Below are 123449 nucleotides of genomic sequence, written 5' to 3'. Positions count from 1 at the left end.
GCGGTGGGAAGTCAGGATAGGGGCTCCCCGCGACTTCGGGGCTTCTTTACGCCGCCCACATCTCCTGAGAGCCCTGAGAAGTCCCACATCCGTCGTCCTGGGAGTTATTTGACGTTGCCCTGGGATCCTGTGATTGACAGGTCCCGCTCTCTCCCAGCCGGGTTTGCCACGCGCTGCGTCCTGTACCAGATCCCTCCGCGTCCGAGCGCGGCTCTCCTCAGGTCAAACGCTCTGCAGACCCAGAAGGCCCGGGCGCTGCTTCCAGCTCTGCGCACACAAAGAACCTCTCCAGGTAACTTCTTCCGGTAAACCCTGGAGAGTCCTCTGCTGTCTGAGAATTCTCCAGTGAACACAAGTCCACAGGAAAACAAATTGTGATTTTAATGCAGTAGACACGGCCCTTCGGTCCACATGGAGTGCTTAGTAGTTTCTTGGGCCCCCGTATTTTGGGAAACACTGACACCTTCTCTTCGGGTGCTCCACTGCGGGAGGGAGTGACTTGTATGATATGAGTATTTAACAGACTGCGTAAACCAGGGTTGTGCTTTTTTTTTTTTTTTTTTTTTTTTCTATTTTGAGACAGGATCTTGCTAAGTCACTAAGTTCCCCAGGCTCGCTCCAACTTGAAGTCCTCCTGCCTCAGCCCTGGGATCACTAGCAGTGCGGGTTTCTCCGGAAACAGATAATGAGATGCACACTGGCGTGCAGGCAGTGGGTTTGGAGCAGCGCCCAGGGGACATGGTGAAGTTTGAGGACTGGAAGCAGGAGAGGCAGCCAGCACTATCCAGGTGCAGCAGGCTGCAGCCGGGTATCTGGACCACGGGACAGTGAGTCGCTGGCGGGGGCGTCCCCTTCAGGCTCTTGCTTCTGGGGGTAACAGGGATCTTGCTGCCTGAGGTCCCTCAGGTGGGGAGGGGCAGATGCTGGCCAGTGTGGGCAAGTGGAGTGGACAGACCTGAGGGGACATGGGTGGGGCTCTGTCAGCATCTGCTTACAGGGTCACTATGGCGACAGGAGTGTCCTTAGCTCAGACTGCACATTCACAAAGGGCCTCAAACTGGGCGTGTAGCACAGACCAGTAATCCCAGCACCCTGGGAGGCTGAGGGAGGAGGATCTCAAGTTCGAATCCAGCCTGAGCAATTTAGCGACTTAGTGAGACCCTGTCTCAAAAGCAAAAAAAGGACTGGGATAGAGCTCAGTATGGAGGCCCTGGATTCAGTCCCCAGTACCACAAACCAAAAGGCCTCCTCTTTAAATTAACACATCATCTCTGAGCCAGAGTAGTTTAGAGTATGCGTTTCAGTCTGACCATTGGCTTTGTTCCATAAGTTTTCAGACAGGCAGACAGACAGCCCGGAAAGAAGTCTGTCCGGTGGGTTAGGTCTCGTGGATGGGCCACAGCAGTCAGTAGAGGAGACCTGATGGGCTACACAGTGGTAAACACATGAATTTCACGTTTCTCCCAGATCTTTCCATTATCTTATAATTGTATCATCTTGTATCTTTGTGCTAATAGACTTACTTTGTTAATTATTTTTTAAAGTATTTAAAATTTTTAAAAAGCATTTATTGGTAAATTTTTTATAAGCCCGCTTTAATAAATCTTTAATTTGTAATATAATGAGATGCTCAGAAGTTGAAAACCAACTGGCCTGTCACCATCAAGAAGGCCTCAATTAAAAATGGTAGCATCAAGTCAGGTGTGGAGGTGCACACCTGTAATCCCACCACTCTGGGAGGCTGAGGCAGAAGGATTCCAGGTTTGAGCCCAGCGTGGGCAACTTAGTAATTTAGTGAGCCTCTGCCTCAAAATTAAAAATGAAAAAAGGGTTGGGGATTGAAGGGCTCAGTGTTACAGCCCTGGGTTCAAGCCTTAGTACCCCCTTCCCCCCGAAAAGAGAATCAAGGAGAAATTGGGGACAAAATTAAGAAAAATGAAAGCGTCCAAGAGATGAAAGTCCAGGGCATTTTGCTGTCACCTCCAGGCAGGAAACAGTGAGAGCAGTGCAGGAGGGCTGGGCTGAGTGCTTTCTTTCTCCCTGCGCTTGCAGCACTTTGTGAATCCAGGACTAAACAGATCAGTTCAGCTGACCCAGGCAACTCTCATATATTTTGCTTCTTTATGTTAAAGAAAACAAATTACACACAAAAAAGTGAACATTAAGCATTGTTGGGTGATAAATCAGAGTTGTCATTTTGCTTTCTAAACCTAGTGGGACTTAATATATGTTCCAAATAAGCATAAGAATATTAATGGGCAGAAATGAATGGATAACCATAAAATCTGCAAAATGGAATTCCACAAGGTTTTTTCAGGGACTTTGCAAAGGCTGAAACATTAAAAAATTCCTTGTTATCATACTATTTTAATATAAGCTGATTAGATTGAATGAGACAACTTATTTTTCTAATTTCAAGTTGAAAGTTATTTACGAAGTTATCTTTTGCAAACTCAAGCTCTAAACTGTTGTTGGTGAAATTATGATTTCTCCAAATAGAAGTGCTTAAGTAATGACTGACTAACCAGACTATAACCCTCTCATTTATAAGGATAACCTTCCTTGTGTCACAGTTAGTAAGACGAATTAAAAAGAGGACTAATTTTTACAAGTGAGAGATATTTGTTAAGATTATGTGACTTATGTTTTTTAAATCACAATTTATAAAGTTAAGAAGCTTTTTAAAGATAGTTGCATACAATGTTAATAAAGATAATATAAACTGGACAGCTTGGATTATAAGTACTCCTTTTAAAGAACATGTCATTTTAGTGAGCTTTTTTAGCTATCAAATCAAAGCAATTAATATATATAATATGAAATATTCAATCTGTTCAGTGAGATATGAATGGATATTGAAATAAATATTTTTCCTACCTTAGTATTCATGAAAAATGAAGTGTTTATTAAAACTGAACTGCTTCTATAAAAGTTAAAAACACTTAACTCCCAGGTATCCAGAGAGCAGCTGGATGACTTGTTCTGAACAGGAGGTATCCCGCCCAGCCCTGTGTGTTGAGTGTGATGGCTTAGAACGAAGATGTCCCCTACGGGCTCCAGTGTGTGGAAGGGGATTGGATCATGGGGCGCCATACTCACCAGTGGATTCATCTGTTCGAGAGTTTAGAGCTGAATGTGCTGTTGGGAGGTGGGGCCTGGTTGGAGGAGACCACTGGGGTGCAGCCTGAAAGGATGTACTCTTGTTCCTGTCTCCTTCTGTCTTCTTCCTCTCTCTGCTTCCTGGCTGCCATGGTGTGAGCAGCTTTCTGCCACCAGGCCCTTCCACCATGCTGGTTCTGTCTTAGAGCCAGCTAACTATGCCCTGGACCTACTGAAACCATGAGCCAAATAAATCTCTCCTCCTCTAAGTTGAGGGTGTTGTATATTTTGTCCCAGTGATGGGAGATTGGTAAAGACAGTAAGACCCTGGCTTCCGAGGCCTGTGCAGATGTTGCCATCAAGTGGAGGGGTGGGCGAGGTGACAGTTACAGACCACCTCAGGAAGGGGCATATATTCCATGCATTGCTGTGTAATGGATTCCTCAGACACAGCCGCCCAAACCACCAATATTCCTTACCTCACGGCTTCTAAAGCCAGGCAAATGGCCGTGGCTGAAACGGGCTGTAGGCAGGCTGTCCCCTGGGGCTGCACATCTGGAGGGCTCACAGGACTATCCCCCACTGGGGACCCTCTCCCGATGGAGCAGCTGGCCTGCAGAGGGTAAGCTCTGAGAGAGCAGGCTGGAGGCCAAATCTCCTCTGAACCCCACATCTCCAAAACCACATGCCACTTTTTCTGTGTTGTTCTATTGTTGTTAGATGCAAGTCACTAAATCCAGCCCACATTTGAGGGGAGGGGAACTAGGCTCTGCCTTTTGACATTTTAAGCAGCCACAGTGCCCCCGCTAGTGTCCACAGTATGTTCCTAGCGCTGATGTTTAAGACATAGACCCAAATGCCATGGATCTCCAAACAGTGGAGTATGAAAGTACCAACAATTCTGCGTTTTCAGAGAGTGGGATCTGACGTGTCAGGGCCCTGTCAGAGATGGGCCTGTTTGATGGCAGCAGTATTTTGTAACATCCACACAGCCAGCTGAACTCATAGGAGCATCCCTAGCCAAGCAAGCCTACTCCTGAGAGCTGGGCTTGTGACAGTGCGTGCTGGGGTGGAAGCAGGGTGACAAGGAGAGAGGACACCGAGGGCCCCGAGGACACTGTTTCTGGACAGTCACTCCAACACGCACCACACTACCAAGCTTTGCTTGAAGAACTGACGTTCACTCGTCAATCCTTAGGTGTGTTTATATTCGGGGGTGGGGTTAAGCTACATGAGGCCATTCGCTCCTGGCTGTGCTTCCAGGAAAAGGGAAGAAACAATTAAAACTGCTCCAGTTTACTGACTCCATTGTGATGTTTCCAAAGCAGCACAGAGCAGGGAAATTAAGGCATCAGTTTACCGAGTTGCACAAAACAGAATTCTTTTAAAATGTATTTTCCACTGCCACATTACAGGGATAATTAATATCCAAAATGATGATGTTGAGTGTCTGTCAGACTCCGAGGAACCTAATGAATAATTAGAGAGAAATAGTTTTCAACAGGATTTCATGCTTGGCGCAGTTTGAACCCTAACACTCCTGATAGATGGTCCCGGGTGACTGCCTAATTCCCCAGTCATGTGAGTGTACCCCACGCCAACGCTAGCCCAGGAGTCAGCACAGGGAGACTCCAAAGCCACCTTTTTCCTTCTGGAGCAAAAACTCAATAATTTACTTATAAAATAGAAGTGTAAAAATGATGTTAATAATAATTGAGATAATTTAATTGTTGAAATTCAGGATAATTATAATAAAGTTACAATACTAAAATACTGTTCTTATAACTGAGGCATGGTGCTGTGATTTAGACTGGGGTGTCCACAAGGCCTCATGTTTGGGAGGCGACTGAATCACGGGGTGCCTCACTCATCCGGGGATTACACCCCTGAGGAGTCCATCTCTGCCTTGCTGTCAGGAGGCGGCGCCTGGCTGGGAGAGACCGGCCCTGGGGAGTAACCTGGACGTCTCTCTCGCGAGGCTCCGCCCTTTGCTCTCTGGCTGCCATGATGTGAGCGGCTGTCCTCGTCCAGGGCCCTCCACCATGCCGTTTCCGCCTTGACGCCAGCCTGCCATGGACTGTACCCACGAGCCAGAGAAAACCTCTTCTCCTTCGCGAGGGTGGGGCACTGTGGGTGCTGGGTGTCTAGAACTGTGGGTGTCTGGATCTGTGTCCCAGAAATGGGACAGTGACCAAGACACACGGGCTGCCCTTGCGTATTGCACCTTGACCCAGAGCTGATGCCAAAACATTACCCAGGCTGGGGCTTCCTTTCCTACTCCAGAGGCCGCCGCGTACTCCAATGAGACTGCACTCTTGTCTCTTGCTGCTCCTGTGGTTGGCTGACATACTGCCCTATTTGGAGAAAGTTCCAAATCAACGTTTGTAAAGCAGCAAATCAAGTCTGATGTCTACATTTGACAGTTGAGAAATTGATCCCAAAGGTGATGTGACTTGCCCAAAGCCACATAGCAAGTGAGGTGTAGAGCACCAGCGAGGGCCCGAGATGCTCAGTTCCCAAGCAGAGGCAGTTGGCAACATCTCCTGCCACCCGAGGCCACTAACAGCTAATGCAAGCTCTCCACTCAGCACGGCCAGAGAAGCCTGAAAATGAGGGCAGACAGAAGGAAGGAGGTGAGATGGGAGTGAGGGAGGAAGGAAAAGGAAAAAGAAGGAGGGAGGGAGGGAGGAAGCGGAAGGGAAGAAAAGGGAAGCGGGCAGGGAGGAAGGAAAAAACACTGAGGCATAGTATTTCAACAATGCATTTGACTGACGAAGTTGAAGTACCACGTATTCTGTCGCAGATACCTGAACTGAAAGCATTTCAGTAGCTTTAAGCAGCTTTAGGAGATTTTGAGGGTCTCTGAGTCTCAGGGATAGGCAGTCTAGTCATTAGATCGCTTCGTAACTGTTCCTTCAGCATGGAGGCTGAGTCTCTCAGGCAGCGTGGGCAGCTCAAGGTCAGCCTGCTAGGAAAAGGGGACTGACTGTGCAATACCTGGAGCCTCACCACCACCTCCTCACCCACACCCCCAGCTGGGCCATGAGGAAATAAACTGCAGAAGGGACCACCCCACTCCTAAACATTCCCACACGCGCAGGGTCAGGGTCCGAGAAGAGACACTTCCTGACTGGTGAGGACGGACTTAGATAGCATGGTCTGGGGACAAGGTGTGCTCACCACACTGGGGTCTCACTGCCTCTCTCCCTCTCCATGGGCTGATTTAGAGGAAACAAATGCCCTTTAAAAAGGCAGCTTCATGTAGACCTTTCAACTCAAATTCAGCTTTGATTAATATTTCGTTTTGTATCTCTTTCCTCTTACACTGAAAAATCTTGGCTTTTATAACATAACATTTCTTTTCTCCTAGTTCAGAATGACATATTGTTCTTAGTTACATACTACTATTTAATTACATGGAACTCAACTAATCTCTTACAATTACATATTGTCTCAGTTCTGAGCTACAATATTGTATTAAGAATGGAGTAAAGTTTAAGATTTCTTGCTATTCATTTATCCTTAGATCACAGCCCACTATGTGTGTATAATGAGGATACTAAAATAATCATTTCTCTATGTAGCTGTTGTTGCCACATTTCAAGTAAAGTAAACTCATTTGTCCCAATTTGTTTTCCATTTTAAGATTTTATTTTTATCTTTTTTATTTCAGTGTGTGAATACAGAAAACATTTATGTGGCCCCAAAGTTAGAAACTGTACCAAAAGGTAACCAGACTCAGTGTCACTTCCAGCCCTCTCCCTTTATTCCCTCCACCTCCTATAGAGAACTATTCTTGTTGCTTCTTTTTGCAAATGTAAGCGAATACCTCAATGTACTCTTAGTCCTCCTTTTTTCTCCCCTTAAACCCTAAACATAGCACATCTCATGAACTGCTGTGTACTCCTATTTTAAGTTGAAAGATATGTTCTGGAGGTTATTTCAGTTTATAGACATCTCCTCTGCATCTCTGTAACCAACTGGTCTCCGGTTCTTGTATTTCCTACAGTTTATTAACAGACTCGCCTACTGGCCGATGTTTAGGTGCTTTCTAACCTTTTGCTGCCACAAACAATGTTGTGTTATTTAACCTTGTGTAAATAACCTAGTGAAGACATTTTTTCAGGGTAGATCCCTAAAATAGCAGGGTCAAAGCTTAACACATATATAACCTTGAATTTTGTTCAGTTTTGTCAAATTTCCTTCCCTGGCATCATCCCCTTTTGTACTTCTGCTCTCAAGACAATGTGGCCTCGAGCTTTGTCTTTTTTTTGTTGTTAGGGAAACCGAGCCTCACTTCACAGATAAGGAGCAGCTCACTCTGCTTTTTCTCTTTGTTCTTACATTTATCTCTGCTCAGGACCCCTGCCAAGGTTTTGGCTTCTCCATTTCTTTAGAGCTCTTTGTGTACTTGCCCTGTCTGTGAGACTGAAATGAAAACAACAACAACAAAAATCAAAGGACGAAGCAGAGTCTAACAGTCTCAAAGCTTGGCAGAGTTGACAAGGCTTGGCCCCTCCGCCTAGACCCACGAAGGTCCACTGCGCAAAACGATGAACTGCTGAAACAGTGCTGCCTGTGCCTCCCCACGTCTTAAACGGTAAAAGCAACATTTGCCTGCACCTCCCCGTGCTGAGTTCTGCTTCTGGAAAATTCTGCTTGCTTCCCCGCCCTGCCCAAAGAGCAGGATAAAAATGAAAACCAGCTTAGAACTGGGGCTCAGACTCTGGAAAGTGACTTGTGCTGGGCCCGCTAGCAAAGAAACCTGCCTTTCCCTTCCTTTCTCCGAGTGCTGCTCTCTCCCTCGGTCTGCCTGCCTCGGAGTGCTGTAACAAGGTAACCTGCAATGTCTTTCCTTTCCTTGTCATTTTTGTTCCGTGCTGGGGATTTGAACCCAGGGTTTTGCATATGCCAGCCAAGGGCTCCACCACCGAGCTAGAGCTCCGGCCCTTGCCGTTCATCTCCTGACTGCGCTTATGTTCTTCTGTTTGTTTTGGGCAGTAAAGTGTATCAGCCCTTCCCAGTTTTTGTTCCTGCAGTTTGAAAGGCTTTTGGCCCTCTGGGTTATAAAGTCTTTCACCTGGGCAGTACTCCTTTGATCTCATCTTTTCTGTTCGGGTCTCTCTCTGGTGTGCAGGGAGTTTATTTCAGGGTAAATTCACTTCATCTTTCCAGATGGCTTTCCATTTGTCCAGGCACCATTTATCAAAGTCCATCTTTTCCTCAGAGGGGAACTTGACTTACTTTTAGACACTAACTTGAAATAATGCAGCACACGGAGACAAGGGAACAGATACCTGAGGAGAGAGATGAGCTCCCCAAATAGATGCCGCTCCTCTCCTGGGGGTGCAGCTGCTGCCTCCCTCTCCTCTCCTTCCCTCAGCACTGCTGTCCTCCCCGGTCTCTGGGGCCACACACTGCCTGACCTCTCGTGTTCTGGGAGCCTGGCTTCTGTGCCCTGTGCCACCCAGCAGCATAGGCCCTGGCTTCCAGCCGGGTTCACCTCACGGGCACTGCCAGAGCAGAGGCCGAGAACAGACTCCAGGCCTCACTTTGGCAGGGCCGAGACACGCTCCATAGCTACCTCTTCAGTGAATCAGCCCCGCCCTATTGGGGGCTGATCAGACCTCCAACCACCTGACCAAGGGCATGGCGGAGGATAGCAAAAGACAAGACAAGATCTTTGTTGCATGAAGGGGCCCCAAGACAGTCAGAGCTCTTACCAGGCTGAGACGCTGACTCCTGGAGCTTGCCACTCTTTACTGAACACACAGCTTCTTGGAGGGGCCAGGGGCGGTGCAGGGGACAGCAGAGTGGACAGCACTGACGCGAGCAGGGTCCTAGCAACAAGAGAATGAGACTGTAGCAGGAATAGCTCATGGATTAATGGGAAATTTGTTTTTTCCCATAGATTAATTTTTACTTCTATAGAAGTTTTGCATATGAGTCATGCTGCCCTGAGCTGCACTACTATTGTCTTGGCATCCGTGATGTCACAGGGTTGCAGATCACTGAGGCCTCCGCTGTGACCAGTGGTATGGGGAGTTGTTCTGTTCCCATGCAACTGCTGCTCTTCAGGCAACCACTGCAGGCCAATAGGCAGACTCATATGAAAAGCCAGTTTATGAATCTGCAGCTCGCTCAGGTGGTCCCTGTCACCTCTGAGCTGCAGCTCTTCTGGGTTCTGATGGGCCCTGCCCCTCCTTCACTCTTGCAGGCCTCTGGAGAATACTTCCCATGCTGGCCCCCAGTGCCCATGCCTCTGTGAGGAGGCCCTCCTGAGCCTTCTGGAGTACACCCTCTTCTCCTTTGGTCATGCAGACTGCCAGGGCCTCACTGATACCAACAGTGTCACAAATACATACCAACCCATCTGTCAAAAATGTAGATGACATGTGTAATCCTATCACTCTGGGAGGCTGAGGCAGGACTTAGTGAGACTCTGTCTCAAAATTTTAAAAAAGTAAAATTAAAAAGAGCTGAGGATGTAGCTCAAAGTGAAACCCTGGGTTCAATCCCCAGTACTACACACACACACACACACACACACACACACACACACACACAAACTTCCTTTCTAGTATTGCAGAGTCATCCACTCCCCTGGGGTACAAGGTATGGAAGGCAGAGGCTGATCATGAAAAGTGGGAAACAGGGAAAGCAGCCTCTATTCCCTCAGAAGTCAGTTCTCTCATAAACATTCCCGTTCCAAAAGGGAGGATACAGGAATAGACAGAAATTGGGCCAAAGCAAGACCAATGTTCAGCGGCTGTTGCCTGAAATTCTTGTCATTCCTTGGACTGGTGGGTCCAGTCCAGGAGCCTGGGCATGGTAGGATTCCTCAGAGTACCACAGCTAACAGGATGTCCTTCCTCAGTGAGAGATAAGAGGCGACTTGTGGGAGCTGAGAGGTCCCACAAGGTGTTGTGTGCAACCCAGAACAGGAAAGCTGGTGGCGTGGGGTGGGGGTGGGGACAGGCAGCCAGAGCAAGGCCCAGAGTCTGAGCCCTGGCTGAGGGCAAAAGAACATGATGTCCCAGAAGAGGCAGAGAGCATGAATTCACCCTTCCTCCACTTTTTTTTTTCTTTCAAATCTCTGCTGTCAGCAGATAGGGAGATGCCCACACACAACAGAGAGGGCAGATCTTCTCTGCTCAGGCCACTGATCTGGAAGCAATCTCTTCTGGAAAAACTCTCCCAGATACACCAGGAGATGATATTTACCAGTGAGCTGGGTACCCCTTAGCCCGGTGAAGTTGACCCATGTAGTTAACCATTACATTGAATTACCCGGTAGTCACATCTCTCTGCTGTCTAACTTCAGTTACTCTTCAGTTATAGCCCCTTGGGCTCTGGAACGAGACAGCAAAGTTTAGGATTCTGATGCAATCACTTCTCAGCAGGGTAACTTATAGAGAGACTGGATTTTTGGGGCCTCAGATTCTTTATTTTAAAGTGGGGATAATAATAGCTCAGCATCCGTAGGTTTATGTAGGGATTAGACAAGTTTAATATATGAACGGTGGGAAAGAAATGTGAAAGTTGTCAAAGTCAAAATGGAGTCACTTTTGTCAACCCTATACCTCCCCTGCCTCCCCCAGAAGTAAATAAAGCTGAGGGGCTATGAAGGGAGGGTTCTGACACATGATTGCCTGATAGTCACTATCCCAAAGATTGCTGGAATTACAATCTTGCAGAGAGGCCACTGCAATCTTATACTAAAAATACTTCCACAAGGGCATCTTCCTGGGAACTGTCTGTTTAATCTTGAACCAATGTCACTCTTGTCATTAATCAGTATGACTGCGGACTATTGTTTGAAAATATCTGATCTTCCTCATTTTTTGCCCTTAAAAACTTTCCCTAGTATATCGGTCACTTCCTGTCACTGGGACACAGTACTCAATACCCACAACTTAAAGGAGGAGAGGTTTATTTTGGCTCATAGTTTCAGTGGATTCAGTCTATGGTCAGTCAGTTTCAAGTCCGAAATAGCATGGTAGAAAGGTCTGGTGGAGGAAAGCTACACATTCCCTGGTAGGTGGAAAGCAGAGATAGAAGGGAAGAGCTGGAGACAAGAACACACCATTCTGGGTCACACCCCAGTGACCTGTCCCTTCCAGCCAGGCTCCACCTTCAAACATAAGACTTGGGAAGGTGCATTTTAGATCTAAACTAGATATAACATTTTTAGCCTGGTTCTCAAAAGACTCATGTGCATCTCTATGCAAAATGCATTTAGTCCATCTCTAAGAGTTACCAAAGTCCTAACCATTCTGGCATTGCTGAAAAGTCCAAGCACAAAGTTTCCTCTGAGACTCCAAGCAAGCTCTTCACTATGAGGGCCTGGAAAAATCAAAAATAAAGATAAATGTTGGTGATATACAATGGCATAGTGTAAACATTCCCATTCCAAAAGGGAGGAATACAGAAATATAAATTGGGCCAAAGGGAGATCAAAACCCAGCAAGGCAATCATTAAATCCTATAAATCCATGACCAGCACCTGGGGGATGTTGTGGTGAGATGTGAACCCTAAAGGGACTGGATGGCCCCACCCCTATGGCATTGCCCAGTTGCAGCTCACATGGCCTCTCTCTTGGGGTGTCTGCTCACTGCCGGCATCTTTCCTCAGCAGAAGATCCATGTTCTTAGTACCTCCAACTTCTAGGGTCTCCACTTCACTCTTATAGCTTCACTCACTGCCCTATGAGGGGCACATTGCCCAGCCTCCCAGGCCTTCCTTTGAAATCTGGGTAGAAACTGCTGTGATCCCATAACTCTTGCATTATTCATGTCTGAAAAACCAAGACCATATGGATGATGCTAAAGTCTCCCACCTGCTTGAGGAGTATCCTGCTGTTATGGATTAGACCTAGAATGTCCCTCACAACACTCACACACTCAGAGGCAGAGATTTTGGAAGGTGATTGGAACATGAGGCACTGCACTCATCAGTGGATTTACCAACCTAGATCCTCCCTTCTCTTTCAGCTTCCTGGCCACCATGATATGAACAGCTTTCCTCCATCAGTTGCTTCTATCATGCCATTTCTGCCTTGGAGCCAAGCAACTATGAACTAAACTGTGAGCCAAAAGAAAACTCTCCTTTAAGTTATGGATGTGAGATACTGTGTCTTACCAATAAGGAAAGTGACTATGATACCTGGTCCCCCTAGACCATGGCCATAGTGGCCATTGAGTGCCTGGATGGCTGAGCACTATAAAATGAGTCCCAGAAAACCAATTCCCTAGATAGCCATTCTTCAGCAGGTATCCCAAGGACTCTTCTCAAAGGAAAGTTCTAGTTCTGAACCCTTGAATCTGCAACAGGTGAGATCTTGATGATTCTCAACATGCCTTAAAGCCATCTTTCCTATTGTCCTGAAATGAAGTACTTGTCTTCTTTTTAATGCTAATTTTTTCATAAACCTTGCTCTCCATGGTCCCAATTTTGCTGGCATTTCCTTTCCAGAAAAACTGGCAACTTTCAAAATCATTCAGCTGTTCTCTTTTCTCATGATTCTCACTGTAAATCTCCTTAAAAACATCTAGAAGCATCTGTGTCACATCCTGAACACCGGGCTACCTTGAAACTTCCTCCACCATCCTTAGACTCAGTCTCCAACATATCTTTGCAAAGTATCAAGACGTGGGCACAATATAGATAAATGTTTTGCCAGAACATAATATGCCATGCCCAAGTTGCCAATAAACTCCTCATTCTCAACTGAAACCTCATAAGCCTGGCCTTTACTGTCTGCGTTTCTATAAGCATTCTGGTCTTCTGGACTCTGAACAGAATATCCCATCAATCTCTGCTTACTCTACTTACAGAATTCTAAGGCTTCTCTAGCCTGAATCTCCAAACCTTTCCAAATGCTTCCCACAAACCAATTCCAAAGGCTTCTGAACTACATGAATAAGTACAGTCACAGCAATGGCCCCACTCTCTGTACTAATTTTCTGCATCAGTCACTGCCTCACTAGGACAAAATACCTGGCAACTGCAACTTAAAGTAGGAGAGGTTTATTTTGGGTCACAGTTTCAGTGGATTCAGTCCATGTCAGTTGGCTCCTATGCAGAAACCATACAGTGGAAGGGTCTGCCATGGAGGAAAGGTGCTTACATCATGGTGGTCAGGAAGCAGAGAGAGGAGGGAGAAGCTGTGGATTAAAATATACTCTTCCATAGCTAAAACTTGGAAGCAGCCCAATAACCCATCAACTGGAGACTGGATAAAGAAAATGTGGGTTTTTTTTTTTTTTATAAAATAGAGTACTACTCAGGCATAAAAAATGAGAAATTAGAGGCATTTATAGCTAAATGGATGCACATTGAGGTGATACTCTTAAGTGAAATAAATAGGACACACGTGTAAATAGCAAATAGTTTCTCTAGTATGAGAAACTGAAAGTGTAAATAAGGACTAAAAGGTATAATAGATAATGTGAAATAGGAAGAAAAGGGGCAAAGGGGAGGGGGAAGTGGGAGGGGTAGGGGAAAGGAAAGAAGGGAATGGAATTAATATGAGAAAAGGAAAAAATGGAAACAAAATCTTTGTAAATAGGGAGGGATAGAGGGGTTGAAGGGAGGGCAGGAGAAGGGGAAAAAATAAGAACCAAGGGAGTATGTAAAGGTGCAAATTTCCAATGATGAATGTCATTATATTGTGCACCTAAAATGTACCAATGAAATTAATTAAAAACAACATACTCTTTCAAGTCACCCCCCCAGTGACTCCCCTCTTCTGACCAGGTGCCACCTCCAAACATGAAACTTTTGGAGGACATTTTAGATCTGAGCCATAACACCTGGCCCAACCTCTTTGAGTATACCTATAGTTTATTTTGGCACCTGTATTCCCTTTTCAAGGCCTTACCACCTCCATTGAAGTGCTCTGCTTTTCTCACATGAATGTCTTTATTCTCTGGAGAACCTCCGAATTTTTTAATATTGACAATGGTGTTTAGCATGGTTGTAACCTCAACTACTGCTATTCTCATTAAAGACCCTTATTCCTTGCTCCACTTTGACTACTGTGCTTTCCTCATTATCATGTCCTTCCATCTCTTTTCTGTAGGGAGCGAGCCCCTACTATCTACTTTTCAGGGCCAGGCTGAAACCTGTCTCCTCCTGGAAGTCTTCCCTTACCTATCCAAGTCCAAATTCTCTCGCTATCTGGGCTCCCTACCAAATACAGCTAGCTTTATTTACATAACTAAAACATTAGCCTTAAAAGCATTAAGTAAATATATACTTATTATAGCTTCTCTTATTTTTCCCTCTGAGATTTCATGTAAGTTAAGGGGTGGGGGTCTTATCTCCCTAGGGTGGAAACACTGGGCTGAAGCTCAAGACTTGTGACACCCTTCTGAATGAATGCTGTGAATTCTTCGGCACGTATTCGGGAGAATTATTTCACCTGCTCTCAGGCTCCCGACACAGGACAGATCCAGTAAACGAGGAGGTGAAAGAGTAGACCACAGCACACACAAGATTTAAGCAAAAAATGAAAGCAGGTAATAGAAAGAGTAACAGATACCCACACACCCGGAGTGAGTGGGTGACAGGCCTGGCCTCAGGCTGTTTAGACCTAGAGCCCATGACCTAAGACACTGTGTTAATTATGAGTCAGTTGTGGTAGCCACTTCTTTATTCTATACATATTTATCTAGTGCCTACCTTGGATCAAGTGGACTAGAAAAATAATTATTGCTTGCTTTTCAGTTTACACTGCCTTCCTTCTAAGAGGTAACTTATTTAATTCTTACAGAAAGTAATCTGTGAGGTAAACAACATTATTCCCATTTTACTGAGGAGGAAAGTTAAATTCATGGCAGTCATTTACACAGTATCCCTACCTACTGGAGCCAAGACATTAATCTACATGGCCCCTGTCTCTATGGGGTCACCTCTCTGCCTCATAGCAGAAGTTTCTTCCTCCAAATGTTTGTCTTCCTTGAGTTTAAGCTCATTTCACCTTCCTCAAGGCTGAAATTCAGGCTGAAAAGTTAAGTATCAAGAATGCATAATCTATTCTGTCTCTAAGAAGGATGGAGTAATGATTTCTGAAAGTATATCCCCCCTATAAAACAATGAAACATCAGCAAAAGCTTAAAATAAAACCTTGTAAATTAACTGAAGGTTTGTTCCAATCTAAAGCATGCTTATTTTGGAGAAGCAGCTGAACCAAAAGAATGAATGGGATTTGTGGCATTTTAATCTACCCTGATCCTATCCTCATTTCACTAACTACATGATAGTCTTGAAAATCAATAGTCTTGCATCTATAGCCATGAAAGCCCGCAGTCTGGCAGCCACTAGTGGAGACAGAATGGGACCGGAGCATCCCAAAAGTCCCATTCCCAGAAAATCATTATTTGATGCATCTGGAAGCCCACTCAAAAGTCCCTTCTCAGGTCTGTCTTTTTTTTTTTTTTTAACCTGATCCAGAGTCACTGTGCAAACAGCCATACGCCCAAGGAACTTGCCAAACACATTCAGTGATAGTTGTTTAACATCAAAGCTATCTAAGTTATTAACTCATTTCAAGGTAACAAGAGGCTGACCACAGAACTGAAAAGGAAAAACTGGAGAATGAAATGCCCAATGGGCATCTGTAAAGCTCCTACATATTACGGAGAATCCAGAACTATACATGCACATGCAAGGCAGTGTGCAGTTCACCCCTGAGTGAGCTGGATGCTGTGAGCGAGCAGAAAACAAAGACGAGACCAAATGCAAACCACCCACCCAGACATACTCCAAGTCCCACGGGAAATGATGTGAGAAGAACTTAATCCAGAAATATGAGGAAATCACTGTCCAATAATTAGATGATTTCTAAGCTAACCTAGCAAGTACTTGAGAGGTCAGACATAACAAAGAATACAGGCATTACAGAATTAGATTTTAAAAAATCAAGAATAAGGAGCTGCAGTAGCAACCACAGATAATAGCAAGAACACAGAAAACCCTGGGAAGAAAGGTAAGAATCTGATTTCTAGACTTTCCGTATTATACTGTTCAAAATATCCACATTTCAGCAAAAGGTTGAGTCACAGGAAGGAGAAAATACAAGAAAGTGTGGCCTATACACATAATTTTTTTTAAAAAGCCTTTAATAGCAACTGTCTTAGTTACTTTTTCTTGTTACTGAGACAAAATATCTGACACCTAAAGTTAAAGGAGGAAAGGTTTATTTAGCTCACAGTTTGTAGAAGTTTCAGTTCACAGTCGGCAGGCTCCAAGGCAGGGTGACATGGCAGAGGGGCATCGCAGAGCAGAAACAGTTCTTGGAAGGAAGAAGGCAGCAAAGCAGTGAAGTAGCAAAGAAGGAAGCAGTAAGCTACAAGCAGCCCCTTTTCTGTTCCTTGTATTCTATCCAGGCTGCAAGCCTGAGGGCAGGTAGCACTCACACCCAGGGTGGGCCTTCCCATTATCCACACCCAGAACTGTGCCAAACCAATCAGTGGACTAATCCTGCATCTGTATCCCAGCATCACACATTTAATACCAGCATCACACACTCTAGATCCAGGCACCTCTGCAAAGCCAGGCACCTATGAGCACATGGGGCTTTGGGGGACACCTAGACATGAGCCAGAGCAGCAATTTTGCTTTGAAGAAGCACAGATATTGGACTTACTAGACAAAGACTTCAAATCAGCTGTTAAAAATAGTTCAAAGAAGTAAAGGAAACCATGTCTAAAGAATTGAAGGAAAGTGTGAGCAACATATCTCACCAAATATATATAACAACAAAAACAGAGATCATACAGAATCAAATGGAAATTTTGGAGGCAAAAAGTGTAATAAGAAATAAAATAATCAGGAGAAGACTCAATATTTGAAATGGCCCAGAAGAGCTAGTCTTCTAAATGACATGTCAATTGAGCATATTCAGTTTGAGAGCCAGAAAGAAAACTAATGAACAAATATTAACAGTATCAGAGACCTGTGGGACATCATTATGGATACTAAAATATGCATAACGGGAGAGTCAGAAAGAGGAAGGAGAGAGAGAAAGTGAGAGTGAGTGAGAGAGAGACTACTGTAAAAAATGTGGCCCTAATATGCACATCAACTAGATTCAACAAACTCCAGCACAACAAACCCCAAAAGATCCACATCCAGACACATAAGAATCAAACTGTCAAAAGTGGAAAAGAAAAGACTGTGAAGACAAGACAGAACAAACTCAACATATATACAAGATCCTCAAGAAGATTAGCACCTGACTTCTAATCAGAAACCATAGAACTCAAAAGGCAGTGATGAGCCAAAAGGCATCACTTCACAGTGATGAAGGGGAAGAAAACTGCCAAACAAAGATTCTATATCTAACCCAAGCTACCCCATGAAATTGAAAGAAAACTCCCCATGAAAATGACAAACAAAAACCAAGAGAATTAATCACTAGTGAACCTGTCTTACAAGAAATACTAAAACGAAAGCACACTAGACAGAAATTTGAATCCATGTGAAAACACAAAGAACACTGGTAAAGATAAACACATATGTAAACATAAAGCACTATATGAAGGCATTTTACTTTTTAACTCTTCCATCTAGTTTAAAAGACAACTGCCATAAAGAAAGATAAACTTGGGTAATTTGTAGGAAAATGGATGCTCCTTAAGATCATAGTGTTAAGTGAAATAAATCAGACACACAAGGTTAAACATTGCATGGTTTTTCTTCTATGAGAAACTCAATATATAAATAATGAGTAAAATAAAAAATAGGTAATAGGAAGTAGGGAGGTAGATATTTTGCAAATGGAAAGAGGACCAAGAGGTGGAGAGGGGGGAAGGCAGGAGAGGAGAAGAGGATTTAAAAAAAAGAATTAAGATGTGTTATGTACATGTGCAAACTCTACAAAAGGAATATAAATATTATATACTACAAACATGTACTAATAAAAAATAACAAATAGCTAAGGTAAAAATTATAAATTTGTGTTGAAGGGCTAAAATGTATAAAGATGTAAAGGTGGAAGTAATTAAGCTATGTTAGAGCACAATTTTTGTACACAATTGAAATCAAGTTAATGTTAGTCCACTCTAGTTTTAAGTTGATAAGCACAATGCTCAGGTAATCACTAAGAAAAATAATCTAAATATAGTAAAACAAACAAGGTAATTGAAATAATATCCTACACAGTAGCCATTTGACACAATAGAAGGCAGTAATGGAGGAACAGAGAACCAAAAAATTAACAAACCAGGCAGAAAACAAATAGCAAACTGACAGATGCAAATTCCACCTCATTTGTAATTACATTAAATGAAAATGGTGTACATATCTCCATCAAAATGTATAAATTGGCGGAAAGGATGCAAAAACATAACCCAACAAAATTCAAGGACACAAATAGGCAAAAAGTAAAAGGGTGGGAAAATATATACCATGCAAACAATACCCCAAAATAGCTGAGGTTGCCATGCTAATATCAGACAAAACCCAAATAGTTACTAGTGAAAAAAGACATTTTATAATAAAAGATGTTCTCTCAAGGATATATCCACTATAAAAATATATGTAGCTAAATACATAGCCGCAATATGCAGAATAGAAGGGAGTAATGGGAAATTCAACAATTATATTTGGAGACATCAATACCCACTTTGAATAATGGATAAGGTAATTAGAAGATCAACCAGGAAACAGAAAACTTAAGCAGTACTATAAACCAAAGAGACCTAATGGATGCTAAATGACCATCCCAAGCAACAACAGCAACATACACTTTCTTCTTGAGTGCTATTGGAAAATGCTCCAGGATGTACCTTACTTGTGTCAGGCCATAAAATAAGCCTCAGTATATTCACAAAAATTTAAAACATAGAAAAATTTTCTCTGATGACAATGGAATGAAGTTAGAAGCAATAATAGAAGAAAATTTGGCAAATTCCTAACCATTTAGAAATTAAGCAAATATTCTTAAATAAGCAATGGGCAAAAGAAAAAATAGAAAGTAGAAAATCACTAGACATGCATGAAAACACAGTGCTGAATATCAAAACTTATGGAATAAAGCTAAGGGTCAGACTGAAATGCATTGCTCTAAATGTCTATATAAAAAAAGAACAAAAACATCTCATATCAATTATTTTCCAACTTAAGAAAGTAGAAAAAATGCAAACTAAACCAAAAGCAAACAGAAGGAAAAACAAGTAGGTATTTCAGTGGAAATAAATGAAACAGAGAAGAGGGAAACAATAGAAAATATCAAAGAAACAAAAAGTTGGTTTCAAACAAAATTGGCAAACATTTACTAGGTTGACCGAATCTCAAATTATTACCAGGAATGAGAGAGGGGTCATCACTGCTAACTTTTCAGAAAGAAAGGGAGTAAGGTAATAATATGAACAATTGTATGACAAAAATTAACATCATAACTAAAATGGACAAATTATCAGAAGGGAAAATACAACTCAAGAAGACATCAAAAATCTGATTATATTTATAACCTGTAAAGATATTGAATTAGTAACTTTTGAAGCTTTCCATAAAGAAAAGCTTATACCCAGAAGGAATTCCATGAAACCTTTAGGGAAGAATTAGCATAAATCCTTCCTAAAGTCCTAAAAAATACTGCTGTGCCTCTTTTGGAAAATGTTTTTGCTATTTTTCAAAATATTAAGAAAAAAGAATGACTACTGGCCTAGAAATTCCACTCCTAGATACATACCCAAGGGAAATGAAAACATATATTCACACAAAAACTTGTACATAAATTTTTACAGTAGCACAATTCATAATGGCCTAAAAGTAGAAAACAATCCAGCTGTCTACTCATTATCTAAATAAATAAAAAGTGGTATGTCCACAGAATGGAATATTATTTAGTCAAAAATGAGTCAAGTATTGATATATACTGCAACATAAATAAGGCCTGGAGGTATAGCTCAGTGGTACAGCACATGTCTAGTATGTGCAAAGCCCTGGGTTTGATTTCTAACACTATAAAAAAAAGAAAGAAAGAAAAAAAAAAAACCCAAACCATAGATAAATGCCAGATACAAAAAGTCATCTAGCACATGACTCCATTTATATGAAACATCCAGAAGAGGCAAATAGCCTGTCAAGATCAATGTCCCCCAAAGGCCCATATATTAAAGGTTTAGTCTTTTTGCAGGACTTGGTGCTATTGGGAAGTGGGGGAACTACTAAGAGGTGGAGCCTAGTGAGAGGAAGTGACATCATCAGGGAAGTGGCCTTGAAGGGATCTTGGGATCCCACCCCTTCCTGTCTCTCTCTGCTTTTGGCCACCATGAGGTGAGCAGCTTCTGCCCTGCACTCTCTCCATGATGTTCTGTCTCACCACAGGCTCAGAAGTGACGGGCCAACAGACCATGAACTGAAATCTCCAACATCGTGAGCCAAAATAAATCTTTCCTCTTCTTAAATCACTTATAGATACATATCACCCTGGGAGTGACATGTACACTCACATGAGGACAGAGAATGTCACAAGAGTAGAGGAATTCGAAGGTGAGGGGAAGCTGGATAGGAGGTAAGGATTTTTAGAAATATCGTAGAGAGGTAAAGAATTTAGGGGTACAAGATGAGAATAATAACAGACAATGGAAAGGAAACTCCTCAGAAAAATGGGGGAAACCATGGAGCTAATGAGCAGAGCAATCAGGGTATCAGTTCTAGTCTTTTAGAATGGTTAGAAAAAAACAACAACAACAGGAAATAAGACTTTAAAAGACAACAAACAGTAACTTGGCTGTGGTGGTAGGGGGTGAGTCATAACAAAACACTCAGAAATGATTTTGCAGAAGTTAACTCGTCAATGCAAAGCAAGACTGTCATCCAAGGGTTCCTGGGTAGGAATTAGAGCAGGGCTTATAGAAAAGTACATATGTAAGAATTAAAGTATGGGATCATTATTTTCCAGGTTTTGGGGCTGTATTCTTTCCCCATATCCCCAAGTAATTATCATAAGGCAGGTTCTGGGTTCTGACTGTGTTAATTCAGCTTATTTTCTGTTTGATAAGTTGTGCGCTGCATCAGCATCCACGTAATAAATGAGCAATCTGCTGTCTCTGAAAGAAGTCAACGGCCTCAGACACGCCAGCGGAAGTTATATTCATAGTAACAAACACCTGCATCACTTTCCTTTCACAAGGAGCACAGTGGATCCCCCTTAAGGTGGCACTTTTTGGTAAAACGGAAAATAAAGCGCTCATCTTCATCCCTTGGCCCTCTGATGTACCAGCAAGTTTCAAATACTATGTACTCACTTGTACGAAAGCTGTTTTCCAGTAAATGTATGTTTGCAAGGGCAGTAAAACTAGGTGAAATGATGGAGGAAAAAAATTGGATGAATTTAGGACAAAAGGACAGCACGTACTGCCTTTCAAAGGATTTTCTTCATGTCTGCCCAATCCAAGTCTTCAAAAAATAATCATCTACTATGTCTTACTTACATTGTTCTGTTACAAAATTTGTAATCTCATACAGATGAAAACTTTACGCAAAACGATTAAACAAACTAGATAAAAGGATGTGTAAGCGGGTGCCATAAGCCGTGACATAAAACTACAGAATCCCGCCTCTCAGCACTGCTGCTCTGTTTAATTGTACAGTGCCAGTGCTGTCTACGACACACTGAAAGGGACAGCATCTGCGAAGTGCAGGTGGTAGACTTGTGATTTATTACAAGTTTTGAAAGATGGAAGTAAAAATGTCTTAAGAGAAGCTTTTTTTCTATCTAGCACAAACATTCCCTAGGGGTAGGTGGCAGCTGTGGCAAAGTCATTAGGGTACAGGCAAGATGAGGAATTCCTTGAGAACACGTTTCCTCTTCCTCAGCGTGGTGCAGGTCTGCTGCAGAAACTTAACGCGTGGAAAACACTGTTAGGATTTCCAGCCATGCCCCTCTTCGCTCATTTCACATTAAATCTTCCTTGCCGAGCTCTTAGTAACATCTAGGCAGAGCCCATCTTGTACCAGAGCCGTTTAGTGATTATCACTTAGTCCAGTCAGGTTTAAAATTTATGCCATGCCTGATTCAAACAACTCTTCCCTCCACAGCACAGCCTAGACCTGGTTGCTGTAACACCACGTCCCACCCTTCTTCCCATTCTACTCTCCCGTAGTTGAAAGCAGGCCACAAGCAAGCAAGAAGGCACCATTTGTTTTTACAGAACTAAATGGAACAATCCTTTCTTTTGAAGGAGATCCAAGTTAACAGGAAGACGCCTCATGTTCTTGGGTTGGAAGATTTAATCTTGTTAAATGACAATACCTCAAATTGACCTATGGACTCAGTGCAATCTGTCAGAATCCCAGGAGTCTTTCTTGCAGAAAGTGACAAACAGATTCTAAAATTCATGTGCAAATGATCCATAATCACCAAATATCTTTTTAGTGAGTCACAATAGTTGTACATCTTTATGGGGTGAATTATAGTAATGGATACATGGATACAATGTCTAGTAAAGAAATCAAAGTAGTATATATTTCCATCTCTTCAAACATTAAGGATTTTTATGCTTTGGTTATTTCATACTCTTCTAGTCATTTTGGAATAGATCATAGTTTTTTAAACCAATATTTATCCTATTGTGCTATAAAAAACTGGAAATAGTTATTCTTCTCCAGGTTTTGGTGCCCCTTATTGAGCTTATTTCTGTTCCCCTTCCCTCCTCCATTCCCAGCCTCTAGTGACTTCTTTCCATTCTGTTCTACTATGACACTGGTTTATTGGCTTCCACAAACAAAGAAGAACACGTGGTACTGGTCATTCCATGTCTGGTTTATTTCACTTAAAACAATGCCTTCGAGTTCCATCTTTGTTCCCACAGTTTGCAGGATTTCATTCTTCTTTATGGTTCAATAATATTGCACTGTGTATGTGTACCACACTTTACCCCCAATACATATTTAGTTATTGTAAATAGTACTGCAATAAACATAGAAGTGTAAGTATCTTTTTGGTATAAAGATTTCATTTCCTTGGATATACACCCAGTAGTAGAATTTCTGAATCATATGGTAGTTCTATTTTTAGTTTTTTGAGGAATCTCCATACTGTTTTCCATAATGGCTGTCCTAATTTACATCCCCACCAACAGTGTTTCACAGTGTACAGTATAAACAGTTCCTCTTTGTCTGCATCCTTGCCAGCACATAACAGCTATCTGTCTCTAAAAAGTAAAACAAAAGTAGGGACTCACATTTTCTGATTTCCAAACTTGCTACAAATATACATAATAATTAAGACAGCATGTGAAACTGATATATATATATATATATATATACATATTTCATATATATTTATGTGGAATGGAGTTGAGGATTCAGAAATCTTTACATTTATGGCCAATTGATTTTCAACAAGAAAGCCAACACAGTTTAATAAGGAGAAGTTGTCTTCAACAAATGGTGCTCAGACAACTGGATATCCACAAGTGAAAGAATGAAATTGAACTACTGTCTAACACCATACCTAAAAATCAACCCCAAATTAATCATAGAATCATAAATTGAAATGTAATCATTTTGGGGGATAAAATATTCTAGGGCTGGGACTGTTGTTCAGTGGCAGAGAACTTGCTTAGCATGCACAAAGCCCTGGTTCAGTTCCCAGCACTACAAAAAAAATCCAAAATTCCAATATCATTAGTGATGATGTTTGTGTAATTCCATGGATCAACAAAAGCCCTGGGTAGTATGCTATGGGTAGATTTCACAGTTGGTGAATGAGAGTTCCATAAACCTTTAAAAAGATTTTCATAAGTCGAATATTTATATAATCATTCTAGAGTTGAAGGCTTTTCTAATCATGTCACCAAAGCAAAAAAAAAAAAAAGATTTATATAGTTGATTGTGAATTATATTAACAATTCCTCTACTAAAATATCATTAATAAAATTTAATAAAATACAATGTTTATAATAGTTTTTAGTTTACCTTTCATTGCTATAACCAAATACCTGTAGTTGGGTAATTTATAAAGGAACGAAGTTTATTTTGGCTTATGGTTCTAGAAGTCCAAGAGTGTGGTGCCAGCATCACTCAGCTTCTGGTGGAGGCCTTGTAGCAGGACAATGGGCATGTGCAGAAAAAGGAGAGGGGACAAGAGGCTGATCTGCTTCATAACAACTCACTTAGTGGTAACTAATCCAGTCCTATAATAGCCGATGCATTCCCTTGAGACCTGATCCAGTGTCTGGAGAAAAATATCAATTCCAGTCAAAGCTGGTGCCCCCCACAACCTAATCACCTCCCACTGCAGCCCACCTCTCAGAACCATACAGGGGGACCAAGCTTCCAGCACATGAGACTATAGGGGAAAAATCATCTCCCAACCATAGCAAATATCAATAGGTAGAGAATAGCTAAAATCAGTAAGAAAATTAGCAACACTCAACCTTATAGAAATAGTAAAGGACATCAATAGACAATTCCCAAACTAAGAAATAAAACTGGCCAAAATATATAAAATTATCAGATTCACTGATGGTCAAGTAAATGCTAACTAAAGAACAATGAAATAATTTTTTTTAAATTGTTGTATTGGTAAATATTTGAGAGTAGTACAATACTCGTGGCTGGTGACTGTGGAAAAATAGGATCTCATCTACTTCTGGTTGGACTGTGACAGAGTAACTGTGCTGAGGGCAATCTGACAATATAAATCTGTGTTTGTCAGCTTTCCATTACTGGTACAAAGTACCTGAAATAACCAAAATATAAAGAGGAAAGGTTCATTTGGGCTCATGGTTTTGGAAGTTTCAGTCCACAGTTGGTTGGCACCATTGCTTTGGAACTTTTAAAGAAGAACATCATGGTTGGAGATGAATGGTGGAACAAAGTGCTTTATGTCACGGCAGAGAGAGAGAGAGAGAGAGAGAGGGAGAGGGAGGGAGGGAGAGACAGACAGAGAGAGAGACCAGTGTCCTATGATTTCCTTTAAAGACATGCCCTCAACGACCTGGTACCCCCATGAGGCCCACCTGGCAAAGGTTTCCATCTTCCAGCAGCACCAAACTGAGCACCAGTCTTACAGCCTTGGGAGCCATTCCAGATCCAGACTATAGCAAAGTCAAATGCTTAAAAGTGTGTAACTACTCCAAGAAAATCCCTTTTGAGAATTATATCCAAGAAATAATGTGAGAGATATTCAAGAGGATATGGAAAATCTTACTCATTGTGGATTCCAGTGAAAAATTAGAAAAAAACCTAAGTGCCTAAGAACAGATCAGATGAATAAATGCAGAACTGAACATCATCTAGCCATGAAAATCGTTCAGAGGGCCTGAGGACGGAATTGCTGGATGCTTATTGAGCATCTGTTCACTCGTTTCATTTGTGGAATTCCATGGAGTCTTCAGCCCCAGCAGCAGCCAATCCCCAGCCCCTCAGACAGGGTGGCCTGGATGTGAGTGGCTCATGGAGAAGCATGGTGTGTAACACAGGTCACCGGGATGAGAACAGTGTGCCCGCGGGGTGGGTACTGCTCCTGGAAGCAGCCTTCTCTCCTTGGCCTTTGTCCCACCTGGACACAAGGCCCAGGCATTCATGTACATCTCCAAGCTCCCTGAATATGAAGCTGGCACCAGAAAGAGATGAGAGGGAAGGGCCAGGCATTTAGCTCAGTGGTTTCGCCACCTGCAGCGCAAGCGCAAGGACCCAAGTTTGATCCCCAGTACCAAAAAAAAAAGAGATGAGAGGGCTTCAGGGAGAAGCAGCCAGAGCCATTGGACATACCCAGTCCCTAAGCATGCTTCTTCCAAATTTAAGGCTACAAACCTATAAATTTCATTATCATTTGAGCTGGATTGAAAGAGATTTTTCTGGAATTTTCCACCATAGCCCATTTATAGATTTACTCTATCCTTTTACCTTCTATGAAAAGAAAAAAGAAAAAAAAAGAGGGAAGAAAAGAAAAAGAAATCCCAATAGGCTACAAGTGGGAAATGGCTTTAATTTTCTTCCTGTGTCTTTTAAATACTCCCTTGTGTTTCCTTTTCCCTGCCCTGGACACCCCAGGCAGACACTATGGGTTTTTGGATGAGGAGGAAATTCAAAGCATATGTGCGCTCAAGTGGGAAAAAGAATTACATCTTTATTTTCACTCACCTCTGACAAAAGTGAAATCACATCAGGAACAGTGCAGTGAGGTCCCTGGACTACAAATACTTCTTATGCAAGAGCCAGGATCGGACCCTTGCCATCACAGAGGGCATGACAGTTAGCCCAAGTTGTCAGGAGAGGAGAGGCCACACAAACACTACCAGCTGGCGCAGAGCTCCTTGCCCTTTCCTTTGTGTGCTTCCTTTCCCCTGGGCTGACTGGACAGAAGACAGGTGAGGGAGGACAGGCGGTCCTGGTCACTGAGTCCCCCGTGAGGTGACGGTCAGCACAGGCCGAGGCCACTCAGGTCGGTGGCTGCCGTTGGCCACCAGTGCTCTGCACCTGGGAAAGAAACTGGCCCTGCCTCCAGCTTCACGCCCTGGGCCACAGTCCTCAGATTCTCTTCTTCTGTCTATGTCATGCATACTGTACCAGTTTCACATCTTTCTCAGGAAGCGTGATATAGGTTTCAGATTGACTCCAGGAAGCACAGGGGTCACAAGCTCTGTAACGCTCTACTCCAAGTAGAAACATGTCAACCATTTTCCTTTACATGGAGACACAATGAGGTCACATGGATTTGTTTTCCAGAAGTCACATAATGATTCCAATAAAGGGTTCTCATCCTTTACATATAAAAGTTAAATCCTAAGGGCAAAGCCTGCCTTTCCATTTTTATCAGTATTTTTTGAACAAATCCTTAGAAGAGAGTATATTCTTCATCCAAAAATAAATGAATCTTTCAATTCTAAGAGGATTGGATCAACTCACTTTAAGAAGTGCAGGCTGGGGATTTAGCTGAGTGGTTCCACCGCCTGCCTTGTAAGCGGAAGGACCTGAGTTCGATCTCTGGTACCAAAAAAAAAGAAGTGCAGCAGTAACCACCAGGGTTTCCTTCTGTGTCCTGCTCTTCTCCAAGGGCCTCCGTCAACTCCTCACATGTTCTTTGTTTGTTTGTTTGTTTTTTAATGAGGACAGAGATGCACAGGAATTAAATCTGGAAACAGCCATGTTCTCAACAGTCCACAAGCCTGAAGAAGGGAGGGTATTAATGGCACCAGGTGTGCATTTCCCAAACTCAGTAAGCAGGGCTCCCATTTCCAGGGGCCTATGTCTGATCCAAAACGAGGGTGGAGTTGTTAAAAGGATGCAGCCAGCATCAGAGGTCTGTGGCTTCCTCACATTCATTCCCTTTCCTGTCTTCCCTTTATCAGTGTTTCCTTGAAATCACTATTGTGTCAAGTCAGAATGTCCCTGGAGGGCTCCTCCTCCCATTACTCCCTCTGGCCTACTAAAGGGAACGTGTTTGACTCAGGCCAAAGCAATCCTTTGCTCCCTCCTTGAAATAAGGGACTTGAGGAACAGAGACTGAGAACTGGTTTGATCCATGGGCCTGGCGGCGCCTGTCCATATTCTTCTGGCTGGGAGATGGAAGCGGAGATCTTTCTAGGCCCCAGGCTGGCCTGTGCTCCTATCCAGCCTCCCACTCATTCTGGGTCCCTTGCATCCTCCAGGACATTTCTTCTACTTGTGATGCTCAGTGGAAGTTATTATGCATTGAAGCCAAGAGCTGAGCTGATAGAGAGACCTCAGTGCCTCACAGATTCCACTGTGAAAGTGGCTATGTTGTCATTTATTATGTGAGAAATTTTAGAGATCTCAAAAAACCCAGACAGTCCCTAGTTCTTACCTGGAAGATGTGTATTCAATATGGATCTTTCTTTCCAGAATTATAAATAAGTATTTTTATGCACTTTAAATTTGAGCTTTCTTCTTTCTCTTTGGCCTGCTAGTCACTCTTCCATCTAGGTAAAACCAGTCATCAGAACACACAACTGCTGCTGTTAAACAGTGCTTGGAAGAACCATAAAATAACTTTACAAGTTATATTGGCAATAGTAGCTTAAAATTGCCTGCTTAAAGTGCTGCAGTTTGGGTCTCAGATGTCCCCAAAGGCTCCAGTGTTAAAGGCTCAGCCTCCAGCTTGGCACTGCTGGAAGGTGAGAGGTGCGAGGTCTTCCCGTCCCCGGAGGGCATGCCCTTGAGGGGAGGAATGGGATTCTGTCCCGGCCTCTTCCTTGATTTCCTTTCCCACCAGGAGGACAGCAGCTCTGTGCTCAGCTCTGCATTCCCTGCCACGGTGAGCTCCTTACCACAGGTCCGGAAAACAATGAGGCCCAACCAGTACGGCCTGAAACTTCCAAAACTGTGAGCCAAAATAAACCTTTCTTACCTCAGGTATTGTTAGAGTCATGGAGAGCCGATTAGCATAGGAAAACTGAACTGTCGAGGTCAATATATCCTGAATAAGCACATATTTTTTTCTTTGTTCATGGTGCTAGAGACAGAACCTAGGCAGGGCACTATATCTCTTAGGTAAGCATTCTACCACTGAGCTATACCCTGAGCCCTAAGATGTTTTTTTAAAGCTCATGGGAATAGGTAGGGCATCAAGGCACAAGGAGAGCCACGAGCTAATGTGAAAACTGATTCAAAAAGATTGAGGCCCCAGAGTAAGTCCTCAGGGAATGAGCAGTAGTGTGGATCAGGATATTTCAGTCTTTGGACAATAGGATACTCTGCAGCAATGAAGAAGAACATCTACGGGGAATTGCAATAAAAGGGATTAATGTTGAAGGAAAGAACCCAGACAATGTTCATGTTCTTTATGGATCTGTTCATGTGAAGTCCAAAATTAAGCAAAGTAAACTATGGTGCGAGTGGAGGGAGGTGACTGAGAGCGGGGAAAGGAGGATTCTGGGTGCTGTGAAGCTCGCGTCTCCCCTGGGGAGGAGTCGCATTGCCGTTCACTCTGTAGCAAAGCATTGGGTGGTGTCCTTTCTGTGTATGGATTTTAATAATAAATTTTGAGAGGGAAAAGCAATTAATTCCTCCCTCTATCCCTTCTTTTTTTTTTTTTTTTTTTTTTTAAAAAAGAAATATCTTGGTTATCAAGAATGGTAAATCTTAAGCAATTTATTATAAAGAATTCATCGGGCTTCTCGTTTAGGGTTCTGTGCCTTCCTTACCATTTACCTTCCCCTCTCTTTCTTTTTCAATACTTTTCTAAGAATGTATTGCCTTTGTTAAAAAATACAGTTTGAATAACTAGCAAAATCCTCGGTACTGGTTGAGCATAGCTTCGATTCTGAAAAGTAGTTTAAATGTAACTGTATTATACAAGCCATTATTGTGAGTAAAGTTGGATAATGCTCTCATTGTATGGAACAGGGAAGGCTGAAATGTTTAGCTTTACACTGCCCAACTTAAGGATGTTTGCACAATATAAAGAAGTTGTTCCACGTGCCCTTAGTGTTAAATATTAATATTTGCAATACATTTTGTTCTAATAACTCCAAAGAAGCAATAACAGGCACAGATAACAAGAATACTAATGTAATTTTAAGTCATTTACATGTTAAGGAACACTTAAATTTAAAATGATGCTGTATTTCTGTCATATATACTCAGGGATTTTAATTCAAATCCTGGTTTGTGTGCTATTCAGAGTGCAAATACTGGTTTTGGAATTAAACCTATATTTCAAGCCCTAAAGAATAATTCAAAAGGAAATATTTAATTCCCCTTTGTTTTCTTTCTCTTGGGTGCATAGAGAAGGCTTCCACTTGCATAAGGGCCAAGCTTCAGTGGTGGTTGAATCTGGAAGAGGAGGCTGGGTAGTGCAGCTTATGAGACACGTCGTCCTGGATTTGGGGAACTGAACTGTTAACTAAACCTGGTAATTGCTCTTCCATAAGTTGTTAAAATGGTTAAGAATTCTTCTAAGCGACCTAATTATTTCTTGTTCTGAAATTCAGTCAGCAGTCTGGATATTTTGTCTAGAGGGATAATTGTTCCCTTTTCATTTGTTTTCAACCAATTAGAAATAATTAAATTACAGTGACAAGATATTCAAGATAAGAAAGACAAGACTACCTATCTGTTTCAGTCCATCCCTGCTGCCATAATAAAAAAGACTGGGCAGTTTATAAAGTATAGAAATCTATTTCTTACAGTTCTAAAGGGTAGGAGGTCCAAGGTCAAGGTGGTGCCAGACTCTGTGCCTGTGAAGGGAGGCATCTGCTTCCACAATGCTGCTTTCTTGCCGAGTCCACACATGGCGGAAGGACTGAACACTGTGTCCTCACATAGCAGGAGGGTGCAAAGTGACAGCTTCCTTCAAGCGCTTTTAGGAGGACAAAGGTCTCATGATCTAATTGCAGTCTTCAGGCCCTATTTCAATACTATTGCACTAGGCATTACTGTAAATTTCAACATGAATTTTGGAGATAGTCAAACCATAGCACTATCGCAGTCCTAACGAAGTTTTCATTTATCTTTAATTAACAAACTTTTTTTAAAAACAAAAGCTTTATGTTTATAGCAAAACTGAGAGGTAAGTACAGTGAGTTCTCACATGCCCGGTCCGCACGCATGCAGTCTCTTCCACTGTTGATATCCTGCTCCACAGTGATATGTTTGCTGCAGCTGTGGATTTTGACCAGTGTTGAATGCCATGTATCCACCACTCTGCTTTGCACTTTTCCTGCCTTAAAAATCCTCTGTGCTCTGCCTGTTGCTCTAATCTCTGGCAACTGCTGACCTTTTTACTGTCTGCATAGTTTGGGTTTTTCCCACACAGTTGGAATTGTACAGTATGTAGCCTTTTCAGGTTGGCTTTTTTTACTTAGTAATATGCATTTAAGTCTCCTTCATGTCTTTTCATGGCTCAACAGCTTATTTCTTTTATTGATGAATAATATTCAGTTGCCTAGGTGTAACGCAGTTTACCCATTCACCTACTGAAGGACATATTAGCTGCTTCCAAGTTCTGGGACTTATGAATACGGGTGCCATAATCATTTGTGTGTACTTTTCATGTGACAGTAAGTTTTAAATTCATTTGGGTAAATACTAAAGAGCATGCTTGCTGGAGTATGGCAAGAGTATGTTTAGCTTAGTAAGAAATTTCCAAACTCTATTCCAAAGTAGCCATACCATTTTGCATTCCCACCACCAACAAATGAAAGTTTCTGTTTCTCCGTATCTTCACAAGTGTTTGGTGTTGTGTTGTGGATTTTGACCATTCTGATAGGTTTGTAGTGGGATCTTGTTTTAATTCAAAATGCCCTAATGTTGTAGGATGTCGTGCATCTTTTAGTGTTTACTTGCTACCTGCTCATCTTCTTTGGTGAGGTACCTGTTTATATCTTTGCCCACTTTTAAATTGGGTTGTTCATTTTCTTACTGTGAGGCTCAATAATTTTTGTATATTTTGGATAATAGTCCTTTATCAGATGTGTCTTTTGTAAATAAATATTTGCTCACAGTCTATGGCTTGTGTTCTAATTTTCTTGATACTGTGTTCTGTAAAGCAGGAGAGTTAATTCTTTAAAAAACTGTAGATTTTTTTTATTTTAAAAAGTCATTAAAATACAATTATATACATTCTCTATTCCAAAGGAGCTGTATGTATATTGTATATGCATTTCTAGTTCCCCAAATATATTTTGATGCAACATCATACATTTCTCCTGTGATGTTATTGTGCTGGTTATCCCAGTGTAGAAAGTATATGGAAGGGAGCTATATGGTAATGAGAAACCTGATGCTCAACTCCTAATTCACTCTATACTATTCATGTGGCCTTGGGATTCATGAGCCTCATTTTCTAGTTGAATCCTGAATTATAAAACATGTCTTGTCCATCTCTCCAGGCTGTTGGGAGAATATGATTTAGAGTCCAGTACAGTACTTAGCCCAAGGAGAGCCAATGGAATGGTAGTCATGTTCAGTGATATTATTTTCTATCCTTTTTAAAAATTTAAAATCTGACAAATAAAAATTGTATGTATTCAAGGTGCATAGTGTGATGATCTGATATACATGTACACTATGTACCAATAACTGCAAATCAAGTTGATTCACACATCCATCCCTACCAATGGTTACCATTTTTGTGAGGCAAGGATAGAAAGGGATATTTTAGGTTTGAATGAAGTTCAGCTTATCAATTATTTCTTTCATGGATTGTGCCTTTGGTGTTGGATCTAAAAGTCTTTGACATACACATAGTCATCTAGGTTCTCTTCTGTTATCTTCTAAGAGTTTTATAGTTCTGTGCGTCACATCTAGGTCTATTTGAGTTAATTTTAGTGAAAGGTATAAGATCTCTCTCTAGTTCTCTCTCTCCTCTTCCTCCTGTTCTTTCTCCTCCTCCTCTTTTGGATGAGGATGTCCAGTTGTAGCTTTGGCTCCTTTGTCAAAGATAAGTTGGTTATTTTATGTGAGCTTATTTCAGAGCCCTCTACTCTGTTCATTTTATTTGTCTATTATTTTGCCAATAATATGCTGTCTTGTCATAGCTCTAAAGTAAGTCTTGAAGTCAGGTAGTCTGTGCTTTCCAACTTTGTTCCTTTCCTTCAATGTTGAATTGGCTTTTCTTGATTTTTCACCTCTCCAAATAAACTTTAGAATCACTATATTGACATCCACAAAATAATTTGCTGGAATTTTGATTGCAGCTGTGTTGAATCTATAGATCAAGTTGGGAAAACTGACATTTTTTGCAATATTGAGTCTTGTTGTCCATGAACATTTATTAAGTTCTTCTTTGACAACTTTCATCAGGGTTTTGTACTTTGGCTCATGTAGATTGTGTATTTTGTTAGATTTATTCTTAAGTATTTGAGGATGGGGGTTAAATGGTATTTTTAACTTTGAATTCCACTTGTTCTTTGGTGGTTTATAAAAAAGCAATTACTTTTTTTCACCATTAAGTTTATTGGTACATTTTAGGTATACAATACAGATACATTCATCATTGGGAGCTTGTACCTTTACATGATCTATCTTGGTTATTTTTTCCCCATTCCCCTGCCCTCCATTCATCCCCTCCACCCTTCCCTATTTACAAAGACTTTGTTTCCATTTTTTTGTTTCTCATATTAAGCAATTACTTTTATATATTCACTTTGTGTCTTGAAAACTTGTATAACTGCTTATTCTAGGAATTTGGGTTCATTCTCTAACTTTACTATATACTAGTGTGATCAAAAATATGATGAATATTTAAATTTTTAAAAGACATATTGTCGGGCCAGGGATTTTTAGCTCAGTGGTTTTGCCACCTGCTGCGCAAGCACAAAAGATCGGAGTTGGATCCCTGGTACCCCCCCCCAAAAGACATATTGTCATTAATCTCTCTCAATATACTCAAGATAGTCCCTTCACTTCAGACATACTTATTCCATCATTCTTGGCAAGGAAAACTATGAGATTTTCACCATTAATGATGATGAAAGCCATAGGATTTCTGTAGATGATATTTAATAAGATGAGGAAGTTCCCCTGGATTTCTACTTTTCTGAGTGTTTTTATCATGAATAGGTACTGGATTTTGTCAAATGTCTATTCTGCATCTACTGATCATGTGATTTTTCTTTTTATCCTGTGGATGTGGAAGATCACATTGGTAGTTTTTTGTTTTGGTTCCAGGGATTGAACTCAGGACCTTGTGCTCATGAGGCAGTTGTGGTGCCACTGAGCTAAATCCCTGCCCCTCACATTGTTTTGTTTTGTTTTGTTTTTGTACCGGGGATCAAACTCGGGACCTTGCAGTTGCGAGCCAGGTGGCAGAACCACTGAGCTAAATCCCCGGCCCCCTCACATTGAGTTTTTGAATGTTGAACCAGCCATGTATGGCTGGGGTAAATCCCACTTTCTCATGGTGTGTACATTGTTGGATTATACATTATACATTGTTGGATTCAATTTGCTACACTTCTTGAGAGATTTTTCCATGCATGTTCATGAATGCTATCAGTCTATATTTTTCTTTCTCTTGAAATGTCTTTGTTTTTTGTATTATGGTAATACTGGCTTCATGAAAAGAGTTAAGAAGTATTTCCTTTGCCACCATCTTCTTGGGGAGACCATAGAGAATTGATACCATTTCTCCCATAAATGAGAGAATTCACAAGTTAACCATTTGTACCTCATGATTTCTGCTTTGGAAAGTTATTAATTATTGATTCAATTTCTTTAATAGATACAGCTCATAAAGTCTATTTCTTCCGTGAATCTTGTCAGATCTTTAAAGGACTTGGTCCATTTTATCAAGGTTATCAAACTTGTTGGTACAGAGTTGTACATGATGTTCCCTATTTATCCTTTTAATAGCTATGGAATCTATCATCATGTTCCCTCTTTCACATCTGATATTAGTAATTTGTCTTCTCTTTATGTTTCTTAGGCTAGCATGAGGCTCACTGGTGTTATTGATCTTTTTAGAGAAACAACAAATTTTGGGAGCAGCAATTTGCACTGTGACCTCACTTCCCTGTGGGATCTGAGAGTTATCTTTTCAGTTTGTTCAGCTGTTGGCTTGTTAAAACAAAGGGCTGAAAAAAAAAAAAAAAACAAACAACCAAAGGGCTGACTTTTAAGCTGTTTAAACTTTAGACCGGAAGCCAGAAGTCTAGTTTATTTTTACATAAAATTCATTGTCCTAAATCTAGAGAGTATTCTTAATTTTCTAATAGGTTGGGAGATTTATGGTTAAGAGCCTTAATTTTTTAAAACTACACTTCGGTGGTATTTTTGCATAATATTGGTATGACTAGGGCCAAGTTGGTTTCCAAGTTTTCCATTAGGGTGAAAAACAATCCTTATTTAATATTTAGAACAAATAAAATACAGCAAAAGAGTGGACTTGACATTCCTGCCCAAGTGTATAAGTGATTTTCAAATTTAATTGTTAGCTGAAGTCTCAGTTCTAACTTTCTGGTTTCGGTATGACTTGGATGGGTGGATTGGCAATAAGAACAAAGGCTCTGGCAGTTAATACTTGCATTATGGCTCAAAACTAGTTCTGTGGATGGGAGCTCAGTTGTTATTACTCCACACTAAAGGAGCTAACCGAACTAGCCTTGTCAGGTTTACAGGCACATTGCTAACATTTTTCAACTAAACTGCAACAGATGGAAATCACTTACCATTGTTAGATGCACAAACTCCTGGAGTGTGCTGCAGCAACAGGGTGGGGCAGGGAGGGGAAAGCATTTATTAAACCACCTCCACTCCATGCGACAGTCGCCATCATCATGCTAGGGTACATGCCACACTAAGACAAAGACAGGTAAGTCCCCTTAACTTTTGCTATTGGTTCTCCAAATAACTATTGATAAATCACAGAAACTTTCTATTCCAATTTCCTATTTTTTTTTTTCCCTCAAAACAAGTTTACTTAAATAAGGGCTTAAATACATTACATAACATAAAAACTGGAAGGAGAAACCCAAAACCAGTTGTTACTTCACATGGCGCTGGGGGCTGCTGCGAGCAAGGAGCAAGTGGTCGCCGGCTACACTGCCAGCCAGTCAGGCGGGTTTGTTCCCTTGTCAGAAGTTTAACTGCATCGGGCTGGCCCTTCGGGCTGGGGTTTGGTGTCCTTAGCTAGGCTTCTGGTCCCCAAGCCCGGCAGCCAGTTGGGTGTCACCGCCTTGCTGGGCAGGGCGCCCAGTTGTCACCTGGTGGGGTGCGACACCAAGGGCTCCCTCTAGTGGCGCCGCCACGCCACCGCCTCGCCTCACGCCGCGCTCTCTTCTAGGGGCGGGGACTGCGCAGAGCTCAGAGCTCGGGGGCGGACAGCTGCCGCGGTCTCAGGCCCTGCTGGAAGGAACATCGAGGCACAGCCGATTCAGGCTGTGCACTGCCGGCCCCTCCTGCGTGAGCTCTTCAAATGAGGGACTTCCAGACTAGACGGTATGGCTCTTTTCAGTTTACTGCATGTAGGAGTTGCACTAGTCCCCAAATGGTCACATTACACAAGCCGCGAGGTTTTCAAACTCGTGACAACGGACGGGAGGTTCTACTATTGCAAGGAAATCCTCACTTAAGCTTCAGTGAGCCACAAGCACTTAAAACCCATGAACCTTCAGCTGATCGTCCTTAGCCGGTCCACTCTACCGGAAATGGCGTATGTTCTCGCGCTGGTCACCCCGCGCTGGAGTACTTCTCCGTATTCTGGAGGTTCGATTGCTGCACCACTGCAGGCAAATTTCTTCTTAAACGCCTTCACCAGTTTCTTTTTATCGTAGTCATCAGCGATCCCTTGCACAGTGTTAAGGGTCTCCTGCCGTTTCTCTGCTGGATTCTTATATGGATATAATCCTCAGTGAGGCAGGAAGCAGGTCATCACCCCTACTTGCGTCAGCAAAGGGGTCGAAAGAGTGGAGGTTCTGGGTAGCGGACATACGGTACGACCCCTTCCCCTCGGTGGAAATGGCCTGCGGAAGGCGGCTGCAGCTGCGGAAGAAGGCGGGAGGGGGGACGGATCGCCGGGAAGCAGGGGGCTCAAGGGGGCTCAAGGGGGCGGCAGCTGAGTCCTCGGCCGCGGCTCGGAGGCTGGCCCCGATTTCCTATTTCTAGGATGGAAATAATATTAAGAATGATCAACAGGCTTGATTGGGCAACATTTTGAATTCCTTAAGCTGTAACATGGTCAATAAAAAGCGTTTATTTGGTCCCCGTGGATGCGGATTCCAGCAGTTTCTAGGCACTTACCGGAATCATAAAGGAAGCTGAGGAGACATCTTTATTTCCAAGTAATTGTTATACCTCACTGACAAGACAATACCAGGGAGAGTAGGGAAGCACACTAACAAGCACATAACCAACTGCAGCCGCTGACAAGGACTCTGATCTCTCAGTGCTCCCTGTCCACGTTCAGAGAAGTGAACTGACGCTCTGGAGGACTCAGGAAGCAAAACTGGCCTTCTGTAGTGAGTTCACCTCTGAGGGTCGAATTGTTTTGGAAAATCATCTTAGCAAAATTTCATGCCACTATGTGATTTTTGTTTTAAAGGTCTTGTACTCCAGAATTAATTTTTATAATAAAAATGACAGTCAATCTAGTATAACGACATGTGTTAATCATCACCATAATTATCAATTTTGTTTAAATACATCTTTCCCTCGGAGAAAAGAATGCACATATATACATAAATGGTTTAATGTATGGTCTTAGAATACGGAACTAATAATTTAAGAAGTAACAGCAATAGGGATACTGTCTACGCTACTGAACCTGAGAGAAATATTTCACAACACCTGCAGGAGGAGTTACAGTAAATCAGACTACACTAAGAAAGGGAGAAGGTAGCTAAGCAACACTTTCACAGCTCGAAGGAGAAAAGCTTTAAAATAAAAGCCCTATATTTATCTATGAAATGTATATTCATCAGCACAGCTAAATGTTTCCACAAACTGATTAGAAGCACCTAATACAGCAAAAATCCCAAGCTGGGCATATAGTACAGCAACGAGCTTGCAGGTCAGATACATGTTCTGGTGCTGTCAGTTACCTCTCTTCCTCCACACCTGCCTGGGTCACCCACTCTGTTATGTCTATTAAAAATTAATAACCTGGATGGTGCTCATGCAGTGGCTTTGTGAAAGCTATGCAGCACACTTCAGTGAAAATAAAAACCAAGCTCTTTGAGACTGTGACCACAGTCATGTAGCCTGTAATGAGGTTTCTATCTTTCCAATGATTAAAAATGCTTATCCACATCTTTGTACTTTTAGAGAAAGATATACACTTTCATTCTCTAGTTTCTGGTGTATTTTAGTTTGCTTTACCAGCCACTTTTTTTTTCCAGTGTGGGGATTTGAACTCAGAGCTCAAACATGCAAAGCAAGTGCTCAACCACTGAGCTACATTCCTAGCCTAGGCTAATCACTTTTGCCTGTGAAATCTTAAGTGCTTTTCCTGCCAGCTATTTGCAACTCTTCTAGATTGATGTAGACAATGATGTATTCATATATCAGCTTCCCTCAAAACAGCCCTGATTTGAAATAATTGACAACTTATGTGGCATAAATACTTCCAATTTCAAAGTTCCAAGATTCAATATCTAGCTCCACAAATTACTGAATACTTAATAAGATCTCATGCACAGTCAAGAGCCAGCTCTAGCCATGTAAATAATATGACCACAGCTTGTTTTGCACAACTTGCAACAGCATTTTCACTAACCACTCACTCACTCATAGCATGACAGGGTTCCTCCAGCTCTGAGCATAGACGACCATAACATATTTCAGTGTGGAATCAATGATGGGTGAAAATTGGTCCCTCTGTGAATCCCAGCAGAGGTAAAGCTAAATAAGCCAATTTACTCAGAACCAAGCATTTATTGCATCACAGATTATTTCCTACTTGCCAGGAAATGTAATAGAGCCAAGACACCAATTGCTGTTTGTTTTCTGCCTCCAGTGTGGACTAAATGGAATGGATATCCAATAAGCTGTATTAAACTGAAGAACGCATTTTGGAAATGGTGAGGGGACACACTGCCAGCATTAACGTCAGAGGGAATTATGGATGTGAACACTTTCTACTACTGTATAAAAATGCTCCTGCTACAAATGTTCAGTGGCATAAATAATGACTGCACCTACACAGGTTTTGCTCTTGGCAGCTCAAATCCAGAAAGGCAACTGATATTTTCAATGTCAACATTTTGGAGGGCAACTCTTTTCCAGATTTATTAGGGTGCCATTATTTCAGCATGGATGTATCAGGGGAAAACAATCAAAAGAAAAATAAAAGTTGAAAGATTTAAAATACAGGATGCTGCTGCTGCTGCCGCCTCCTGCCTGTCACAGGAGACTGTTTCTCCTCTGCCATGCTGCTCTGCCATGCACCCTGGCTTGGGGGGACTATGGATTGAAACCTCTACAAACTACAGGCAGGTCTGCCCATGCCCTACCGAGGTCCTGAGTCATACAGAACACGGTGAATCAGCCCGCTGCACACAGGAAGGTCTGTGCACACCCTACCGAGGTCCTGAGTCATGTGGAAGACACCGAATCAACCCGCTGCAGACAGGTAGCTACCTGGTTCCACACTACAAAGATGCAAAGAACACCAGACCACCAGACCAAGGTACTGAGTCCCACTGTTCCCGGCCCAGAGGTAGGGGCTTCTGAGCCACTGTCCCACTGCTCCTGGTCCAGAGGAAGGGGCTTCTCGGTCACCATCCCTCTCGCTGCTCCCAGCCCAGAGGAAAGGGCTTCTGAGCTGCCATCCCACTGCTCCTGGCCCAGAGGAAGGGGCTTCCAGGCCACCATCCCTCCCACCGCTACCGGCCCAGAGGGAGGGGCTTCTGAGCTGCCATCCCACTGCTCCTGGTCCAGAGGAAGGGGTTTCCCGGCCACCATCCCTCCCGCTGCTCCCAGCCCACAGGAAAGGGCTTTTGGGTCACCATCCCTACCGCTGCTCCCGGCCCCTGTCCCACCTCTCCCAGCTCAGAGGAGGTAATCCGTGCAGGTGCTAACAGACCCCCGCCTCAGTCGAAATGAGAAAACACGTAAATAAGTCTCAAAACCAGACTTCCAGATCACCTACAGCAACCCCAAAGGGAAATGAGATGGAACACTCTGATACCCAACCACCTGGACCCACTGAACTGGCAACAAAAGGGGATCTGGAAAAAATGAAATCAGAAATAATTTCTCAGATAACAGGAGAAATTGTGCCCCTAGTGCAAGACATGATTAATAAATCTAGAGAGGCGCTCTGGAACATGATGGAATCCCAACATAAGAAACAAATGGAATCCATAAAACAGATGCAAATAGATTTCCAGGACATGAAAAACTCCATTGAAAGTCTACACAGCAGAATGAGCCAATGTGAGGACAGAATTTCAGATATAGAAGATAAGATTGCAATTAGTGACCAGGAAAAGAAAAACTGCTTCAAAATTATAAGGGAACATGAGAAATCAATTCAGCAGCTGCTAGATAATGCAAAAAAGAATAACATAAGACTGATTGGGCTCAATGAAGAAACAGGAGAGAGTGCAGATGACATAAAAAATCTCTTCACAGAAATAATGGCAGAAAACTTCCCAAGCTGGGGAAAAGAGCTTGACATACAGATAAGTGAGGCATATAGGACTCCAAATAGCCTTGATCAAAAAAAATCTACACATAGGCATATAATTGTTAAGATTCCAGAAACACAACAGAAGAACAAAGTTCTCCAAGCAGTCAGAGAAAAGAAACAAATCACATGCAAAGGAAAGCCCATCAGAATCACAGCAGACTTCTCAACACAAACCATCAAGGCAAGAAGAGCTTGGAGTGACATATTCCAAGCCCTAAAAGAAAACAGCCTCCAACCCAGATTGAGGTACCCTGCAAAACTATCTTTCAAAATGGATGGAGAAATAAGATACTTTCATGACAAAGAGCACCTTAGGAACTTCGTGAATACCAAACCAGCACTCCAAAGAATTTTACACAATATCCTAGGAACAGACATCGAGGATCACAATCCCAGGAAGCAAAGCAGAATGAACCCATCTGGCATGACAAGAAATTAAATGTAAAGGGGGGAGAGCCCAACAAAAAGAAAACGTCATGGCAATGACAAGTCAATACGTTTCAGTTATAACCATCAATGTTAATGGTCTCAATTCACCAATCAAAAGAAATAGACTGGCAGAATGGGTCAAGAAGCAAAATCCAACAATATGCTGCATACAAGAAACACACTTCATTCAAAAGGAAACTCACAGACTGAAAGCTAAAGGGGGAAAACAATACTTCATGTGACAGGAACCTGAAAAAAAGCAGGAGTAGCTATCCTCTTGGCAGATCAAGTAGATTTCAAACCAACACTGATTAAGAGAGACAAAGAAGGACACTACATTCTTGTAAAGGGAAGAATCCAAGAGGAAGAGATGACAATCATAAATATCTGTGCACCAAACACTAGTGCACCCAACTATATAAAACAAATATTAACAGACATGAAAAGTCATATATGCACTAATACAACTGTAGTGGGGGACCTCAACACCCCACTGTCACAAATAGATAGATCAACTAGACTAAAAATAAGTAATGAAATACTAGAACTCCATCGAACTCTTGAACAAATGAACTTAACAGATGTTTACAGAGTCTTCCACCCCATAAAATCAGAATACACATTCTTCTCAGCTGCACATGGGTCATTCTCCAAAATAAACCACATACTCACACATAGAACATGTTTAAGTAAGTGCAAAGGAATTGAAGTTATCCCCTGTATATTATCAGACCATAGTGCGATGAAATTGGAGAGCCATAGCAAAAGAAACTCAAAAAATTTCCTAAACACTTGGAAATTGAACAACACACTTCTTAATAACCAATGGGTCACGGAGGAAATTAAAGAAGAAATCAGACAGTTCCTTCAATTAAATGACAATGACAATACAACATATTGGAATCTATGGGACACAATGAAAGCAGTCTTACGAGGGAAATTCATAGCAGTGAATATGCATATTAGGAAAACAGAACGAGCCCAATTAAACAACCTGATGCTGAACCTCAAGCTTCTAGAAAAAGAAGAGCAGGAAAACCCCAAAGCTCATACAAGGGAGGAAATTATAAAGATCAGAGGAGAAATCAATGCAATGGAGACTAAGAGAATGATACAAAAAATCAATGAAGCCAAGAGTAGGTTCTTCAAAAGAATCAACAAAATTGACAAACCTTTAGCCAACCTTGTCAGAAAAAGGAAAGAAAAGGCCCAAATCCATGCAATTAGGAATGAAAAGGGTAAAATTACAACAGACCCAGCAGAAATCCAGAGGATCATCAATACCTACTTCCAGAACCTATACGCCAATAAGATGGACAACACAGAAGAAATGGACAGATTCCTAGATACATACGAATTACCAAAGTTGAACGAAGAAGACCTAAAAATTCTGAACAACCCAGTATCAACCAATGAAATTGAAAATGTAATTAAAAACTTATCAACTAAGAAAAGCCCGGGTCCTGATGGCTTCACTGCTGAATTCTACAAGACATTTAGAGAGGAAGTGCTGCCACTACTGTTTAAACTCTTCAATGAAATTGAAAGGGAAGAAATACTCCCAAATTCCTTTCTGGAAGCAAGCATCACCTTGATCCCCAAAGCAGAGAAAGACCCAAATGAAAAAGAGAACTATAGGCCAATCTCACTAATGAACATAGATGCAAAAATCCTTAATAAGATAATGGCAAATAGAATGCAGAAGATCATCAAGAAGATCATACACCCTGATCAAGTGGGATTCATCCCAGGGATGCAGGGATGGTTCAACATACACACATCAATCAATGTAATACACTATATCAATAGAGCCAAGGACAAAAACCATATGATTATCTCCATAGATGCAGAAAAAGCATTTGACAAAATCCAACATGCATTTATGATAAAAACCCTACAAAAAATTGGAATAGATGGTCTCTACCTCAAACTGATAGAAGCCATCTATGAAAAACCAACAGCCAATATCATACTAAATGGTCAAAAACTGAAATCCTTCACACTCAAATCAGGAACAAGACAAGGATGTCCACTATCACCACTCTTGTTCAATATAGTTTTGGAAACATTAGCTATGCCAATTAGACAAGAGAAAGGAACAAAAGGAATAAAGATAGGAAATGAAGAAGTCAAATTGTCATTATTTGCAGATGACATGATACTCTATATAGAAGACCCCAAGAACTCCACCAAAAGTCTTCTAGACTTAATAAGCAAATTCAGTCAAGTAGCTGGTTACAAGGTCAACACACAAAAATCAATAGCTTTCCTCTACACCAATGGCAGAATCACTGAGAGAGAAATAGGGCAAATAATTCCTTTCACAATAGCATCCAAAAAACTGAAATACCTAGGAATCATCCTAACAAAAGAAATTAAAGACCTCTTCTCTGAAAACTATGGCACTCTGAAAAGAGAGATTGAAGATGATATCAGAAAATGGACAGACATCCCCTGCTCCTGGGTAGGAAGGATTAATATAGGGAAAATGGCCATACTTCCAAAACTGCTATATAGATTTAATGCAATTCCAATTGAGATCCCAGCAGCATACTTCATAGACCTCAAGAAAACAATCCAAAAATTCATTTGGAGCAAGAAGAGACCCAGAATAGCAAAAGCAATTCTAGGTAACAGAGACATGGCAGGGGGTATCACAATCCAGAACCTGCAACTCTACTACAAAGCTACTGTGATAAAAACAGCATGGTACTGGCAAAGAAACAGACTTGAGGACCAGTGGAACAGATTAGAAGATGCAGAAACAATGCCAGACACACTCAGCCACCTCATCTTCGACAAAGGAGCCAAACACCCTCACTGGAGGAAAGATAGCCTGTTTAATAAATGGTGCTGGAAAAATTGGGCTTCAACTTGCCAAAGATTAAAACTAGACCTGTATCTCTCACCATGCACTAAACTAAAATCAAAATGGATTGAAGATCTAAATATTAAAATAGAAACTCTGAACCAGTTGGAACAGAGGTTAGGTAGAACCCTTGAAGACATCGGTGTAGGAAAAGATTTTATAAACAAAACCTCAGTTGCCCGTGAACTAGCACAAACAATCAACAAATGGGATCTCTTCTTATTAAAAGGCTTCTGCACAGCAAGAGAAACTACCAGCAGTGTGAAGAGACAACCCACAATGTGGGAAAAAATCTTCACCTGCTCTTTCTCAGACAAAGGTCTACTATCTCGAATCTATAAAGAACTTAAAAAGATCAGACCTCCCAAATTTAAAGACCCAATCCAAAAATGGGCATCTGAAATGAACAGACATTTCTCAGACAAAGAAGTAGAAATAGCAAATAAATACATGAAAAAGTGTTCAACATCACTGGTCATTCCAGAGATGCAAATGAAAACAAAGCTGAGATTCCACTTCACTCCAGAAAGACTAGCTGCTATCATGAAATCAACCAATAACAAATGCTGGCGGGGCTGTGGGTAAAGAGGAACCCTGCTCCACTGCTGGTGGGAGTGTAGACTGGTGCAAGCACTGTGGAAATCAGTATGGAGATACCTCAAAGAACTAGGTCTGGAAGTCCCATTGGACCCCACTATTCCACTGCTGGGGATCTTCCCCAAAGAATTAAAAGAATCATACCACAGTGATATATGTGCGCCCATGTTCATAGCAGCGCAGTTTGTAATAGCTAAAACTTGGAAACAGCCCAAATGCCCATCAACTGGAGACTGGATAAAAAAAATGTGTTTTTTTTATAAAATGGAGTACTACTCAGCCATAAAAATGAGAAATTAGAGACATTTATAGCTAAGTGGATGCACATTGAGGCGATACTCTTAAGTGAAATAAATAGGACACACATGTATAAATAAATAGTTTCTCTGGTGTGAGAAACTGAAAGTGTAAATAAGGACTAAATGTATAATAGATAATGTGAAATAGGAAGAAAAGGGGCAAAGGGGAAGGAAGTGGGAGGGCTAGGGGAAAAGATAGAAGGGAATGGGATTAATATGAGAAAATGGAAAAATAGGAACAAAATCTTTGTAAATAGGGAGGACTGGAGGGGTTGAAGGGAGGGCTGGGCAAGGGTGAAAAATAAGATCCAAGAGAGACTATGTAAAGGTGCAAATTTCCAATGATGAATGTCATTATATTGTATACCTAAAATGTACCAATGATTAGAATGAATAATCGATAATGTAAAATAGGCAGAAAAGGTCCAAAGGGGTAGGGGTAGTGGGAGGGGCAGGGGAAAGGAAAGAAGGGAAAGGAAAAATGATGAGAAATGGAAAAAATGGAAATAAAGTCTTTGTAAATAGGGAAGGGTGGAGGGCATGAAGGGAAGGCTAGGAATGGGGAAACAATAAGAACCAAGATGCATTATGTAAAGGTACAATTCCCAATGAGAAATGTAATTGTGTTGTATACCTACAATGTACCAATAAAAGAATTTAATACAAAAAAAAAGATCTAAAATATGGCAGGAAAAAACCCTTTTGAATTGATTATACTGAAAACAATATTTCAGGGCTCTTCTATTGTATCAAATGGAATGGAAGGCAGAGAAAAGAAACACTTAAGATTCTTTCCCCCAAATCATCCTAACTTCTAGTTTCCTGGGGCAGGGGACTTGACAGAAAATTAAATGCTAGCCTCTCTGGCCTCTTTTTTCCTCTCTCCTCCCTACCCCCACCTGCAGTGGCACTGGAGCTTGAAATTGGACAATCACTTCTATGGCTTCCATCTCAGTTTCAGTTTGGGTTTTCCAAGGAGTCATGAAAATTACTCAAAAAGAATATCAGCACCAGAGCTTGGAGATGGTTATGTTTGGATCTTAATGTCCTTCAAAGGCCCTTACACTAAAGGACTGGCCACCAGCCTGGGCCCTACTGAAAGGTGAAGGAAGCTCCAGGAGCTGGGGCCTAATGGAAGGAAGGCAGGTCACTGGGATGTGCCCTTGAGGGGGACATGGGACCCCTGGGCCCTCTCTCCTTCTCTCTTTCCTTGTTTCTCAGCTGCTATGAGGTGAACAGATCTCCCCTGCCACATGTTCCTGCTTTCACGTACAGAGGGAAAGCCCAAGAGAGCCTAGGCTCTAATTTCTGAAACTGAGCCCAAAATAAATCTCTCCTCCTTATAAGGTGATTGTCTCAGGAATTTTGCCACAGTGAGAGAAAGCTGAGTTGAAGAGATTTCAAAGGTCATAACTGATTCTTGCCACACTGCAATAAGGCTATCTGGCCCTGCTACACTAGGGTATGAGCATATTCAGCCACACATCTGCCTTCCTAATGTTGGAACCACCACAGAACATGGCGGTGGAGGATGTGACCATGTCCTGCATCTCTCCTGGGTCCCTATGATCCCCCAACCCATCCTGCCTGATTGTGCTAATCCTACTGCCCATACCTGCTTCTTCCTGCTCAGCTCACTTTCCTCCTCTGCAGTGGTGTTAGGAGCGTAGGGGACAGGCTCCCATCCTAGCAGGATAAAGTCCACCAAGTCATGACTTTCTCACCGTTCTCACTGCTCCAGCCAAATTCCATGCTTAACATTAAGTGAAAACAAAAAATGCATGTCCGTTTGGGTCTTCCGGGAGCAGCCTGAGGCAGAGCTCAGTGTTCAGGAGTGTCCTGCACACCAACCTGTGGGAAGGAGGGGAAGTGGGACCGGCTAGAAGTCGAGCTTCAATGCAAGCTCAGTAGCTTCAGCCACACAGAACCAAGAGCAGAACTGGCTCAGCAGAGCTGGCCCACTTCATACCCTAGCTCTGTCCATCATTACACAGGAGCCTTTCCGGAAGGTGCAGCCTTGGTGAGAGGGCTCCTTACAGCAGTGTGCTCCCTGGCAGGACTAAAACCGGCAAGGCGGTCACTGAAGCACTCACTGTGGTTGGGGCAGTGTCCTTCCTTGAAGGGGATCTGAGTCCTGCATGCGAGCGTCTGTGACTATTTGCCTCCACCCTGAAAAACATCTGTCTATATCTTTTATACACCTTATATAAGAGGGTACCTAGTAACACATTAAAAACTATTTCTAAACTATTTTAAAACTGGTGCTGTGGCTTAATATTAAGCAGGCAAAAGTAAGCAAACATCAACACAAACACCTCCCCTTATACAAAAATTAACTCAAACAAGTCATAGACTTAGATGTAACTTTAAAACCCATAAAAATTTTTAGGAAAAAAATCTTTGAGACCCCAGGTAAGACAAACAATTCTTAGACTTGAGAGGAACAATAGGAAATAGGAAGACAGATCTTTGGTAAATGGGATCTTGAGATGGAGGAAAGCAGGAGGGAAGAGAAATAAAAAGAATTAAGATGCATCATATACATGTACCTACACTCCAAAATGAATGTAATCATTATGTACCACAAATATGTGCTAATAAAAATAAATTTTTTTAAAAGAATTACTGGACTTGACACAAAAAGCATAAAACCATCACAAAGCCAATTAACTAGATTTCATCAAATTAAAAACTTTTGCTCTGCAAAGGCCCATGTGAAAATGATGAAAAGGCAAACTACAGGTGGCAGAAAATACTTGTAAAATATATGACTGACAAAGGGCTGATATACCTACAGAATATAAAGAACTTCCAAAACCCAAGTTAAAAAATGGGCAAAATACATAAACAGGTATTTCACTGAAAAGAACATACAGATGGGAGAAGGCCAGGGATTTAGCTCAGAGCCTCCCTGGCAAGTGCAAGGTCCTGAGTTTGATCCCTGGTACCAAACCACCCCCCCTCAAAACCACCGGCAAACACAGAGGTAAAAAAGATGTGCAACATCATCAGCAAGTGCGAAGTAAACCCACAAAAGGACACTGCCAAGCCCTACTAAGTGGCCACAATAAACAACCGAGGCCACACCAGAGGCTGAGAGGGTATGGGGCAGAGCGTCAATCAGAGCTTGCTGCTGGGAGCATAGAATGGCACAGCCACTCTGGAAAAGTTTGGTAGCTTTTGCTTTTAAAAGTCTTTTTTAAAAATTAGTACATGTTTGCAGTACATAATGTTTGCATTCCCTGTGTGGAGTTGGGACGTGTGTGTAACGCGCCCAGATGCCTTTTTCCATCCTTCCTATCTGAGAAAGATCTATCTTCCTACTTCCTATTTCCTACCTTTTTATTTTGCTCTATTTATATTTTGGGTTTCTCATATAAGAGAAACCATTTAAGGTTGTGTCTTATTTATTTAACATTATGGTCTGAAGATACATCCATTTTGCTACAAATGGCTCAAATTTATCTTTCTTTATGGGGAGTAGTACTCCATTGTATATTAATGCCACATTTTATCTATCCATCTGCTGATGAACATATAGACTTCTTCCAAGACTTAGCTACTATGAATTGTGTTGCTATAAACATTGGTATGCATGTATCACTATAATATGTCTTTAACTCTTTTGGGAAGATACCTAGAAGGGGAATAGGTGGTCAAATGGAATTTCTAGTTTTAGTTTTTTGAGGAATCTCCATATTGATTTCTACCTCAGAGGACTAATATCTAATAAATACATGAAGAAATGCTTGATATCACTGGCCAGTAGAGTAAAGCAACTTAAAACAACACTGAGATTCCATCTTAACCCAGAAAGAATGGCCATCATCAAGAAATCAATAACAAATGCTGGAGAGATGCAGGGAAAAAAGAACTCTTCTACATTGTTGGTGGGAATGTAAGCTAGTACAGCCACCTTGGAAATCAGTTTTTGCTTTTTTAGCATGCAAGTGTCATACGACCCAGCAACTGCATACTAGGCTTTTATCCCTGGAAATAAAACTTAGGTTTACACAAGAACCTGTATACAAGTGCGTATGGTAGCTTTGAACACAGATATTCTTCAACAGGTGAATAGCTGAACTATGGTGCATCCAAACACGGAATGCTACTCAGCCAACAGAAAAGAATGAACTCTGGATACTGCCAACAAGTTTAATGAAATCTCCAGGGAATTATGCTGAGAGAAAAAAAAGTCAATCCCAAAGGTTACTTCCCAAAAGTCAATCCTACTGTATGGTTCAACCAGTTTTTGCAAGTGCTTGCTTGGCAGGCATGTGGCAAAGATCCAGGCCCTGTGATAGCTGTGATATTGCTCAGCATTTTCCCCAGAGAAACCAATGTTGAGGGGCTGGAAATTAAAGAAAACCTGAAGCCACAAAGTGCTAGTCATCAACTTATACTTGGTGTTGCTGGTACAATGGCAGCTCTCAGCTCTTTGGGTCACAGATCTGGTGCACAGCATGTGGAGCAAGATATGTACTTTCCCAAGAGGTCAAAGTAGCTGATGGTTATCTCCTGATCTAAGCTCTGCTTAACTAAGTAACTGGTTGGCAGGTCACCAAAAGGAAGTGCATTCCGAGGCAGAGGATGAAGCTGGCCTTAAACTCTGGGAGATACCATTTTAGGGGACCACCAAAATGCAGGAAGGTAGTAATGGAAGAGAAGATCTGTTCCAAGCCATGGTTGAGGTTGGTGTTGGCAGCGCCCTCAATGTACAGATTACAGTGACAGGTGTTACCCTCATTTTCTTTCAAGAAGACACAGTTCAAGCACTCCAGGATAGAGTGGTGATCAGGATGGGTGGATGGTTGAATCCAGCTTGGACTTCTTGGCATAGTCAGGGACAGCTTCTTCATCAGCTCCAAGGTAAAGCACGAGCCAGGCAGGATCATCAACTCCCACAGCCGTAGGCACCATTGTCAATTTCTGGATAAACTCAGCATTGAATCAGTAATCACCTTTTTATTGTGCAGCAGCCACAGGTATCTATGAGAACAAGCTCAAGTCCACAAAGATGTCTGAGGGTACACGCTTGCCAGCCCAACTTTTGCGTACTACTGCAGGAGTCAGGTGCTGTCATATCCTAGGAATTTGTTATCTGACTTGGTGCTACTAGGCTGGGGCTGTGTTCCAAGCAGCAGAGTCCCCAACAACTAGGTGGGCCAAAAAGACTGGAGAGCCCCCAGCCTAGATGTGCTCTGACAGGTGGAGATTACAGAAGGCCAGTTTCTACAGACACATTCCAAGTCTAGCAAACCATGGATTCCTACTGAAGTGTTTTGTATGGGTCTCGGGTTCCCTAACATATTTTGTGAATTAGGTCAAATACAATAGTTATTTCTGTGCTCGAGGTTACAAGTGGCTCCCCTGCCCCGGAAAGAAGATATCCTTCCTATTTTTGAGGGATTTCTGGTATAGTGAAAAAGATAATCCATACTGTCCTTTAAAAAGTTCTAACAACTACACAAAAGAAATTTATTTGAGTGCCCAGTGGGTGACAGACGCATATCAGGTCTACAAGGGGATCAGAGGAGAAGAAAACGGTGGCTGCGGTGAGAAAAGTGAGTTAGGGTAAATTACCCCGACGAAGGGCCTTGGTGACCACCCGCTCGGGTCTCCCTCCTGGAAATCCAGGAGCTACTCTTCTCCTTACAGCCAACAAAACCCTCCTAGCTTCGGTCGGCGACTTCACTGAGATGTTGCAGGACCTCGGGAGCTGGGCACTTCGGACGCCTGCCAGGTCGGGAGTTGCGTTTCCCCCACGTCCCCAGTACCTCTCAAGAGGGCAGGCTCTCACGAGCTGCACAGCACACACGCGTGGGGAGTCACCGCTGGTTCTCTCTGCCCCGCTCGTCCCGAGCTCGGCCCAGGGCAGCGCCCCGCCCACGGGGGCTCCCTCGGGCACCTGGCGCGGGTCAGAGGCAGCACCTGATACTGAGACTCACCCGAGCGGGCGGGCTGACGCCCGAGGACACCCCTCATTTCGACGAGGGGCGACCTGACTCGCCGGACGAGCCTCACGAGATCCTCAGGCTCCACCACCTCCCTCAACGCCCACTCAGCCGCGCCCGGCGGGAGGGCGCACGCGCAGCCAGGGTGGGCCGGCGGGGGCGGGCCAGGCATGCGCAGAGCGCACGGTGCCGCTCCTCGCGCTAGGTCTTAAGGGCGGCGGCGGCCCTGGCGCTTCAGTCGGCCTGTCAGCCGGCTTCCGGACGGCGTCGGGTCTCGCTGCCATGGCGGCGGAGGAGGAGGTGGATTCGGCGGACACAGGCCAGGGGTGAGGATCCCCGGGGTCCCGAGTGGGGGGAGCCGGGCCCCGCGGGGCGGCGAGGGTTGGGCCTGAGGAGCTTAGGGTATCGCTGAACTCGGAAGTGAGCGCTCCTCTCACCTGGCGATCTGCCTTTACTCTCAGGCTGTGCCGCCCCTCCTGTGTTGGCCCTTATGCGATTGCTTGTCCTGGCTCTCCTGGGAGGGGTGTGCGCGTGCGCATGCGCCCCGGAAACCCGGCGTGAGCCTGCAGGGGCTTTGCAGGTCGGAGCGGCCGTGTGCTGTGGAGCTTTGTGATGCCCAGGTTGGCGGAGCTATTCTTTCCTCTCTGTGACTGACCTTCGCGCAGTCCTGAGCAGAAGATTAGCTATGGAAAAAACTTCATTACCCTGAAGATCATTGCTTGACTTTTCAAGACTGGTAATTGGTAAGGAAAGTAAGCGTATATACTTTCCCCTCCTAAGTGAGTATTTAGGCAGTAGTTCGACTTCAGATGTCTGGAGAAATTGTGATGGGAACTGTAACCTAAATGGTGGCATATGAGATATTATGAAACAAGGATGTTTGTGAAAGTGCCAGAAGAGGAAAGTTGTGAAATGTGAGAAACCAATTCTGAGTTTTGTTTCTGTGATGAGTGGGGCCACCGTTTCGCTTTGTTGATGAACTTCCTGTTAGTTGAGGAGAGGTGTTGAATTTCCGGGGTGGCATATAGGAACCCGACCGGGACTTGTGTGCCCATCAGATGAGTCGCTGCGTGTTTAGCTCTGAGACTGCTGATGAGTGGACTCTCTGCCCTTGTTATGGAGCTCGGGAGACCAGGGCGCAACCGTGGAAGGGGTTCGTGGCTTAGGGTTGTGGCTGAAGATCAAGGAGGGCAACCCATAGAAAGGCATTAGCAGCCGACCAGCCGCGGTCCCTGGGCAGGCGGTCTCCACACTAGCAGTGCTCAGTGTCCACGCTGGAGTGGCCTTTGGAACTGTCAGGCAGCCCCGCAGAGAAGGCGAAACTCTGCTCCCGCTGGGGTCCCCGAATGTGGTCACAGTAAATCTGAGGTACATCTAGGTGTGCTAGGTATCATTGTTCCTTGCCACCAGCATGGAGCAGGGCTGGATCAGACCCCTTCCCCCAAGGAATCCTCCCCATGTTTCTGCTCTTTTTCACCTGGATTTGGACTCATATTTGACTCTTGTTTTGAGTCAAGTTCCCTAGTCGTTCAGGCAGAGCCAGTTAGGTCTCCGCAGTGAGGTATTGAGAGAGGGAAACACTCTGATTAGTGGTCAGAGGCGGGACCTCTAGGAAGAGATCAGGACCAGGTAAGGGCGTTGGGGTGCAGCCCCAGTGATGGAATCCGGGCTGTTTTACAAGAAGACAAAGACAGACCAGACATATATACATCTGTGTACTCTCGTGCTTCCGACTCCTGCCCTGTGACTCCTCGTGCTGCCTGGGACTTTGTCAGCAGGAAGGCCAACCCAGGGCCACCCCTTCACCATGGCCTCCAGAACCGTGAGCCAGAATCCTTCAGTACCTCTCTTCTTTGTAATTCGCTGTCTGTGGTGTTGTTTTACTCCAACCAAAAGCAGTCTGATACCGACAGGAAGGTGACTAACAGAGGAAACAAGTGTGAAACAGTCACCTGACAGCTTTTTGCAGGCTCTTCTTCTTGCTTGTCCCTTGTGGCTCTTAGTGAAGCAGGACACACTGGGGACCCACTTAGCTTTCCAGACCCAGGGCTGCTGAGTTGCAGTACCGTTGTGGAAGCCCAGTGTAGGGAGAGTAGAGTAGACTTCTGTGAATGGCGGTGAGGCTGGTCCAGGAAATTCCTATCAACTGAGTTAGGAGGAAGGTTAACACAGCTGCTCATTTGTAGGGTAGACCATAAAATAGGTGGTTTGCAATGGAGTGCTGGGCTCTGTTTGCACTGGGTAGCTAGTGCTAAAGTTTTAGGAGTTTTTCAAACTGCTGCCAACTTGAAATTTGTAGTATTGACATTCTAGAAATTGTTAGATGCCATAAATAAGGTATAATAAAGGAATTTTCTTTCTCCTTGCTGCCTCAGTCGGTTTGCCAGCATCCTACTGAGTGTACTTTAGAATTTGAAGTCGTTTTTTGCCTTGGAGATGGAAGAGTAGATTTCTCTATTTTATCTTTTTATTATTATTATTATTATTGTTTTTTGGTACCGGGGATCAAACTCGGGACCTTGCGCTTGTGAGGCAGGTGGCGGAACCACTGAGGTACATCCCCAGCCCCCTATTCTGTCTTTTTAAAGAACTGCTGAGATCAGTGCCTTCCTCCTGGCTGCCATCTCCCTCCTGTAACCCTTGCCCCAGGACTTCTGAAAAATCAGGAAACACTACTCTGGGAGGCTGAAGCAGGAGAATCACAAGTTTGAGCCCTGCCTAGCAAGACCTGTCACAACCTTTTTTTAAAAAAGGGCTGACCTTGGGTTCAATCCCTACTACTTGAAAAAATTAAAAACAGTGCTTTTTATTTTTCCAAGTATTTATCCTTCTCGGGTCCTTTTCAGTGTTTGATACTGTAATGATAGGGACTTCTTTTTGATACTGTTATTAAACATTTTTGCTCTTACAACATTTTGCTTATTTGACCTGAGAACAATAGTTGCTTTTATTAGGTTCTCTTCTTTCAACTCTTTTCCAAATGTAGTCATTCTCCAGGATTCCGCCTTCTTTCTTTTTCTCTTCTGTTTCGCATTGAGACAGTACTGAAGGCGCAGCCCTTGCCTTTGACTTCCCTGTGTTTATCAGCAGCACACGGTCTTGGTCGTGCGGAATGGCAGCTGCGGCACTCTCGGTGAGCCCTCTGCACCCCTTCGTCACCCCAGGACACCACATCCGTTACCAAGCCCACTAGACCCTAAGTGCTCGTCACCCTGGAGCCTCCTGGCTCGCACCCTTCCTTCGGCCTCCCTGATGATCGTAAGCTTGGTGATACGATTTCAGCATGCCTCATTTCATCAGCACTTGTTTATAGCAGTCACACACTGGGGCTTTATGATATGTCCTCACTCACAATGGCTTTCTCGTGTGTCCAGAGCCTGACTTCTGTGCTTTGGGGTTTTATTTCCTTTGTCTGTACTGGACCATAGCCAGGCCCTATCTGCTTCTTAGACACATTCCTCACCTTCCTCCTGTTCCCGGTGGTTTGATTCATGGTTTCTCAGTTCAAAGCCGATGGTGGCCTTCCTTCTGTAAAGGTCCATGGTGTTCTTCTAAACTTTCTTTATCGCACTTCAATTAATATTTCCTAGTATAGTTATTTGCATATTTGTTTTTCCAGTTCAGTTGCAGCACATTTTGCGTTACTCACATGCCTTGTAGAGCCTAAAGGGGCTTTATGAATAGTGTCAGTAAGTTTTTATTAGGCACTTCAACTGTTGTAAATTCATGTGGACAGCAGTAAGGTCAGAAATCTAGTAGACTGTGCATTTTTCAGGTGTGGGAATTAAATTTCACCTTAAGATATTTGGGAAACTTTGCCTTTGAATAGGACAGTGAGGGCCGTGAACTTTAATTGTGCCAGGAGGATGAGACTAGGATTCTGTTTCTTGACCTTAGATGAACCAACCATGCCTCCCTGTCCTTGCTCTCAAATGCCACTCACAGGCCAGCAAATGCAGACTTCAGTCCTGTGACACAGAAGTTGTAAAGGCAGGCGTGTCCCCGTAATTAAAAACAACACGGATAGTAGGTTTCAGAATTACAGATGTCTCTGAAAGAGTCCTTAAAGGTTTGGCCTATATCATTCATAATAGCTATTCTGAAACATTATAATTCATTTAAAAATAGCCTTGACTGATTGTTAGATATAAAGTTTAGCCTCTATGATTCCCCACTCCTGATTATGAACTATAAATAACTGTGTGGGGAGGTGATTTTATTAAAAATAATTATAATAATTATTCAGTTTGAGACCCAGAATTTTTAGTTTTATTTTCTTTATTTTCCATGGATAAGCATATTTTAAAACTAGTACAAAGAAATGTTCCTCTGCCTGGTTAAGCAATGTAAATCTAAAGCACACAGGTGGCTGCTTCAGATTGTTTGAGGACGAGGTCATGTTAAGTGTCTGGCTGCTGAGTTGTTTACCTCGTGAGGAAAGGTAGGAGATGATGGAGAAAAACACTACCAGCACATGGCTTTTCTGCAGCTGTGGGTTTTTTAAAGTTATAAGCTGGGAGGAGGGAGTGTTGGAAGACTCGTAATGGATGTGCTAAAATATATGAAAGTTCCTATGTTGTCGTTCATTTGATGGTCGGTGATAACATGAATCATTTCAGTTATCATTTATCTAAAATAAAGTGGTATGTTAGTCATTTATAGTTATAAAGACATAGTCTTTTCTTGTTTCCCAAGAGTAAGATTGAAGAAGTCAGCTTCCCAGAAAGAAGGCCTTTAGTTGTGTTATGATTTTCAGTTTGAAAGTTTTCAACCATTCACTGGTTGAATAATTGTTTCAGAGGAGTACATATATTCATACCTCTAATTAATTTGGGTCTTTACAATAAAAATTAAATCTAAATGGTTTTTTAAAATGAGATTGAATACTGTGCTTAGATTAGTTTATAGAAAATGATAATAAACATGATTTTTTCCCTCTTGACTGTGGCAGGATAGTGATGGAGACTATTTTAATCACAATTCTAATATATTGAATTTCTCCTTACTTATAACCTAATTAGAAATGTTACTTTAAGTGGCCAAGGGTATGTAGAAATTGGCTAGAATTCTGTATATTTTCTTCAGAATACTTTGAAACCTCTTTCACTATTTCACAATATTTATAGATTGTGTAATCCAGGTTTAGTAATACTATAGATACTCAAATGTCTCAGAAAAGAAAACAGATTTACCAGGAAGTGTAAATGTTTGTGGCATGGGTTACAAGTACAATATTAATGATACTGAGAAAAAAAAAAAAGACATTAGGTAGAATGTTAAAGGAAGAAAATTAGTGTCCACCTCTCAAACTCAGGACACTTAAAATCAGATTCAGTGCTGGGACTGTAACTTAGTGTTTTCCTAGTATCACAAAAACAATTCATTAATTTTAAAAAGTTTAAAAAATCAGATTCTTAGATAAATATGCTCTGCTGATATATTCAGTCCTTCTTGGCTTTCTTTATGCTTGTCCCTTCTACTCTGGTCTTGTAAAGCTTTCCTTACTTAGAAGTCTGCTCACCAAAATTTTCCATTTCCACAGCAGTGATTACAGAACAAGAAACCTTTTATTTGGTTCTTTGATTAGATGCTTAGGCTTGGATCCTCTGCCTTGCTAATGAGGTCAGTGCCCAGCTGATGGAGCCATGTAGAGAAGCCTCCAGTGTGCATTGGTAAAACTAGCCTTCCTAGTTTTACAGGCTGTTACTTTGGGAAAATGACGGTCCCAGTGATGAATGTCTTTCTTCTTCTCCTTCTTCCTGTTCTTTTCCTTCCTCCTCTTCTTCCTCCTCCTCTTCCTTCTCCTCCTCTTCTCTCTCCTTCTCCCTTTTTTTGTGTTGCAGTCCTCTGGTCTCTTCTGAAGTCTGGGTCTCACAGTAGATGTAGTCCTTATTGATTATATGCTTAAATAGAGAAGTTAGCCTTTGCTTTTCTGTTTATTTTCCAGCGCTGTGAGGAGGCAGGCCTGTGTCCAGTTTACTGTTAATAGCTAGGCCATGTGAATATTTACCTTAAATTCTGTGACCTCTTAAGTCCTAGCCTGGCACATCCTATGTCTAGAAGAGCGTGGAAGGGTCAGTGATCTCTCAGAAGGTGTGGTTGATTACCCCGAAGACCGGGCACAGGGAGGGATGGGTAAGTTTCAGGGTTTGAAGCAATAGAGGTGGCAAGATAAGGTGTGGAAACTCCAGAACAAAGGGCAATCAACTAAAGGGATTTAACTAAAGAGGATTTTGCTTTTCGTTCTTTGGAAATGTTCCCTTGAGCCTTTTTAGTGTAGCAATCAATCCTGCAAGCAGCCCTAAGCCGCAAGTAGAAGACACTTTCTACAAAACATGTTATCCTCATTGTAAAGTACACCTGGACAGAAACATTGTCAGGGCTTAGGAGAAATGTGTTATCTTTACAGATCTGGTAAGAATGAAAATATTTTACTGTGTTTTGTTAAGTACAGATTTTTTTTTTTTTTTTTTTTGGCTCAAATACGCTTTAGAAAAATCTGACTTGGAAAAATACTGTTTGCTTTGATGGAAAGGCTGCTGTGAAACCGGGAAGTAGGTTGGTGCTTCTTGTGACAGAAGAGCCCTAGTTCTTGGTGTCATGCTCTAGACTGGCAGACTGAGCCAAGCTGGTCATCGGGAGGCAGAATCGAAGGACAGCCAGCCAGCCCTTGGTAGGACGGTCTTGACATAGTGGTACCACTCTGGAGATAGGCACAGTTCCTGTACTGTGAGCTGGCTATAACTGCTTAAACTCTAGTGCCTTTTACATAGTGGGCATTCAGAGCCTGAACTACTTTTTTCATACAATGTTTTTCTTAAAAGACTGAAACAGAGATTGCATTTGTGTTTCCTTTATCTCAGCTTGTCTCTCATATCATTTGGAGCAATAGTAGATTAAGTAGATTACAGTTCATTTCACTTCATTATTTTTTTGGCACTGACCTCTGGTTCTGTCTGGCAAAGAACTGTGCCACGATTTGAGGGATATTTGCTTAGGAAAATGGATGGGATTGAGTTATAAGTAATGCCTGCTGGTACTAGGTCATATTTTTATTGTCCGAGTGAGACCCGATGCCTGTCAAGGACGAAAGAGCTTCTACTAAGTGAATGTTTATTTTGTAAAAACTCTAAGAATACTGAGATTCTTTTATTTTAATTGCCTGTTAAGCACTTTTCTCAGCAATCAAAAACTTGCAGAATGAATGGAAAATGAATTGCTGAAGCCTGGAGTTCTTTTTCCTAGATAATGTAATGTGTCACAAGGGTGAGACTCGCCCTCGGCTTCCGAGTCAGGGCTTGTGTCTTGGAAGCATGAGGCATTCTGGGCAGAGGACGAGGTGGGCAGAGCCATGGAGACCTGCAACACCAAGAAAGCGTGGAGTGCCGAGAGAGCTGGGGAGTAGGCTGGGCAGGGTGCAAGGGCCCTTGTGCCCGCTGAGGAGTGTGTGCTGTGAGCGTGGCGGGCACCTCCTCAGCCGCCGAGAACCAAGGCTCTGGTGCGCCGAATGCAACTCCAAGTTCCTGTCTGGTGTCACTTCCTGGCCATGGGTCCTTGGACCTGGTGCTTCACGTTCTGAACCTCAGCTTTCCCATCGGTGAAGTGGAGATCTAGACTGTGAATCCCTGGGCTGTATGGTCAATGACTTAATCATTCGGCAAACATTCTCTAACCCCAGAGAAAAACTACAGGGAAAGGAAGACCTGTAGGGCGACCCTACACAGCTCAGAAGCCACTGCTGGGGACCTTCTGCAACGTAGCAGGGTTCTCTTCTCTCAGTGATCCTCATTGGTGTTTGCTGTCATTATCGGAGCACCCCAAGACACAGGCGTGAGAGCCCTTATTGTTAGACCTTCTTTCTGTCCACCCAGTTAGTTACCAGACCCAGCCCGGCGTGCACGGACGTGTTCCTGGCCACGTCTGCTTGTCTCTGTTGCCGTTGCCAATGTCAGTTCAAGCCCTTACCTCTGATCTGGAGTCTGTACCGGTTGGCCACTTTTTCTCTTCTAATTCATTTTTCTTTCACCAGCAAGTTCTTACTTTAACCACTCCCACCACGTAGCCCCCAGCGCCGACTGCCAGCTGGCCGTTGAAGCCTTATGTGGGCCCAGGTTATTTCAGTGAGCCTTTGGGGTTTTGTTTGTTTGTTTTTTTGTTTTTGGTACCGGTGATCGAACTCGGGACCTTGCGCTTGTGAGGCAGGCGGCAGCACCACTGAGCTAAATCCCCGGCCCTCAGTGAGCCTTTGGTCTGCAGGCTCATGCCCGCCCTGCTGGCTGTGTGAGGTCCCTCAGTGCCAGGCTCCCAAGCTGTCCCTGCCTGACACCCAGACCTGTGGCCTCTCTTCTCTGGGTCACTGTCCGGGCCATTCTCTTCCCCTGCTGTGCTGGAACCTGAAGCCGCTTTGTTTTTCTGTTAGCAGTTAACCAGTTCAGATTGTTAGAGATATGTTACTACTTCTCACCGCATTTGAAGCTTTTTTATTGAAATTTGTAATGAGGGTTCAGTTCTCTCTACACCCATGGCGCATATCTCACACTCGCCGTGCAGTCTCCATTCAGATGAACCTGCCTGGGATTGTTCACTTTTTTGCACTTGTACCCTGGGAAGAAGCGTCCTGCCCTGGGGATGCCTTGTGTTCTTCATGTCTAGCCTCTGACTCCCCATACGCACAGGTGGACTCTGACATCCATGTGTAGGTATGCAGGCTATGGGTCTCTCCCAGCACCTGTCAGGAGGCTTTGGCCTCAGGGGTGACCTTTGTCACCAGTTCCGACCAGCACCCAGATGCCAGGTTCCTCTGCTGCTTTTCTTCTGATGCTGACACATACCAGTTGGAAGTTTTGACTCACCTTTTGCATTTTGTGTTTGTGCTCTAGGTCAGGATGGCTATCGGGTTGGCTTCCCACCTGGTGCCCTACATCTCCACTGCTCCTTAAAGAAGCTGAAGAGAAAATGCTAAAATGTAAGGCTTTCTTCTCCTCAGTTATCTGGACTGTTTGCTAAAATAGATCCACTGTGTCACCTTGCCCTGAAACTAGAGATAAGATTCTGTGGCCTGTTAGTTATGACAGAGGAATGTTTTCCTCTTTGGTGTCACAACAGGTGGCAACATGTGGATGGGGTAGTGATTCTCAACCTTTTTATTCTTAGGTCACTGTTAAACTCTTAAATTAGGAAGGACCCTAAGGAGCTTTGTTTATGAGTTATATTTATCAGTATTTACCATGTTGGAAGTTAAAATTGCATAACTGAAAATATGTTAATATATTAATTTATTTGAAAATAATAGTAAAAGACCCACTCTAGGTTATTTTAACCTAGTATTTATTTTAAATAGCATGCGTATAAAAAAAAATATATAGCTACTCTCCAAACAAAATGTAATGAGAAGAGCATTGTTTACATGTTTGCAGATCTTTTTAGTGTCTGGCTTAATGTAAGTCAGGTGAGTTCTCACATCTGTTTCCACTTTCAGTCTCTTGGATAACCACATATCTATCATGTGATACGTGGAAAACTCCACTGTACACTCAACAGAGGATAAGAGTGGGAAGGAAAATAAAGTTCTAGTACTGTTATAAGAACAGTTTTGGCCTCAAAAGATCTCAAGGACCACACACACACACACACACACACACACACACACACACACACACACACACACACACACACACACACACACACACACACACACAGTGTCCCCACACTATGTACTCCTCAAAAGATCTCAAGGAACACACACACACACACACACACACACACACAGTGTCCCCACACTATGTACTCTGAGAACAGAGTCTAGGAATCCCGGGGCCTTGCATAGTAGAGCAGGTGCTGGACTAAAACCAGGTAACTGGCTTAGGTCCAGATCCTCTACCAGGTGGTTACAGGATCTCAGATTCCTGGTTCTTACCTGTAAGATAGAGGAGTAGGATGATCCTTGGGATTCTATCTGGCTGTCACATTTTAGGATTCTTTAATCGTACATTTAAATTGATGTGGAGACCTTCTTTTATTAAAATTTCTTTTGGGCACTGAAACCTATCCAAACTTCTGGCAGGGCATTCACAGGTATCTGTGGGTATGGTTCTAAGCAGTGGTGTTTAGTGTCCAGTTTTGTCCTGCTCATATAATTCAGAGGCATGGATTGAGTAGTGCAGTCTGTTTACCTGATTATTTTGCATGTGGAGATGTTTGTTCACACCTGTTTTTATCCTCTTTCCCGTAAATGAATGTTCTTGTTTGTACCTGTGATGATTCAGGAGTAAGTGACCATAACTAGGTATGTACTTAGGAAGGGATAATTAGCCATCTGACTTTGAGATTTAATATGAAAATGAATTTCTCCTCGCTCCCTATACCTGGCTAATGTTGTTCTCCACAAAACTGACAAACTTGTTAATGTTGTTTACCAAAAATAATAGACATTCTTGTCAGGAGGCGAGAAAGGGTGTAGATGCTCACTTCATGCATTTAAGCGAATGTTGGTTCCCTACCCCTGCGAACTGGGGATGAGATGAGAGTGAGAACTGGCCCCTGCTCCGGTGTCAGACAGGAAAGCAGAGACCCCGTAGGGTAGCTGGTAATGCAGTAGGTGAGCCCTCTCGTCAGTGCTGTGGATCATTTTCATGGGAATATGCAGGCTCCTGGGCTCACATGCTGAAGTGATTGGCTTGGCACTAATGCCCACTCACTTCTGGTTCCAGACCCTGAGCTCCTCCCCATGTAGGGACATAGGATTGTTAATATTCTGAGCAACTGCTGGTTTCCTCTGTGTAAATACAAAAAGTAAAATCAATTCTTTGATTTAAAGGCAGAAACAACTGGTTCTGCAGGTGAACATATACAGATAATTAAGGGCTATACCCAAAGTTTAGTTATTCAGTTGATACATTAATGATAAAAAATTTCAAATTTCCTTGCATCTTTAGGTAATTTGGGGTACTGCATATTTAGACAGATGGCATTAAATGCAAGTTAAGAATTTTTACCTACAAGATTGTGATTATCTGCATTTCCTGGCTGATTGTGGACTTGAATTCGGGCTGCCTGGCGCCTCATGCTGACTAGTTCCTGCCTTATCTTCCTGTAAAATCATATGACTGGATACCATGTGCTCTTTAGATCATTACTTTTTGGTTGTTTTGAGAATACTTTGCCCAGAAGTAATAAAGCTAAGCAGAATTTCTCTTCTGTATTATTAGGTGTCCCCTGCACTTACCAAAAAGAACGTGTTCTTGTATCTAATGGAAATAAAATATGGACCCTGAAGTTCTCTCAGGATATTTCAAATAAGACTCCGCTTATCCTCCTCCATGGCTTTGGAGGTGGCCTTGGACTGTGGGCACTGAATTTTGGAGCTCTTTCTGCTGACAGGCCCGTCTATGCTTTTGACTTGTTGGGCTTTGGACGGAGCAGTAGACCCAGGTTTGACAGTGACGCGGAGGAAGCGGAGAATCAGTTTGTGGAGTCCGTCGAAGAGTGGAGGTGTGCGCTGGGGCTGGAGAGGATGATCTTGCTCGGACACAACCTGGGGGGCTTCTTGGCCGCTGCTTATGCGCTGAAGTACCCGTTGAGGTAAGTGATGGTGGCGGGAGGGGAACTGTGGCTGTGGCACCCCGCTCTGGTTTCCACATTTGGTGGTTACTCGAGACTGGGCCTTCTGGGACAGTCACTCTCTTGAGGAACCCTGTAGACCAGGAGCCCGTGACTGATGGCCAGTTTCCTAGCTGACATAATGGTACCAGATTTTCCTGTTAAACTGCTGCATGTTGATAAGTTTGATAAAGGACTGTATATTTGTTATTTAGAATTGCATGAAATTTAGTGCATAATTTAAAACTACAAATAAAAATTATCGTGGTGGCCAGGGATTTAGCTCAGTGGTTCCACCGCCTGCCTCATAAGTAAAAGGTTCCAAGTTCGATCCCTGGTACCAAAAAAAAAAAATTATTGTGGTATTGTTTATTGTTGTTATCATATTAAGCCTGTTTGTCCGGTAGGCTTTTCTTTCCTACCTTTTCTAAGTAGTAGTAAGCTGTTTTGGAAACAGAAGGTTAGAAGTTAGACAGCCCAGCCCAGTGGTGCCGCAGCATGCTGTTTGTGTCATTGAACACTCTGAAAGGTTCGCCATGGTTGATGTAGGCACTAGTGCTGTCTTTGTGACTTAGAGTACATTGTGGAATCTCTCTAACCAGTTCCTTCAGAGTCTGTCATCTTCCAGGTGTTTTGTGTTTTGTTTTTCTTTGTTTTGTTTTGGTTTTTTTTTGGTACCTGGATCGAACTCAGGTCCTTGTGCTTGGGAGGCAGGCGGTGGAACCACTGAGCTAAATCCCTGGCCCTTGTTTTGTTTGTCTATTGGAGACTAAACCCATGGCCTTGCACATGCCAGGCAAGGGCCCTACCACCGAGCTACATCCCCAGAACCCCTTTTTTGTTTTGAGACAGGGTCTTGCTAAGTGGCCCTGGCTGACCTTGAGCTTTGGTCTTCCTGCCCCACCCTTGCGAGTAGCTGGGATTACCGGTGCATCCCTGGGCCAGCTCCTCCCGGGGTTTTGATTATACTGTTCCCTAACCTTCTCGCTGTGGAACGCTTTTCGGTCATTGAGTTAATGTTTGTTTCAAAATTTTTCTAGCATTACCCTCTGCCCTTACCTTTTTAAAAATACTCTTTCCTGTTATTCATGCTGCTGCTTGGAGAGGGGCTCACAGCTGATTGTGAAGAAAATAGAAGAAAAACTCATCTTTGTTTTACTTATTTTTTGGGAAAGAAAATAAAAAAAGAACGTCGGCATCTCTGTGTTGCTGGGGTGTTTTTCCACTGGCCTCATTTTCAGTGCAGCGCTGCAGGGATGTTGATGCTGAGGGCTGAGCAGCCATGGGTGGCGTCGTTCTCTGTGTGCCTCTGACTCCAGCGTGTACTCTGTACCACGCTTGGCCGTGGTGCAGCAGCCCTGGGTCCGGAAGGCTTCTTCCTGTGGCCCAGCCACTGTTCCTCCGTGGGGACATTACCTGAACTTCAGCATCCTTACCTGGTTTTTCTGGGGAGAGAGTAGTTGATGATGAGCTAGGCAGCAGTTGTCTTGTCAACCAACAGACCTGTTCTTCCAAAGGAAACTCAGAGTCTCCTCCTGGTTGGCATTTCAGAGATTACCCTCACTCATTGTGCCTTGCTTTTGATGACAGACACCTAGCTGTGTGTGAGAAGGAGGAAAAGGAAGTGGCTATGTTCTGGGGAGAGGCAGCAGAGCCGTTCGTTCACGAGAGCTGCTTTCGTGGGTTGCCGTCTGCGTCGGGTTTGCTATGTCCGCCCTGTAACGCCGACGTCGGTGGCTTCTGGGGAGATGGGGCCCGAAGTCCTGGCAGCCTGGCCCTTCCTGGCCATCTGCTGATGATGGCAGGTGGAAAGACTGAATGCTCTGAAGAGATGGGGGCTCCTGGGGTCTATGAAAGACAACAGCAGAAAGGATCTAACTGAGTAGCGTTCCTCACCGCACTGACGGCAGTTTAGACAATGGTTGCCAGCGTTTGTACCTGAAACTAGAGGTAACCCTGGAGGACCGTGTCAGCACCGGGGCACCAGGCAGGAGAGAGGTGGGCAGGAGAAGGCTTGGATAACTCGCGCTATGAATTCCTCTCCTCACCACCAACATACTGCGTGCGCTCTACAGTGTGCGGGGCACTCACCCTGTATTCCTAGCCTGCCCGCCTCTCCGCCTGTGGTCCAATGTCAGTGGAGGGAGAAGCAAAGTCAGTGTGGTTTTATTTGCTTGGACTTGGTTACATAAAACCAAAATTATTAAACACGAGTGAATTTCAGCACGGCTGGGTTCTCTAGGTTTTCAGCTGTCCCAGCCATGGTCACGGCTGACGTGTGTGGGGGTGCTGTGGGGGACCCGCACTCGGGGCAGTGTGGCCCTCGGCCCTCTTCGGGCCAGCACTCCCCTGCGGCCCTCTGGGGCGTCTCAGCAGCCTGCGGAGGCTTCTGTGGCACACGGTGCTTCTCCGGCGTGGTGAGCAAGGCACCTGAGCGAGTGTACAGCACCTACACTTAATGTCACGTCCAGCGTTCTCTTGACGGGGCTGGCATTTTTATTCTGCTTTCGTGAGATTTAAAAGAATCTTTGCATTTCAGAGAGATGTGCAGGTGGAGGCTGTCTGGGGAGGAGGTGGAGCTAGAGGCCTCTTGATGAGGAGCGACCCGGATGCCTAGCGATGGTGCCCTAGGGTGTGCCGCTTGGGCTGTGGTCTCAAAGGGTGGGAAGGTTACCCAGCAGAAACCCCGACGGCCCCACGCTGGGCGGGAGCCTGGCCGTGCTGGGAAGGCCGATGAGGGCAGAGACACTGTGCCCTGGCCAGTGGTGACTCAGGGAGGTGTGCCCGTCCTACCTCCCAGGACAGCCTCAGCTGTAAAACTGGCCTCATAAGGCAGAGGACACAGGCTGCAGGGACAGACACGGGCGCTGTCAGTTTTCTTCCAGCTCTGTGCTCAGTGCTTTTTTCCTCAAATTTTCTTTCCTTCTGTCCTGCTGCTCAGAACCCCATACCAAGACAGTCTGTGTTTTATTGGCATTTGCCATTCAAAGCCAGAAAAACCCCTTTTCCGTCTCTTTCCTGTACAGTCTTAGCAAATACTCTCCAAGACGTTTTTAGGCTGTGAAGCCACTAAGTACATGGAATTGCCTCTGTCACACGTCTCCCCTCGATGTCTCAGTGCTTTGCAGTCCAGAGCACAGGGTGAGTGCTGGCTGAGAGCTGCTCAGGTGTGCTTTGCCGCTCTGTCGCTAGGATGGGTTTGGGTGAGAGGCCCACTCTGTGGCCCACTGGCATCTGTCACACGTTGGAGAGAGTCTCAGCTCCCTTCCCATCCACGAGGGAAGGCTGTGCCAGGTGCTCTCCAGGCCAGTAGAGCTCTGTGCTCGGAAGCGTTCTCTTTCAAAAATGCAAAGTCAAAAACAACTCTCATTATTAACTCAGCCGTACATGTGCTGACAGAAATAATACACCTGTTGAGCACAAGCAGTGATACCACCAGCACACACCCCATTCTTTACCTTTCTGACTCCGTTACAACATAGCAAAAGGACTTGGGAATCATCGTCAGTTCGTCCTGGAGCAACGTCGGCTGGCGTGTGTGGCGGGTCTGGTTACCTAATGCTGCATTGTAGCAGGAGGGCCTTGGTGGTCTGCGAGGGATCTCTGGGATGTGTAAAAGCTCCATCCAGCACTTTTGTAGGTCTGGGTTCTTCATCTAGAACAAGTCTCATAAGATGGAAAAATTAAAAGTGTTAATGATAAGAGATCATTTTATATGAAGTTGGAATGAGTGTTTGGTCAGGAAGAAAAGTCTCTGGGAAAGGAGTGGGAGCCTGTGGGGTGGTGTCGTCCTGGGGAGGTGGGGTCCCATCTCATCAGACCCCACCCCCACTGCAGGGTGTGTTTCCAGCCTGCTTCTGGAGTCATTATTCCTGCTTGTGGAGAGGCTCATTTGAAGCCCCTTTGAGCCACTTTAAGTCCTGACCTCTCTCGCATTTTTAGAACGATTGATTTATAAGAGATTGTTGGTGGTAGACAAGACTGTTTTATTAGTGTGACGCTCGATCTTCACTCATTTCTTCAGTTTGAACCCTGACATTCATGGAGCCATTGGGCTTTTTCTGAGTGGTTAGTAATCTGTACCACCTGCCAGAATGTGGCTTAAGCAAAAGACAACTTTTGTTTTCTGAAGAAACAGTTACATACCCGACTTGCACACCTCTTTTGTTATCCGCAGTTAAATATATCAAAAATAACGACCTCTGTCTACTGTACAGCTCTCAACCCTACTGGGTCTCAAAACATTTCACAGAGCGAGCATGGCATAAGCCGTTGAGCACTTCGTCTTCTCTTTAACAAATGTTTTGGAAGGTGGCTCATTCCGCCTTTATTTGTTAAAGCTCTTACTTTTTGTAGTGTTCAGGTGAACTTACCAAACGAACGTAAATCTGCTCCTCCCAACAGGGTCAGTCATCTCATTCTGGTGGAACCCTGGGGTTTTCCCGAGCGCCCGGACCTCGCTGACCAGGACAGACCCATTCCGGTTTGGATCCGAGCCTTGGGAGCAGCGCTGACCCCCTTTAACCCCCTAGCTGGCCTCAGGATCGCAGGACCCTTTGGTGAGTGCCACAGCCTAGGGAAGGAAGTGTGTACAGCGAGGAGTCTGAGAGGCAGGCGCCCTGGTCTGCACAGGACTGCATACTAAGTAGAAGCGCACCTGGAAAGCTGCTGGACACCATAGCTTAGCAACACGGCACCCAGAGAGGAGAGTGTTGTCGGCTTCATGGTCACAAGGCCGATGGGGAACTGTGCATCACTGCCCAGCGTCATGAGAATCACAGCCCAGTGGGAGATGCAACCTAAGTACAGGGTTTGCTGACCGCGGGTCGCTCCACGCCGTCGTCACAAAGCTAAAACCATGCTGCATCTGCCAATCACCACTGTTAGTCAGAATTGTTTTAAAGAAACCCTGTGCCCTTGCTCTGTCTCATCCTCCTCCAATAAGTGAGTCCCAGCCCAGGCCCAGAGGTGAACAAACCAGCTGTCTGATGGGAGTCTGGCTCCACAGAGAAGCTGGAAGTGCTGAGGCGAGGCATGTCAGTCTTGAGGATTCTGCGAAGAGCCAGGCAGGCCGTGCGTCTCAGGCAGGCCCAGGGCACGGGGAGAAGGGTCCTGTGGTGCCCTGTTGGTGCCATTCAGGAGCATCTGGGGGTGATGGTGGACAGGTGGACAAACCAAGTGTGAACCCTGGTGAACAGGTGTCGCCACCCTGAGAGTGCTTCCTTTTTGCAGCATGACGGTGTGGTGGGAAGGGAAAGCCACCCTCCCCACAGGGCTTTGGGCACTCCGGACGTGTGTGAACTTCTCATCGTACTTGAGGTGCCAGGGTTTGGGGCATGGGAATTCCCTCCCCATCTGGGTTGTGTCAGCGAGGAGTGGCCTGGCTGCAGGCACTGGAGGCCTGAGTGGTGGCTTCCCCTGCCTGCTGTCATCTCCTCATGGAGCAGTCTGGAGCTCGGGGCTCCAGCGGTGGTCCCAGCGGGCAGCTCTCTGAGCCGGGGCTGGGTCCGCGTCCGTGACCTTCTTGACCCATTCCATCATGGCTGCTGGATGGTTGCCATGGCATCAGGCTCCCCTCACAAAGCAGTATCTAGACCTGGAAGAAAGGAAAGCAGAGAAAAGGCCCCCTTCCCAAGGTCCTTACCCCACGCCCTTATATGTCCCTCACTGAGCAGATCTGGGACTGACACTCGGGGGTCGTTCTGGGCCTGGGGAGGCCAGCTGCTGCCTGCCGATGGTGCAGGGAAGCTGGGCTTTGTTGGCCAGAACCGGGCAGGGGCAGAGGCTGGGTGGGGTGGGCACCACGGCTCTGTGAGGGTCTGGCTCCTGTCCCTTCTCCCTGCCCAGCTTCCCCTGCCCCGAGCCTGTGCCTCCTTGGGGAGCTGCTTAAGAGCCAGCTCTACAGTCCTGAGACATGAGTGGGCTCGGGGGAGCAAGGTACTGAGACAGAGGAGGCTGGGTTGGAGACTCGGTGAGTCCACCCGCTGTCACTGTGTCACTGGGGGTGACAGATGTGCAGCACCCAGACCTCTCGGTGGAGCAGCGATCTCCTCAGGGTGTGTGTGTGTGTGTGTGTGTGTGTGTGTGTGTGTGTGTGTGTAGTTGAACCTTGCTGGAGCGGCGGGCCTGGCCCCGCAGTGAACGCACTTAGTCTTCTTTCCTTCAGCCCGTCCTGCCGCCCCCTCGAGTGGGTGTGGGGTCTTGGGGTGAGCTGCAGGTGCTGGTGTCCCGGACAGAAACTCAGTTATTCTCCCGCAGAAGTATTTATGAACCCCAATTTGCTTCGCTTAGAAAGCTGATGTGCTGTAATTGTGGGCAGGAAACAAGTGATGGTGATCATTTTGTGGGTAGCCTGTCCTAGTCACTGTTTAAAGGCTGTTTCCCTAAAACAAAGTCTTGGGAAACTAACGGAGCTTTCTGAGCTCCTGACGCACACTGTAAGTCAGTCTACAGCATTCTTCACTTCCGGTTCCCTCATTCCTTTGGGATCTTGAGAGCAGCTTCCGGAGTGGGCTTTCTTCCCCGCAAAACACAGACGTGAACGCGTGGGCATAACGCTGAGCTCACAGTGGTGTTAGTCCAGCAGCTAACTGTAACTCGAGACTTGCGTGTTTGTATTTGCTGTTGAACAGGTCTGAGCCTAGTGCAGCGGCTGAGGCCTGATTTCAAGCGGAAGTACTCCTCGATGTTTGAGGACGACACCGTGGCGGAGTACATCTACCACTGCAACGTGCAGACCCCCAGGTGAGCCGCCCACCCAGACCTGCATCTTTTGTTTTAAACGTTTCTTTTTTGAGAATACATTAGTAGCCCAGATTGGTATCAGTAGTTAAATAAAGAGGGTAAATGTCTAATGGTGCTTTTTTTTTTTTTTTTTTAACTCAGGGCCCTATGCATGTTAGGCATCCTACATCCCCAGCCCTTTTTTATTTTTTGAGACAAGGGCTCACTAACTTGCCTAGGCCGGCCTTGAACCTGTGATCCTTCTGCCTCAGCCTTCCTAGTAGCTGGGGTTACAGGTGTGTGCCATACCCAGCCTGTCCAAGTCTTCTTAGTTACTCACCTGTTCAGAGTGCCCACTGAACAATCACTGCCCTGGGTTCTGATGGGTAGAGAGTGGTGGGGTGTGCTTCCTTCCCCTGCAGTGCTTGTGGGAAAGGTGAGGAAGTCTTGTTTTAGGAATCTCAGAGCAGAAGCCGTGTCTCCCAGCAGTGTGAGTGCTCCCCAGCAGGGGGGTGTAGAGGAGGCAAGGGAGTGGTCTCTGGGCCCTGGGCCCTCGAGCAGCTTTCCTCCCCCAGGCTGAGGCTGCCCTGCCAGCCCTTTGCTCTGTGCCCAGCGTGGGAGGCACAGCTGCAGGCCCTGCATGAGCGGGTCAGGCATGAGGAGTGTGTTGCAGCCAAGCCAGACCCTGCAGTTCCCCAGGGAGCCCAAAGCTCGGACGCTAGCTCTGGCACACACTTCGGGTGATTGTAGTGTAGGCTGGGCCAGGGTCCGCATCTCAGACCCTGCTTCCTCCCAGACGGAGACCTGGGCACAGATGGGCTTCGTGTCTGTTCTCTCCCTGGCTTTCTGTGGAAACTGCTCACCTGCTTGAGGAGCAGACCAAGACATGCAAGTTACCGCCTTTTAGGTGCAGTGGGTTGGATGTTCTCTGCTTTGGGTGCGGAGCAAGGCTGGGGGCCCGGGAGCCTCAGGGCGTGGAGGTTTGGGACTCACTTGCAGCTGGTGCTGTTGGATTGGCTGCTTGCCCACGGCTTTGCCCGCAGATCTCAGGCTGCACAGAACCCTAGTCTGGTCCTGCAGCATGGGTCTGTAGTCTGCGCTTCCTCCCCGTCCTCAGTACCCACGCCTATGGGTCCTGATTTGTTGCCTTTCTTGTGCTGAGACCCAGGTTGTTCCTAAGAGGCCGTTCTGAATGAGGCCTTGTCCTTCAAGAGAGACAGAAAGGACCGCAGGATGGCCCCTCCTGGGATGTGCGCCACCATGAGTCTGGGCCGCTTTTACCTTGATCACCTTGACAGCTGGCGCCCTGAGCCCTGGAGATTGCCCTTGCATCCGTTTGAAAACACATGGAACTATCCTCGCAAGCAATAACCTGATAGTTGAATAAGAGAATTACAGTTGCGTATTTTGGTTTAGAAGATAACTTTTCATCAGCTAAAGTATGCACAGCCTCCTGCTGTCTCCTAGGTGATTTTCTTTCCAAGAGGAGCCGAGTAGGGCATGTTTTGGGAGTGAGAGACAGTGTGGCCCTCATCCTCCAGGGTCACGCTTGTGTGCCTTTCTCCCTGCAAAGTGGCGAGACCGCCTTCAAGAACATGACCATCCCTTACGGCTGGGCGAAGAGGCCGATGCTCCTGCGCATCGGCAAGCTGCACCCCGACGTGCCCGTGACGGTGATCTTCGGCGCCCGCTCCTGCATAGACGGCAACTCCGGCAGCAGCATCCAGTCTCTGCGGCCGCAGTCCTACGTGAAGACCATAGTAAGTGCGTGGGGTGGCAGGGGTGACCCCGGAAGTTCTCCTCCGCACCCCTCAGCCTCGGTCAGGGCCGCTGCGGGATGGGGTGCCCCGTCGAGCCTCACCGGAGAGGGCGTTGAGGTGCGGTCGGTCTTCCTGCCAGGAGTCCCTCAGGGTTGTGTAGGTCCGTCTTGCAGCCCTCGTCCTGGGGCTCATTTGAATGTGGTGAGGGTACTCAGGGCCTCCTCAGTCTCTCACTGATGGCCCTGTCTCTGCCAGGCCATCCTCGGGGCGGGGCACTACGTGTACGCGGATCAGCCCGAGGAGTTCAACCAGAAGGTGAAGGAGATCTGCAGCTCGGTGGACTGAGCCGAGCCTGCGCCTGGCGGGCGGGGCGCCTCAGCGAGAACCAGCGTGGATGCGGGCCAGGCCGCACCACCGGCCAGCTCTGCCCACACTTTGCACGTATGTCCTGTTAGGGAGTCGCTTGCATACTCGAACCACTTCGTGCCTTCTAGAAGAATGGATTTTCTTTCTTCTGCACACAGCTGAAATACACAAGTCTCCAAATTTAGTAACTTTAAATAAAAAGTTGTTTGCCCCTCTGATACACTGAAAAATTGTACTTTTTTAGCAGGATTGTTTTTCCACTTTACCTGACTCTGCTAGCCAAGTACTTTTCATATTGCGGTGTGTCTTGCCAATTTAAAGAAATGATTTCTGGGTCGATTGTGTTACACCCTGCAAAGGTGCACTTTATTTTCTTTGCATGTATTTACCATGTCTTGTAACTGATACAGTTAATCCAGAGGAACTTTTCTGTGGAAAATTGTCAGCCATTGAAAACACGTCATTGCTGAAATGGAGTGACAAGCGAGGCCTTGAGTTAACAGGCAGAGTCAGCCCCGGCCTCACTGTTAGGGTTCCCTCCATTTTGTGCCCGAGTTCAGCACTTTCATTGTGATCTGTCCTGACCTACAACCCTGCAGCAGCACAGCTCCTCGGAACCATCTGTGTATGATGTAGGCCTGCATTTCTAAGAAAATACGACAACTGTAATTCTCAGAAGCCTTCACCATAGCGGCTCCTCTTTCTTCTCCCACTCAGCAGTTATCTTTTCCAGAACCAGTGGCAGGTCTCCTCCCCGATGGGGACGCGGCACAGTGACCTTTCAGAAACCAAGTCATCTCATGTTTTCTTGAAATTTAACTCTTGTACATGGGTGCTAAAACTGGATTACATTTTTGCCACTAAAATATGAAATGAGCTAGCACTAGGTCTGTTACTTATCGAGTACTGTGTGAATTAAACCATTAACATACTTGAAGTTATATTCCAGAAATTCTACAATGTTGATTGAACTATTTGACAGTAACTACCATCAAGCATAGCACTTTTTTGCAGGTTTGGAATGAGGAAAACTTTGAAATTGTGAACACTCTCCCTGTGGTAAAGACTGCTGTGAAAACCCTCTACAGGAGAAAACAGAATGGGACTGTCCCCAGCAAGGCGTCTGCCTTCTGTTTTGTTACCTCTGCTTCTCTGGGAGAAAGATGGGTTCAGTAAATAAAAAACAGTGAACTAGAACAAATAATGCTTCACGCCTTGGGTTATTGCTTTTTTAAAATGGTTTGTTGGGGAATTTGTAGTTTCCCGGAAGTGAAGTGTAAGATCCTAGCCCTGTGGATGGATGGCCACAAAGACTGGGTGCTCTGCTCTCAGCATTCCCTCTCCCAGCAAGGAAAAGGCAAACTTCTGAAGCCCAGTGTGGATAAGCGGCCCTTTGTTTGACCCTCAGGCCAGTTGCTTTGCCGGAGGGCAGAGTGAGGCGGAGCTTTGATTTCTCCACCCGAGAACAAGGGCTTTGGGTTCTTAGTCAGCCACATTCAGGCGAGCGAAGTGGCTCTGATGATCCAGGTAATGTCCTTGTCCCTTTGTGTGGTGCTCACGCGTGTCTCTTAATTATCCGCTGTTGAAGGTCAGTGTGGGAAGCTGGGTCCCAGAGCTTGGGGGGAAGCCCCTAGGTTCACTTAGTAAACAGGATTTCTGGCCACAGATGTGCCCAGTAATTCCAGAAAAGGATGTACCCACATGCTATGGAAACTTACTCTCCTGCTGAGTTTGCTTTATTTGCAAACTGCTGTCATAATGCTTTATAAAGTAAGTGTTACCTCAGGGTGAGCTGTATGTAATTTTGTCAAGATCGAACCAGCAGTGAAAGTCAGTGAAAATGCAGTGGGTGCTAAATATTCTTTTTTAAAAATCCATTTCAGTCTTTGATCCTCGCTAAGTTATGCGCATTGTGCTTTTGACTTTATTTCCTAGAAAAAATTTTACTTGGTGGTTGCAGTGAGACAGCTGTATATGCTGATGCTTTGGTGTGGACTGGTCCACTGTCCATGTTACCACAGGACAGGGGCTGATGGGCAGAAACATTTGTCTCTGTCCTGAGGGCTTCTAGCACCCAGGCTGCCCCACTAACGGGGGAAAGGACAGGTGCGGAACATCTTGTGTCAGCCAACAGCCAAGCAACGAGAAAAGGTGGCAGAGCAGGGCCCAGCAGCCGACTTGAAGGGATCTCTGTGGCCAGAGTGGGACAGTCTGAGTGACAGAAAGAATGATGGTTTGAAATAAACATATAAAACCCATGAGATCATAATACTATTAAACTGAGTGGTCGGCTTTGGCAGTTACTAGGACACTGACTCAATATTTTAAAAATTGCTCATGGGAAAAAGGGGCTACTTATCCTGACATCTTTGTTAGCACATTAATCTGAAGGGAATGTTCTTCGGGCAGGACTCATTACCAAGTGCCAGAGGCATGATGGGCTTGGGGCAGCACTGTGTTTCTACTGAACACCAAGTAATGGATCTGGGCTGCTGAAATTATTAGGGCAGAGTTAATGGGAAACATTTCATTGGATGGCTTAGTCTGATAACATCTAAATCCAGATCAATTTTAGCCTTATTGAAAAAGGAACAAGTAGACATTCCATGCCTCTGATGTGTTATAACAGCAAGAGCTCAACACCAGCCATGATGAATTACTGCCCCAAACAAACAAAATCAAACCTGAGAATAATCAGGTTCAGTATTATGGAGATTGGCTGCTCATAGTGGTACACACCCATAATCCCAACACTCTGGGAGACAGGCAGGAAGACTGCAAGTTTGAGCCCGGCCTGGCCTGCGTAGCCATTGAGCAAGTCCCTGTCTCTAAATAAATAAATAAATAAATAAATAAATAAAATGAAAATGTAGCTCAGCAGAAAGGACCTGCATTCAAACCGCAGTATCCCAAAAAACAAACAAATGAAAAACTTCACCTCAAATTAAGAAATACATCAAGATGTTAATCCAGAAGGTAAGAATTTCCAAATAATCTTCGTCCAATTGCAGCTGTAAAATAAAAATGGTGGTGGGTTAAAGGTTAGAAAACTTAAAGGACTTTGTATACGTCCTTATTTGAATAGAACTAACTTCAAATGACATTTTGAAACAGAAAAGTTGAAGGACTAGGTGTCAGATGATGTTAAGGAATTGTTAATTTTGTGTGAAATACCAACTTTTTAAAAGCCCATAGCTGTTAGAAATTCACTCAGGTATTTGTGGTTGACATTATGACTGGGATTTAGCTGAGCACAATCCAGGGAAGAAAGAAAACTGAACAAAACTGGGCAGAAAAAAATTGATGCTGGGTGATAGACACCTGGGAGTCGAGATGTCTACATTGCTGCCTGTTTGAGAATTCCCATGGTACAGGCAGGTGTGGTGCCGCGCGCCTATAATCCAGCACTCGGGAGGCTGAGGCAGGATGGTTACCAGGAGTTCCAAGTCAGCCTGGGTGCCTATAGTGAGTTCAAGGCCACCCTGAACAACATAGTCAGACCCTGTCTCAAAAAACAACAAAACAAAAATTCCCCTCATAGGAATTTTCAGAGTAACAGAAGGGGAAGACAGAGATTGAAGAATGGCACCAAGACACGGTTTCTAGAGGTAGATAAAGCAGAGCGTGGGGAACAGCTGGAGAGAGTCCTGGGTTTAGCCAGTGGGAAGAGGGAGCGCCTCTGGGAGTGGGCGGCGTGGGGATGCACTGGGCAGTGCTGCCCCTTTTCGCTGCTGTTGGTCGGCCTGCGTGGGCGTTGCCCACGTAGCAATGGATGGCAAAGACCTCTGGACACCGCGGTGTCGCTCCCGGGATTCCCCTCACTCACAGCGCCAACACGCAGGCGCCACGGATGCCCCTCTTGCAGCGTTACAGCATTAAAGGCTGGAACACATAAATCAAGAGCTATGTGGAAAATGTCTAAGGTATCTCTAAAACACCAGTGTGTGGCCTATTTCAGACGTCCACACACACACGGGCGTGCGTGCACACGGAGTGGTGCGGGTGCAGTCAGACGTGCTCGCTCACACGCACAGCCATCTGGGGAAGTGCAACGCTGGTGTGCGTTTGCTGGCAGTGCTCAGCTTTGGACTGGGATGGCTCCTCCTGCTGTCTGTGCTTCTGTGAACTGTGCAGTCTAATGCAGTCCCTGTGCTTTAGTAAGCCTACAAAGTAGGGAAAAAACTTTCAGGTGTTATTAAGTTAGAACTGGCTGGAATTACTGTCTGTTTTTTGACCGTAGCCTAGCTTTTTGGTCACTTGAATAGATTAACGTCCAGATTTGAAATTTAAATCAGGCCCAGTGGCGTGCTTGTGTAATGCCAGCGCTTGGGAGTCTGAGGCAGGACCATTGCCATGGGTTTGAGGCCAGCCTGGGCTGCATAGCGAGACCCTGTCTCAAGACAAGCAGACAGATGAGGATGGTTTTAAATTATCTTATCAAGTATTTCTGAATGACGTAAGGAATTTTATTCCAGCATATATTTTAATCCTTAAAAATATTCGTGAGTATCTACTGCAGCTTTAATGTTTTGCATGGAGCGCGTGTTAAAGGGGAGTTGAATGGGACAGCTGTTGAGAGAGGGTCCTTGTGGGGCTCAGGTTGCCCACCTCCTCCGGGTGCAGGCAGAGGGCGTACGTTTCTGCTGCACAGTGAGTGCTCCGATCCCAGGAATTTGAGACCAGGTCGTGACCACACTTTCCCCTTCCCGGGCCAGCGGACGGCACACGGAGCGTGGGCTGGACCGTCCTGCCTGGTGGCCCCTTCCTGACCCGGAGCCCTCAGGGCCGATGAGCCTGATCACCCCGCCGTGACCGCAGCTTCTCACGGCCAGTGCCACGCATGGGCACCTGACATCTCTTCCTCGGCCGGAGGCCAGGACACCTCCCCCGGCACAGCCCGCCCCCAGCCTCCGAGCATGCGCCCTGCCACCCCACAGAGCCGCGTCACCCACACGGCAAGATTCTCATTCTTTGGTCTGTGGGTGTGGTCTGGGGATCTACATTTGTACCCAGCACCCCCTTCTGACATAGAAGTGTTTGGGGGCTTTTTGTTTACTTTTGTTTTCAGTACTGGGGATCGAACCCAGGGGCTTCGCACTGAGCTATATCCCCAGCCTATTTTGAGACAGGATCTCACCAGGTTGCTAAATTCTCCAGACTGGGCTCAGCCTTGTGATCCTCCTGCCTCAGCCTTCCACGGTGCTGGGATTCCAAGTGTGGACTACCACATCCGATGAGGTTTTTATCCTGTCTTGTCATCGGTCATTGGTGGGTCACCTGACTGGACTTAAAGCTGAAAATGCTGCCTGGAGGCAGCTGAAAGCTCAGTGTAGCTATTTTATCCTTGATGAAGTCTGCCCTCTGTGGCCAGGCAGAAGGGGCCCTTGGATGGTACCCGAGTGGGGCCTTCCCTCTCTTGTGCTTGGTTCCTAGCAGAGTTCCTGTCTCTTCCCCACCTGGCAGCCCAGGCTGTGGCCCTCCCTCAGGAAAAAAGCTGTCAAATGCCACCTCTGCCCTGGAATGGGCCCCCCGCACCTGCCTGGATGTGTTCACTCTCCATGGCTCTGCTTTTGTGTCTTGACCCGGAAATGGCAGGCTCGCAGGCTCTTACTGCCAGAAGTGAACCCCCTGGGTCAGACTGGGGAGCCCCTCTTCCCCCGTGTTCCTGGAGACCTGGCTAGGGAGAGGCTCTCTGTGCTGGAAGATGCATCTATTTCTCTGCTTGCTTTAGTGACCGTGTCAGGCAAGCTATAGGTGTTTCATTTTGGAAGTGTAGACAGGACTTAGGCAGCGCAGGAAGGAGTGGAGTGTTTGCACCACCTAGGGGGTGAGGCTTGAAACTTGGCTGGAATGAAATGTGGGTGCAGCTAGCATCTCGTCTGGAAGCCACCGTGTCCACCTTGCTTCTCAGAGCTACCTGGAGCCCTTTGTCCTCGCCAGGTAGAGGCCTCACCTGCAGTTGTCGCTCCAGAAGCTTGTGACATCTCCTCTGTCCTCTGTGACCCCACCCACGAATGAGCAGTTTGTTTACTGCAACTTCAGTGCCTGGTGCTGTGAATTAAATCTCTATAAACAAAAGAAAAATGGTGAAATGCCTGGGTAATGCCAAATCCTCATCAGCTGGGGAGATGGGCATGGTTCTCCCAAGTTTAGATAGTGAGGCACCCCAGTGTTCTGCATCCCTCACGATCCAGGGCTCTGACTACAGAGGAGATCAGTGATGAGCCTGGAGGCCAGCAACAATCTTGAAGGATGAACAGAACCCACCACGGGTCCCTGAGAAACCTCGGCCAGTGCTGCTGGCTGTTTGTTTCCTCCACTGCTGAGAAAGGGATTTGGAAATAAGGGGACAGTGCTAACTTGGGGCTTGTTACTACGTGGAGTCGGTGGAAGGGGATGCGGACTGTGAGCATCGCTGTCCAGCAGCCCGGTTGTCAGCCTCTGACCTGGGCCCTGGGAGCCAACCTTGAGCTGCATCCAAGTCGCACACAGACCCGTCACGTGGCTCCACCACCCAAGGAGACTTCTGTCAGGTTCACGGAAGGACAGAGCCCACGCACACACGGCAGAACCCACAAGGCCTCACACCAACCTCGGCAGGGAGGCCCCACGCCCTGGGTGTAAGAGCGGCCTCAGTTCGCACTGCACCTGGAAGTGCATTAGAATCCAGTTAAGGTTTCCTGGTTCCTTTTGCTAGGAACACAGGGCGTATTTGCTGGTAGAAAGTTCAAGACAACTCCAGCTGTGGCCTGGCATGGAGCTTGTGAGAGACCCTCTGTGCGGCGAAGCCTGTGCCTGTGACCAGGTCAAAGGGTGCGGGGTGGCAGGGACCTCACAGGCATCCACAGAGGTTGGATGGAGAAATGGCGTTAGGGATTGGAGGACAGAGGCATCCAGTGAGTGGAGACAGCACTTTTGTAAAAGGTGCCCCAGCCTTGCACAGGCCTGTGATCTCAGCTCAGGGAGACTGAGACAGGAGGATCACAAGTTCAATTCTCACCTGGGCAACGTAAAGACAGCCTGTCTCAAAAATGAAAAGGGCTGGGGATGGAACTCAGAGGTAGGCCTCTCCTGGGTTCAGTCCCCAGTACTGGAAAGAGAATGCCCGAGCGGCTGATTTCATTGTCAGTAGCTACGTCCCTGTGAGAGCTTGGTTTTAATCCTCAGGCATTGTGGGGATGGTGGGGCATGGGACCAGGCACTAATGGAAGGTGCCTTCAGGACGACCTCCACCTCACCACAGAGAGTGAAGCCCACGAGGTTAAGGGACTTGCTGGGGGTCACAAGGCGAGAAAGTCGGAAGCAGAACAGTCTCATTCCCCTTAGAGTTCTTCCTGTGGACTTTCTCCGAAGAGTGCTGCCCCACATCATCAGTAACAGGCCGGGACTGGCCTGTGGCAGGCAGGACCTTGGCAGAAAATTGCAGACCCGACCAATGAAAGCAGACAGTGTGATTGTCCAGCCAGGCTTTGATGGGGTCCTGAGAAGCAGCCGGGCCAGGGCAGTGTGGGACGGGGTGTGCTTGGAACAACTGCGGCTGGTCCGTGGCAGGACAGCAGACGGAGGTAATCACGGAGCGGCCGGCACCATCTTCTGTGCTGCAGGCTTGGGTCAAGGTCGGAGCCAGGCTGAACCCCTTTACACTCCACTCACAGGGTACAAGGGCTCGCTGTCCCCTGTGGCCTTGCCAGCACTCACTGTGTGACTTCTCTCTGGGGTGAGGTGGAATCTCAGTGTGGTTTTAATTTGCATCTCTCGCTTGGCCAGCGATGCCGAGCATTCCTTCATGTAGTTATTGGCCACTTGTACTTCTGGGAAATGTCTGTTCATTTCACTTGCCCATGTTTTGATTGGATCATTGATTTTAGGGGGTCTAATTTTTTTTTTGAGTTTTTTGTATATTGTAGGTGTTAGTTCTCTGTCTGTGGAACCACTATGGAAATCTGTATGGAGATTCCTCAAAAAAAACCCCAAAAAACTAGAAATTCCATTCCACCCAGCTTTTCCCTTTCGAGGTATCTCTCCAAAACAGTTAGATGCCTTTTACAGTGGCCCATGCATACTCATGTTTACAGCAGCACAGATAATAACTAAACCTTGGGAGCAGCCTACGTGTCCATCTACGGATGAATGAATAAAGAAAATGTAGTATTTACACAATGGAGCACTACTCTGCCATAAAGAAGGATATTCTTGAATCATTTGTAGGAAAATGAATGCATCTTTAGATGATAACGTGAAGTGAAGTAAATCAGGCACACAGGCTTAAATCACATGGTTTCTCTTATATGAGAAACTCAAAATATAAATAAAGAGCAAAATAAAAGATAGTAGTAGGGAAATAGATTTTTCTCAGATGGGAAAGGGAAGAGAAGGGAATGAAAAAGAATCAAGATGTGTCATGTACATGTAGCAGCTCCACACAAGCAGTGTAATCATTGTGTACTGCAAATGTGCTAAAAAACAAGACAAACCAAAAAGAACTGGAGTACAGTGTGGACCCCTTCCTAGGCCGGAAGCTATTTGGGGGCCTCTCTCTGTCCCGGGTTAACTCCTGGTAAACACGTGGTGTTGTCGCAGAGGGAGGGCGATTGCATCTGCCCTGTGAGACCGGAAAAGCTGAAGCGAGGCGGTGCTGGGATGGACAGTCGGAAGCTGGTAGCTGGAATCTGTGCATGCGGAACACTTGTCACATGGAGCTCAGCGCCTCCCTAACCCTGGGAACAGCCGGGTGGGTGCACACGCCAGAGGGGAGGAGCCAGATACTGGCCGTGCCCTGCCAGCTTCAGAGGTAGGGTGAAGTACATGTGGCTTTTTGTGGAAACTTGGCTTGCATTTGAGTCTCAGGGCCTGAGAGGCCACGTCCGCTGCTCTGGCTCTGAATGGTGGACTTGCCATTGAACTGTGTTTCTGAGCAGAGGCCGGGTGGCCCTCAGAGACCTGACTGTGGAGCGGCCAGCGGGCTCACCTGTCCCAGCTCCTCCCGCGAGCACAAGGCAGATCGCAGCCCCAACGGAGATGATCCATCGGATCGGAGGCTTAGGCCTAGCAGGCTGTCTGCACAGCAGGAGCTGGCCCTGGAGGGCGTCCTGGGGGCTTGGCACCACGTCTGTGCCACCGGCCCCCTCCACTGTCCCGGGGCCCAGCGGGGAGATCCGAGTTGGAGTCCATCAGTCCAGCTGGGGTATGGAGGTCTGGAGGGAGGAGTGGAGGCCAAACACTGCCCATTGAGCGTGGGACCAGCACGAGTGTCTGAAAGACTGGGTTGTAAGTGTGTCAGGCTCCCCAGCTCTGTGGTCTCTGCTGTTCTAGGGCCAGAGCAGCTCTGGACATAAGTGGATGGACATGGGTAGCCAAAAGCTTCATTTTCAAAGCCAGGTGGCCAGACAAGAGACACACAGTGGAGGCAGATCAGGGGGCTCGGGTGAGACAGGAAGTAAGAAGCCGAGAGTCACTTAGAACCCTGAGTTGTGTAGTGCACAGACTGCTTAGCCGTGCATGGTGGTCCCGGGACTGTCATGATTAGGAGAAACCAAGCCTCGCCTTCTATGCTGTCCTGCCTGTGGCCTGGAGAAGACCCTGGCCTCTGGCAGGGCGACAGATTGTGAAAGAGCCTCGGAGAAGGAAGCAGGGGCCACTCACTTGCCCGGGGGTAACACTCCCAGGGCAACCAGAGGGCACAGGCTTCCTGCCCTGCTCTCCAGGAGAGGAGGAGGCCAGACCCACCTGGGGACCTGGCCGGGGCAGGGCCACCTCCCTGCTTCTGGGTCAGGAGCTCAGAACTCAGAGCCAGGGTCCTTTCACCAGGAGCCCAGCTCTGAGAAGCTGGCGAGAGGTGAACAGACTGGGGCAGATGCTGCCGGCCGTGGGAGCAGGGGGAGACAGGACGGGCTGGGCGCTGGCAGGCGCAGCCCGCGTGCGGCCCGCTGACTGCTGCACAGGGAGGGTTCAGGGGTGCTGTGAAGTGCTCACAAGGCTGAGGGAGCCCAGAAAAGGAGTCTGTGTGAGCCAGGTACGGTCAGCATGCTTCCCCAGAGACCGGAAGGAACAGGCAGAACATCTACAGCGTTCACCTAAGTGCAGTGGACGCTGCTAGGGAAATGACGTATACAGGTAAGTATTTTTACACCTGGATTCCGGTAACAAATGTGCATTTTATAGTATTGGATGCTAAGAATCTTTTTTTTTTCTTGGAACTTAAAAACCTTTTTTTAAAACTATAAAAGTAAGGGGGTGAAGGGCACACAGGGAATGGGGAAAAAAATAAGAACCAAGATGCATCATGTGCAGGTACAAGCACCCAGTGATAAATGTAAATGTATTGTATGCTGGCGAAGCCCGACCAACCTCCAATGCTGCTTGACAAAGTTCCAGCTGGGGGAAAAGGAGGGTGGAACACACCATACCCTCATGTTTTATTTTTTCTTGCCCTAATGTTTACAATTGTTACTCTGGTCACAGGAATCATTGTATTTGTGACTAACAACATATTCTCCATGATGCAAATTGGCAATGTTGTATTGAAATCTGATCTGGCTCAAAAGTCCCAAATTCCTGTTTCTCTCAGTTCTATTGTCACACCCACTTCTAAAGAAACCCCTCCTAAAACTCCCTCTGTTTTCCTGACACTGTAACTCCTTTCTTCTATTGATGACTTTCTTTTTACTAAAGGGGTCTTATAAAGAGATTGAAAGGACAGATTTTAGATGTAAGACACAGTGGGAAATGGGAAATAGAAAGAAAGTTAAGACAGATAAATACACTAAGGAGGTAAGTTACTCAGTTTTTCTCAAAGTACTGTAAACATTTCCTGCTCATGGACCATGAACCCAAATAACATTTAAGCAAGATGAATAGAGGTATAGAAAAAATAGAGAGCTAATAGCAAACTATATTAACCATTGTGCAGTTTCTCAAGGGCCAGCTGACGACCACAAGTTTGACATTTAATTAACTAAATCTTGCTTGTATCCCCGCTGATATAGAGATTTTGATTAAGTTACTTTCTGTTCTGCTTAGGTGTGGGTAAATAAGGGGACAATTGTAATTTTTAAATGTATTCATGATGTTCAATGAAATGAATCAGCTTAGGAAAAATATACTTTGTTTAGTAAAAAATAACCTTTATTTCTATAGAAATTGCTAAGGCAACCTAAAATGTAAACATGTTCTGCCCAATGCCTCCTAGCCATTGCTTAAAGATATAAAAATAAATCAGACCCTGAGACTTCTCAGAGGGAACCTGCACATTGCTTGCGAAGGTTCTTTTCTCACTCGCTGGCCTGAGACCTCTCCCCTTCCTACCCTGCATCGACTGCAGCTGGTCTGCGGCAGTATGCCTAAAATGTACCAATAAAAGAATTTTTTTAAAAAACTATAAAAGTAAATCAACTTTGAAAGGTTAATTAACTTGAACAGCATGTTGGAATAATGAAATTGATAAGAAAACTCATTGAATTTTTCAAAAGCACTCAGACTCCTGTGGTTATATAAGGTCTGTATACAGAGAAAATTATTTCATAATAAGAGGAAAAGGAAACAGAGGCAGGGATGGGCAGTAGCCCTATGTAGAAGGGGGGTGTGTGTGTGTCGGTGTGCGTGTCTGGCAGGGAGAGACAGAATTAGTGTGACTCCTTTATGAATTCTTCACAACAGTACTTTCTCCATTTTTATATTCTTTAAAGATATTTTAAACACGGAAAAATTGAGTCATATAATCCACTCCTAGATTCAATAAATGTTAGCATTATTCTATTTTAAAGGAAATTAACACTGCAGATGCAACTAAATTCCTTTCTTCTTTTGGGGGGATGGGGGGAGTGTTGCTTTTTGTTTTTTTGAGACAGGGTCTCACTATGTAGTTCAGGCTGGTTTTGAACCCGCTTTGTAGCCCACGCTGGCCTCAAACTCATGGCGATCCTCCCACCTCATCCTCCCGAGTGCTGGGATTGCAGGTGTGGGGCACCAGGCTGGGCTGAATTCCCTCCTTGACCTGTCTCCCCCCACCCTTGCTTCCCACACCGTGTACCCCACAAGCACAGTTGGAGGCCCTGGTCAATGTCCGGTGCTGTGTGACCTGAGCCGCTGGAGCTGCCGCAGTGGCAGCCCCACACCCAGCTGCAGAGAGGGGACGGTGATGCCCGCGCGGGCTGCACTGACAATCGCTGTCTCCTGCCAGGCCCTTCCTGAGCTGCCGAGGCGGCGGCGGCTGGGACAGGCTGCAGGCCGAGTCTTGGTGCTCCCTTCCCAATGCCGCTGTGAGCTGGCTGTGACAGCTGATTCCCGCTCTCCTGCCACCCTTCCCGAGGGCCTGTGGGCGCGGCGCGGGGACCCATCTGAGCCACTCTCGCTGCGCAAGGCCAGGCGCCTAACAGTGATGCTTGAGTTTCTCTCCGTTCACATCTGCATTGCAGGATGATCACGTTCATCCAGGACCTGTCCAGCACACAACGCAGCGCAGTTCCCTTGCTCCCGCTCCACCCTAACCATCCAGGCCCTGCTTGCCGAGAGCCTGGCCTGGCCTCAGAGGCACTCGGACAGAGACAAGCCCAAGGGCCCAGGGCTCCACTCTCCATTCTAGCTCAGGGTTTCCGAAAGCTGCTTTTCTTTCTTTTTAGTGGTACTGGGGATTGAACTGAGGCCTCTGCACTGAGCTACACCCTTGGTCCTTCTGTGTTTCAGTTTGAGACAGGGTCTCGCTAAGTTGCTAGTTCCCCAGGCTGGGCTGGAACTTGGGATTTCCCTGTCTCAGCCTCCCAGCGTGCTGGGCTGACAGGACTGTGCCACCACCCTTGGCTCCAAAGCTGCTTTTGTTTCCAGTACAGAAAAACTTCCAGACTTGGTTCCCTGGTGACGGCAGTGACCACGTCTCTCTGGCTGGTGTGCAGGGTCTGGGAGTGCGGGGGGCTCTGCTTTGTCCCTGTGGATCCCTGCATGGCCATCGCCCCTGCTACAGCGGCCCTGCTGCCACCTGTTCCTCCAGGGCTGGGAAGGAGGTGTCCTGAGTTCCTGCCCTCCTCCAGACCCTCCGGAAGACACGGCCACTCCATCACGAGCCTTTTCCTCTCTGTCCTTTCATTCCATGGTCAACCTGCTCAAGTTGGACAGGAGACAAAGCCATTTGCCAGCCCTGCAGACAGAGCAAACCCTGCCTGCTCTGGCCTTTCCTGTTCCGCGGCCCCATGCGGCCCCCATCCCACTGGTGTGGCCTTGCAGAGCGCTCTGTGCTGGGAGGCCCGCTGCTCCTTCTGCAGACGCAGAAGCTTCTGAAAACATGTTGGGAACTTCCCTCCTGCAGGCAGTGGGTGTCTGTTGGGCTGTTTAGCTCATGGAACAGCAGCCACATGGCCGCTCAGGGAGCGCGAATTTTAGCCACATGCTCCGCGGGAGACTTGATCTGCTGCCTCCTCTTCCCCATTGCCCGGTCCTGGGGTTGGAGGGTTGACTGGTCCATTTCCCGTCGCTATAATGAAACTCCCGGGGCTGGCAACTTCATAAAGAAGAGAGGTTCATTCGCTCAGAGTCCTGGAGGCTCGGGGCCTTGGAGCAGTGGGTGCGGCTCTGAGAGAGGCACCTGGCGGACAGGGAGCCGTGGTAGCAGGAGGCCTGAGCTTGTTTCCTCATAAGAGCCCGCACAAGAACAAGCCACAGTGCACTGTTCACCCGGGCAGCGCCCCAGTGGGCTCTGCATTGGGGGCGCCACCACCCCAGCACCCTCACGGGACCGGCCTCCAGCAAAGGACCTCTAGGGGACAGCCCGCATCTGGGAGCTTGTCCCACTGCACAGGCAGCCAGCGTGCCATCCAGCTCCCGTGCCCGTGCTCTGCGCCTGTGCCAGTCCCTCCAGGCCTTGAAGGAAACCGCGTCCCCACACGGGCATTTCAGGGCTCATAAATGTGCTGCTCTGTCACCAGACACGCTGGAGGCCAAACCCTCTTTGTGAGCGCCCTTCCTTGCTGTTCGCTTTAAACAGCAGCTCCAGAGGCCTCTGCAGCCCCTGGCGGTTATTCTGTCCCCTCCCCTTTGCCTAGAGGCTGGCGCCCACCTGGCTGCAGCCCTCGGACTGGACAGCGCTCTCCCGGGCTCTCGACAGAGGCCCAGTGGGGTCACGGGCTGGGACTCCCTCCGCCCTGCCCTTCAGGGTGCTGTGCTAGCAAAGCGTGGTGAGTGGCAGCCCCATGCACCAGGGCAGGGCTTGCAGAAGGCGGCTGGACCCGGGGTGCTCCAGCTGACTCGAGGCGTGGCCTGGGGGTGTGCATCTCCCTCCTGCCCCCGTCCCACTGTGTCTGCTTCCTGCCCGCCATGATGGGAGCCAATTTCCTCTGCCAGACCCTTCCAGTGCCATCCTGCTGACCGGGACCTAGATCCTGTAAAACCCACAAGCCAAAAGAAACCCTGTATCTTTTAAGTGATGGGTGCTGGGTATTCCATCCCAGCGATGAGAAAGCGGCCGAGGCAGTGAGTAACTGGGAAGGGCGCCCTCGGGCTGGAGACAGGGCCAGGAGTCACTACTTCTGCCTGGCCTGGCTCTGTGGTGGTGCAGGGAGTTTGAGACGGGCACCAGCTCTGCTGGCCCAGCCGGCTGGTTAATTGGCCCAGGCACCCCCAGCCAGCCAGTGCCCTCTCCTCTTCTCTCCACCCTGAATGCCAAGGCTGAGGGCCCCACTTTCTCTGCCTTCACAGACAGGGTCGCAGTGTGCCGAGCCCCCCGTGTCAGGGCCCATGTCCTGGTGGGCACTGTCAGGAGGGTGAGTCGAGGAGGACACAGTCCCCACCAGGCTGGGAACCGGCTCTGCTCACTCTGGACTCACTGCTGTGTGAGGAGCGTGGTCCTGGGTGGTATTCGCAGCTTCTCGGGTCCCATCTCACTGGGTCCCTCTGGGTGGCAGCTGTGGATGTGACATCACATGCAATGGTGACGTGTGCTCTGGATGAAGCTGCTAAGGTGGAGACCCCTCTGCCTCTTCCCTCCCTGCATGGGAAGTGTCTTTGATCCTCCTCGGGGCCTGGGTCTCATGCTTGCGGCTGGGGTGTGTTCCTAGGGGTCTGCCACAGTCTCCATCGCAGAACTGCGGAACAGGAGCACCGGGCACAGCCACGTATCACCAGGGGTCGTGGCCTCTGAGCATCAAAGGCCCTGAGGTGATCTCGGCACAGTTGGCTGCTGTGCTGACTACATAGGCGTTTGGGTCCCAGTCAGTGGGGGAGGCTTGAGAACCTTGAATGGGAAGAAGGACGCATGGGCTGGGTGGGTCCACAGGGCAGGTGGCCCGTTCTGCCCGTGTCAGCTGCCACGCCATCAGCCCAGCATCATCCCGGCCTGATCACCCCAACTGCTTGTTTAGAACCCGGAGCCACGGGGTGTGGGGCTGCCCCTTGGCCCATGCTGCATGCCTTCCTGGTGTGTCGGGTGTGGGATGACGGACGCTGGCAGCTTTCAGAGCTCAGGGATCCCCCACATCCACAAGTACAAATGCGAAGCAGGAGCAGCCCACGTGGCTGTGTGGTATCTGGGTCGGAGACTGTTAGAACCACAACCCCCAGCGCCTGGGTAGGAGGTCGGCGCTTTCTGGGGCCTCTCCCCAGCCCACTGGGAGGGGCATGCATCTTAAAAAGATCTGGCTGCTCCCTTCTGCACTAACGTCTGGGAGTGGCCTTTCAGAAACACCTCCAGCTTCATAAACCCAATGTCCATCGTTCCAGACAGTTTCCTTGTTATGACAGAAAGGGCCAGAGAGGGACGGGTGGGCAGCACACAGGTGCACAGCAGAGAGCCGGCGTAGAGGTCCTCAGGGTGCCCCCCATGAGCTCAACTTCTGTCCATGAAATGAGAACACTACCGGGAGGACGCAGGTATAAAAACGCAGCGACCAGGGCCTCACTACTGTAAGCTGCTGTTATCTCGCATCATCAAAATCAGCATCATTTACTGGACAGAGTGTCGGTGTCGCCTGGACAGATTCTTCCTACCAGGTGGAAGCTGAGGGCTGGAGGCGGGGACCTTGCATTGAGACCTCTGAGTCACAGCACCCCAGGAGTCGGGCGGAAGCCCAGGAGTCAAGCAAGGAGGAAACAGTTTCTCTGTGTTGTGAAATTAGGGCAAAATGCGACACAAAGTAGCCCAAGGATTGGCCTCTCTCCCCTGCTGATTTGTATCTCCCTTAGTGCTTTGTAATGAACTCATCCGTCCAAGGTGCCGTCAGTGGTGTGGGCCTTCGAGTCTCAGCTCAGGGAGTATCAGCCACCATCCGAAGGAATTCTTCAGAAAATCTTTACACCAGACCACTTTCAGCATGTATTTCAGCTCAGATATTTTCTCCCAGCTGGCGACTTGTCCTTTCATTATTTTACAAGGTGTTTATTAATCAAATGTTTTGAATGCTGACATCCTCAGATCCGTTGGTCTTTTTTACTTTAAGATGTGTGTTTGCCTGTCTCAAGAGCTCTCCCTGCTCCATGCCGTGAAAATACTCTCCTACGTTATCGCCTAGGATTCCAGAATTTTTCTTCTCTCCTTTGTCTTTAACGGCTCCCTGTTTATCCTACTCTGTTCCCAGCCACCCTTGCAGATGTGTTTAGTCTGTGTCCCTACGCAAACACGGACTTCCATCTTGAGTCTGTTTTTAATTTACATAACATTTTGCCGGAAGCCTCGTTCTGGCTCCCACTTCTCGGCTCCGCGTGTTGAGCTGTAGTTTCTGCTTTGCTTCCGAGCGCTGCGTGTGACTCTCAAGTGCGCTGTCTCTGCCCGGGCGGGCAGCAGAAAGACGCCCAGTTAGCCACCTGGCCGCTCCCAGGTGCCCAGGCTGGAGCCCAGGGACGGAAGCTCTGGAGAGGTGTCCGAGTTACGCCTTCGGCAGGCTAAGCCCCGGCAGCCCTGTTTCTGAGTCTCATCCTCCTGGTGCCTGCCGAGCACATCTTGTTTGAATTTGGACTCCTCTGATTTCTGCTGACCCGAACGTCTCTTCTCCCGTGCGTTCCCGGATCCCCTCTTTCCCCTCGCTTCCTGCTGGAATGATCGTCATCGCAGATCGTAGAGGGTTTTGCACACTCGGCGTCTGCAGAGCCGTCCTGGATTTTGATGCTGCACTTGGACATTAGGCCAGTGGTCTTCTTCAGGCCCTTCGCCTGAAAACTGCACACCAGAATGGCCTGGGGAGTTTTTTGGTTTTTGTTTTGTTTAGTTTTTTGAGACAGGGTCTCACTGTGTAGTCCAGTCTGGCATTGAACTTACAGTGATCCTCCTGCCTCAGCCTCCCAAGTGCTGTGATTACAGACAGGGAGCATTTAAAGGGCAGAGTCTAGGTTTCGGTTTGAGGCTTAGAGATCTCCCTTTTTATCAGGGGTCTGATATAGGTACAGATTGAACTTCCCTAGTCTGAAAATCTAAATTGCAAATTGCTCCAAAATTAAAAACATTTTTGAGCACTAACCTGATGCCACAGGCAGAAAACCCACCCCTGACCTCAGGTGACAGATCACAGTCAGAATGAAAGCACATGGGAGGTGCCGTGTACAATATCTGGACACTTGGTGTAGATGGGGCCTACGAGACATAATGACTGGGCCCCAACCTGACATCTCTTTTTGTATTCACACAGCCCAAATTTCTTACCAAGACTGAAAATCCAAACAACTTCTGGTCCCAAGCATTTTCAATAAGGGCTATTCACCCAGTGTCTATATTCATGATCTATTTCTAAGAAATGTCACATTTATCACAGACATGACTCTGACACAGTTTCCGAGGGTCACGAGTCCAGGGGGTTTAGCTCTGTCCCAAAGGCTCTGTCCCAAAGCTGCAGTGGAGGTTGGGCCGGTCCAGCTTCTGGCTTGCTGTAGGTCATGATGAAAGTGTTCCAATCCACACTGGGATGGTAGATACAGAAACCTGCCCACGTGCTGAGAAGTGTGGGATCCAGCACTCACACATGGCACACATGTGCAAACACACACACACACACACACACACACACACGAACACAAGTAAAGCAGGAACCTGGTGCGTATCAACACCAGCCCTTGGTTTCGATATTTCACTGTGGTTTTATAAGATGTTGTAACTGGGGGACCCAAGTAAAGAACACCCCAGGTCTCCTGTATTATTTCCTACCATTGCCTAAGAATCTACAGTGGTCCCAAAATAAAAAGTTTAAATTAAAAAAAAAAGATTTAAGCAAGAAAGTTCGCAGTAGCTTATTTATAATTGCCTTGTTAGTATCATCTCAAAGCCCATAAAAATGAAGAGTGGATAAATAAATGGAGGTGTATAAGGTGTGTTGGAAAAATATGGTGAATGCTTAAAGTTTTAAAAAATTTATTATAGTAAAAGACACATTGCCATCAATTCTCCTCAAAATACTTTCACTCACTTTGAAACACTCATCCCATCATTCTGCCACTTCCTGCAGCAGCTCTGGAGTCCTGGTTCCTGAGGGTCTTTAGTTACACTGTCTTAGCTGCTTCAGTGTCATAAATCAATTCAAAACGTTTCCCTTTCCTGTTCATTTTGACTTCGGGGAAGAGCTAGGAGTCGCCCGGTGCTCGATCCAGTGAATGAGGTGGGTAGGACACAGCGTCGTGTTTTTATGAGCTGCCTTCTGCTGGATGGCGCTCGGTAGCAGCAGTCACTGCATTTTTTATCACAGCTCATAAAGACACTCAGGAAAGAGGACTCCAGAGCTTCTGCAGACAGTGGCCAGAACCACAGGATAAGAACATTTGAAGCAAGGGGGAGGATTTTGAGGAGGATTCACGGCAGTGTGTCTTTCACTGTGATAACTTTTAAAAAAAATTTAACATGCACTGAGTCTTGTGATCACCCCTGGAATTTGCCCCATGGGACCGTTTAAAACAGTGCCATCAATGAAGGACAGGCACATGCAACACAAGCGACTCTCACAAGTGTGACACCGAGTGGAAGAAGCCATGCAAAAGACAGCACGTGCATGAGGCAATATAAACACAGAACCCGGGAACGGCCATGGGGCTTTCGGGCGTGGGGAGTGGCCACCGTGAGGGGTGAGCAGGACTTCCCGTGTGGTGTGTCCCCCTCAGTCTGGGTGCAGGCTGCTCATGAGCATCCTGTCTGGCCATGTTTATGGAGGGCACAGTTAGGATATCTTTGCACTTTTCTGTGTCGGAGCTCAGTACAGGTCTCTTAATTGATAACCTATCACAGCGTAGCGCCGAGTCCCACACACCAGGCTCTTCTAGGTACTCTCCGTGCATCGTGGCACTGATGTTCCACGGCTACCCCCTGGTACAGATGAGAAAACAGGGTAAGGGACATTCTAGGGCCACCCCGCTGTCCTGGAGGCACCCCACAGTCACCAATGGGCTTTGGCACCTTGGGGGTCACCCTAGAAAACGGGTCTGCTCACTCAGCAACAGTGACTGTCCCAGACTGGCTCTCTGCCCCAGAGCGGGTACCCCGTGTGGAACTTGGGTGCAGCGCAAGTCCTTTGTCTTCTGCCGTGCTGGGGATGAACTGCTAATTGCTAAACACTGTGATTAAGTGGGGAGGCCTCAGTTTAAACCACCAGGATTGTCGCTGACCACGGAAGTGTGAAAAGGACCATGATGAATGAACTTGCTAATAATCTCTTCCCGTTAATGGCATCCTTTTATGTTTGGCAGAAGCGTGTGCCATGGCTGCCAGTCAGCAGCAGGCCGGCCTTGCAGGCTTCCTCCTCACCACGTGCAGCCACTTTCTGTCCTGTAGCCGCAGCCCACCTGGCGGAGGGGACCTGAATTTTAGCCAGCTCTGGGCTGCTCTCCTCCTGCTTGAGGTGGAGGGTGTGGGGGCCAGGCCTTGCTGCTGTCAGGGCGCCTGGTTCCTGGTTTTCTTCCTTTCTTTTCTCTCTCTCTTTCCCTTCCTCCCTTCCTTCCTTTTTTTGCTTTCTCTCCTTCTCTCTTTTCTTTCTTCTCTCTCTCCTTTTCTTTCTCTCTTTTTAGCAGTACTGGGGATGGAACCCAGGGGGCCTTTGCACTGAGCTACATCCCCAGCCCTATTTTAGCTTTAATTTTTGAGATTCTGCCCTGCTAATTCCATACATTGGCCAGGCTGGACTCTAATTTGTGATCCTCCTGCCTCAGCCTCCCCGAGTGCTGGGGTGACAGGCAAGCACCACCACACCCAGCCACCATAGCCTCTTGCCACTTCTTCCAGCACCTTCTCTGGCGATGAGGGCCCCAGTTGCTGCTGTGCCCAGGGCCAGTCCTTTCTCTGGCCCACACGCTCGAGTCCCAGAAGCCAAGTGCTCACCGCTGCCTCTTCCGGAGCTGCACTGAAGACCCTGGCAGGGGCTGATGTGAGGGTGCAGAGTTGGCTTCTGGGGTCCGGTGGAGAGCGCACTGCAGAGCTCCTCCTGGGCTTGGACCTCCTGGAGCTTCTGTGGTGTGCAGCAGTGCTCGGCTCTGTCTGCCCCGGGGCCTGTGCTAAGGCACCGCCCCACCTAAGAGGGACCCAGGCACACAGGGTCTCTGTGGCTGAGTCCTCCCTGCAAAGATGAGTCTGCAGCCGCTGTCCCCTGCATCTCTCTTGCCAGGCTGCCGTACGTGTGCATGCGCGTGCACACGGGCGGATGTGTGTGTCTGGGCATGGGGTGTGAGCAGGCCAGGAAGCAGGGTCTCCCCAAGGGGTGTGCCACCTCCCAAGCTCTCAAGTCCCTGGCAGGTCTCCAAGGATCCTGGGGGTTTGGATGCCTGACTTCTAGGTGAGGAAATGCAGAACGGCCTCCTGAGTCCTCTGGACACCCGAGGGAAGCCCCGGTGCTTCCAGGTTAGCCAGGATGCTCCTGAGCTCTGCTCCCGTCCTCCCACCCAGGCTCCTTCTGCACTACCTCCCTGAGGCCTCAGCACCATCTCTGTTAAGCGAGGATCCCTGAATGCCAAGCCACCCCAGGTGAGGTGCTCGCTCTGGGGAAGACAAATAACTTGGACCCTGTCCACTCTTCTGGCAGAGTAAACAAACGTACAGTGGGTGTGGGCCCTTTGCTCATCCAGTCTGCAGATAGGCTTCCTTTCTGCATGCCTGGGCTTTTCTTGGTACCTGGCACATCTCTGCACTGCACAGGGGCCCCGGACAAGAGGGAGCACCTGATCACACCTGACGCTGCTGTCCCGATGGCTGGGCCGGGCACTGGGCTCAGGGCCCTTCTCAGGGTCAGTGCCAGCAGCCTCACGTTGCTCAGCTAAATTCTGCCAGGTGGGTCTCCAGCAGGTTAGGCACGTCTCCTCCCTGACCGATGGCTGTGGGGCCTGCCTTTTACCTTCACCTCGCTTGCTGTACATGGAGATTCTCAACACTGTGAAACCTCACGCTCTTCTTAACTCTGGTGGGATCACTCATTTCGTTGATTATTAATCAGCTGGTTCATTCCCTCTCCAGGGTGTTACCTATTGTTTTGCTATGTTTTCTACCCGTTTCTTGACTCAGTATAGATAAGGTGTTGACAGTTTTTTTCCAGTACTGCACTGGGAAATGAACCCAGAGCCTTCACACTGAGCTGTATCTTGAGGCTTTTTAAATTCTTCGCTTTGAGACAGAGTCTTGCTAAGTCTCTAAGTTGCCCGGGCTGGGTTTAAACTTGTGATCCTCCTGCCTCAGGCTCCCAGAGTGCTGGGGTCACAGGCTGAGGTCGCCATACCTAACTATATTTCTTTTTTTTTTTTTTTTTGCTAAAGAGTTAATTCTTTTATTTTCCTAATCTGTGTCTATTTCAGAGTAATATAGATTCCATGTTTCAAAATGCTAGTAGTTATTTTTAGTTTCAAAGTTACAAGTAATCAATGTGAAAAAAAACCAATACAGACAGCAATAGAGAAAAAAGTAAAAACCAGTCCATACCCCAACCCTGGAGAAAAGTGGCCACCACTAATTTAACCCTTTAGTTTTCAGTCTTTTATTCTTCTTATAAAGTAGATACAAATTATTCAGTAATCGGATTTTTTCTGTCTATATGATAAAAATGGTAATACTATAGATAAATACCACTGTTCTTAAAAGGGGAGCAGTGCCACAATATATGATGGTGCATTAACTTAATTACATCAATATACATTTGCTAATATAAATCATGCTATTGCTAATTCCTTGTACATACGTTCCTGTCCCCTTGTCCAGTTATTTCCTTATGGAAAATACCCATGCACAAACTTTGCTAGATCAAGTCATAACATTTTTTCAAGCACTTCGATACATATTGTCAAATGGCTTTCTTCTGGGAAAGGCAGACTTCCTCACTAACTGTATTTCTTTTCCTGCAAAGCGCTAGATGCTAAATATTTGATGGTCACACAACTCCTCTCTGCTGACGTGGCACAAATGAAGTCACAGACAGACAGGAATGCTCGAATGAACGATCGTGGTGGGGCTCCAGTAAAACTTTATTTACAGATCCAGGTGACAAACTGGTCTTGGCTCTTGTGGGCTGTAGTTTGCCTGCCCTTCATTCTTCCTATCACTCCTGTGGCTTTAGACAATGCAAAATCTTCCCCACATCTCCACCCAGCTGTTCTCTTTGCCTACAGTATTTCTTACACAAAATCCTTAGTTCTGATAGAGTGGGATTTGTCCACTCCTTGACTGAGGGCTGGGTTTCTGAGGTATTGAGACTTCTCGTCCCGGAGCTGCCCTCTCCGCTGCTCCCTGCACACTGGGTGGCTCTCTCGCCAGGTGAGGGCGCAGGCCTGCTAGGTGCCATGTGAGGTGGGCTTTCCTCTTCTGCCCAGGGTGAGGGTGGCCAAGCCAGAGAAGGTGGGAGCCTCACCTTTGTTCACCCGTGCCCGTTCCTCCCGCTGTGCCTGACCCTGCTCCCCACAGACACCCACAGGCCGCCTGCTCTCAGCCTGAGAGCACCAGCCCCTCGTACATGACTGCCCTGAACACCTGTTCTCCCCCCCGCCCCGACTCTCCAGCCTCCCTCTCCTTTGCCTGCGTTTCCTGTTCCTGTCCACAGGATTCCCTGGTCAGTGGCCACCCTGCACCTCCCAGGCCCGTATCAAAGAGTTCCTGGGAAAACAGGACAAACAGCAAGTGTCGAGGATTTCTCCAGGGGATTCTCCTGCCGTCCCTGACAGCTACAGAATCAGAATTTGGCTCTGTCTTCTAACTGTGAGCGCCCTTGATCCCTCGATGAGACAGCTCGGCAGCCGAGTGCAGTCATTACACCTGCAGTTATTCATCATTCTGTCGGAGAGCCCGTGAATGCACTTACACTATCTGATTGAATTTCATGTGGAAACGCAGGCCGTGGATTAAATATATGTTGTGTTAAGCTTCCTGTTTTATCGTGGGCTGTGCACTGCCAGAAAAGCATTCTGCATGTTAATTAAGAGAGCTGGGGTTTTTAAAGACTTCTCTCTCCCTCTAACTTTGTGATTTCTTTGAGGCGGAGGGGATTGAGGAGACTCCATGCAGGGCTGTAGAGATCAGTGTCAGGTCGATCCCGTCCTGGGGAGGCTGGGCCCCGTCTCTGTGCCTACAGCAGGCTGGGCTGGGTGGCTGCAGAGCAGCTGGGGAGGCAGCAGGAGGACTTCTGCCTTCAGTGGGCGCTGTGCCCTTTGGGCAGAGGCTGGAATTTCGCCCAGGGAACAATTAAGCAAGAGGCAGACTGAGAAGTGATCAGGTCCAAGAATCAGAGTGCAGCAGATGAGCTGGGATTCCGGGAATGGGGAGCATCTGACCTTCCGCCCAGTGGGGCGGCAGTGTGGCCAGCGCAGTGTGGCAAGACAGAGGGGCCACAGGAAGGTGGTGGGCTCCCCCTTTCATGGTGCCCCGCTCCGAGGCACCATGGTGACAGGATGAACCACGGGCCTTGCGGTGCTTTTGACCCGGGCTGAAACCCTGAGCCAGGCCTTGCTGACACGAGTGGCCTCCTGGGACTCAGTGTCTCTGGGGGAGGAGCCTGGGGCAGCTGGATCCCCAGACAGGTGCTCCCAGCACGCGGCAGGCTGCCAGGAGGCACCTGTGCCCCTCTTGGTGACGGAGACTCCGAGCTCCGCCCAGCTGTTGGGTCCCTTTCGCCTTCCTTCCCTTCCCTGCTGCCAGCTGCTGCTCACCTTCAAACACAGCTGGACCCGTGCTGCCCAGGGAGCGCTTCCGGCCCCTCCCCTGCACTCTGCTGTCTGTTCGAAACTCCCTGCCCCTGAGCTTTGGAGTTGTGCAGGATGAAAATAGTGTTGCAGCTGCGGCGACACTGAGACAGCCAGCTGATGTCTGCCCAGGCCAGGGCACGTCCCCTCCTCCCTGAGCAACCTGGGTCGGGCTTATTGCGGCGCTGTTCCGGATGTGGCCAGCAGGGGGCAGCCCCTCTCGCTCTGGTCCACCGGTCCTCCCTCCCTGCAGGCTTGCAGAGGCCGCCATGGTGAGGGCGGGGCCTGGGGACAGCGGCCCTGCCTCCCTGGTGGGAGGGCTGGTTGTCCCGCTCCTTCCTGGCTCCGTTCTGAGCTTGACAGGGGAGAAGCTCGGGCTGGTCCTGTCCCTACGGAGGGACTCAGTCATGAGGTGACACCTCGTCCCCTTAGTACCTGGAGATGTAATGTGTCCCGAGCAGGTGGCACGCCATCGGGTGACAGCTCACGGGGCACATGCGCCACCCTGGGACGTGGCCTACATTCGTGCGGGAGGCACAGGCCCCTGCGGTGACACTCCACAGAGGTGACGTGGACTTGAGGCTCAGCCCCAGCCAGCCACTTTAGGTATGAGGACTAAGGGGCATCCACCCTGCTAACCCATGACTCAGTTTCCAGACTCAAGAGGCACGCAGGGACAAAGGGCCTGGACCCACCGAGCTCTTGTGCCCAGCTGAAGGTGACTGCCACCCAGGCGCCACAGCGGGGCTCCGAACCCCTGTGTTCCCCACCCGTGGGAAATGGCTCCTGCTTCAAGCCCAGTAGGCAGAGGTGGAAGTGAGTGGGAGTCACTTATGATTTATGAACAGTGGACCTATGCAATCCTGTTTCTCTTGTCCCTCCTGGTTAGTACTCTGTTCTTTATCAGGCTTTGACAGAGGGCAGCATGAGTCACACCCCAGGGATGGGCAGGGTGACCTACATAGCAGGCCTGGGAGGGCAGGGCCAGGGCCCAGCACCATCGTCCCTGCACTATGGGCTGCTGTGTCCTCACAGCTTGGGAAGCTGGGGTGCACTGGGGTGCGCTGGGTGGGGGCTGAGCTCGGGTATCGGGGACACGGCGGTGACAGCCCAGCCCCCACACAGAGCCAGCCTCGCCACACCAGGCTTCTGCACTCGGATCCCGGCTGTCCTGCTGTCCTGGTGACCCCGGCCTGACCCTACCCCCTTTGAGCCAGTAAAGACATTCCCAGCACCTGTCCTCGGCCCTCGCCTGGGCTCTGGAACCTGCTTTCCTTCCTTTTTATTTAACGCCCGCACGAGCGTGCTGAGGCTTGGGGCGATTAAGGCCTTAAGGAAGAGGGAGTGGTGGTCTTCATAAAGAGACGGGAGAGCGGAAGGACCCCAGGGGGACCGGAAGGCGGGGCATTCTGCACATCCTCCGCTCAAGGTGGCCTTCCAGAACACAGCTGCGCATGCAGGGAGAGGCAGACAGGGAGGCTGAAGCCTGGTGAGCGGTCTGGAAGTGTGGGAGGAGAGAGGAGTAGGGGCGGTGTCACAGGGCTGTGCAGGGCTCGGGCTCGGTCATTGTGTCCACCCTACAGGAAATGGAGCGGCAGGGCCTGCGGGAGAGCCTGGCCTCGTCTCTGCTGGCTGTCACCCTGCCAGCTCGCTGCGGCTCGGGTGCGGGTGCGGGCACCTGGGGTCCAGAGGTCATTGCCAAGAGCATCCACTGCTTTGCTTCACGGTGTTTCTGAGTGGTGGGGATGACGGAGGATCACCGGAGATGGAGACAGAGAGCGGGAGGAGAATATTGAGAGTACTGTTAAAGTATAGCATGCATTCAGAAAAGTGCACGTATTCTAAGCGTGTGTGTGAAGACCATGACTTTAACCTCCTTTTACTGAAAGAAAATCGGAACTGGAGTTAAATGCTATCTCCACATTTATTCACGCATCAGGCACTGCAGGCCCACATCTTCCTGTCCATGGCTCCAGATGGTTTTAAGCTAAAGTTTGACTTGTTTTCTTCTGAGGTCAATACATTTGATGGGGAACAGAGATGCTTTTATCTGATGGGAGATGGAAGTCCGGGGACTCGCACCTGGCTCTTGGTGTTGAAACTCTTCTGTTTGAGGAATAAGGTTTCTGCTGAGGTATCTTAAGTAGAATTGGTTTAAAATTCGCAGGGCAAATTTCATGGTAAAAGTCTGAAGTTTGTAGATTCAGAGACTTGAGGGAGGAAGTGTCCTCTGATTGTTTATTTTGGTAACATTTAATTTAGCATTCGTTACTTACATCAACACTTGGAATATTTGGGGGAATCAACAAAGCCTCAAGGATGGCCTGATCCTCTGCTTGCAAATCTGTGTATTTATTTTTTCTTTTATCTGTGAATGGCTTTTAAAATCCCACAGTTCCAAAAAGAGGGGAGCAAGTCTGTCCTCTGGGTGGGGTGGGGGGGTCCCTGCTGTGGTCCCTATGTGCCATCCTCTGCAGTCTGCAGGGAGGAGGCAGAGAGGGGAAGTCCCCAAGCCTCGGAGCCTGTGGGTGCCAGCTTCTTGGAACATCTTCGTGGGAACCTGGGTGAAGCGGGGTGTGTTACAAAGTCCCTTTCCAGTTCCTTGAGAGTGCGGTTTGGGGCCATGAGAAATCATTCCTCTGGGTCATTTCCCTGATGACGTTCAGGATCGGCTTTGGAGCAGGAACAGCAGAACCCAATCCGTGAGCAGGTACCCACTGGCCAGCCGTGCGGTGCCTCCATCTGCCAGTGCTCGGAAGCAGAGTCTGCAAGGAGCCTGTGGCCCAGGAGGGACAATGAATCCTACGGACCAGGAGCAGCCCGGCCAGACCCCAGGGTCTGGCCCAGAGTCGGCCCTGTGTCCCGCATGGCCCCTGAGCCACGCTCAGCCTGGAGCCCAGGCCTGGCAGTGGCACAGGGAGGGAGGAGCGGGGGGAGGAGGAGGAGGAGACAAGCCTGGCGCAGCTTTGTGTTCAGAGGAGAACTTTCCAGTGAGATTTCAGAACACTGGGGTCCGCCCTGACTCTTTCTCTCCCGCTCCTCACTTGCCAAAGGCCACATCTGTGACATGCCGGGGACCCCTCTCTGTGGCTTCGGCCGGGTCAGGGTGGTCGCGTTGTCACTTTCCGTCTGGGATTCGGGAACACCCAGCCCGCATGGAATGGGTTTGCCTTGGTCTGCGAAGAGTCAGCTGGTGATTTGTCATTTTACGGAAATTAGTTCCCAGTCTCTGCAGACTGGAGGCTGTCACACAGTGCAGACTGCCTGCTCCTCTTAGAAGCCAGAAGCTCTGTGACACTGGGCTGCTGTCCCCTCTCCCTGTTGCTCACAGCCCATTTACAAACCTGGGCCTCTCGGGCCACTGAGTCAGTCCGTCTTGTGCCAACAGAGTGGAGGGCACGGTGGGCAGCGTCCTGCCCCTGGGCCACCACCCGGGCCCCACCTCCTCTGCCCCTCCGTACCCAGCCTCCCTAGGCCATGCTGAAAGGTTCATTTATCCAGGAAGATTTCGGCCACTGTGGACATTGGTTCAAGTCGCTTTCCTCCATCCTGGCTCAGAGGGTCTAACTGGCGTAGGAAATGAACTTGAAGGTGTGATTCTCTTCTTCCACGACTGCAGGAAGGTCGTGGATCCACCGATTGATTCCATTCTGAAGATGAGGAAGCAGCTTCCGGGGTGCTCGGCCGACCTCCCTCTGCAGTGGCATCCACCCAGGGTGGACAGCGGCAGGGATGGTGGTGGCAGTGGAGATGGGGCAGAGCCCCTAGCTCACTGCTGACCCTCACATGGCTCTCCCCAGAGCACCTCTCTGGGGGTTCCTGCCGAGGGACTGCCTGGCCACGCAAGGACCAGTGACCCAGCAGGATGGCTGAGCTGGCTCTGCGGCCCTCGCACTGTGAGCCGGGGCCACACTCACGGCTTCCACACTCATTTCCCGTCAGAGCCAGGACAGGAAATGGAGGAGGGTGAAGGGCTGATGGAAGAAAGGTCTCTCTCCTGGCCTCCTGCCCAGTGTACCCGAAAGCTGCCCCAGCCCCGCAGCCACGGCAGGACCCAGAGGGTGAGCAGTGCTGCACCTCTGGTAGTGCTGGTTGACGGGAAGTGGGTTGGGAAAATCTGGAAAAGGACGAAGCCCCACCTGCATTATTTTCTAGCTCTGGGACTTTTCAAAGCCCAGAGTCTGTCCAGTGGAGAGGGTAGGGCTGGGGGTGTAGCTCTGTGGCAGAGCACTTGCCAGCATGTGCAGGACCCCAGAATCGACCACAGGCATCACAAAAATACACAAATAGGGCCGGGGGTTTAGCTCAGTGGTGCCGCTGCCTGCCTCTCAAGCGCAAGGTCCCAAGTTCGATCCCCGGTACCAGAAAAATAAAACAAAAAACCCCAAACCACACAAATACATAAAGGAAGTAGAACGAGATGGGGCAGGGTCAGTGACCCTAGCCGTCCCTGCCCCCCGCGTCTCTGCAGGAGCGCCCTCGGCCCGCAGACCCCGGGCTCAGAGTCAGGGGTGGCAGCAACCCTGTCCCCTGTCGCCTTGCAATTTGCCTCTGAGCCCGTCCCCCAGCAAGGCCTCCCATTGGGTTTCCGGTCTTGCTGAGACCACACCCTGCTGAGACCACACTCATGCGGGCCGGCCGCTCCCGCCTTCCTGCTGCGCAGGCCCCAGCAGAGACAGGGATTCCCGAGCAGAGCAGCCTGAAGGCTCCCAGGGAGACTCCAAAAGGTCCGGCACCCACGGCAGCCTCACCCGGGGCGTGGGGTAGGGGTGTGCGCCGGGCCCTCCCCGTCGCTCCTCAGCCCATGATTACCCTGTGCAGTGCCCGAGTGTGCCTGGCCCTTCCCGGACCTCAGTAAACAGGCGGGTCGCGTGGCAGTCCCGGGGAAGCACGCAGATTCCGCAGGGCGAGGGGGGCCCGCGCCCTGGCTTCCGCGCAAGTTCGGCAGACCGGCGGCCCGTTTGCGCCCTGCCGAGGAACGCCGGTGCCTCCCGAGTGCCCGCCCGCTGCGGCTCCCCTGAGAGCTCCGCGTCACGAGCCACCACCGCACGCCGCCCGGGCAGCCCCGTGAGCCCCGCGGGACCCGGAGGTGACGAGAAGCCTCCGCCTTGCGGGTCCTGCAGCGGGCGCGGGGCTGGGGGCGGCGGGCAAGGGCCAGGCTCGGGCCGTGAGGAAGGCGCCGACGGAGGACTGTGGCCAGGCGGGGCGGAACACGGCGTGGGAGGCCGAGGACCAGACAAGCGCGGCGCGCCCTGCAGCGCGCGGGGTCAGGGAGGCCGGGCAGGGCCGGGACGCGTGCCAGCCTCGCCCGAGGTGGCGCCAGCGAGCCTCGACCGGCCCGCGAGTCGCCCCGGAGAGGCCGCGCGGAGGCCAGGGCCAGGCCGGAAGGAAGCGAGCTGGCGAGCAGAGGCCTCCCGGTCCAGCCTTCGCTTCACTCGAGACCCGGCCCAGTTCCGAGCTGAACGCCCTGCCCAGAGCGCCCGCGATGGTCGAGAGAGACCCGGTTCACGACGGTCCCGGGGCTGTGTGAGAAACACGCCTTCCTTCCCAGTCACTGTTTGTTGCTGCAGCACCTCGAGGACGACTCTCGACCTGAGCGCCACGGAAATCCATGCAGGCAGACTCGGGGATGGAGCCAGCAGGGCGGAGGCCCGGTGGGGCGGAGACGCAGTCAGTCCACAGATGGGCTCGGGGGACTTGGGGACAGTCGGGCAACAAGGACAGAGAGGGCCGGAGACGTTGGGCAGGTGGCGGCCAGGCGCGTGAGAGCCGCAGAACGCCCGATGTGGACGCAGAGGGCCAGAGGCGGGTGGGCGATGCCGGCCTGGGGCTGGCAGGGGAGAGTTCACCTCCAGAGCCCCGGACCGGGCCAGGCCTGTCAGTGGCCGCGACATCTCAGACCTGGCTGCACGGCCCGCCTTCCTCAGCAGCTCCAGCCCCTCCCGAAGCCGCCGGGCGTCCACCCGCCTCCGCCAGGCCCAGAGGCCCACTCTCCCCACAGCCACGCTGGGGCCGTGTGCACGGCCTGAGTCTGACCCAGCCCTGGGCGAACGAAGGAAGATCCAGGGAATCTTCAGCCAATGGCTGAGCGGGGCTGGAGAGGTGTAGAACTGGGGGGAGGGCTTGTTCCCTACACGCTTACTGAGGCCCGGGGTCCTGACGGCCCCTCCTGCTCTCTGTGCCCCTCCTGTCCACAGCCGCTGTGGGGGCTTCTCTAGGCCACTCGTGGGGAGTGTGAGGGGTGCAGAGTGGCCCACAGTCCGCGGGGTGAAGCTGGGCGGGGACCACGCCCGGTTCTGTCTCTGCCGGCCCCTCCTTCCTGGGCTTCCCTGAACCTCGTGGGCTCCGAATGCTGCACTCGGAGGCAAGGCTGGGTTCTTGGGCTGCTGGAGACCTGTCTCCTCGCTCCTGGATCTTGGCGTCCCAGGAAAGAGGGAGGAGTTTGTCGCCTCCTCATGGCCTGCTGGAGACACCCGCCCAGGGACCTGGGGCTAGAGCCCGTGGGGGTTGTGGGTTCGTGGGGACCTCCCCAGCATAGCTGGGGGCGGGGGGGGGCAGGAGGGAAGAGTGAGGGTGTGGACCCTCCGCCTGGGGGCCCTCGGTGGGCTCGATCCCAGCCCAGCCTCCGCAGTGACTGAGATCGTATCTCTGCCCCACCTTCCACTGAGGGCGGCCAGTAGCAGGAGCCAGGAGGAGTCCCCTCCGCCCCCATGCTGCCTTGGCTGTGGACCTGATCACGACCCACCGTCTTGGCGGAGAGGAGAGCTCTGCACCGAGGAGTGGCACGGGGCACCGAGGGCATCCGACAGGGAGCCTCCCCTTCTCTCTCCTTCTCTCTGGCCCCTGAGGAAGGAGCTGCCCCAGAGGGGGCTCCTCTGTCCCCTCTCTGGCTGCAGCTAGAAGTTAGTGGCCAGGGCCGGGGCTTCCCTGGCTCTCCATGCCCTACCTAAGGCTACTGTCCTGGTCACTTTCCTGTCACTGGAACACAACATCCAACACCCCCAACTTAGAGGAGGCGAGGCTCACTGGGGCTCACCGTTTCAGTCCGTGGTCAGCTGGTTCATGGTCAGCTGGTGGAAGGTGATGCAGAGGAAAAAGCTGCTCGCCCCATGGTGGCCAGGAAGCAGAGAAAGGGGAGGAATTGGGGACAAGAATGCGCCCTTCCAGGCCACGCCCTGTGACCACCTCCACCCAGACCCAGCCTCCCAGCAGCGCGTTCATCCTCTCGTCCATGGATGGATCCTCCGACCAATATGGTGGCCCATGGTCCAGTCCCTGCCACGGGTGAGCCTTTAGGGGGACATTATAGATCTAAATCATACCACTTGTCTTTATCTTTCCTACAGCTTCCCAGGGGTCAGCAGGAGTGTTCATAGCAATTCAATCAATAGTCAATCAAAAGTCAAGCCCCCTGCCAGCTGTTAATGGACTCCGCAAATATCTACCCAATGCCATGCTCCTCGCGCCCTCTAGTGCTGGACAGAGTGATGACCAAGACATAGCTGGCTCTCCTGGAGAAGCCCAGAGAGAGAGAGACCGGAAACGCTGGCTTAGCAAATATGCACACGGGAACACAGGACAGCAAATGAGATAAATACACACCAGCAGGGAAAAGCAGGGGTGCCTCAAGGGAGGATCGCACTCTGGGAGGCTGAGGTAGGAGGGTGGCAAACTGGAGCTCAGCCTGGCCAACTCAGCAGCTTAGTGAGACCTTAGTGAGACCTTGTCACAAAAAGAAGATGGATTTTGGCTTAGAGGGAGGAGTGACAAGAAAGACTGCTCTGAGAATGGGCAGAGCCCAGAGCAAGGGGAGGTCTTAGCCCAGGGAGGGTGGAGGCTGCCAGGGAGAGGATGTGTTCATGTGCAAGAGCCTCTGGTGGTGCCAGAAACACTGAGGCAGGGGTGGTGGGAGCTGGAACTCACAGGGGCATGAGAGTGTCCAAGCCTGGCCCCACACCACTCTCCTCATCTGGGTGGGGTCCACTTCCAGGCCTGGTGACCCAAACACACACCCAGGGTACAGCACAGACACTGGAGCCAGTGCAGAGGCCCAGCCCTGAGCCAGCACCAGGTGCCAGGCCAAGGTCCCTGCCTGTCACTGCCCATCTCTCCAGCACAGGACAGTGACCAGACAGCACTACACTGACTTGTGGTCCCAGGTGTGAAGCACAGCAGGGGTCTGCAGGGCGCCCATGGACCAGGGTAGTGAAGTGTATGGACCCTGCCCTTCTCTCTGTAACAGGGAGGTGGCTACCCCTCTAGGTAGGGGTGTGTCTCAGTGACAGTCCCATTGCTGGGACACAGTACCTGACACCCACAAGATAAAGGAGGAAAGGTTTATTTGGCTCACAGTTTTTGGGGTTTCAGTCCCTGGTCAGCTGGCTCTAAGGCAGGGCGGCATGGCAGAGGGGCATCACAGAGGAGAACAGTCCATGGCAGGGCAGGCAGGAAGCAGAGAGACAAGGGAGGATCCAGGAGGAACATGAACCCTCCCAGGCCACACCCCCAGTGACCTCCTCTTCTGACCAGACCCTGCCTCCTAATAGCAAGTCAGCTCTGGAGCCACCACAATCCATCACCTTCTGAAGCCCCATCTATGAGCTCATGAGGCTTTGGTAGGACATCTAGATCTCAACTACAACAGGGTGTCTCTCTAATATTTCAGTAAATAGGGAACCTTGCACCTTCTACTCCAGGGTGGAGCTGGAGCGAGGAGTGACTGCAGTTGTGAGAGGCTGCTTCTCTGTCAGCTTGTTACACAGCAGTAGTCAGCTGCTACTGCACTAACAGTCATGCATGAGCTCTCAGAATGGCCCAGCACCGTGGGGGCCGCTGTGGTGGTTTAGACCTGGATGGCCTCCGCAAAGCCTCACGTGCTCCTAGATGGGGCTTTGGAGGCGATAGGGTTATAGCTGATTTGCTTTAGGAGGCGGGGTCTGGTCCAAAGGCAGCCTCAGTGACATGAGCTGATAGGGCGCGTCTCCCCGCTAGGTCCTCCTTTCCCTCTCTGCTTCCTGTCTGGCATGCTGTGAGCAGCTGCCCCCACCGGGCCCCTCTGCCATGGCACCCTGCTTTGGAGCCAGCCGACACACAAGGACTGAAATTCCTGTAAACTGTGAGGCAAAATTAATCTCGCCTTTGATTTCTGGGTCAGGTTTTGAGTCTCAGGAACAATCAACTCTCCTTCAACAATGATTCCCGAACAGGAAGCTGCAGGTGGTAAGCAGCAAAGTCTCGACAAGCTCCCCACCACCAGTGTGTGTGTTTGCCCTCAGAGATGGGGAGTCAGAGAATATCTCCCCAGAGCTGTCATTTTAAGACTGACACTCACCAGGTGTGGTGGGGCGCTCCTGCCATCCCAGCACTCTGGGAGGCTGAGGCAGGAGGAGTCCACGTTGGAGGCCAGCCTGGGCAACTTAGCAACTTAGTGAGACCCCGTCTCAGAATAAAAACTAAAAAGGAAGGGCTGAGGACGTAGACCAGTGGGAAGGTGCTGGGTTCAATTCCCAGTACTGCAAAAAAAGGAGGAGGCGGAGGAAAGAAAAAGGAGAAGAAGCTGAAGTTCAGAGCCCGGGAAAAGGGACAACTTCTCCGGCATTGCAGCCATGGCCAGCACCAGGCCTGGAAGGCAGAGGCCTCTCCCGGCCGGGCATGATGGTGCCAGCGTGCTGGGTGAGTGGGGCAGAGACGATGGAGTCAGCTGGCCAGGACCCCAGGCAGGCGCACAAACTGCTGACCTGAGCAGTCCCGCAGCCTCCGCCTCGGTGCCCAGCCCATAAATATCCACCCGTGCTCCTGCAGCCGCGTTAATAGGCCTAATGCTTCCTGAGGAGCAGCCCTGAGCTGCATTAGTTGCAGAGGTTTGATTGATTTCGAGCAAAGAGCCTGACCACCAACCTCTCTCTCTGGTTTCTCTTCCGGCCACTTGGCTGGCAGGGTTCTCTCTGAAATGCAATTAAGGGCTTCCAAGCGCATTTTCAGGAAGATGCAGAATTGATGAGGGAGCGCCTGTGGATGACTCGGGTTCCAGGGAAAGGAGCGGGCCCTGCCCGGCGCTGAGTCCACCCCCACCCAAGTCTGGCGTCTCCCGGGTTGGGGTGCTGGCAGCCAGGGCTGCTGGGCCGTGGGGCGCTTTTCTGCGTGGCCCTCACTCTAGAGCCTCAGTGCCCCCTGGGAGGGAGCCGGGTGGGGGGTTACTGTGTGCCGGGGCCCAGGGCCAAGCCTGGGAGCTGAGTCACCAGCCTGTGGCTCCACCATGGACGCGGCCCTTCCACCCAGAAGCCCAGATGCCATCCTCCGGCAGCTGCTTTCCTGAATGCACAGCGGGGCTGCTCCCGCTCCCCAGGCCCCAGGGGCCCAGTGCCTCCTGCTGTGGAGGGCCACCTCTGAGGGTCTCCTCGGCAGGCAGAGTGCGGGCACCAGCGGGGACACTCAGCCGGCTTTTCACAGCCTTGTGAGCCTTCTGAGCACTGGAGCCATGCAAGAGATGGGGAGCCACGGGCGTCACGGCTGACAGAACTGTGGCCACGAGCTGCGGCGCAGGGCAGGGCCGTGGGGGCGCAGAGGCCACGCTGGAGCCGCCACACACCGGTGGGGCGGCTGCTTGCTGGGCCTCTTGGAAGCAGAGCTGCACGTGGCAGACAGGGCAGTCCGTGCTGGCGGGGCGGGGGGGTGGCGAGGGTCACCCACTCCCGGCGCAGTGGCCTCGGAGCAGCGTGGAGGCTTGAGGTGTGTGGGGTGCTGACATGTGAGGGGAAGTGAGTCAGGAGGGCAAGACAGGGACACGATGACAGATTTCCACTTCCTGCCATGAAGCTTGGGACCTACTTGTCGGGCAATGGTGAGCCATAGAAGGCTCTAGGGCCAGGGCAGGGGCAGCCAACAGCTTCTGGAAGATGCACCTGGCTGGGAATGGGGAAAGAATGCAGAGGATCTCATGACAGCCAGCAGCTCCTTTGGGTTCACAAGGGGGAGATGGATTCAGTCTCCATAGAACACAGAGGCTGTGGACCAGGCCCACAGTGCAGGCTGGGCCCTCACCCCCAGCACGCCTGGACCCCTCCAGACAGCAGCCACCTTTCCTGGAGCCAAGTGCGCGTCCTGGCGGAGCTCATGTCCCCTCTACCCTCTCCCGACCCGCCTCGGTCAGCATGGGGACCGCACAGCGTCAGCGGCGTCCCCACAGTGAGCATCCGGCACTCGGGCTCCCCACTCAGGCAGCCGCCGCCCCATCCCCACCGCAGCTGAAGCCACCAGACCCAGCCTCCTCCTCACCCCAAGCCGGGCCGGGGCTGGTGCTCCGTGCCCTGCCCTTCAATGGCCCAACTGCAGCTGCTTCGCACTGGACAGCAGGGGAAGCGGTCCACACAGGGTCTGTGTGACCTGCAGGACCTAAAATACTCCCGACCTCAATGGGACACGCGCGCCAGCCCTGTCCCGCCCTTTCCATGGTGTGGATGTGGCATGTCAGGGGCTCTGTCACCCCGCAGTGGCCCCTGTGGGTCAGCCTGGCTGCACCCCTCCTCTGTGCCTGCAGAGATTGCTGAGTGACTTCACGACCGCAGCTTCAGGCAGCCCCTCGGGTGCATGGTCGGCCGCCTCTGCTCCCGGATCAGCTCACGCGTGACTCCTGCAACCTCCTGTAGGGACTTTGCGCTGCCACCCCAGCTGGGCAGACAGCACGGAGGAGCCACCCGGCCTCTGGGCCCAAACCCGAGGCTCACTCTCCTGAGTCGGCCCTCCTCCTCCGCCTTCCTAGGAGACTCGCCTCACACCTCAGTTCCGTCCCCACCCAAAGGGGACCCTGGAATGTGGGCCTGGGTGACCCCAGCAGGGAGGACAGGGAGGTGGACGGGAAAGGAGTGGCCATGAAGGGGGCTGCAGGGCGGGACACAGCGTGGGGCCTTGGGGGTCTGGGAGGCCCAGCTGAGCATCACCCTGTGGTGGATGAGCTCTGTCCACCCTCTGGCTGCAGCACTGTCCTTGGGCATCGGCCCCTGCAGGTCCCAGCTGGCCCACAGGCAAGCAAGCTGCCCGGGTGCCAGGCGAGCCGGGAGTGGCATAAAGACAGGCAGTGTGAGGTTAGTCAAGTCCCGGGGAGCCTCGTGTGCTCAGAGACGGGGCTTGGGGAAGGTGCCCGGATCAGGGCCCACAGCTGACCTGCAGGAGAAAGGGCGGCCCCTGGGGCAGGACCTGGAGGGGTCTCCCCCTCCCCGGTTCCTGCCCGCTCTCCCTGCTTTCTGGTGGCCATGAGGTGAGCAGCTGCCTTCCACCGGACCCTTCCACCGTCCCGTTCCTGTGTCACCTCTGCCAAACATGGACAGAAGGACCCTCTCCTCCTCTACGCCACAGGCGTGGAGTAGTAAAGCGACCTTCTCAGACTGGCACAGCCTGGTGCCTGGGCTGTCCTGGGGCTGTGGGCACCATCTCTGTACCATGCTTGCTGTGGATTTAGACGCCGCCGTAGTTCTTCCATTGAAGCAGAACCCTCACACCTTTTTCTCCTCTTCCCGGCCACCTCCTCCCTTCCTGAAGAAACCAAGCAGACATGAATCCCGAGGCTGCTGACCCAGCATCACCGGCCCGCCTCTGCCCTGCATCCACAGTCGTGCTGTCTCAGCTCCACCTTCTGGGGCAGAGCCGAGCAGCTGGATGTCCCTGCTTCCACACAGCGCTTTCAGAGCCCACACTGTCGCCGACTCCCGGGCTCCGTCCTCCTCTCTGGGGGTCCTGTTTGGCCAGTTTAGGGCCTTTGGGGTCGGCCCGCCTCTCCTTCTACCCTATACAGGGGCACAGCATGAGTGCTCTGCTGAAGGGATGACTGCCACACTGTACCTCAGAGCCCGAGTCGGACACAATTTAACTGGCTCTCACCAAACCACTGCCGAACTTTCCCTGGTCCTTGTGCCCTCAGTTTACCCATCCGGTTGCAGAGGTCGGGGACAGCCCGGACACCCTCTCTGCCCCGGGAAGCCCGGACCTCCTTCCTTTCTCCTGGTGGCCCAGCTCTCTCTCCTGGGCTCAGGCTTAGGCCGCCATGGTCTCCGTGGAGACGCTTGCTGCCTCCACGGGCCGAGCGAGCTGTGCCTGTCTGGCTCCTCCTGTCCTCTTGCCAGTTTTCACTTAGCAATCAAGGGGATGCAAGCAACGCACATGGAATCAGGGTCCCCCTCTGCTTGCCACTGCACTGTCTTCCCACTGCTCTGCTTCAGGTGGACGCGGACACCAGGAAGGCCCAGCTCCTCCTGCCTGTGGCCACAGCCTGCTTTCTGCCCCCACCACTGGGCCTTGGCCCATGCTGGCACCTCCTCCTTCCTCTCTTCCATGTCCGCTCTGACTTCACTCTGATCGGAACTCAGTCATCGCTGCTGAGTGTCCCACGCTCTGGGATGAACCCTCCCGGCATCGAGCAGGCATCTGTGTCTGACTCATGCTTGTCCCTGCAGTGAGTAAGGGCCACATCTGCTTTGAAAGCCACTGACCCTTGGTGTTCAACAGTGCCTGGCCACCATGGGCACTGAATCAATATCCACCAAGTGACTCCAGACACGAGTGATGTGACCCAGTACCATTCGGGCTCAGGTCAGTGTCTGAGCAGAAAGTTAGTGGCCTTCATGAAAGGGAGGCAGATGTCAGAACTTCCTTGGGGAATTTTCAAAGCAGATGTGGCAATTGCTTTATCTGTACCCCAAGATTCCTTCTTTGGAGAACATGTACTTTTAAAAATTCTTTTTCCTCATAGAAACACTAACGGTGTGAATTTTAAAGCTGTTTGGTCAGCAGTTAAGGGTCTTTGGAAGACAAAGTTTTGGGCAATGTACCATCCTGGGTTCAAACCCCGGCTTTGCCATTTCCCAGGCTTCTCTGACCCCCCCACTTTCCACTGTACTACCTGGGGATCAGAACATGCATTCCGAGGGTCGACTAGGCAAAGCTGGGCATCTCATGGGCTCAAGGGAGGCTGTGCAGTGCTGCCCTGCCCATCCTGAGTCAAAGCCATCAGCAAGAACGTCCTGTGTCCCAATGCCCTGCTAACCTTGGGGTGAGGGTGCTGGGGACCTGGGTGGCTATATTTTGGGTGCCTCTCTTGCCTTCACAGTCTTCCTTGGCCTCCCAGCCATTCTGTGGAGTTCAGGACAGGAGGGCTGGAAAGATGGAGCTGTTTTGCTGTCAGAGGTTTTTGCTAACCGTACAACTGGGTTTCAGTAGAGTGATTCATGGACATGCATTTACAGCTGAAGTTGTAGATCTGTTTTTAGAAATTATTAGCAGGCATTAAACAAAAACAGGCTTTATTAATAATTCACCAGAGAAAGATCTGGTGCAATATCCCGCAATAGCAATCTCTAATTCCGGAATGAGTATTCTATTTGTTTGCGGCTTTCTTTTTTTCCTTCTCCTTCCCTTCTCCTCGTCCTCCTCCTTCTTCTTTCGACCTCACAAAGACCCAGACCCTCTGTAAGCTAGAAGAAAATCAGAGTTAAGAGGACATTTTTATCAGCTGAGCAGATTCCATTTCTAGGGCTTCCAGAAAGGCAGGCCCAATTCTTGATACCAACATGGAGAAAGAAAGTGGAACCACTGGAAGCAAACTAGAGCAGGTGCTGATGCTTCTGCTAAAATATCAGAGTCCGCTGTCTGGGCTGCAGCTTGGCTTCAGCTTCTAGGCCTTGGACTCTCCTGGCTGTATCTGACCCTGTGAGTTCCCCGCCCATCCCTTAGGCCACCTGGAGGCCACTGCAACGGAACTCAAACAAATCCCCAGGACAAGGCTCCGGAGGTGAAGGGCAGAGCAGTGGCCTCCTCCTTCCAGTGCCTCTTTGTGATTCTTGAGCACTGCCGGGTCCCCTCCTCCGGTAACGGCTCCACAAGCAGACCTTTCTCAGACCTCAAAATTCACTGCTCTTCCCCAGACCCGAGGCCCAGAGAAGATCGCTGGCCGCGGGAGATGAGCTGGATCATCATTTGTGCTCAGCTGTGAAGGGCCGGAGACCTCCAGCTCCTCAGGGGTTATGTGCAGCTTCAAAAGGGGGCTGGAGGCGGAGTCTGTTCCCCCAAAGGAGAGAGAAATTAGCTCCCAAACAAGCGTGATGGTAAAATGCACAAGCACAAACAAGACCCACAAAAACCATTTCAAATTCTTTCAGACAAGCTCTTTGGGTTCACAGCTCGGTGGCGAGCCCTCCCTGCCCACCAAGCGTGCCGGTGTTGGTGGGGCTGGGGCAGGTCCCGCCTCTGCCCTTCTCGCCTGTGAAGGAAGTGAGACTCACCCCATAGGGGTGCAGCGAGGACACACAGGCTCCTCCAGCCAGAGGGCGTAGGACTGTCGCCGCGGACCCAGTGGCCACGCCACGGCAGCAACCTCTCCGGCCTCTGGTCCTCAGAGACACTCGGGAGCCCGTCTTCTCTCAGACCTCAGGCTGCACCGGGGCAGGTTCAGCGGTCAAGCGAGCCAGCAGGTGGCACTTGGCGGGTGAGCTATTCCCCCCGAGGCCTGAGCAGGCCTCGCCTATTCCTGTCTCCCGTGCCCCTCAGCCCTGAGCTGCAGTGCACGCTGCCCAGAGATGCCGTCTTCATGAACACAGCAGACGGGGACCAGTGTCTTCCTGTTCCCTGTAGCCAGGCAGCGAACGAGGGCCCCGAGGTCCTCGGCTCAGGTCCCTCCCAGGCCGTGCTCTCAAACCCCAGCCCAGCTGGGATCCGGGGTCCGTGTGAAGTCACCGGATCAGGGTGACCAGCTGCACTCAGCGGTGGAGGAGGCTGTGCGCTGTGAATCCCTCTCTGTACACAGGCGTCGGGCCAACCTCTCCAAGGTCACCTTGCCCTTGTTGCTCCTCTCCTCCCCGTTCAGGCCTCTGCCCCCATCAACCTTCAATTCCATGTTTACAGAGACCCTGGAAGGCACCAGAGGGCACCAGGGGAGGAGATGCAGCACTTGCGTGGCACAAGCCAGCCCGTTACCCACAATTATGCTTGAAGCTTCAAGGATCTCAAAGACGAAGCTCAGTGTAACTTAGTTTTCATATTGGGGGAGGTGAAGGAAGGACAAACGACGTCTGACAGTCCTCACCGTGGGAGTTTAAGATTTCTGCCTTGTTCTTAACCACTCAGTGCTTGCTGAGAGCTCATGACTGGGAGTTGGAGCACACTCCCTTCTGTACGACGGTTAACACTCAAGATGACGAAGGTATTTAATAGCTCCAAACTGTGGCTTCTTCAATCGAGCTTCTTCAAGGAGTAAACCCTTTTCAACAGGAGAGAATATAAAGATCATGACCACAAGTCTTTCTCCCCTGGAAGTCACAGCAGAAGGCGTTTGTCCCCTGATGGAGGCTGAGGTGGGACCCACTTTTTCTGAACACTGTGTCAAACACCATGTTGTGTCTGTCCCTCGTGTGGTTTGGATCTCCAGTGTCCCCCAAAGCCCACATGTGAAAGGCTTGTCCCCAGGTGGGCACCGTAGAAGGAAGTGGAACCTCCGAGAGGTGGGGCCCCACGGAGGTCTTTAGATAGCTGCAGGCACCCTTGAGTGGGGTAGCAGAACCCAGCTCCTCCTCACTGTGATCTTCCCCCTTCTGGCCAGGCAGTCTTACCAGGCCATGCTGCCATACCACACAGCCGAAAGCCACAGCCAGCCTATCATGGAGTGGACCTCCAAAACCAGAAGCCACAATAAACCCTTTTTCTTTACAAGCTGACCATCTCGGGTGTTTCATCATGGTGACAGAAAGCTGACAAACACAGTTCCTTACCACATCCAGTAAGGTTGGTATTTTTCAGTTCTCGGATGAGAAAACTGAGTCACATGTGACGTTAGACTCTGTGCGACCTCGAGGCCAAGGCATCTAAGGATTGAAGGAATGGGGGCCATGTGTTCGTGTTATTCCTTCTAGAAGCAGTGGTTAATGTTCCCTTTATTACCCCTGTCTACCAGTAGCCTCACAGAAATTGTGTTGACTTTCCTTATTGTTTGGCATTATGTATTTGATTTAAAAGAACACATCACAATCCCTTAGGGCAATGGGAAGTCACAAAAGCATGAATTAATTTAATTTTGCTAAAGTAACTGTGGTGTTAAATAGGCCGAGAGTCTAGATGCGATGGTGGGCATAGCTGCATGGACTCGACCACCAGCTTCCTGTGAATGCTCAGTCCTGAGTTTGTTCAACAATATATTTACCTGATTCCTAATTGTGGTTGGGCATTTAGGTGACTACCATTTGTTTTCTTTTAAACAATTCAGTCGTGGACATCTCTGTGTGTATGGCTTTGTAAAGTATTTCAGATTTCCTTGCAAGAAATTCCCAGAAGTTATTGGGTTCGTGGGTTAAAGCATCTTGGTTGATATCCAAAACCACTTCCCAAAAATGCTGTATCTTGTATGTGGCCGCTGGGTGTGAGTTTCCCTGGGAAGATCCCTCCATAACCAGTCACGAATGTCTGCACTGATGCTGCAGAAGGACGGGGTAAGGACAAGGGGCTCCGCCCCTCACTGGCCTGGGGCTCCCAGCACAGAAGAGTGGGAGAGACAAGGCGGCCCCTGTCCTTCCGGAGCGGCCCAGAGCCAGCCACTGGATTTTGAGTTCATGCGGAGCCATGTGGAACACAGGGCAGGTATGGATGCTCTTCACTTACCCAAACGTTTCCTCGGACCATCAGCAGCAAACCGGATCACAGTGAGAAAGTTGGATGCCAGCGACAGCGGGACCCCACCCTGGAATCGAGGGCCGCAGCTCAGACAGGGGAACCTCACAGACCACGGAAGGGCGACACCACAGTGCTGCTGCCTTTCCAGCCACCCCGGAGATGTGCACTCCCCAACAGCACGTCATGGCCCTTCCTGAGGCGCCCTGTCCCTGCGAGTGGGAACGCCCACCCCACAGGAGTCACCTGGCTGGCTCTAGGTGGCCCCACAGAGCCTGGGTGGAGGACACTGCAGGCTTCTCTGCCCACTGCTTCCCGCTGTCACAGCCGTGGGCCACAGGCTCAGGGCTCCACTCAGTTTCCATCTGCTACCAGAACCAACCTCGGCTCTCTGACCCAGGCTGTAAGAAACACATCTGCTGTAAATTGGATTTCTGGTTTCAGGCCCACAGTCTTTGGTGCTGGAGGAAACTTCTAGTCCTCCCTGGGAGTCTCCCCACTCTGCTCCACCATGTTGGGTCTTCGCCCTACAGGCCCATGGAGAGGGGGCCTTCTCGCACATACATCCCCTGCCCTCTTGGCTGTGTCCACATGGATCCTGTAGGCGTCAGGCTCTCTGCTGGTGCCTCTGAGTGACTTCCGTGTTTAAGAATCTTCGAGGGGTACTTAGGATTTTGGCGACACAGTCATTACCTTCCAGGCCTTTGGACCTCCAGGAGGAACAATGGGAGTGGGTAGGAGAACCCTTAATTATCCCTGTCATTCTCCAAACCCTCTCTTGCACAGTGACACCATCACCAGTTTCCATGCCGTGTACCCACAGTATCACAAAGTGACCTGACAGCACATGCTCATTACATCACCATGGTCTGTGTGTGGTTTTCACCTGCTGTGACCAGGACCGTGGTAGGTTTATGCTCTGGGCTCTCTCTCAGCTGCTCCTCCGGTCCAGGTTATGTCAGGAAAAGCCAGGACACTGTCCGTGGGGGGACCCCATCACTGCAGGCACCCCGTGGGGCAGGGAACCCATGAGGCAGGTGTGGAGACAGGTTTCAGGCTTGGACAACAGCGTGGCTCGGCTCAGGGTTCCAGCCCTAGCAGCCCCCCATCAGCAACTAAGGAGCCTATGATCAGGAGTAAAAGAAATGCTTGGTTTTCTGGGGAGGAAGTCACCTGTGGGGATGTTTACATGTTCCCAAGCACAGAAGATCCAGGACCAGTGGGCGGTAGCCATCAGATCAAAGGTTACCATGGCTGCAGGACAGGAAGGAAGGGTGGTGGTGGGAGGGGAGGAGAGGAGCCTTGGCTTGTCTCTTTCTGCTGTCCCCAGAGGAACTCGGCTTCTCCTTGTCCCTCCTCCTGGTGGCACCAACTCCCCAAACAGGGTCTGTGAGTGCCCTAAGACCCTGAGAATGCAGAGGGTGTCACAGGCCAGTCAGCTGGAACCAGCTGCCTCACGGGGCTCTGACACCCTTGACTCACAGCACAGGGACAGGCTGATGCTCATGGAGACCAGCAGCACTGTCTCCAGCCCTCCCAGCCAGGATGCGCCTGCGGGACCCCTGGGCATCACACCAGGTAGACATGGCCAGCTCTGCTCCTGGAGCCATCGGGCAGGGCTGGGTCCCCTTCCAAGACCCTGTGGCCCCTCCCTTCCTGTCTACGTTCTGAATTTCAGGGCCAGGAATTCTTGCTAGTTTTCCTCATGTACCTCCCAGGCCTATACCCCACATTTTCTACCTTTGTTTTAAACAAACACTAATGCAACAGTAACTTCAAGAAAATGAAAAGCCATAATGTAGGCTAGTGTATTCGTCTACTTTCTGTTACTATAACAAAATGTCTGAAGCTGGCTGACGTTATAGAGGAAAGCTCTGGAGCCTTCAGGGCACAGCTCTGTGCAGGCCTCGTGGCAGGTAGCTTCACATGCCAGGAATATGTGTGAGAACAACAGGAAGCCGAGGGAGCAGGAGGGCTGCTGGCTGGCTGCTCTCCCAGGACAGTGCTCTTGTGAGAAGCCAGGTTCAGCCCCAAGGCTCCTGCCAGCTCCTACTGTCACCACACTGGGACCAAGATTCCCACAGACCACCCCCGTGCCACAGACCACTTCCAAACCACAGCCGCCAGCGAGTCCCAATGACCAACAGTGTGCTTGTGACCAATCCGGGTCCCCACCCAGCCTTCCGGGCTTCCACACTGCCTGGCATCTTAGGCTGGGATCCCAGAGGTACAGTCTTGGGATGAGGATTCATGTGAGGGGCTTCTTCAGGATGTTTTCCCAGGAATATTGACAGAGAGTGAGGAAATGGGACAGGGAAGGGTATCTCTGCTTCAGTGCTGCAGGGGGCTCTGTCTGCAATACAGGCTGTACCAGGTACTCCCCACTGGGGGCCGCCATGCTGGACTTCCCTACTGAGTGTGGTTGGCTAAGGGCTGTCTCTGGACACTTCCTGCTCCTCGTGTCCTAAGGCAAAGGGGACTCCTGAAGTCCCCCAAGGGCGGCCCTCCCAGAGAGACCAGCAAGTGCTGGCTGCAGCTATAGAGGAGCCATCCAAGGACAGCGGGAGGGGCGCTGTGGAATCTGCTACTCCTGTGAGGCTTTCTGCATGAATGATGACTGGAATCACTAGCAAGAGACTAATCTTGAAAGGGAGGAGCTCCAGGCCTGCATTTCCCTCCATCAAATGTGGAAAGGTGCCGTGGGCAGGATACAGAGGTAACTACTGACTGGGTGCCTCTCGCCCGGCTCTGTAATTAGAAGGGCATCTACCTTGAGAAGCTCTAATGACTTCCTTCCCATTGATCCAGCAACGCACACAGCCCTGAAGCCTGAACAAATGATACTGGCTGGAAATCTGAGCTAAAAGACACAAAGGCACTGCAGACTGAAGGAGATTAAAGATAAGACATCAACAATGACAAATGTCTTAAGCCTGTCTTCCATTACTAGAGGAAACCGAACACATAGGCAGCTCAGAAAGAGAAAGGAGAGTGGTATGAGAATCACCCTCCGGTTTCCCGCAGACACCCAGAGTCCCAGAGAGGAAGGGGGTGGGGGTCTGCGTCACCCTCAGAGGTGAAGCTGTCCACTGCATTTATTTCAGCACAGGGCCGGGAAGGTCTTCTGCTATCTTGCCGTCAGAGAATTTTGGATTTCCCTTCAGGAAATGTAATGGCCTTCTTGGCCGTCCACCAAATAGACAGGATTGGACGCTCCTTGATTTTATGGGTTTTGTTTTTTGGTTAATCACTCGAGTCTGACTCATGTGTTCTGAAAGCCCAGAGGACTGGACGCAAGGCCATCAATAATGTCAGCCTGTCCTTGAGTCTGACCCACTGATGAACGCAGCATTCTTCAGTTCCAGTCCACAAACACTTCCTGAATGCCCGAGGTGCACCTGGCACTGCGATGGGTCTCGGGACGTGACATTAATCAGAACCAGGTGCTGCCCTTAGGAAGCTGTGCTGTAGATGCCCGTAAGACAGGAGCAGAACTCAGCGGCAGCGCCGCTGTGCTCCGAAGGCCATGCAGGGGTCACTGGCCCGAGGCTGAGTGGAAGTGAGTCAGAGGTTTTAGGCGTCTGGGTGTGGTGAGAAAGGCTGACGAGACACCATCTCAGCGAGAACACGGAACAAGGCCGCTGCAACACTGCAAACCCGGAGCCGAGAGAACCCCTGAGGCCACGGAGAAGGCAGAATTTTATTGAGCCGAAAGAACAAGAAATAATCTTGAAAACCTTGTGTGGCTGAGATCAGAAGCAACTGGCGGGATTAACTAACAGATCGACACCACAATGTTATTAATGGTTCTCTCCAGGGATGGAATTTTGGTTGAGTTCAATTTTCTTTTTCTTTTTCATTCCTTTCTCCTTCTTAGCCCCTCCTTCCCTCTCCTCCTTTTATTTATCAAGTTTTCTGAGGTACAGTTGACAGACAATACTGGTACATATTTCAGGTATACAGAGTGATGACTTGACAGCGAACTTGTTGTGCATGATTATCAAATTAGCGTGTCCACCCCCTTCATAACCACCACTTCCTTCTTTCCTTCTTGTTCTTTTTTCTTATGCTTTGTTAGTATTTGCTGTGTTTCTTACAATGTGTCTTTGCATACTTTTAAAATTAAAAGTCCCTGTTTCGAGCATGAGGCTGACTGAGCTCAGAAGTGCATCGGATTGGGGCCGAGGGTTAGGTCGCTGAGCTGAGGGCCGAGGAAGTGGGCTCAGCCAGGGCTGCTTTCCTCCCCAGCAGTCACCTGTTTCCACTTGAGCGGCATCAGCTCAGCGGAACTGGCATCTGGTTAAACAAATCCAGCTTCGAAGCTTCTATGTATTAGAACAGCCCAGGGATCAGGTGCCGTTCTTACCATGCTTCCCTCCTCGGAGAATCTCAGCACACTTTGATTTAGAACACTGTTTCACGTTAAGGATGAAAACAGTTAGGCAACAGGAAGTTCACCTGGACCGTCACTAACCTGACTTTGCTATTATCATTATTTCAAGAAACCTTCTCTTTAATCAAGCGTCCATCACCCATACAAAGCAAGCAGAGCCCTGTGTTTTGCTGCCTCTATGTCATAGCAAGGAGCACCCAAGCCAGGAGACCATGCACTGACAACTATTCTTGTAATAGAAACATCTGCAAAAGAGAAAGGCAGAGCAACGTTGGTTATGTTTGCTTAAAAAAACAGAAATAGAATTCCGGCTGTTCCCGGGGATTGAGTCCACCAGAGCAGCTGAGGGACCACAGAGCCTTGTTGCTGTCGCTGCTTCTGCTTGACCTGGGGTTTGGGAGTTTGTCCTGGGCTAGCGCTTTTCAAATTTTAGGTCTCAACCCATCAGTGGGCTGCAGAATTCACTTGGTGGAGGGAGACGATCAGCTCTTACAATGAAACAGAAGAGGAAGGCAGAGAGCAGCATTGTTCCGGAGGAGAGGTGTGTGTGCGTGTGCGCATGCGCGTGTGTGCATGCGCGCGTATGGTGGGATGGCACGGAAGTGTGTTTCTCACTATAAGCCATGGCTGGGAGAAATTGGGGATCACTCTGCTCACCGGTGTCGTGTTGTCCTGAGGTGCTGCCGGGATGGCGACCGTCGTCCTCATGGGTTTCTTCCAGGGCTCCAGGCAGAGAGAGGGCATTTGAGATCTCGATTCCAGGACCAACAGGACATGCACCAGGCTGGTCAAGGGGCTGAGGCTGACCATGCTTTTAAAAGTGGGTTATACAGTTAACCCATCAAAATCACAGTCACACTGTAAGCCCCGAAGGGACTCAGGATTTCTCTCTCAAGTGTGCTCAGGCCCCGCAGGGAGCATTAATCTACTTTTCCAGGGCTCAGTCCCATCCAGCCTCTCCTGCCATGCCCATCATGTGTGGGTTTCTTGGTTGGCAGGACATGATGCTGGGCATCGGCAGGACAGACCACGATGTCACTGTCCCGCCCTCCAGCACCGGAGGTGCCGACCACTGTCTCGGGTGCACACGGACTCCGTGGGAGTGGGTGCAATCCCTGCTTTGGGAGAGCAAGGCCCAGCTGCCTCCAGGCCCAGGAGGAAGCTCCCCCTCTCCCGCCATCCCTGGCCCTCCCGCTGTCCCACTCTCCGGAGACAGCACCTGTGTGTGACCTCCCCACAGCCAGCCCACCAAGCCCCGCCTGGTCCACCCACACTGGAGCCCTGGGTGCCCCACTTCCCTCCTCTCCACCTCGGCAGGGCCACCCTCACTTCCTGCCTCCTGCCTGCTGCTTCCACACCGATGCCTCCTGTTCTCCCGCGTCTCCTCTGGCCCCTAGCAGCCCAGGGAGCATGGGGAGGCCGCGAGCCCTTTCTCACGCCAAACCAAATCACGTCACCTCCCTGTCAACCCACACAGAGAATCCGGATCTCAGACTGAGCCGGAACTGGCCAACAGCTCGATTCTACTCAGAGTCACCTTGCGTGGACGGGGCCCATTCTGAGGGAACAGAATTGTTGCCATCTTTCTTTCCTTTCCTCTCTTGCTCATTTCTCTGTCTTGTCTTCCCCCTCTTCTCTTTCCTCTCTCTCCTTATCCATCCCTCTTGTGTGTTCATTCATTCATCTCTTCATTCACTGATGCTGCCGTGCTATTTCATTTTCTGTCCTGGTTGTTCCCCTTCCTTTGCTGTCTGCAGATCTGGACTAAAATGAGAGGAAACGCAGTTGGAGTGAGGGCCCCGAATCCCTCCCTGAGGCTTTGAGGTCCCAACAGCCACAGGAGGCCGTTCAGATGCTGCATTGCAGGAGGGAGTCAGCCCGCCCCGTGGTCGGTGCCCATCCCAAATCAGTGTCCACCCCCAAATCAGTGCCCACCTGGAAGAACAAGGCTGCGAACCAGGCAACAAGACCTGGCCTCCGAGGGGGCGCTGGGCTGTGACAGCCAAGAGGGGGTGCAGCCCGGCGACTCTGTAAAAGGCAAAGCACCGTCAGCCCCTCTGGAGCTGTGTTTTGCACCCAGGCCTGGGGTTCAGCAGGGAAGCCCCCCGAAACCGATTGTGCTGTCATTCCACAAACGTCAGCGCTGTGCACTGAGAATGAGCCATAAATCAACCCGGCAGCACTCGGAGGAGGACGGTCAGCACCTGGCATCAGGTTCGGGGAGCCAAGGGTCCCCCCCACCCCATGGTGATGGTCCCAGCTGGGAGGTAGGGGACCTGAGCGGGACCCCCATGTCGGCGGTCTTCGGGATATGGCAGAGGCGGTGTGACCAACAGGGGACAGAGCTTCCGAATCTCCCAATGCTGTCCAGCAGAAATAGCTGCAGGAGAATCGAGGGATTCTGGCCTCTCTGGAAGCTGATCCTTCACCAGGCTCTGGTTTCCTGTGGCCAGAAAACCACATAGGGGACCCCACAAGGATGGCTCGCTGGTCGCTCTCACCCAAGTTGGGGAGCCTGCACCATGCCGCACTGGCCGCCTTCAAGACCCTGTGTTCTCTCTGGCTCCTGTCTCAAGTGCGCTGTCTAAAGGCCAGGCTGTGAACCCTGCTGGCTGCTGCACCACCGCAACCTCAGGAGGTCCACAGGGACAGCAGACCGAGGGCCGCCAAAAGACCCAGCAGCACCTGGAGGGCCCCAGACTTTCCAGCCCGGGGCTGTCCTGACTCAGCTTCCCCTGCATTCACCTCCAGCTAGCTCTTTGCTGCCCTGAAAAATTGTCCTTGCTGAAGGGCACAGACCACGCCCCCTACTTTCTGTCCTGGTCCCTGTCCTACTGTGCAGCAGGCCAAAGCCTGTGACTAAGATCGAGAGTGCAGTGTACCTCCGAAGGCCAAGACAAAGGGAAAACAAACCCAGGTCATGCAATCCTAGTTGCCTGGGTTCTTGTTTGTTTGGGTTTTTTTGGTACGGGGGATCAAACCCAGGTCCTTGAGCTTGCGCAGCAGGCGGCGAAACCACTGAGCTAAATTCCCGGCCTGCCTGGGTTCTTAAATAAGTTCTCAGTTCAAAATTTGTTTCAAAGTACAGTACACTGCCAGACACAGTGGTGCATGCCCATAATTCAAGCAGAAGGATCGCTGGGAGTTCGAGGCCAGCATGTGTTAGCTACATAGTGAGTTCTAGGCCAGCCTGGAATACATAGCAAGACTCAGTCTCAGATAAAACAAAACAAAACAAAAGTATAATATGCTCGCTCAGGAAATTTTTTTTTTTTTTTTGGTACCAGGGATCGAACTCGGGATCTTGTGCTTGCGAGGCAGGTGGTGGAACCATTGAGCTAAATCCCTGGCCTTCACTCAGGAAATATTGTTAAACATAAAGAAGTACTTTGAGCATAGTTTTATGAAAAATTAAGAAATAGTATGGATGAGCTTATACAACTTACTGTTTGTAGGTCTCTAATAATCAGTAAATGAGAACGGTAATAAAAACAACCTCAGTTTTAAGGTTGGGGTGTAACAGATGATGAATTTTTAAAAAATAGGGCCAAGGGCTGAGGATATACCTCAGCCTACAGCACTGCCTAGTATGCCTGAGGCTCTGGGGTCCAATCCCAGGAATACAGACTGAAAGAAAAGGATCAGGGATGGCGAACCTTTAACAGACCGAGTGCCCAACTGCAACCCAAAGCCCACTTAGTTATCCCAAAGGGCCAACACTGCAGTTAAACCTGAACACTGAGGGTTCAGGAAAAACAACCCCTACATTAACAACTTTTGTCTTAAAAGAAAAGCAAATGCCACGCGAGCCATAGGTTGCCGCCACTGCCCTAGAGGAACGCAATTCACCGTGTGGTGTGGGCTGCCCAGAGCCAGCTGGTGGCCGAGTCTTCCGGGCTGCCGTCCACCGGCCTGAGCTCCGGTCCCACACCTGTGCCACCTCCTGATCTGAGTCACCACCTGCCTGCACATTGCCTGGGGGCCCAGCCTGCGCCCCGCTGGACCTGTCTGCCCTGTGGCACTGAGGCCCCCATTCTCTCCAGCACCTCCCACGCATGCGCTTGGGTGGAGCATGTTTCCGAGACACGTCTCAAAGGGACCATAAGACAGAGGCTTCAAGACTAAAGAAAGACAGAGATGCTCAAGGGCAAAACTGACACTGAGGCAGGCACGGGCTCTGCGCCCTGAGACTGAGCCTCCGGCTGAGGCTGGAGCAGCGTCCGACAGGCTCGGGTGAGTGTCTCAGTCCAGAGCCAGCTTCGAAGGCCCTCGGACAGCAGGTGAGAACTGTTTCCCAGCCTTTGCACTTATACCTGTGTGCTCTCTTATCTCTTCTCTTTTCATCCCTGCCAGCACTGCCTTTTGCCCTGAGTCCCCAGGGCTCCTCCCCAAAGTGCCCCCAACCTCAGACCACCCAGGCAGGAGCCCCACATGCCTAGCCGATGTCCCCAGCGCACATTGACTTCGAACCCTGCCGCCCACAGTGCATCCTGGGCAGGGTGGAGTGGAGCCAGCTGGGCGTGGGCCTCAACCCGGGAGGTGGCTCTGCCATCCCGCACCTGCCCTTCCGAGCTGGGGCAGCCGGGCCCTATCATGTGCCGTCTGCACGCTCAAACCGACCGCCACCCTGACCGTGGGCCTGGCCTTCAGACTCCCTGGAGGCGGGAGACTGGGAAGCCGTGGGGTGAGTCTGGTGGAGGGGGGCTCCACTTCCCCGGTGCCTGCCTTGGCTCTCTGCTTCTCCAGGCCCCTGTGGACTGAAATCAACCCAAGTACCCTCCTCCCTGAAACTGTGGGTATTTTGTCTCAGTGATGAGAAAAGTGACTAAGACATCCGAGGACAGAAAAGACAGGAGGCTCAGTCTGAGGAGCGCTCACGTCATCCATTACCCACCACGCCTGGCATTTCTCTCCTTCGTTCCCTGCTGCCGGTGTACAGTGTGGCCCCCAGCCTGCTTGGTCTCGGCTTTTCTTCCTTCCTTCCCTCTGTTTTCCTGGGCCACCCTGGGATGTGCTAGCAGAGCCCCACAGGAAAGCTAGACTGGGGGATGCCGAAGCCGGACGGAGCTGTAGAAACACCGAGGGACCTGTGTACATCTTGTAGTTAGGGCTGGGCTTTTCACTGTAGCAGGATAGAAGAGTCTTGGATGATTTTGAAAGCAGAAATAGTAAATATTGCTTCAAAGACTGGCAGTCACTGGCTAATTCCTAGCTAATTCTTGACTCAAACTCCTAGAAGGACATAGTCATCTGCCACCAAGAAAGTTCCACGAATCCTCCCTGGAGCTCAGGGCCTGAGTGGAAGAATCGTCTCCTCCGCCCACGTCTGGCTCCTCTGTCACTGGCAGGGCCACCTGGCCTCTGGCCCCTCCCGCGTGCAGCCAGGCAACAACGGTAGGCTCAGGGTGGAAACGGGGTGCTCACCTCTGAATTTCTGTTCTTCATCCCTCTCGTTGCTCTCAGGCTCTCTGAGGCCAAGGAGCTCACTTCCCAGCACCTCATTTTCTCCACCCCAGAAGGGGTGAGCCAAAGAGGCGCACCCCAGAGAGCTTCTACAAGGGCCGTCTGCAGCACTGGCCGAGAGGGCTTTGAAAGCTGTGAACAGGGGAATCCCGGAGGGTGTCTGTGGCCTTCCAGCCCCCAAGGGCCTGTCTTCTGAAGGAAACTTTGCCGGCAACAACAAGACTTCCTCTCCCTTTTCACTGGGTCACTATCTGCATGGTGCTGGAAAAAGAATGATGGTGAAACTACTGATTCCTTGGCAAAAACCAAGGCGGTGACGCGGAACTGTCTTCACCTGCGGGGAGAGAATGCCGGCTGCAGTTAAGCACCTCTGTGATGAGCCAGAGCCAGTAAATGCCATTGACTTTACTGAATCACAATTCTAGAGCACATGTCACCTCATCTATCTATCATCTATCACCTATCTGTCTTTGAGAAAGGGTCTTACTGTGCGGTTCAGGCTGGACCTCAGCTCGGGACAATCCTCCTGCCTCAGCCTCCGGAGTGCTGGGATTGCATGCCCCACACTCAGCGAGAGCTCACCTTCAAATAGGTATTCTATGGGAGAAAACGGCAAGCACGGGTACAGCACTTAGCCATGCCCCTCTAGAGGGAAAGCACTTGTGCAGTGATTTGCCTTTGAGACACACCAGCCACTTTTTTCACACACCATTTTTACTGAAAAGGACTGCTCATAAGTATTTGGCAGACGTTTCTGGAACAAAATGAAATGAACGTGTCACCCCAGGAGAAATGACTGGCAGGATTTGTCACCAGTGATAGCATCTGTCATCAATGACAACACTGAGTCTTAGAATTTGGGGGAATCATACCTGCCTTTCTGAGCTTGACACGCTCACTTTTCTCTTGAGATCCAGGTAGCAGTGATGCATGTGGAGTTGCGATATTGTACCATGGAATGTTCTGTCACACAGAAGATCTGCATCATGGATAGAACTGATATTTTCCAACTGACTGATGCATGATGCTGGGTAAAAGATTCATTTAAAATGGGGGTTTTAATGTAACAATATGCTGGGGACCCCCGAAACATTGCTGGAAA

General features: G+C 48.6%; 1 protein-coding gene, 1 long non-coding RNA gene and 1 pseudogene across 12 annotated transcripts; 1 reads left to right on the top strand and 2 right to left on the bottom strand.

Annotated features, from left to right (window-relative positions):
* Positions 1-2924: 2924 nt before the first annotated feature.
* LOC110348928 (uncharacterized) lies at positions 2925-50303 on the bottom strand. 7 transcript variants are annotated; one of them, XR_015441085.1, is made up of 6 exons: positions 50129-50303; positions 8823-8939; positions 7444-7527; positions 5886-6067; positions 5354-5453; positions 2925-4568 (listed from the first exon to the last, which is right to left on the bottom strand). It is a non-coding gene; the product is annotated as an uncharacterized LOC110348928 (long non-coding RNA). The 7 variants fall into 7 exon arrangements; XR_015441081.1 differs by lacking the exon at positions 2925-4568 and having other exon boundaries at positions 4591-5453; XR_015441083.1 differs by lacking the exons at positions 5886-6067; positions 7444-7527 and having other exon boundaries at positions 5058-5453.
* Positions 35961-50427, bottom strand: LOC101709048 (eukaryotic translation initiation factor 1 pseudogene; annotated as a pseudogene). The gene is made up of 2 exons (XR_015441078.1): positions 50300-50427; positions 35961-36627 (listed from the first exon to the last, which is right to left on the bottom strand). The product of XR_015441078.1 is annotated as a eukaryotic translation initiation factor 1 pseudogene (transcript).
* A 51-nt stretch (positions 50428-50478) lies between these two features.
* On the top strand, positions 50479-71956 carry Abhd5 (abhydrolase domain containing 5, lysophosphatidic acid acyltransferase). Of its 4 annotated transcripts, none has more exons than XM_004835072.3 (7): positions 50479-50631; positions 59185-59270; positions 61513-61885; positions 66308-66462; positions 68536-68647; positions 70200-70386; positions 70642-71956. In XM_004835072.3, the coding sequence occupies exons 1-7, from the start codon at positions 50588-50590 to the stop codon at positions 70729-70731; spliced, it is 1047 nt and encodes a 348-aa protein (XP_004835129.1). In that variant the 5' UTR covers positions 50479-50587; the 3' UTR covers positions 70732-71956. The 4 variants fall into 4 exon arrangements, with proteins under 4 accessions (XP_004835129.1, XP_087043010.1, XP_087043012.1 ...); XM_004835073.4 differs by lacking the exon at positions 50479-50631 and adding an exon at positions 50872-51048; XM_087186884.1 differs by lacking the exons at positions 70200-70386; positions 70642-71956 and adding an exon at positions 69423-70160.
* Positions 71957-123449: the final 51493 nt, after the last annotated feature.

Source organism: Heterocephalus glaber, unplaced genomic scaffold (assembly GCF_053883595.1).
Source record: "Heterocephalus glaber isolate CG9 unplaced genomic scaffold, H.glaber_assembly_v1.0 deba00001504, whole genome shotgun sequence".
Classification (NCBI taxonomy): domain Eukaryota; kingdom Metazoa; phylum Chordata; class Mammalia; order Rodentia; family Bathyergidae; genus Heterocephalus; species Heterocephalus glaber.
This window is presented reverse-complemented; position numbering and strand designations above follow the sequence as displayed.

What these genes read in the sequence shown, in the direction of transcription:
- Abhd5 (XM_004835072.3), top strand. Translation starts at nt 50,588, where the DNA reads ATGGCGGCGGAGGAGGAGGTGGATTCGGCGGACACAGGCCAGGG. An exon ending in GCGCTGAAGTACCCGTTGAG is followed by an intron (nt 61,886 to 66,307) that starts GTAAGTGATGGT and finishes TCCTCCCAACAG; the next exon opens with GGTCAGTCATCTCATTCTGG. An exon ending in AGTCCTACGTGAAGACCATA is followed by an intron (nt 70,387 to 70,641) that starts GTAAGTGCGTGG and finishes TGTCTCTGCCAG; the next exon opens with GCCATCCTCGGGGCGGGGCA.